The 144,179-nt window shown below is 42.4% G+C and overlaps 1 protein-coding gene across 3 annotated transcripts; it reads left to right on the top strand.

Annotated features, from left to right (window-relative positions):
- Nucleotides 1-65,427: 65,427 nt before the first annotated feature.
- On the top strand, nucleotides 65,428-142,099 carry C1QTNF7 (C1q and TNF related 7). Of its 3 annotated transcripts, XM_067530311.1 has the most exons (4): nucleotides 65,428-65,468; nucleotides 65,551-65,664; nucleotides 138,012-138,257; nucleotides 141,069-142,099. In XM_067530311.1, exons 3-4 carry the CDS (start codon nucleotides 138,020-138,022, stop codon nucleotides 141,698-141,700), a joined length of 870 nt encoding a protein of 289 aa, XP_067386412.1. In that variant the 5' UTR covers nucleotides 65,428-65,468; nucleotides 65,551-65,664; nucleotides 138,012-138,019; the 3' UTR covers nucleotides 141,701-142,099. The 3 variants fall into 3 exon arrangements, with proteins under 3 accessions (XP_067386412.1, XP_067386411.1, XP_067386410.1); XM_067530310.1 differs by having other exon boundaries at nucleotides 65,439-65,664; XM_067530309.1 differs by lacking the exons at nucleotides 65,428-65,468; nucleotides 65,551-65,664 and having other exon boundaries at nucleotides 137,984-138,257.
- The last annotated feature ends 2,080 nt before the right edge of the window (nucleotides 142,100-144,179 follow it).

Raw genomic sequence — 144,179 nt, 5'->3', positions numbered from 1 at the left:
TCCAATTCCAGATCGTCATCAGACAATCTGATTGGTTCTCTCCAGCTTTGGCAAAGGGCAGTTCCTCACGCTGCCTAAACTGCAGCAGAGTAGGCTGTGTAGGTTGTGTTAACCTCTATGCTTGGGCATGGTAGCTTGTCTGGGGAGGAGTTTTTAACACAATATACTATATATTTATCTTGAAAATAAGTATTTACTCAAGTTGTCCTTAACACTGATTATCTGTAAAAGAAACTGGGGGGGAAAAATCTCTGTCTCATAAATCAGACAACATTTTAATTCTTCCTATTCTCAGTAAATTTGCTCAGGGTTTAGAGATAAATTAAAGCAGACAGCTTAATACATTAACCTTTCACCTCTGGAGACCTGGTCTCAAATGCTCAAACAAATCAAGAAGTGAAAATTAGATTGGTGATTTCCCCTTAGGTGTGATTCAGCATCAAAAAGCACTCCACAGTTTGGTGCAACTGGCTATGTCCAGACAGGAAAAGACTGGACTGAAATCAGAGTGTTACAGTTCGAGCTGGACATGGACTAGAAAAGTTATAGAGGGAAGCCTGCACAGCTCCAGCACAAAGGAAGTTTGGGTGGCTGGCTGTAGCAAGTGTTCTTAGTCTCTCCTTTTTATGGGCATGGTATTCATATGGTGTTTTTTCATCAACCTAAAAGGCCAAAAATTATCAAAATAGACAACAGGGAATAAAACTAATTTAAAATAGCTTCTGTACTTGAGATCTCCTACCTACATTTTGGTTTGTGTCAAATGGATGAGTAAGGTAGTTAAACCAGTTTACTTATTTTTATTAACGAATTGGCCTTAGTCCAGTTTTAGTGAGGCATTCTGATCTTTCCTCGCATTTATCTGTTGTCCATTTCTTCTGTTTTACCAGCAGTTGCTGCTATTTCTGTATTCCTCAATCTCATTAGCATTCGGTCTCTGTTGCATTGTCTCAGCTCCGCTGGAAGAAGCATCTCCCATTGGTCTCTGCAGAGGGTCCATGGTCTTGGGGTTAAAGCCTAGGAATCAGCAACTATGGGTTTCCAGCTCCATCATGCACCTGCTGTGTGTGCTTAGGCAAGTCACCGAGGCCAACATTTTCAGACATGGTTGCCTATTGTTAAGCATTGTAAATCCATAATTAGGCATCTCAATAAGTGGCCTGATTTTCAGTGAACCTGACTGCCTTCAATGGGTACAGAGATGGCTGAATGAAACAGCTGTACAGATGGTGAACAAATGCTTACAAGTGCTGTTTGGGCAATGTTCTATCATTCTTTTGAGTGACACTAGTGACTTCCAAACACCGCATTGCACACTGGGGTTTTAATAGCCCTAGACTGCTTCACAGTTTAAATCAGATCCCATGTAGCTCTGGTGAAGCCTAATGCTCTAGAAGGGAGGAGATAGCAGGTACAGATCACACCAGATCAAATGTGAGGGGTCAGTGAGCATACCAGTCTAGTCATTCACCGCCACTCCTTCAGCAGAGGAAGAGATTTCTCTGCACCACGCAAATGTGGACTAGAAGAATTGAGGGACGTGGGGCTATGAGTCTCCAAAGACCACAAGGAAGCTGAAGCCTACAACCTTCTAAGGGTTAACCCTCACTAGTTAAAAACAAAACAAAAGGGAGCGGCGCTTGAGGCAAGCTGAGATCAACAGTCATTTCCTGACCCTGTATCTATTTATATTCTTATTCCTGGCTAGTGTAAAGCGCTACAGTGTGCAGAAGCATGGAAGACCTCTGATAGAATTTGGCACTTCGTGGCATCTTGTTTCCTCAGACTCCTAGGAGATGGGAGCAGTGTAGAGATGACACACACAATTCCTGGTGCAGGTGTGGGAAGAGGAGTAGCTTGTCTCTCAACAGTATCCAATGCCACCTGTATAAAAATAGTGCTGGAAGAGATCCAAAGGGACCTCTGCCCTGGCCTTCCAGATAGTAATGCAAAGTCTTTCTGCAGGGAGGCTCACTTGTAGAGGGTGAAAATTTAGCCTACGTTCCTGAAGATGCTGAAGTGGTCATCAGATTCCTCCCTGTTCTATGATTAGACTGCTGACAGGGTGCTACCAGGAGGCTAAATATGGGAGTAGCTTGTCAATAATTCTTTTTATAGCGACTTAGCACTGACTGGTAGTGGACAAACACACAATAATACACACATACTGGAGTGAGGGTACACAGGATATGAATTGACTAACATGATTATCAGAAGTAGAAATCTTTCAGGGGAATTGGATACTCTCTGAATTGCTATTAAAGTATTATCACATGATTGGGAATCACTTGATGGAGCCTTCCCTTCCCCCTCCTCACACTGTGTCCCTAAGTAGATTTATACTTCTCAGACCCTTAAGACCACCCTTGAGAGACATCCATTAAAAAAAAAATATTACCTATGACCCCTGGCTATGACTTCACGACCCCTGCCTTTCTCCTTACACACAGCCTGTCCACTTGTGATTTGTCAGCTGACTAATGAAATTGGTTGAGATCTCTGTATTTTGTGGACATTTAAAAATAATATAACTTCCTGGAACATACAAAATATGCCACTAAAGCTGCCAGTGCATTACTAGTATTAATATTTGGCCTAGATGGAACAAAAGTCATGCTGGGGTGCTTTAGAATCACAAAAATGTGCTCATTATTGATGCAGGTCAAAGGTATGATGAAGAACATGCTGTGAAATCCAGCTGATTGAGAGCTTAATCATTTATTTTTTTCTTTGGCTCTTTTCATTCATTCCATCTGGTTCTAAAGCACTTGGAACAGAGCAACAAGGATTACAAAACTGAAAACAAACCTTTGCCAGCAGTAAAACCAGATCAACAGACAAAGGACAATAGCATTTTTCATGCCACAAAATAATACTAAGCACTGTATAGCTTCATGCACGTTTTCAGTTTTTTGTTCCAGATTGAGTGATACAAGAATATTTACTGGCACCACTGATAATTCACCTATCTTACTGTTTAGGAGAATGTATAATGATTAAAGCTTTGGTTGTGAGTGAGGATGGAAGACTTACCTATTAAAATGAGCATCACTGCAGCAGAGAAAATAAAGCAGCATGGAAACTCTTTGTAAACCCAAGCATCAGGTGCATTAATTACATTGCATTGCATGTTGGTTTATTACTACAGTCACTTGTGCCTTATGATCTGCATTAACACCTGCGTTCCAGGGATATCTTGGTATTTTTACCAAGATGAATATGGGACAGATGGTGACTCCAGTAGGATGTATTTCACATAGCATTTCCCTGCCCTGCACAGGTCCCTGTAAAAGAATCCTGAATGTCATACTAAACCAAAGCAAACAAAAAAAGATGCAACAGTAAATTTGAGATTAACTGCCTCAGTGGTATTTTCACAGAAGATCAAATGACAGCTAGGTCCCAGGACTTAACACTGAGATCTTGCCAACGAATCTATTGTCTCCCCGTAGCATAGTGACATCATTTGTATATCCATTTCATTTCATTAAGGAGATGGCCAACAAAACTGGTGCTGAAATACAACTCCATGGAAAACTGGGTCAATGTCACTCCAAAAACACATAACACAAATGACTTGGCCTTTTTTTTAAAGCCGAGTCCTTGACCTCATGTCCATAATACAGGTTAGCTAATATGCACATACATTCAGCACTGCAGAATTGCTACTACAGCATTTAGTATCTGAATTTAAGCTTCTTCAGCACTCATGTTTCCAAAAAAAACCCCAAAAAACCCAGTGAATATATAATGTCTTTTGGATACTTAGGATATGTGCTATGCAACACAAATTTACTTTTTCCTTGCCTAATATACAATAACAATTTCTTGACAACCCATATGACAAACCATCAACACTCCTTATAAATAGTGACATAGGATAATTCAGAAATCCAATATTATAAAAATAGAATAAACCACTTATAAATGGTTACACTTCCTACAGTCAATTAACACCTAAAATCAAGACTACACAAACTAGTAAACACAGAATCAAGTTGGACAAATGTTTGTCAGAGATGATCTAAGTTTACTTGGTTCTGCCTCAGTGTGGGGGTGATGACTTCTCAAGGACCATTCTAGCCCTACATTTCTATGATTCTGTGAGCTCCCAGGAACTCTGTCATGCCACAGAAAGCAGAGTTAAGGCTCTTTTGGGTCACCTTAGTGGCTATGCTTGATTACTGTTTATTTGCTTAGGGTGAGGATGGCATGGGTTTGAGAGTGGGAGTGGGTGTGGGTGTGGAAGGAGGTGATATGCAGCTGTCTGGCTTAGTTTTGTATTTCCTGTCTTTTGTGGTTTTAAATTAGGCATTATTTACCATAGCAGCTGAAATGTTGTTCAAGTTGTCTGATCACAGGTAAGAAGCTATTCTAGTCTAATCTACAGAGGGCCTTATACTGCCTGCATCTCCATAGTCTCTGAGCGCCTTCCAGTAGTGTAGTAAGCAACATAACTAATGTTTGTCTTTCTCTGTCATCCTCTTCCCAGGAGCACAATTGCATGTGCAGCTTAGAGTGTTGTGTAGGTAAGTTTTGAGTGTGTTTGTTTTCTTAAATACACATGCTGCTCTGTGCTTATGTTAGAGAAGGCCAGGTGGGAAAAGTACTCCTTGGGCTTGGAGAGGTGGGGTTTGTGACGGTCCTTAGCTCCTGTGGGAGTTCCTTGCCCAATCTCAGAATGACCTGGGAGAAAGTTCTGTCTCGTGCACAGATGATCTTTACTGTGACGGTAGAAAGCTTCATTGTATCCAAGCAATGGAGCTGTTAACTGTGATCTTTGGTTACAGAGGTGTACAAGCCCAATAAAAACTTTATATATGAGCAACACAATTTTCAAATCAACACACTGATGTATGGGGAAGTAATGCAGAGAGCACAGTACAGGACTTACATAATCATTCATCTCAACCTATGCAGGGTGTTTAGTTGTCCCACTGAGGGGGACAAGTAGCAGCAACAGAAGGCTGGGCATAAAAAGCACAGCATTAATCTAATCTGTTTAGTAATAAAATCATGGGTAAGGATGTCTGCATTATTCATAGACAGCGAATGCCTCATCCTGGCAATATTAAGTGGAAGAAAGCTGAGCTTGCAGCATTTGCAATCTGCTTTGACAATTGTAGAGCTCAGAGTTCAAGATGATAACCCCATTGTTCTCAATAGAATCAGACAGCATCACATCTGATCTATGAAAATGAGAGGCCAAAGAAGTTTTAACCCCCTGAGTTGTTGTTCTATAGCGGAACAATGACTCACTCTTGGAGGAATGTGCACAAATCCTATTACAAACCATCCAAGACTAAATAGCAGTCAGACAACTTGCTAGCGCAGAGACAATTTATAGATATGTGCAGTGTCATCTGTTTAGCAATCCCATTCCAGCTCACACTGTTTGGCGCTACCCAAGTGGCAGCATATATACTCTAAATGGAAAACCAAGCCAAAATAGAATCCTAAGGGATACCACAAGCAATTTTAAAGTAGATCTCGTATTACCTCCAAAACTTTTGGGGACAAGGAGAATAAAAACCAAACCAGAGCAATGCACACTACTACTACCTTGGTGAGACTACTTCATTATTATTTATATTGCAGTAGCACCTAGAGGGGCTTTTCAAAGCCAGATCCCATTGCTCTTGGGATTGTACAAAAGTACAATAGAAGGCACTGTCTGTTATGAAGAATTTACAATCTACGTTAAGACAAGACACAACAAGTGAGTGCAACACACAACCAGAAGGAATAGCAGCAAGAGGATGACAGACACAGTAAGAAGAACATGTATCCATATCTGTGCACAGCTAGATAGTTTCAGATTAATTAGCTTGTGAGTGTGCATATATATCAGTATAAAATTATATAAACTTTAGAAGTCCCTTAAATTGGGAGTGAGAGAGTGAACAAAGAAAAGGGGTGCAACGTAACCATGGCTAGAATATGGGATTGTCTGAAGGGAGGCAGGCACATAGCAACTTGATTGGAAAACTGATGAAAATTTAGCATAAAACTGATCCAGGCAGCTCTGATCCAGGAGACCAAATACAGTTATTTTCTCAAGTAATGTGCCTGACTGAAAATCTCTTGTAACTGAATGTACATCATGTCTACATTTTGCTTCAGCAAGACAAAGGGAGGACAAGGGTAACAATAATAAGATCACATGGTTACCAAGATCATATAACTTGATGGTTGCAAATCATCCAAGAGTTTTCTTTTAATATATAAATAAAATCAGCTCTTTCTGACTATATCACATCCCAGACAGCATCACCCAGCTGATTTCTTGTAGATGCCATAGCAGGAGCAGGTCTCAATATCAGCCTTAGGGCCAGAAGCCCAAGAGGGAAAAGAGCTTCCTACTCCCTCTATTAGTGACAAGGGAAAGGTGCTGCCATAGAGAGTTTCATTTGTGTTGGCTAGCTCCCATAGTTCCTTTAGTTACACACAGGGATTCACTATAAGTGGGCAAGAATTTAGATTTTGAGAGGCAGTGGGCTTCCAGAGTGCCTCAGAGATGCTGTGCAGTTCATTTCTAAATAGTTAGGCCTTGACTTGACTCCAGAGTCCTAAGTGCTCTTGGATCCTCTTCAGGGAGTGCTGTAGTGAGATACAATATTGACTGAAGACTTTGTGGTAAGAGATGACAGCAGTTGGAGCTGCCTCAGCTCCAATGAGTCCCTGCTTACCCAGCATCTTAATACAGCTGAATCACTAAGCTGGGTTGGAGGGTGGTGCTGCCCCCAGGTGTGGTCAGACAGATTTTGGGACTGGAGAGAGCTGCTAACAGTACTGCTACTGACTAATCCAAACAGCGGAGTTTGGTGGGTGATTGAGGTGGTGCACCAGTGGACTGTTATCTATGGGACATGCTCATCAGCAGCTGGGAAGGAATTTAGATGGACAACTGCCATAGTTACTGAACGGGGTGAGTATTTTACTCTTTCTTTGTATCTATATTCTGTTGCTGTGTTTTCCCAAGTTTATGACTGTGTTTCCTTTCCCCTAATGCAGATATCCTTGGCTGTACACAATCACAGAATGCGTGTGCGTGTCCAAGTTCTGCTTGTTAAGGGCACCTAGCTAGGGTGTGTTGAGTTTTCCTGGGTTTCTGGGTGGGGGCTCAAGCCAGTTTGGTTGTTTTGTTTAAAGTTGCCTTAGATATACTGTGCCAGGCCCTTGCTGCTGCCATTAACTACTTGACAGAAGGATTACATGAAGGAGGAGATGGTTACAGATTAATTCAGGGAGGGCATTCTATAAAAAGCAGGCAGTCTATGGTTATAGTAACAGTTCCCTATTGCACTACTATTAATTAGTGTTTGTAAAGTGCTTTGACATCCTTAGATAAGAGTCCCTAATGCTATAGAAATGCAAGCTACTGTTGTTGTTGTTACTTATTACTAAGATGACTGTGTTTGTCAAAATCAGAAATCAGGACCACTATAATTATAATGGGATGACATTATAAGAAGCACAAAACAACCATGCAAAGGACAAAGATACACTTTGTAACAAACATGTGCTGGAGCCGTTGCTTCCAGCCGGAGTCAACAGCAACATGTACTGCTATCTCAGTGCGGAGGGTTTTTTTCTAGTAACAAAGTTCTGAAAGAGTTTATCACAGTGACGTGCACAAGGAGGGGCAAGCAGGGGCATGGACCCCCCAATAATTGGTGGGGGCACAGAACTCCTTTGGCCCTCACGGCTGGGAGAGCAAGCTCTTCCAGCTCCCAGGGTCAGTGTGGGGGTACAAACGTGCCCCTTCAAAGGCAATCCAATTTTTATTCCTGCGCCTATCCCTGGTTTATCATGAAACACTGAACAAATATGTCATGGGGCCAGTGGCACTTCAGGAAGAATCAGGGCCTAACTGGCCCTTGACAACCCTGTTGAGAATACCTAGGAGCATCAAGTGCTCCAGGTGGTACCCCTTTAGCTAATTAGAAATGGAGTAGCTGGGTTAGAAGGACACTGCTAGGAAAATGAAGAGGAATGGCCAAGGAAGCTCTCTGGCTGTTGCAGCCTGGAGGAACCCAGAGGAGGTGGAATAGGTCTCTGAGGGGACAAACCCTTTATGAGGGCTTAAGACTGACAGAAAGATCCCCGAAAGAACTGTCAGAATCTCTAGGGTAGGCAGACAGAGGGGAGCTCCTGTCAGTAAGCTACAGGAAGAGAGCTGGTGTCTGCCTCTAGACCAGAGAGACCTACAGCTTGAGCCTGGCTCCTGGGCAGGGAGCAGGAAGACAAAGTGTGCTGACAGAGAGAGAGAGGGAGGGAGCAAGTAACTAAGAGGTTAGCTTTCCAAGGAGACACAGCAGAACAAGAGACTCAACCCAAGGTTGGATAGGGGAGGAGCAGCCAAACCTAGGAAGCAAGAGGAGCTGCTGGTGATCTGCTGACAAGAGGAGAAGACTGACCCTGGTGAGGAGGAAACTGAAGCCTGGGACTGTCTGCTAGATTTTAGTTAATAAATCTCCCTTTGAATAAGGGGTTATGTAAGGCAAAGTCTGATTTGGGATTGATTTCTATAGCCAAAAGGGGAAACCGAGGCACAGTCTGGCGTGTGGGCTTGGCTCAAAGTGTCATTAATATTCACTCTGAACAAAGAGCTCCTTTGATAGTGTCTATGGTCTTTGACTTTGCTCTTGACGCCACGCACTATGCGAGGCTCTGAACACTCATTCTGCTGGACTGTTTGGTCCTGGTAAACATTGAGCAAATCCTCTTTGGAATAGCAATTTGTTTGAATAAACACTTTTGCAGTTATTTCAAAACTGGGGCATTGCATAAAGGGATCTGCCCTGACACTTACCAGGGCAGAGGGTATTGAATCCCTGAGGCTCCAGCCTGAAGAGGAACAGGAAGGGAGAAACTATAGATGCACCTCCATGGCTGGGTAATCCAAGCAGTGGGCAGGAGCTGGCTGCCTGGCGAAGATACTTGGCTCTCTCTGATATTGTCTCCTCCCCCACCCTGAAGTCTGTGGGACCGTGGCAGGTAATGGTCACTGTTGTGGAAACCCCCTGTGGGAAGGCATGAGGGCAACATTTACCAGAGAAGTTGCTAGCAGCATGGTAGCCACGCTGCTGGGAAAGCCTGGAGGCATATGAGCTCTATTCAGATGATGAAGTGGCTCTGCTGCTACCCTGAGTGCAGATCTTTAGGGATTAAGTGGTGCAGGGCCCAAACCTCTGGCTTCTTCTGCCAGAAGGGGCCTAACCGTCCTTCTGAAAGGAAGAATCAGGAGAAAATGCGGTTTCCAGCTCCCTATGCAGAAGTAACCTGAACATAGGAAGACTGGGAATTACGGCTATGCAATATAGCATATGCTTTTCTTTCCCTCCTCCCAACTCCTATTGTTAATCACACGTGATAGATATCCTTATGCCTGTCTCTAAGACTGAGGTGTGCATTTTAAAAAGGCAGGCAGCAAGCAGATGGGGGGGCAAAGGGATGTTATGCTGAAGAAGGAATTATAGGAAGTATGTTAAATATGACCATCAGGAAGGAAATTCAAAGAAAAATGAAAGCATTATAAGCCTGTTGTCCTCAAAGCACCTTTTCCTGTGGAGGGGTTCATTTCAGGGAGTGTATTGAAGTTAGAAAAACAGACATGGTGCCATCTGGTGGACAATGGAAGAAGTAGCTCAGACAGGAGACTTGAAATATGATGTTGTTATAGTATTAATTTACACAGCACTATAGAACACTTTTGTAAGGAATATTCACTGTTTATGTTGAAGAAATATTCTGTGTGCTAAAAACCAGGAATGTTGTACCAATTGGCCTTCTATGGATCCTGCTGAGGTTCATGGCCAAACTCCCATTGATTCGAGTGTGAACAGGATTAAGCCCAATGTCAACAAAAGTATATTTATGGCACTAATGACACTGCTTTTCTTGGGAATTGAGCTATAGAAACAATCTACTGGCTGGAGGTATAGAGCAGTATTTGACCTGTGAATTACTGAACGTAGCACTCAAATCCTCTTTTGCAGATAATCTGTCATTTAGAAAAATCCTCAAACAAAATTAAGGAAATCAATCAAAGCAGAAATAGCAGGCCAGAGGAAATGCCCAAACTGAAAATTAATGGGCAGAGATGTGCAAATAGCTATATATTACCATTGCCAGCAAAAAATCAGGATTTTGTGGGTTTGTCAAAAACAAAACAGAATAAATCCTTCTCACTTTACATTTTCTGCAAAAGATAAAGGGAGCTTTTATAGGCAGGAAGTATTGATTCTGCCATTTAAAAAGGATACATTTCTGCACACAGATTCACAAAAAAAAAAAAAAAAAAAAAAAAAAATCATGTGATTTTCCCCCCTCTCCTCCCCACCCCTTCTCCCTGGGGTGCTGAAATATAAAAAGATTCCAACAAGAAGCTGAAATCAAAGCCCAGGATCAAATTGTTTACTTTGAAAAAATAAAAATCAATATTTGAAAAACTATTATTGCGTGGCAATTAATAGTTTGACACAGCTTTCTTAACAGGAGTTGTAGACTCATCCTTCCCTGACTTCTTCTTCATCCCCTTTATTGCAGATGTAGTATGAAGGCAGCTTTCCTGAGTAGTTAGACTGCCTATCTGATGCAGTGCTAACTCAGCATTTTTAAGTATGTCACCGCCATGAAGAATCACTCCTTTCAAAAATACCTGCTCAATGTCAGCATGATGCAGCACAGCAGGGCAAGACTATTTAACTAGAAACCATAGCACAAGCAGAAACTACTTAAAATTTGCAATTTTAAAGTGTTCCTCCTGGAGCTGGTATTTCACAGACCTGACATCTAATAAATAGGTGCATTTGGAGGGGAATATGGTGATGTCTATTCTCTCTGGTGAAGTACACTGGAAAGAGCGAGGGAGTGAGAGGATCGGGGCTGAAAGTAAGGGAAAGCAGGCAGGGCACAGCTTTCAGCAGAGGGGGATTTCTCCTGGGTTGGGATAAGCAGTTTGCTCCAGAATTGCCCTTCCTGATTGGTAGGTGCCAGGAGAGTTCTCCATCTCCTGTTTCAGTCTGTTTTAACCACTGGAGAAAATTATAAAAAACTAGCTAAAAAATAAGGCCTGTCCCTCCTAAAGGAGAACAGCTGTGGTGAATGGGCTTCTGGTTCTAAAACTGGGTTAAGGCATTTTACTCAGAAAGAATCCCGATTTCCAGCACGCAACAGCGAGGCCCTTGTTTTTAAAGGTATGTAGGTGGTAATTCCCATTGAAATCAATAGGAGTTAGGTGCCTATGTACCTTTAAAAGTCATTATAAATGAGATTAACACATGCAGCAATTTCCAAACATTTCATAGAGTCTTAAACACTAAATACATTCATATAAGACCAATACCTATTTTGAGCAAAACTAAGCCCTGGTCTACATTTACCGGGTGATTTGGCGGCAGTCGACGGGAGTTATGCAGAGTAGCTTGCATAACTCCCGTCGACTGCTGTGCTTCCCTTCTGCGTGGCGTCTTCACTGCACTGCACTGACAGGAACCACATTCCCGTCAACGCAGCGCTATGCCACTTGAGGGGGTGGTTTTACTGTGTTGACTTCTGGATCGACTGAGTGGGTCTTCACTGACCTCTCAATCGATCCAGATAGGTCGATCTGACAGCAGCAACTTTGCCACCATCAGTGTAGACATACTCTGATAAACAAGTGAACTGGTCAGGTCTCCAGCTATGAGTTTGTCAGTTCTTAGCTAATATCTGCAGCCTGGGCAAGAGCTGGCATCTGGCATGCCAGCATCACAGCCTGAATCATTCATTCCACTACACTGAATTAGACATGCAGGGTCCAGTTCATCCTTGGTGCAATGGGGCCCTACTCCCATTCTCTTTGTCACATTACAGCTGCAGTGTGAGAATCATAAGCATAAGAAATGTGTAACACAGGAGTGCTGGTAGAGACCAACGACCCATTCTTAGTAACATGATATGGCTCAGGCTAACCAAAGGGTAATCCAATGCCACATGCCAGGGTACAGTATCCAGTGACACTACAGACATGCTTTAATTTAGGGAGTGATAAAGAATGACAAAGAGCAGTCAGGATCCCATCAAATCTTTTAAGAAATACATTTTTATTGAAAACTCCTTTATAAAGTAAATTGAATAATTTTTCCATATGACCAGGAACAATAATCCTCTCCATGGTCCAGCTTTGTTAAGAAGCCCTGTCTCTTAAGAAAACTCCGGAGTGACCTACAATCTGGCCTAGATTCTGGCGACCAGCATTTTAGGCCTCTGGCAGCCTCTCCCACCCGCCTTTGCGGTTACACTTACCTCTGAGCACAGCCCTTTCCATGTTGTTGTTTCCCCCATAGGTTTGTGAGTGCCTGTGTGTGTTTGGTTCTAATGATTACATCAGTCTGCCACTTTAGCCTCTTCTGGTCAGCAGGACGGTGCGGGTTCCAATATCTGCCAGCCACTCAAAGATAAAATGATTACAACAAAGAGAGAGAAATAGAAAAAACATATAGAAATAGAGGCTGGTATTTTCCCCCATTCAACTGTATGCAAAGATGCATTTCTGCCACCATATGGTGCGGTGGGAAGCTAAAAAGCAGCAGCCTCATGCCCTCAGACATGCTTCCAAGATGACATCCTCTAGTGACTAGTGTTGGCTTCTGCTGTGTCCAGAGGAGGGACAGAAGGTGTGCCCTTCAGGTAAGAATGGCAGGTTACTATTGTAACAGAAGGGGCAGGAGAATGGGGGAAACCATTCTGCAGCATACACCTGTGGTTGGCTTCCTTCTCTGTCTTTCCCATTGGATTTAAGGGAAGGGATTTAATGGGATTAGAATGTCCATCTGGGTTAACCCTATAGTGACTCTTCCCCTTGGGCTCTGGATCAGACTTCACTGGAGTTTCGTAGGGTTGCTGTCTCCATATGACCAAAGAGCACTTGTCTTAGAATACCTCAGAAATAAAGTAAATTGGCCAGATTCATCCCTTTTGTTATTTTATTGAAGTCAGTGGTGTTACACCAGGGAGGAACTGAGTGTCCTGTGAACCAGGCACTAAATTTACTAATACACATTTTAACTAAAGCCTAAACCATCCCTGAGGATGAAATTCACCCCAGAATGATTTATCCTTGAAAGGTTCTTCCCACACCTTATGCCCCATTGTATATCTGATTTGGAGATGTTGCTGGAGGAGTGGCCATTGTAGGGGAGCCATGCAACCCTTGCAGCCTGAAGAAGACTGCTGTTCTGGTATAGGCCAGCATACAGGGATGTGTTGGAGTTGGGCTGGAGATGGATCAGGGAAATGGCCGTGACACCAGGAGTGCAGGATTCTTTGGCCTTAATTCCCTGTTTAAGTGGTACAAAGAAGTTAGGAAGCGAGGAGGATTTTCTTCCAGCATTCATCATTTTAACCCGCATAGAGCAGGTGAGATAAAAGCTGTAAAAGCATGGCCCAGGCTTTTGGTGGATGGTTCGACCCCTTAATTTGTTCAACATCTTTATTAATGATCTGGAGGATGGGGTAGATTGCACCCTCAGCAAGTCTGCAGACGACACTAAGCTGGGGGGAGTGGTAGATACCCTGCAAGGTAGGGATAGGATACAGAGTGACCTAAACAAACTGGAGGATTGGGCCAAAAGAAATCTAATGAGGTTCAACAAAGAAAAATGCAGAGTCCTCCACTTAGGAAGGAAGAATCCCATGCACAGCTATAGACTGGGGACCGACGAGCTGGGCAGCAGCTCTGCAGAAAGGGACCTGGGGGTAATGGTGGATAAAAAGCTGGATATGAGTCAGCAGTGTGCCCTGGTTGTCAAGAAGTCTAATGGCATATTGGGCTGCATTAGGAGGGGCATTGCCAGCAGGTCACGGGAAGTGATTATTCCCCTCTATTCGGCATTGGTGAGGCCGCATTTAGAGTATTGTGTCCAGTTTTGGGCCACCCACTACAAAAAGGATGTGGACAAGTTGGAGAAAGTGCAGCGGAGGGCAACAAAAATGATTAGGGGGCTGGAGCACAGGACTTATGAGGAGAGGCTGAGGGAACTGGGCTTGTTTAGTCTGCAAAAGAGAAGTGAGGGGGGATTTGATAGCGGCCTTTAACTACCTGAAAGGGGGTTCCAGGGAGGATGGGGCTAGGCTGTTCTCGGTGGTGGCAGATGACAGAACAAGGAGCAACGGTCTTAAGTTGCAGTTGGGGAGGTCTAGGTTGGACATTAGGAAAAAGTTTTTTACTAGGAGGGTGGTGAAGCACTGGAATCGGTTACCTAGGGAGGTGGTGGAATCTGCATCCTTAGAGGTTTTTAAGCTGAGGCTTGACAAAGCCCTGGCTGGGATGATATAGCTGAGGTTAGTCCTGCTTTGAGCAGGGGGTTGGACTAGATGACCTCCTGAGGTCCCTTCCAACTCTAATATTCTATGATTCTATGATTCTAATTTTGAACCAAAATGTTGTAGTTCTCGATATGTCTAATAAACAAAGTATTTAATACTTTCATTCCCTGGAAGGGATGTATTTGTTTCATTAAAGCGCGGTTGCAGAAGGGGCCCCATTTAGGTAGGGCAGGGTGTGGCTTTTGCCCTGTTCTGATTTTTCTAACAACAGCTGGAAGCGATATTGCTTGCTCAGCTCCTCTTCCTTCCTCCCCTTCCCTCACTGGCCAGGGTTGGGAGCAATGCAGTGACTTTGCTTGCTTCTCTTCCCCCCTCCCCTCACTGGTCTAGTCTTTGCTCAGCCAATAAGAATGCAGCGTGGGGCAGAACCAATAGCAGGGCTGGGAGCCTCTGAAGCACTTTTTCAATCTTGAAACAAACACACTCAGCTGGGAGGAAGCAAGGCAAGCTCTCAGCAGGCTCTGTGCTTAGGCTGAAGATGCTGCAGATTTCATCATGATCTGCCCCCAGCTTCACATGCTGACATGTTAAAAAGGCAGGAGCAAGCTCCTTGTGACACCAGTAGACACAGGGCTGCTCAGGCAGGGGAGGGGCTGTTGCCTCCAGCACATTCAGAGGATAATTATCCTCACAGACAACCCAGCTTTGGAAGTTTCAGGCTGCAAGAGCAGCACTGAAGAATGACCACCTGGAATCTTTCCCTGCTGTAAAGAAATAAGCAAGTGCCATCACAACACAAATATTGTTTAAATTACACTCAGAACTTTCCCATTTTTTTCTGATGCTCTAATTTTTTAGTGAATGGCAGTACCCCAGCATGGCCATTTATTCTGCCATTTAATCCCTCTTGTGAGAATCTTTCCTTTGCCTTCAATGGGCTTTGGTTGGGTCAGGTTACCAGGTAGGTCCACATAGGCTGTTGCACACAAATGCTGTGAATGCCTTGATCTTACCAAATCTCCCCAGGGTTGCACTTTTCTATGACCTTTTTCCTATAATACCTGCTGAGGAGTTGCTGGTCCTTTGTATGTGAAGATACAAGCTACTGCTGCCCTCAAGCAGCCATTTTGTAGCTGTGTGTCTGTTGTGCTGTATGTCCTTCTCTTGCAACAGTAATTAATCTTAGTTCCTCTTGTACTTAGTCTTTCAGTATTTCTGAGGAGGGCAGAGTCTCAAAACTTGAATACCTCAGTGAATTTCATTGAAGTTTGATGTTTACTCTCTCAAATCCTTACAGCTACAGACTAGAAACCTCCTTCCAACTTAATCCTTTTTATTTATCATAATTACTTGTATAAAACCTTCAGTGAATATAAACCCAAGCCAGTCTGAACAGTTTGCAAGATTTGGCTACCAAAATTTGCTCATTATAGATCCATGCTGCTAAGATCCATCATTTAGTTACACACTAAATCGTCATTTTAAAGTTTTTTTAAAAAAGTTTGGTATCTCAGCTACTTTTGAGCCATCATTAATTTATTCCCCTCCTTCATTTGTTAATTAATGCACATACTTTCTCTCTAATACTACTTTCCCCCCTGACAAACTTTTAAATGTTCATCGTAACCCCTGTAGTTTAGCATCAGCTCATTTATGTTAGTGGTGAAAGATCAAGTTACAATACACAATCTGAAATTTTCTTTCATGATGGATTAGAAAGCTCTCCAAAAATATGATGCCAAAGAATAATCTAGAGCTCATGCAGCTACTGTGCTGGCCCTGTATATAATGGAAACCACTTCAAGCCAGGGGGTGCTGCACCGCCAGAACCCTTAGTTCCAGCACCTATGACTTACTATTTTTTAAAAACAAAGCTATAAAACCATAGACTACAAAAAAGATTCCAAAATCTTTTTAAAAGGCTATGTATCGAGTCAAAATAGTTCTTAGACAAAGATTCCTGTGCACTGTTTGCAATCCAAACACTGGAGCACTTGTTAGGACACTGAAAGTGAAATGAATTAAAAGTATTAAATTAAAAGTATTTCATTGTCTACAGTTAGAGAAATGCAGAAAGTAAAGCACATAAGTAGTTACCAACTACGTTAAATTTTTAAAATTCTTTCATTTGTAGTGGTCTAAATCAGTGTTGTCATTATTATCTGCCTAGTCAGATTTGGGATTGGGAATAAATTGCTGTATTATCTCCTGATTGTTCTAAATTTACAAATAAACTTAAAATATGGCTTTAATTGGTTTTTATTTTTCGTCTTTATATATGAATTAGGTACAGTGGTCCTGTCAGCCAAATTTCTAGCGTTACTTACAAAAAAAACCTAGAGTTTTCAGGAGCCTAAGTAGTCCCTGGAATCATGGTTAAAGTTGCCCCCTCCTTATCAAAATCTAAAATGGCGCTCCTGAGTTGCAGACTGATGTGCATTCATGGGACTAAAGCACCAGATCCCCACTGCCTACCATCACCAGCTGCTGCCTCAGAACAGGTAACGGATTAATTTCCTAACCATCCCAGGCCAACTTTAAAATGCTTTTCTGTGTGTGAGAAGGAGAAGGTGTATAAAGCTGGGTAGATCCCATAGGGAAAAGAAGGTGTTTCCTCCACTCTCATTTATAATAATTATAGGCCTGGTTCCCCATTCTCTGTACCTTGTGGAATCATTTATCTCTGCAACGCTAGTGCCAAACGAGTGCAAAGTGCTACCATTCTGACTTGCTAGTGTTTTCCACCCACTTCTGATTTATTTTGCACAGGTATAGTCGACTCCCTAAGGTGGAATGTAGTGGAAAAACACGCTTTGGGTGTGTCTGGCTGGCTCTGCAACAAATAGAGTAAAAATACTCTTGGGTTCCACATAATAAGTGGTTTATTTTTAATCTCCCAGCAAAACAGAGGTAGGTCACACTGGAATGATATTAAGGTACATTCTCTAAACCCTTTCCTCATAGAGAGAATTAATTCAGTTAATTTAGCCATAACACAAGAACAGATACTACAGATGTATCAATTAGTGCCACAGTTCATTCTCAAGCAGCATTTACAATAATTAGAGAGGCATAAATGTGGACATGTGCCCCTTTAAAGAAAACCAGGAAAATCCTTTTCTATGCCAATTTTCTCCTTCAGACATGAATGTTTCAGGGGATTAAACGTATTTCCTTTGGCACAGAAAATGCTTTGGTATATTTTGTGTCACTCATTCCATTTTACAGTAGGGTTTACTCGTGGGTGCAGCTGAAGATATATATGTTATAGAATATCGAGGAGAAATAACTCTTTGTGTTGTGTTAGCGCCACAAAAAGTCCCATAGGAGAGTGTCTGAGAGGATGGGGAAGGAGTCAGAAAAAGGGAAATGGTGGGAGGATGGAGAAGAAAGGAAGTGGTTAGAAGTGGGTAAGGGCAGTGCCTCTCTGAGGGTATGTCTACACTGCAAAAAAAAAATTGGGCAGCGAGTCTCAGACACTTGGTCAACTGATTCAGGCTCTCAGGGCTCATGCTACAGGGTTAAAAATAGCAGTGTAGACATTGCTACATGGGCTGAGCCCAGGGTCTGAAACCTGGTGAGATCAGAGGATCTCAGAGCCCGGGCTCTAAGCTGAGCAGGAACATCTACACTGCTATTTTCAACCCCATCACGTGAGCCCTGCAAGCCTGAGTCAGAGTATGTCTACAGTGCAAAGTGAAGTCGATTTAATTTAAATCAACGTTCACCCACCGAGCTGCAAAATTCGAAGGAACGTGATCCCACCACGCTCATTGCGTCGGGGGGATTGCGTCCCCACCATCCACGCTTACATCAGCAATCAAAGTAGTGCACAGTGGGTAGCTATCCCACAATGCAACTACTCGCAGGGGCGTTTGGGAAGGTTTTCATCCTCCCGTGATGCAACGTCCTCTTTCCCCCTTGTCCTTCTTGTCCCAGTTCAAACAGACGATCACCTTTTCGCGCCATTTTTTCATACCCTTCACTCTGCTGTACACACGCCATTACCTGAGAGGAATGGAGCCCGCTTAGCTCTGCACTATTATTGCGAGCATTACAAACACCTCACAACTTATTCTGCAGTATTTTCAGAGGCGAGACAGGAGCTGCAGCACTGAAAATTGTGATGTTATTGAGGCCACCTTGCTACAAGCCATAGAATGAAACAATTCCCATTTGCTGCAGGCTGTCATGCGCCATTTGCAGTAGGTGGAGAGCCGCTTCTGGTCCTGGGAAACAAGCAGTGACTGGTGGGATTGCGTAGTTCTGAAGGTATGGGATGATGAGCAGTGGCTGAAGAACTTTCGTATGCAAACGGCCACTTTCTTGGAACACTGTGAAGAGCTCTTCCCAGCCCTGAAATGCATGAATACTCGCTTGAGACCTGATCTGACAGTGGAGAAGAGAGTGGCCATCGTCTGTGGAAGCTAGCAACGCCAGACTGCTACCGGTCAGTCAGGAATCAATTTGGAGTCCGTAAATCCATCATGGGAGCAGCTGTGATACAAGTTTGCTGGACCATTAATAGACTTCTGCTAAGCAGGGTAGTGACTTTGGGAAATGTGTAGGACATATTAGAAGGCTTTTCCGCAATGGGGTTCCCTAACTGTGGGGGGGGCGATAGATGGCACACACATCCCTATTTTAGCACTGGACCACCTTGCCACAGAGTACATAAATCAAAAGGGATACTTCTCAATGGTGTGGTAGGTCCTTGTGGATCACAAGGGACACTTCACTGACATCAGTGTGAGGTGGTCTGGGAAGGTGCATGACGCACTCATCTTTAGGAACCCAGGTCTGTTCAAAAAGATGCAGGTGGGCACTTTCTTCCCTGACCAAAAAATAAATATTGGTGATGTTGAAATGCCAATAGTGATCCTGGGGGATCTGCCTACCCCTTGTTCCCCTGGCTAATGAAGCCATATACCAATCACCTGGACAGCAAGAAGGAGCATTTCAATACTAGCCTCGGCAATTACAGAATGGTGGTGGAATGTGCATTTGGATTTTAAAGGCATGCTGGTGCAGTTTGCTCACTAGGTTAGACCTCAGTGAAAAAAACATCCCAATAGTTATCTCTGCCTGCTGTGTGCTCCATAATGCATGTGAGACAAAGGGGGGGAAATTACCATTGGGTTGGGTTGTGCAAATTTTGATCAGCCAGATGCCACTGCAATGCTGAGAGCCAATGGTGGAGCGCTGCGCTTCAGGGAAACATTGAAAAACCGCTTTTGCAATGAGACACAACAGTAATGTGCATTGCTTAACTGTGCTGTGCTTTCACTTCACATCCTCCACCCATCCCCCACCGATAGAGTTCCCCCGCCACCGTTACCCTCCCTTTATTCCCTTCTTATCAATAAATAAACAGTAATGAATTGTAAAATAGTACTTTTTTATTAGTGATCCTTCACGGGGGGCGGGGGGGGAAAGGAAGATAATTTAATTCCACATACATTGTCTGGGGCTGAGAGGGGATACAGAGCTCAGTTTGGCTGTGCACACAGGAAAGAATCACACATTCCCACTCCTTAAAGGGGCCGTTGCCTCTTTCCGCTCCCCTCAACGGGAGCACCCTGTACTGCACCCTGCTCAACCTCCTCCTAGACCACTCTTTCCGCTCCCCTCAACGGGAGCACCCATGTACTGCACCCTGCTCAACCTCCTCCTAGACCACTTGGATGTGGGAGCTAGGAAAGAGTGCGTTAGCTCAGAGTCTTGCAGGGGCTGCAGAGGGCATCTCTCCTGCTGCTGAGCTTCCTGAAGCTCAACCAGACACCTCGACATGTCTGACTGATCACACATTATAGGGAGCATCTCATCTTGTGTTGAACACTAATATTCCTGTGCTGCCGTCCATGTTCAGTTTGTCTGATAATGAAATCCTCCATGCTCTTAGCTCTGTGTCAGCAGCCACAGAGGCATTCATTATCTCATTGAACATGTCATCCCGAGGTGTTTTTTTTCACCTTCTTATCTACGATAGGCACTCTGCAGAAGTATGAGATGGTATGTTGAAGGCCACATTGTCCATTGCAAGGGAAGCAAAATGCAAGGTACCCATTGTTAACTCGTCCCATTGATGAAAAGCAATGTTAGAATGTAAAAATAACTCCCGTGAACATTCACAAGGGAAGGCTTGAACGGCATACCATTCTCTACCCATTGCAGGAATCGGAGTGCCATTCCAGCCATGTAAGTAAGGGGCTAGTGCATCTATTTTAGGGAAATCCCCAGTGTCCATGCTGCACAAGTCCATGCTTCCCAGAGCAGCATGGATGTTGGGCTGCCATTGTCCTCCCTAAATCAGGCTTTTAAGAGGCGGTGGAAAGGGTGTGGGGTGGGTAGGGGTTAACCGTCTCTGGTGGGAAAAAATGGGCACCCGTTTGTGGATGCCCGAGGCCCATAGCAACAATGTCCTGCTTAGGGACTTGCAGCATGCTGAACCAAAAAAACCATGCTCGGCTGCAGAATAACACCCACTTCAAAACACTGTTTTGGGTGGGTCATGTAAACGTATGCCATCTTCCCTAGGTAACCATGAGTGATATCGGTCTTCTGAGGGTCACACAGGTGGAAAGGAAGGATTTGCTGCAAACCTCTGGCTACAGGCATGGACCTTATGTTGCTATGCTGTGTTCTGCGATAATGCCTGCACAATTTATAACAGAGTGGCAGGGGAAAGTGTCCTATCGCAGTGGAAGAAATAAGGCTGCCTTCCCAAGAAACCTTCTGCAAAGGATTGCAGAGTACCTACATGGAGATATCCATGGAGGATTCTCGGAGCATCCCTGTGCACATAAATAATCTTTTCTGGGTTGAACACAATGCTTAATCACACCAATTATGAGGAAGCAGAGCCCCACCACCACACACACCATTTTTCCAAGTGGTTCAAGATTCTGGACTGGGGATATAACCAAAGAAATGCAATTTGCAGTATATCCTCACCACATGTGCCTTCCCTGGCATCCCAGTCAGTCACAGTTTCCTGCACCTGGCTGGGCTGCTCATGTGTAGCGAACAACTTCTGGCTTTCAGGGAGAAGGGATACCCCACTCGCCTTCACCCTATTCTTCTGATCCTCCTTCTCCTCCTCCTCGTCAACAGACTCGTCCTCATTCATCCTGGCCTCAGATTCCTCCGAGGTATCTATACTGCATGGTGGCATAGTGGTTGGGTCTCCACTGAGAATCACATGCAGCTCCTCATAAAAGCGGCATGTTTTTGGTAATGAACCAGAATGACTGTTAGCTTCCCTCATTTTCTGATATGCCTGCCTCAGCTCTTTGATCTTAATGCAGCACTGCTGCGTGTCCCTGTTGTGCCCCTTCTCTAACATGCCATGAGATATCTTCTTGTAGATATCTGTGAAGGGAAAAGAAGATGGGGTCGCTGTTTCTTATGCGAACTGATCAATAGAAATGGCTGCAAAAGCCTGAGATTGAAAGTGCCTTTCTAGCAGATGTTTAAATCTTAGAATGTTAAGGGTTAACAAGATAGTTATGGAACCTGGGCGCCAGCAGGGATGGAATGCAGAGAAAGACCTTGTAACTTGGATAAGGAAAGTTGAAAATACTGAGCTAGAAAATTCCTAGATAAGCAGTTAGTATGTATGGTCATGGAAATTGTGACGTAAAAAGACTTGTTTGTGTCAGCCTATAAAAGCTTTTAGAATTTTATGTTAAGAGTCGCCCCTTGCATAAGGGACCACCTTCTTTACGTAAAGAACAAATGTTGACTTTGCTAATCTGTTGTCAGCTTATTTTGGACTATCCGCTAGGCAACGGACGTGAATGTAAGGAGCCCTGAGTTTGGGTTCTTCCACGTATCCAAATTTCTTTTGCTGGCTCGAAACTGAGCCAGAACAGACTCTTCACCCCACAGACCGATGAGATCCAAGTTGGCTCCAGACTGGAGCTCGTTTGGGGCATGCAGTCGCCATGATCAGTTGTTCTGGAAAGTTTTCTCCACGCTGACCTAACAGGAAATGGGAATCAGCACTACGCCACTTGCAGAGATGGTTTTATTAAGTCAAATTTTACTGCGATTTAGGTTGGCGGAACTGACATGCCAGTGGAGACGCATACTTTATGTGGTTGAAGGAAGCCACATTCCGTCGACCTACATTATTAATGTAGACTGCCTTTTAATTGATCTGGGTTCTGAGACTCGCTCCTGTGGATTTTTTTGGAGTATAGACGTGCCCTGAGGAGCTGTGGGGAAGACCATACATTTTGTGCATGCCTTTTCTGTACCTCCAACTTTGAATTTGCAAAGTTAGAGGAGGGTGGCTTTCCCCTAAAGACTCAAATTAGAATTCAGACAAAAAATTTTTTCAGAATCTTATGACTTTTACATCAATTGCATCTTATGTTTGGGTTCTGACTATTGCCTTTTTTATGCTTAGGATTGGCAATACTACTTCCACCAAGCCACTTTGTCCTCCTCCATGTGCCTCCTTAAATCTCGGCACTGCCCTGATGCTTACCAAACACTGCCATTTGCTAAGGGGTGGCCAGGCGGCAAGCTGAGGCTACTGCTTATTTATGCAAAATACGCCCATTTTGCGTTTATCTCCCTCCACACAAGTCATCTATCCATAAGCCTGTTTCATCCACCTATTGAGTCTTGTCATTGTACCAGGAAGTACTTGTACTTGTCAGGAAGTGTAACGGGTCCCCCTCTGTGCCCAGTCCACAGAGGATATGGGTCTGTTGGAGCTCTCAGCCTGACATCAGGATATAGAAACTTATGCCTTCAGCTCTGGAGATCCCTAGTTTGATCTCATCAGCATATCTCATCTCAGTGAGCTCCCTAGAGCAGGCACTCTCCTCTTTATTTGTCTGAACTATGTCTAACACAAAGTGGCCCTCATCATTGATGGGGACCCCTACGCACATGTGCTACTACTACTAAGGACTTTGATTTATTTGTAGAAAAAACTTTTATTTATTTGTTTGGTAGAAACAAAGCAGGTGTAGGAATCTTTAAGAATTCATGTCTGTCTTAATACACATCAGAACCATTCTTACCTCTAGGAATGTCCACAGTTAAAGTCAACTCAAGAGAAGTGAGACATTCCATTGTGTCATCTCCTTTTCCCTTCCTTGCCCTGCACTCCCACTAACACTGCACAGTGCCTGCATCTCTCCTGTGACCAACATTTCAGGGGCCCCAAGTTTTCCATTCTGGGTACTCATTTTGGGTTTGCATGAGACAGAATTTAGAAATGCAATCCACTACAATTCCTGGTAGCTTCTGCTATTTCAGATGGAATATACCTTGTTTTAACTCCATAGCTTGTGTAATGTATTGAAGCTGCAGCTGTAACACCTGCAATGCACAACCTTGCATAATTTTTTAGCAGGCAGGAAAGGATCTCGGTGGGTAAAGCAGTTTTTTGATGGCAAAGCTGCTTTTCATTAAAGATTTCCCTACATAATTTCCCTACATAAACAGAACAGTGAAAAGCCAAGAGTTTAGTGTGTTTGGCTTTGGGGTGTGAATATTTTCACACAGCTTCTAGACTTCACCTTGTTTTTTAGTAATAGCTTTTACAGGTCCCTTTCCTATAGTGCCTGGAGGCCAAAAACAATATCAGAGCTTCTACTACCATACAAACCACTAATGAAGATTCACCTTGAGCTCAAGAAGTAACACTGCTGCTTTTGAACTCTTATTGTATAGTGCATATAATAGACGGTAAATATATGACTTATTTTTGTGTTTGAGGAGACCAGGAGTGAATTTGAAAACAAAAAACAACCCCTGAGTTTACAAAGAGCTTAATTCAGTTATGTCAGTGAAACTGTGTGAGCAGACATAGCTAGCTAATTCAGCTTTCAATCAGTTAAATATAAACTCCACACACACAACTCCCCTAGCAGGGTAGTGGGGGACTATATACTCAACCAGTGAAACTTGAGTTAGACACTTTGTAGCATATCTCCAGGGCTCAGGCTCATGCAGAAATTCATAATTTTTGCTTATTTTCAATGCAAAAACACCCATTTTGTTGAAACTTCACACATTTAAGACGCAGAATTTCTCAGCACTCTAGAACAGCATGCGTGAATGTGTCAGCCTGTTCCACATGTGGTAATCATGTCTTAGGCCTGGTCCATACTTCAAATTTAGGTCGATGGAAGCCACCTTACGTTGACCTAATAATGTATGCATCTATGCTACCAGATCCCTTTCATTGACCTAACTGGCTTGTAACATCAACTTAATTACTCCACCTCTGTGAGAGGCGTAGCTCTTAAATCAAAATTCATGGTTCAACAGAGAGGCAGTATAGATGCAACATTGTGTAAATCAACTGAATTGGCCTCCAGGTGGTGTCCCACAATGCTCCACTGTGACTGCTCTGGAGATCGTTTTCAACTCTGCTGCACAGCAGCCAGATACACAGGAAACAACCTCTCCTCTGTTAAAGCCACGGGAAATTTTGAATTCCAATGTCCTGTCTGATCAGCTTGCCAGCCCATCTGATCATGCCCCAAACGTGCTCCAGCCTGTAGTACTCAGGAGATGATGGATCTTATCAGTCTGTGGGGAGAAGAGTCCGTGCAGAAACTGGGGAGAAAGGCTACACCAGGGACACGCAGCAGTGCCGCATGAAAATCAAAGTACCAGAAGACAAGGGAGGCGAACAGTCATTTTGGTGCTGCAGCACAGACATACTGCTTCTACAATGAGCTGTATGCAATTTTTGGTGGTGACCCCACCACTATCCCTGATGCAGCATGGATACCTCCCAGGAGTCTGAGACCTAGGCCACCTCAAGCAACACTGAGGAGGACATTTTGGATGAAGAAGAGGAGGAGGAGGAGAATGGGAGACAGGCGAGTAGGGGATCCATTCTTCCTGAGAGCCAGGAGCTATTTTTAACCTGGGAGCCATCTAGCCGGTCATAGGACAGCATAATGCTCAAGCGTGATGCCGGGGAAGGCACCTCTGGTGAGTATGCAATTCCAATCACACTACAGTGGTTATAGCTCTTATATTTTATGTGTAATATGAATAAAAAGTGAGGTGCAGTGGGTATCTGCTTTCCCAGCTACATAGAAGGTGCCCGCCCTGGAAAAGACTGTTTATGTGCACAGGGATGGCCTGGAAATCCTCCATAGAGATCTCCAGGAAACTTTCATGGAGGTACTCTGCAATCCTTTGCAGAAGGTATCTGGGGAGAGCTGCCTTATTTCTTCCACCACAGTAAGACACACTCCTACACCACTCCAGTATTAACTCTGCTGGCATCATTGCAGTACACAGCACAGCAGCATAAAGACCAGGTCTTTACCCAGATGCTTGCAGCATCTGCTCCCTTCCTGCCTCTGTTACCCTCAGGAGACTGGTATCACAAAGAATCACCTAGGGGAGATGGTGGAAGTTTTCATTACAAGTGCTCTTACCACAAACAATAGAGCATGTGATCCCCCACCCATTGTGATGTTTGGGTCCCTCACATGCTGGTGATTTTATTGGCAGGGATTGGCATTGATCTCAGATTCTGCAAGTCCAGGGTGACTACTCCCAGCAGCATTAAGGGAAGACGGGGTGGGCTTCTTGGGTTTTCTCATGACCACAACCCTACCCCTTTCCACTGGAGCCACCTGGGACAAAGACCACAATTTGGGAGGTTTAATGCTGGTCCCAAAGCAATGTCCATGTTGCTAGGAGGAGGGGGGCATTATCCACCTGCCCACCTGTGCTCCCGATGCGGTTTTCCCACAAGTTGCAGCACAAGGCCTGTCACCCGTGCCTCTGGGCCATATTCACCAGGGCTGGAACAACAAACTTGTTCACTGAATAGCTAGGGGTTCTGATTATGTTCTGGCTTGCACTTGAGTGTAATAAGGGGAGTGATGTTTAAATACCAACCTTGAGTGTAGACCCAGGGTATGCCGTGACAATGGTTGTCTTGTGCTTTCCATGTCTTACATTGGAAAGGTTGGCCTTTAGCACATCCTTCCCACCGGCAGAAAGGCTTTCACAGACTAGAAGGCAGCTAAAGGGAACATGTGATGACATGTTCACCAACATAATGACGCCTCAGGGACAGCTGACACAGAGCTAAGAGCCAGGTGGATTTCATTGTCTGAAAAACTGGATGTGGACCTGGAGAGCAGGAGAGCATCCCAGGAGCATGAGCGTGCCACGCAGGATGAGATGCTGTGATGTGCTGAGGCATCTGGTTGATCTTCAAGAAAAACAGCTTGAAGCTACTAGACTCCCTCTTCAGGTTAAATTATTGCATCAATGCAAGCATTGCTAGTGAGGATGCACTTCACCAACACGAGTGTGGTGTGGACATGCCCGACTGACTTAATTACTGTGGCAGCTGGATGTTGACTTAATTTAAGTCAGCTTAACTTTGTAGTGTAGACATGCCCTTAGTCTCATTTGCCTCATTTCTGTGTCTTGTTTTCAATTTGTCGTAATGTTTTATATTAAATCCAACTATTAGAGGAGAGTGGCAGGTTCAAAGCCTTCAGCATAATGATGAGCAAGGATGTGTGGAACTTCCTCTTCCCCAGGCTACTTGACAACCTCTGCACTGGGTGCTTTCTGCTTTGATCACATGAACATTGTATCCAGTGCATTCTGTTTTCTGTTTTCTAAATACTCTATAAACAACCTACAGGAGAAGAGAAGACTTGTCTAATGCTTAGGTTGTTGCACTGCGTTGCAGATGCTGCTCTGTAAACAAAGCATTATTGTTATTAAAAAGAAACCTCACAGTGTTGGCCACTTGCAATTTTATCATGAGTCTCTTGATATTTGATGGTCATCTTAACATCCTAGGTCCTGGAGTTTAGGTGAGAATCTCAGTTTTGTTTTGTTTCTGTTTTTAAATAAGGAAGTTTCTAGCCCTCATGAAAAGAGAAAAGAAAAAAAAAAGAGAAGCTTGAAAATAAAAAGCAGAGAAAAGCTTGAAAATGTGACCCAAAGCACCCTAAAGACTTACAAACCAGACAGGAAGTGAGAAGATATCTATATTTATTATTATATTTAAAATCTCATGATTCGGGGGGGGGGGGGGAGAAGGGAGCTGACTCATAATATTTGAATGCTTGGGGTAATACTGGTATTAATAACTAATGAACATTGTGTTAAAATCACAATACTGGGTTATAGAACAATGGTGGGTCTCTTCCACTCTAAATCACATGCATGCTACCATACTCGTATATTTTCTAGAACTCTCAGACAAGCAAAAGACTTAAACTAGTTATTCACATCCAAATGAAATCTTCAGATATGTATCAGTGAGAGAGAGAAGGCAGTGCAAAATAAACTCAGACGGATGTGGATGTAAATACAAACAGTTTAATTGTATATTCCAGGCATGTCCCAGTAAAGTAATTATAATAAACCCTGGGTACAGAAATGAAACACAATACAGATCTCAGCGTCTAGTAACAAAGATTACAAAGGCGGCTCCCTGACAATCATCCACTCTTTGCTAAAACAACTTGCAGCTGGAGGGTTCAAGCAAAAAAGATGATATAGGATTATGAATCATAATAAAAACACCTTCTTTACATTTTCCAAGCTGAGCAGTGCATAGCTCAGCAAATGCAGCAGGTCTCTAGATAAATGCCAATCAACCCAGAGTGCAGCTATAAACATTTTAGATTTCTCTCTCTCTGTGCTGTTCTGGTTTTTATTTATTTATTTTGAGGAAAATATCATATTCAATCATTTATTCTGTTGCCTTCAGAAACTACGGTGCTTGAATATGCACACTTCTGATAGCTAAGAAAATCTCTCCAGGGTGTGTAGGGGCTATTTAGTCGTGGGTGTTTTGTGTTAACTAAATTATTTTTACATGTTCTTGTAAATGATCCTACCCTACCAAGGTTTGAAACTAAATCCTCAAATTGCTCCATTTTAACACACTGGAACATCATCTTTTGGGGAAGGGGGTGTGCTAGAAAATGTATTTGCCCCCATTTTGTACTCTAGAGAAAGGGCATACAATAATTACAGGGATTTTATACTTTTCCCTGTTTTGCTAATGTGAAACTACCAAGTGAATCCAATATTTGACTCTGATTTCTTCATCATATACTCAAGTGCTCTGTTGATGTGATCTCTACCCCTCCAGTCCAGTTGGGTGTCTTAACCCATGGTTGAATTTAAATTTTGTTTTTAGAGTTAGCCCTGCTGAAAGTGCTTTGGAAAATTCCAGCCCATGTGTTCAAAGCATAGAAACTGTGTAGTGTAAAGGAAACTAAAATAAATATTCAAATACACTCACAGTTCATACAAACTGCTAAATACATGTGCATATATGAATCTATATAATCCTATAGACTGAAGTAGTCTATCAACAGAAGAAGTCCAATACTGGCAATGATACAATGTGTTAAACTCTCCAACCTTGCTAGTATGCCTCAAATTTATTCTTGACAAGGTACCTCTAGGATTTAGGAGTTGGCCATTAAGTGGCTTAAAGGATGCCAGCAGTGATAAAAGTTTTGTCACAGGAACAATTGTCCACTAGGATTTGACTGAAGCCACCAACTTGTTGTTGTTCAACAGTAAAATAATAACAACAATTAATGTTCTTGCCCCTGGACTTTGTGACAATATATATTTTTTGTGTTTATCAGCCATCTTGGTTTCACTCAGGCATTGAACCAATCACAAAAGTCAGTTATTGCTTTGTAGTCCAATGGATGGTCCAGTGGTTAGGGCACTAGCCCAGAATAGAGAAAACCTCAGTTCAAGTCATTGCTGTGCCATGGGCTTCCTGTGTGACTTGGGTGAGTCACTTAATCCTTCAGTTCCTCATCTGTAAAATGGGGATAATGCTTTCTTACCTCACAGGGGTGTATCATATCCTTTGGTACCAGATACGGACTGCCTACAGTGCTTGCTTACATAAACTAGAGTGTTCATCATAAGATCCTTTAATGATCTGAGGTTCATTTAAGTAAGGTATGTTACACACACAAGCTTAGTGGCTGACCAGTATAATACAGTTAAGCATTCCATCACAGGGCATTGTGAGGATAAATACATTAAAAGTTTGTAAGGTGCTCAGACACTACCATTAAAAGGCCATTCAAGAATCTAAAACAGATAATCTCCAGTGCCTGAAAATGGACCCCTTGATATTGCTCAGATTTAAAACAGATCGTTTGCCCCTTTTTTCCTTTACTGTGCAACTCAGGCTCCCTCACCTGGGACAATTCTGATCCTGTCCCCCATCTCCCAATCTACTCTAATTTATATCTACATGTAAATAGTTTTAAAAGGCACCTATCAGCCAGCTACATTACAAAGAAGGGACTGCTGAGGCCCCCTGTGGCCACAGTTTGATAAGCAATGTGGATATCTCTTACTGGCCTGGAATCTGTTACTGGACTGAAATAACTGAAAAGCCATTTTAAAAGTTAATCTTACCCGTTCCATACAGATAACATCGCTGTCCTGCATTTAGAGTTTTTAATGATGTACCTTGGTGTCAGATTGTTGCTTTTCAGCGATTAGCTATAATAGGAATGTTAAATTCCATTTTCGAACACAAGTTTACTATTGATTTCTCTATATTATATTACTAATTTGAATGTGTATAAAAAGAAACTGCTTCAGAACTCCAAGAGCTTGATATTAATGAAGTAAAATGTGTATTTGATCCTACTCAGGAGACTTTTAGAAGTTGGCAGGGCTCTTAAACAGCACTGAATTCACATGCTGTATCACCAACAATACAGGGAAATCTCTTTGAGACACTAGGACCATTCTTGGAGTGAACTAACAAGCCAAATTTCATTTTAGCCTTCACAGGTGTGCCACATTGCTGCTATTGAAAATACCAAGGGGGATTAAAATCTCAGATCTCCAAAAACTAAGTCAGAGGTATCATGAGAATTAGAAAAGAATGTATTCCTTTGAGCAGGGAGTTTTTGAAAACAGGCTGAGGGATCTAGGTCCCCATCCTCCCTTGTTTTAGAAAAGGATACAGTATAAAATTTCCAAGTTTCAAACTTTGAACCTGATCCTGTTGTTCATCTGAGAAAGCTCCTATTGAAGCATGAAGTTGTGAACACCAACGGGTAAAGGCTCTGTCTTTTTATCTGCTTGTAAAACTCCATGCATACCTGTGGTTCTATGGACCAGATTCTGATATTCTTACGTACACTGAGCAACAACCTACACCACAAATAGTTCCACTGAAATCAATTGTTTGTCCCCACCACCTGCAAACTGCACCATCAGTGCATCACTGTTGTATGAGGGTGCTATGTGAATTAGTATCCCAGCATCCAGTAGTCCTACTGAATATTGATGTTGTCGTAGGGTGGCTCCTTCTGCAGCAGAATCAGCACACCTGCCTCAGTTTCCCCTATCAAAGACCCCAGTAACTGCACAACAGCTCTCTTGCCATAATAATGCCTCTTCTTGGGGCTGGTTTATTACTGAAACATAGATCAAAATCCTCAGCAAAAAGTCCCAAACACAGTCCATTTCCCACATCCAGTGGATACAGTCTTTAAAACCCCACACTTCCCAGCAGGCACCCCCCTCTCCCCCCAGCCTTGCAATTTGAAGTCCTTCCATACTAGATTCCGATGTCTTCTGCCACACCAAGGCTCCATGTCAGTCTCCTGTCCCTCTTCCAGGACAGCGACAACTTCTTTCCAGGGCCTTCCACAATACCGCTGGTCTCTGGTGGCTCTCACCTGCCCTGTTCCTGACTGACTTAGTCTGGGATCTGAGGCAACCCTTGCTCACCGGGTCTTTGGCCCTATATTTGTAAAGACATGGCAAAAGTACAAGGGCCTCCTAACTCAGCGACCTGATTGCACTAAAACCATGCAAAACATTCACAAAGGAAACTCCAAAGTAACTCTTTGGAGATAGTAATACGCTCCTATAAGGCATTCAGCAGGAAAGCAAAAGACAGAATCTTAGGTGGTGATAATTTAGAAAAGAAAATGTCTTATTTATACAAGTACCAGATATTTTTCACTCGGTTTAAATAACGCATCATAGATAAGCTGAACAGCCAATGGACAAATTGTGCTCTTGGTAGAATCCCTGCCTCATCTATATGAGATTGATAAATCTTAACACCCATTCTTGACCCATACTTAATATTCTCTGTTCAGATGTTCTGTTTTCTATCATTGATAATATTTATGCAAGCTTTTCTATACCAATTCCTAGAAATGCCAAAAGCAAAAAACTACAATAAATCAATAACTAGGTCCCAAAAACCTTTTTATTTTGAAAAGCTACTTAAAAACACTGATGCTTCTTTTCTAAGTACTCTGTTTTTCCTGAATGATTGAACTTCCTTGGCTGGCAAGGAGCAATGCAATTGCCTATTGCAAGCATCCACATTAGCAGTGTTTGAAAGAAAATGTGGGGACAAGGGAGGATTTCTGTGCCGCTGATGCAATGGTACTTGCTCATTTACATATCAGGTACCTCCTCTTCCATACCAAAACTGCCTTCCCATTTAGCCGGAACCCACCTCCCCACCTTGTAACATGGTAAGGGTGGGATGGCTGTGGTCTCCTGGCAGCTGTTAGCCAATCCTGCCCCATTCCCCAGCTGAGAATCTGTGTTCTAGTTGAATCCCATGCCCTTTTCCCATTAATATGATGCAGCCATTGATTAATTTTTGTCTTTGTTTCAATAAGGATATCTTTGAAGAGCAAACCTTTTTGCTCTTTGGAATTCAGCAACTGGCAACTGCTTTCAGAAACATTCCTGTGGGAGGGTACCCTACCCTTGGCCTACACACAAGGTGCTCCTCCCATATGTGTTAGTGTATCTGAACACTAAATTATTGGGTCCGTAAGAATTAAAGGGCCGCAGCCGCAGCTGGTGGACAGTGAGTATTAGGGTAGCCACCTGTTCCTTATTTTACGGGACCGTCTCTTATTTCACGGATTTGTCCCTTACAGTGACCACCCATCCCTTATTTTAAGGGATGTCCCTTAACCATTTTAAAAATTAAATTGAAGCTTATGATAATTGCATTTTATACTTGAGCGATGGAGAAATGTAAATTTGAGAGAAAAATACATGATATGCTAAGGGAGATGGTGCTTCTCTAAAATGTTCCTTAAAATAAAGCTTTGTCCCTTATTTTTCATGTGGTTTTCCTTTATTTCCTTCCAAGAAAGGTGGTCACCCTACTGAGTAGCCCCATTAACTTCAGTGGAGCTATGGCGATTCACACCGGTTGAGGCTCTAGCCCAGAGCTACTAACTTTTTCAGCATATCAGCCAAATCCTTGAATCATTGTTTTCTTGACCCAAAGCCGCTTGGATCTCTGCTGTGGGACAATCCTGAGGGAGAGCCCCACTCCCCTGAGAGGCCACGAGATAGATCTGTGTGGAACTGCTCAGAGTAGACTCTTTATTCTTAGCAGTCAGGAGCTGGGGAAAGAGTGGTGGAGAGAGAGGGGCTGGTCTTGTGACTGCTCTGGCAGGTGGGGATTGAGGAAGTGAGAAGATGCCCTGCAGAATGTTGAGATGAAGGGTGCATTTTCCCTCCTGCTCAAAAACATGGCTGTGTGGCTAATCACATGACTCCCAGAGGGGCCCTGTCATGGCACTGCCACAAAGGAGAACTCACCCTTTCAAAAACAAACAAACAAAAACGGTTTATGGTGAAACGGAGAGGATCTTTAAATTCTCACTTGCTAGGTATGCTATGGAAAAGCATGTACACAATCTCAGACGCCAACTCTGCTGGAGATGGCTGTGACTTGGAAGAGCATTCAGAATACAGGCATGGCAAAGAAGCACCTCAGGTCTTTCCCTCCCCTATCACTTGGGTTCAGAGCTTGGGTTCAGAGCTCCAGACTGGGAGTGCTACATGGTCATAATGTTTACAGGTGAAATAAAAGTTCTAATAACAAGTCGTAGCTTTTCAAACAGCTTTACCCAGGACAGCTGTGCAAGCACAGAGACGTGTTTCATCATGTATCATGCTTGGTTAGCCCTAACGTATAACCACCGTCTCCCTTGGTGCTAGTAAAGCTGGACACATGGCCAAACACATTCAAAGCAAACAAGAATAAAGATGGATTTGGAGGGTAAAATTCAGGGAAATCCTTCCACCCTTCCGATAATCCTTCCATCCTTGTAATAATAAATGGAAACGAAGGTGGTGTTTTCAAAAATGCCACAAGAGGGTAGTAATAGGCAGAAAACAATGCTAACTTGATGCTGAAATGATATCTGTAGGTGTCAGCAAGTGCTTTTTTTGTGGCTCGCTTTAGAACAGTGGTTCCCAACCTTTTTAGCTTGAGGGCCACAGATATCATTTTTACAACCCTGAAGGGCCACCAATCTTCACCAGCGCTCCCCCCCCCCTCCCTCCTTGCATCCTCCATGCAGCCAGACGGAAGGAGTTCATCTCCCGTCTCCCGGGCTGCAGCAGGGAAACTGCATGCATCCTGTAGCCCTGTGCGCTTCACCTGGGTCTCTAGGCAGTGGCTCCCTTCTGTAGCCAGGGGGACGGAAATCAGTGCTCCCCTCCCTCTCGCTCCAGCAGGGACCCCAGCACCTAGCGACCCAGGCAGAGCGCTTTGCTCTCTGCCGGAGCCAGGGGGAGAGGAGCGCTGATATCCCATCCCTTGGCTGCAGCAAGGAGCCTGCACCAGTCTTTTAGCTCCACGGAAACAGGCTCCGCCTGGGTCCTTAGGCAGCGGTTCCCTTCTGCAGCCAGCAGGCGAGGAGCCGAGGGCCACTTTGAAAGCCCACGTGGGCCACTTTTGGCTCCTGAGCCACAGGTTGGGAACCACTGCTTTAGAGTAATGGCGGGATCTTTGTTGCATTGTTTGAAAGGAGATTATTATCCTCTTGGTTTCTTTCCTATAGTGGTGGATGCCTCTTCACATGACTTGGGAATGCAAAGATGACCTTTATGCTTCATCTCTGCTTGGACACATCTCTTTGTTTTGGGGCTGCAAGTATTCTTTTCCTGGCACCAATGCCCTGCTGTCAACATCATCAGTCAGTTATAGTGCACAGTCCCTATGGCAGCACAGCACCCTCATTACACTCAAACTTCAACTGGGTCTCCTTTGAGACCCCATTACAAATTTGAACTAGTGATGAGAGCCGTCGCTGGCAAGATTCCTCCTAAAGACTTTCCAACCGTTTTCTTCAAGAATGGAATCCCAGGCATATTCCCAAACCCTTCTCACATTGGGCAGCCCATTGCGCTACCCAGAGTAGCTAGCTTGTAAAACAATGTGCATGCTTTATTCTGTCAAAGGAAAATTTGTACTTAGATATTCTGGAGGTTAGGGTTGTGCAGGGAGCTAGATCCTTGATTCTCAGGCCTTGCTCAGCCCTGACATAGTGTAAAGCTGTTGGTGGGTCCCTCTGCCAATGCAAAATTGCCATGGTGGAGCAGAGCTCTGACACTTCCTGCTCCAGGAAGCGGAGAATCAGAAATTCAGGTACCAGAGTGGCACATCTGCACCAACAGGGAGTTTGCCTCTGACAGTCAGTTGGGTCATTTTCCAACCCCTTTGAATTCTTCTAGAAGGACAAAGGGGCTGGACATTGATTAAAGAACCTGCCCCATGGGATTCAAACATAATGATAAATACATGTTGAATTTGTATGGCATTTTTTACTTCAAAGGCTCAGTATTAGCAGCCAAACTAATATATGGACTCTCTATATGAGATCCACTTCACACACCACTGAAATGCAGCAAACCTTGGGGTGAAAAACAAAAACTGCTTAACAGCGGGCAGTAACCACACCTGTGAGTTGAGCAAGATATGAAGAGGAATTCAGCATCCAATTGAAGATACAAAGGCGCTCTGCACATAGAAGGTCTCCTGATCTTGCACCCTCAGTTCTAGAATAACTAAAACAGTGTATGGAGTCTTTTCCTTTTGTGCATAACAGTGTGATCATGGCCTGTGTCATTTTGGAAGGAAAGAACTAGTCAGTAAAGTCTGTAATCAAGGAGTTTTATTGGGAAAGAAGGGAGGTTAGCTATAAATAGTTTATAAATATTTGCCAAAATACCATTTATCCCAAGCCTCCACACTTACTGAGAAACTCCATTTCCCTCTATATTTGGTATTACAATTGTGCTCTCGTCAGTAGGATCTGAGATTGGCAAAGACAAGGCCAAAAAAAGTGTTGTAGTTAGTTCTCATCTCTGGGGAACTTGTTTGTATGCTGTCTAAGCTGCTAGGATGAAAGAAACTCTTAAATAAAGCTGTAACACAAGGGGGCACCATGTTTACATTGCCTGAAACGATAGCTGTTATTCATGTTTCTGCTCACTTGAAATGGTATATTAATGATATACTTCTCTCTCCTTGTTCATAACAGGCCCAATCCAATTCCCACTGATTTCAGTGGGAATCTCTTCATTTACCTTAATGGGAGCTGTATCAGGGCCAAAGAGAACAACTTGTGCAAGCAAAATTTGCCTCTTTTGTTTGTTCTTTTTTTTGTTTTCATATCAGGGGTTTTGTTGCACAAAGGAAGATCCAGACCCCTTTGATCCATCTCCAGTTCCTTACAGTGTTTTGGCCTGTCATCCTTTTTAAAGTCCTGTGAGTTTTGTGGTACCGTCATGTGTACTGAGACGTTTACTTTCACAACAGTCTAGTTTCTCTGCTGGGACTGCTCTTGGTTGTTAGCAGTGAAGAAAGTTTCTCTCTGATCCTTAATCTGTGGTTTCAGTGAAAAGAGGGTGGGGTCCTAAATCTGCATCACTAGGCCCAAAAGAGTCTCAGTTTTTATAGAGCAGATTCTTGTCTAAGGTATGCCTGGTGGATATTGACTCTGTTTCCCCTATGTGCACTGATCTGCCACTGATGCCACTGTGTAAGGAAAGAAGAGCATCACAGCTGTGGATCTGACTGGAGAATTTTGTCCTATGTCTCTCTGCAATTGCTCATAAGGTGCTCAAATTCCCAGACAGGGTTAACATAGTGAACTTCCTTCTTCTGGACAGAAATATGGGCCAGATAAATGGACCATGAAATTATGTGTGGCCGAAAAATATCATCCCTCAGGTTTGCAGACAACAGACACTTCAGTGTTTGAAAACACAAAATCCAGACGAATGGAAGCAAACTCCATTCTCTTGAAGTGCCAATTTCTATTCTCACATGGTCACCCAAAATAAAGAGAAAAGACCCTATACAGTGAGAATAGTGTTTGTGGGAATGGCCAGATGATGTGTGTGAGGGAGGGAGGTTTTGGTGGCCCAAAGACTTAAAGGAAATAAAAATTCCATGGTACAGATGGGCCCAATTCAAACAACCCTACAGTTTGCACAGGTTGAATCCAAACTTCATGACTGTCTCCACTTCTATATTGGCCAAACACCTCTGCAACTAGGGAAAATTTCTGTTCCATACAGTCTGCAATTAATGCAATTAATCCAACCCAATTGTCCTTTCTGTCTCTAAAACAGTGGTGTCATGGTGCCTGGAGTGACTCTGCTGAGAATGCCAAACTCAGGACAGACTGTCAGAAAATAGGGCAGACACCCCAAAATGGTGGTATATTCTATCAATAGAATTCACCAAGTCAGTAGTAAAAGTTCACTCCTGGACATGAAGTACAGAGAGTTACCATGAAGTACAAAGAGTTCCCTTAGGCCTCCCAGCCCCTTTGTATCACCCAGACAAACTGGACTTTATGATGAAAGGTTATTAAAACCAAATTCACTGTACATTAGGTTCTTCCAGCCCCAGGGGCTAGTCACTTACCCAGATCAATGGATACTTAAGTGAGGTGAAACTTGGGCTCTGCAAGACAAATCAGACTCCTGAAAAGGATACAGTAGTCTGGAAAGGTTGTGAGCCACTGGTTTAGGATAGTCAGGAACCCTTAGCTACCTATGTGGTTTCGACTATCCCAACCCAGTACTTATACCTGATACCTTATACGTATACTCTTCTGACATCTCTGTAACAGATAAACCAACAATCGAGGTACATTTTATTTACAAGTGAAAATACAGAGGAAGCATATAAAGGGAAAGAGAAGATTGATTTGGAGTGAGTACATCAGTAACACCATACAACCTGCTAAAAACGTTATACCCCCTTCGCCCCCAGGGTAGATTTCCATGGATTCACGAGTCCAATTTATTCCAAGCTAGTGGGCTCTGTAATGTGGAGGAACCCACATACCTTGATGAGTCATTGCCTTAGACCCGCTTATGGGGCAGTGTCTCTGGTGAAAGGGACTGTCCAGCCTGCACTAGCAGTGAGGCTCCCTGCACTAACAGCTGAAATCACTGAGAGTTGTGTTAAAAGGTGGGACCTCAAGACATCCAGACTTAGAGGCTCCAGTAGAGAGGGCAGTGGCGGAGTGAATGATGGCAGAGTGACCAGTGGTGGAATGAACAGTGGTGGAGTGAACGGTGGAGCGGCTGGCTGTGGAGGGCTGGCATGGCAGCAACAGCTGAGGCATTGCTTGACACTTCCCCCCCCCCCCCGGAGTGGAAAGTGAATGCACCTCTGAACTCTGGGTTGTTGCTGACCAAGGGCAACGACTGTGAGTGGGGTGCCATGAAGGGAGAGGGGAGTGGCGTGTTAAAGGGATATTTGTCTGTTGGACTTTCACTTCACAAAGTGAGAGACTGTGGAAAAGGACACTACCCAATGTACTTTGGGGTGGGTGTTTTGCTCATGGTCATAGGTTTTCAAGTCATGGTTGTGGTGTTTTCCCAAATTAATGCCAGGTTCCTTTCCCCTTTTATTAAAAGTTTTCTTTTCCATACACAGACTTGGTGCTTGTGAGAAGGGAAGTATTGCTTCTTAGAGTGTAATTTCCCCAGATTATTAGGTGGGGGGCTTGAGCCAGTTCTGTGTTGTATTGTCAAAAGGAACCCCTAGATATTGAACCTGGCCCTTGCTGCTGCCAACTCCACCTGGCAGAAGGGTTACACCTTACTTTTCTAAAGGCTGATCGCTGTTGAACCACATCTTTTGCAAAATCAATCATTCTATTATTACGTGGCATCTGCCACATCCCCAAAGAGAGGGTTTTTTTTTCCCATGATCTAGCTGCATTATTTAATCTTTTTTATAGGAAATTTGAGGAAATTTGACAATTAGTATATGAGGTTTGGCATTTGAGACTGACTTAGGAGCCAGGGACCTTCATGTTCTCTCTAAATCAAACTTAAAATCATCTGGAAGGCTGGGCACTTCTGAAAGGAGCCAGGGAACTAATTCTAGGGGCCTGCCTTTCTCTGCTCATTTCAGTACTTTACTACTTCTATAATTCTCAAATTATTGTGGTGAGACCTTCCCTCAAGGACTGCCATTTTAGATTGAAGAGAAGATAAATCTGTGAGTCTTCTCCGCACCTGTGCAATAGCGCCTTTGTACCTGATCTTCCACTGATGATATTCTCCCTTCTGCTTCATTCACCCCTCTTGTCAGCACTTGCAGAGAGTTGTTAATTGAGGTAAAAGTCATTTGTATTGTGGCCTTGATAGCTGCTGTGCCTTCAGCAATTTTTTCCAGCAAGGCCATCATAGACACAGTGCTCTCAGAAGCAGCCATCTTATACAGAACGTAGGGACCCTCTATTCTCCTCGTTTTTCAGCTGCTTGTAGAGCTTCCAATAGACAAACCTGTGCCTGCTGACATTCCAGATATTTTGGGGTATCAGTTCCTTTATTTCGGAGGGCATCCCTGGACAAAAATGGATATTAGAGGATGGTTCAGGAGCTCAAGGGATCTGCCTCTCCATGCCACGCAGCACCTCCTGGAGTCTAATGGAAACTTACTTGAAAGTAAGAAACATCCTTTTCATTTCCCACTCCCCAGACATGGGTGGGGCCTTAGGGGGAAGGACACACTGCAGGCCTCATGAGTCCAAAGGACAGCTCTGAGTGCTTCATTTTCAGTCATGAAACATGCAAGAGTAAATTTAAAAGTATCTGTAACCACACTGCTTGGGTGGAATAATTTGGGAAGCTCCCTTTGAGTTGAGAAAAATGTGTACTTAGCAATAGTTAAGAATTTAGAAAATTGGTCTCAATTCTCAGTTGCTCTATCCTTGTGTTGAGTGCAGGAATAGAGGTGGGGACAGAGACAGCTTTAAGCCACATTTGTGCTCCCTGTATTCTGGGATCATTCAGGAGCCAGGGTAGTCCTACCTCAGGCCTCAGTTAGACCAGCCTCCGAGGGCTGGGAGTGAAGTTCGTGTTGGGCTTCTCTGGTAGTTCTGTACTGGCAGAATAGCTCCCTAATGAGCCCTCCTTTATGCTGCCAGAATGACATAAAGGGACCTTAGAGCAAAAAAGAATCAGTCCCATTATTTCTAATCTATTCCTAACAATGTAATTTTCTTGACTTTCTGTATTATTTTTCCCTGGTTGTTTGGTTGGAGTTACTTGAAAAGCTTCATAAGACTTCCTTGGAAAGCATAGCACTGTAACAATTATAAGTCTCACTCAAATATGCAAGGATAAATATATGCACCGTACAAACATGTCTCTTTTTTTTCACATGTGACTTCTTACTGTGGCACTGAAATATTTGCCAGGAAATATGGGGCAGTGAAGATTCTGGAACCAGGAGAAAAAAAACTCTGCATTTTTTTAAAAAATGGGAAGCGTATAGCAAGCAAGCCATGCACGTGGGACAAAATTAAGATCATCATTTCCCATTGTAAAAAAGAAACAGTAATTAAACCCAGATTTCAGAACTATGGTTTGTTTATTATATACTGATTAGAATGCATTAGCAATCAGTAAGGAAATGCATATTTGAAAAAGTAATGGCTATTTTAAACTGTACTGTGTGGTTGTTTTTTTAAAGGGAGGGTTAGAGATGCAACTATCTAAAGTTGAAATATTCAGTCTGTTTTTTGGGCATGCTTGAAACTTGAATTGTTGAGTGCATTAGAAGGAAGTGAAACAGAGTGATAATATTCTGTAATATTCGAGAAAACCCTTATTGAATTAAGAAAATGTATTGAATTAAATGAATGTGTTTGGGGTTCATTGTATTAAAAATGTAATTGTGTGTGTTATTGTGGAATTTTATGTGCCTTTTCTAGTAGGGGGGGGATGCTAATATAATTCCTCTGTTATCAGCCCTTTGAAGCCACCCTCCTGGAGTGGTTCACATATATTAGTTCAAACTGGATTTTCAAGGGGCCAACCAAGAGAGAAAGGATTTTTAGATCAATAGCCTGGTTTAAAACTGGCTCAGAGCCTTCTTCCTGATCCAGCGAATGGACAGGACCTTAATCCATGGAGGGCCCCAATCCTTAGAGAAGGGTTAGAAGGACTGGGCCTACTGAGGCCTCTAAGACTGGGAGCTAGTTCTGGACTGAGGCTGTTATGAGCTTGTGACCATAGAAGAGACCCCTTTATGGTGTTTTGAAGGACTGGTCCCGCCAGAACCCATGTCTGGTAAGCTTATTAGCATGTGTCTACATTCTTTTATGTTTTTAATATATTTTCCTTGTAGTGCCTTTACATTAAGACTCAAATAGGGTTGCATAAAAAATATCTGTGTAGTATCTGTAACTGTGGGCAGTCAGACCGTTAATCGTTTCTCAGAAGAAAGCAAGCTGGTGTGCTTGGGCAGCCTGTTTCTGCTGGGAATAATACAGTGAGGGCAGGGTACTGTGCAGCTGGTCAGAAGGGAGTGAGACACAACCTGGACCATAAAGGGAGAATACAGGTGCAATTGCTCAGAGCTGTCACAGGGAGCACTGTATCAGTCATGTCTCACTGACCAATCCAGTTTCTTTGCAACTTTCTGTCATGACCGGGTCTTGGGTGGTCGGGCCTAAAGGTCAGAGCAGAGGTAGTCAGAGGCCAGCAACAGCACTGAAGGTCAAAGACAGAGTCAGGAACCAGCCAGGGGTCAGGAGCCCAAGAGCAAGCTGAGAGAAAAGTCCATCACTACAACTGGCAAGGGGGTCCACCTTGTTGCATGGATACTTTCTGGAATGTCTCTTGGGTTCAAATAGGGTGCGTAGCAAAGCAGTGTGGCCTCCCTCTGAGGCCGACGCTGCGGGGCCAACCCACGCCACCTGGTGGGCAGGCCCGGGTATGGCACTACCTGCCCACCAGAAGTGCAGGGGCAGGACAGGAAGGGGAAGTATAAAAGCCAGGCCTTGTAGCTCAGTCAGTGGAGAGCTGCTGGAGGAAAAGGATGTCTCTGCCCTGGGGCTGGGACACGAACCTGACCATTGCACCACTGAGGAGCTGCCTACTGACTGGAGCCTAGAGGAGCTGCCTGGCCCCTGTGACCTGAAGGAGCTGCCTGATGCTGGAACCGCTGAGGGCCTGCTGGGGCTGCCCCTTGCCATTTATCCTGAGGAGGTGGATGATGACCTGGGATGCAGTTACACAGGCACAGGGATGGAAGAAGTAGGCCAGGGATAGTTGACCACTGTTCAGCGGTGCTCGAGCCGGAGCACTTCTCAGTTGGCTGGAGCCCCACTGACGCAGTGGCAGAATACTCTGCCACTGTTAGGACCCTGGGCTGGGATGCAGTGGAGTTGGGAGGGCCCACTGCCCCCTCCCCCATTGCCACGCCAACCCTGGGGTGACAGCTTCACCAGGCCTGTGAAGCCTCAATGAGCTATTGACTATTTGCTTGGCCTGTCCTGCCTGAGGGCTTGGGCTCCAAATTGCTTGCCTGCCCTGCCCTGCCCTAGGCTCAGACTCCTCGAGGGAATGCCTGGATACAGGCTAGCCCCTAGCAATTTACTGCCCCGCCCTGCTGAGGCCCTGGGCATATAGACCTCTGAGGGGATGTGTAGCAAAGCGATGCGGCCTCTCTCCGAGGCTGACACTGAGGGTCGACCCCAATCTGTTACAGGGTGCCTGAACCAATCAGAGACCATGAGGAAAGCTGTCAGTCTGGCCTTTTGAGGCGATATGTCCTGGGGTGTTTATCTCCACAGGGTTTATATGATGATGCATATGACTCAATCACGGTAGCAGTATGGAGGTGTTTGCCATCCCCAAACCTGGGCTCTAGCCCTGTCAGGACCTCACACTTTCAAAAAGTAGGTGCTTGTTAGGGCCATTTCCAGCTCTGTAGCTCTGTGTTACAGGATTCGGCTGTTATTAGCATTGTCTAGTTCATTATTGATTTAGGCTCCTAAAACCCTAAGTAATTTTTGAAAATTGGGATTAAGCTGCTAAATCACTTATGCACCTTTGAAAATTTGACCCATCTTTTTATTCATGGATATTTACAATTGCTCTTTCACAAAGATGGCAACAGCAAATCTTCATACATATAATTCAGCTTTCAGAATCTAGATGAGTCTCAAAACCTTCAGCCAACAGTAGCTTTTTGTATGCTGCCATAAAACATCTTGACCTGGCCCTCAGGTATGTGTGTCACCCCAAGCCACTAACTCTGCAAAGTTAACTGGGGCATGTTACCATTTTAAGGTAACATGTTTCTGCCAATTAATGTGTAGGACCTGTGGTGGGGTGTAGGACCTGTGGTGGGGTGTATGATCCACACTGGCTCTGAGGGGACTGATTTGGGCCAGGTAGGCCTAATCAGCCAATTAGGCTGCAAACTGGGAGAATTAAGGGTAAGAGGAAAGTCCTAATTAGGAGGAAGCTCACCTGAGCAGAGGTGGGTTAGGCTAGTATAAGCCAAGAAGCTGATGGCAGAAAAGCCTGCCTGGAGGAAGTTGTAGTCACTCTCTGTTTAGTAGAGAGGGAAGGAGGGAACCCAGGGAAAGAGTAGGGCCCTGGCCCTGGGGGAAGGTTGTACCCTGAAGGAGCAAGGTGGAGAAGAGAGCTGGTGGGGTGCAAAGTAGGAAGCAGCCCAAGGAGTAAGCAGAAAGGTTGGGGACTGAACAGACCATGGCAGTGTGTTGTAGGGTCGCTGGGCTGGAACCTGAAGTAGAGAGAGGGTCCAGGTTTCCATGCCTACCACTGGGGAAGTGGCAATGGTGGGGAAGTGAGCTGGAAGACTGCCTGAGTCACTGCAAGAGTGACAGGGTCAGGTCACCAGGTCTGAGGGCTGCCAGATGCCCCGGGAACAAAAGAGACTGAAGGATTCTACCCTGGAATGGGGGAAGTGAAGGAATGCTGAATGACCTGGCTGGAGGACTGAATCATGAAGAGGCTGCAACAGCTCCTGGAGTGAGAGAGGATGCAGATCAAGAGAGATGGCGCATAATTGCAGGAAGGGTCATCGGCCATGGGGGGTTAATCCCCAGAGCGGCCAGGAGGAGGTGGTATCCTGTGGTGAGTAGAGCCCTGTGACAGTACCTTATCTAAGAACCTTTAAATAATTGTTCTGATTGTGCTCGCAGAAACTTGCCCCTTTTGATTCCAGACCAGATATTTTATTTCAGTGTTATCAGCTTCATACCTCCAATGCAATAACAATGATATAAGCAATAAAATGTGTTTAGTGTTATTGAGTCAACACCCTTCACTGCGAGAAGTACATAAGGACAATAGAGTTTTATGAACAGCAATTTACCATAATGGTCCACTCCAGACACTCTTGGCTCAGAGACTAAACTCCAGAAGTCATTCTTGATACCAAGTCTTCATACTTGTTTAAGTTCTCTACTACTAGGTATTCTACTACTGTACAATAGAGCCATCTGCAATCAACTGCAATTCAGTCCATCCTACTTTTGTTTTAGTTTGCAGAGGAAAGATTCATTAAAAATTATAAGAAATCCGCAAAATGAAAAACTACTATACTGCCTCCTCCCCATGACCACACTAAAACTTTAGCAGCCAGCAAGACTCTGCATCAAACAGCTGGAGAGAGAACCACAAAAGTGAGTGTGTGTGTGTCTGTGCTACTTGGTTTTCTTTATAAATTGCCATTTTATACTGGGGCAACCTTTGAATCATTCACAGCTGGATGTCACATGATGCCTTCCTCAAACCTATGTGAGCTGCATAGACAGTTAACCATGTGTGGCCTGATACCTAAGGTTGATATTTACAGGATTATTAAGATACAGATAAATGGATTTCTGGATGACCCTCCTGTAGCGAGGACAGAAACTGTTCAGCACTGCCTGATCTGCTTATTTCTGTCTTAATTACTGAAGCTTTGGCACACAGAATAAGGGCCAACGCCTTACTGGATGGATGATCCAATAGTCTCCTCCTCTGACAAATGTATGGCAAAATGCCCATGTATGCTGAACATGTTCTGTTGATAGCATGCACAGATAAGACTCTCAGGCAAGATGTATCAAATGCATAAATCTGAGAATAATACATAATTGTTCTATCAAATGTAGCCTCTTTCTTCTAATGCAATATCTGAAAAAATAATTTACTGAAATGGAGTCGTGATTTGAATTTGACTTTTCTCGCCAAGTTGTTTTTACTCTATGGACTGAACACTAATAATTCACTGAATTTTTAATAATCAACATGTGCATTGTGTAACTTAGCTGTGATTGTTTAAATAAATCACGAAATTATTTCTGTTCCCTGTTTATATGAAGATGGAAGAATTTTTGCAAAAATGCTCATGGGTGCAAATTTAAAATTCAGTTTTCCTGAACATTCATATTTGAATTTATTTTAGGTTGTGATTCTTCTCCATGCAGGAAGGCCATACAGGACTTGTGTCTCAAAATAGAGCTTATGTTTCATAAGTAGTGTCTAGGACTTGTACTAACTCTCTGCATTCTACTAACAAGGAGCATTTTGAATAAAACTAGTTGTTCAAGTGTTTGTTTAAAGCAAACACAAAAGGGGTCATGAGCTTGGTGAAAGTATTTAAATTAACAGCTTCTGTCATTTGCTTTCCAAGGCTTACAAGTGATATGATTTTACATTCTTCTTCTCACTGTGTTAAGGCTAAATTAAAATACTTGGATATTAATTTGACACTTAATCCATGTGAGCACAAAGTGAATTTCTTAACTTTGTTGGTTAAAGTTTGCAAAGAAGCCAGCCTATGAAATCAATTATACATTAGCTGGCTTGACAAGATTATTTCAGTAAAATATAACTGAATTCCATATGTTTATTATTTACAGTAAATCATTTGCTTAACTTTCCTGAGACTAGACATACTGTCTGATTTCTCTGGGCTTTCAGCAGACGCAGCACTCAATTTAAAGCTTCCCATACAGATTGTAGAGTGCATGTCTGCATGCATCTTTCTGATTTGCAGAAACCATTGCTTATTGATTGGCTGGGTGACCCTGGGCAAGTCATTTTGCCTTTTTATGTCTCTGGGCAACAAGGAGGATGGGGTGGTCATATGAAACAGATTAGGGAAAAATAGATACAACTCAGTAAGGAAAATATGGAGCTGTTTTAGCCTCATTAAATTGAAGTAGTTGGTGGGTAGGGGGGATTGATTTAAATCAAGATGATTTTAAAGCAGTTATTTAAATCACCAAATGGAAAGCCATGATATAAATGATCAATTTTAATCAACTTTTCCATTGGTACTTGAGTTATTTTCTAAAGAAAGGTGAATTGTTGTTTTAATGGTTATATCAACCAACATTTTGATTTCAACTAAATAGAGCCTTTACACTAGTATTGGTGCATCTTTTTGCTACCTAGGAGTGTACACTGTACCTATATAACTCTATTTAAGCAATTGTCACTTAAGAACATAAGAATGGCTGTACTGGGTCAGACCAATGGTCCATCTAGCCCAGTGTCCTGTCTTCCAATATTGTCAATGCTTCAGAGGAAATAAATAGGGCAATTATTGAGTGATCCATTCATGTTGTCCAATCCTAGCTTCTGGCAGTCAGAGGTTTAGGGACACCCAGAGCATGGGGTTGTGTCCCTAACCATCTTAGTTCATGGCCATTGATAGACCTATCCTCCATAAGCTTATCAATTTTTTTAACCTAGTTATGCTTCTAGACTTCACAAGATCCCCTGGCAACAAGTTGCACAGGGTGACTGTGCATTATGTGAAGAAATATTTGCTTATGTTTGTTTCAAACCTGGTGCCTATTAATTTCATTGTGTGACTCCCCTGGTTCCTGTGTTACAAGAAAGGGTAAAGAACACTTCCTTATTCACTTGCTCCACACCATGCATGATTTTATAGACCTTTATCATATTCCCCCCCGCCCAATTTCTTTTTTCTAAACTGAACTATCAGTCTATTTAACCTCTTCTTCTCCAGAAGTTGTTCCATACTGTGATCCATCTGGTGCCCAGGGCAGCCAACTGATAATACCAAGGTCAGGGCAGGCTGCAAACGGAGAGCAGATTCTCCCAACACTAGTAGGTGGCACTGAAGCCAGACTTCCCGACCAGCCACAAACTGCACTTCTGAATCCCTACAGAAGCCAGTACACAAATACACATAGCCCCCTTTACTTCATTTCAGCTTCTGGCTCCCAAATCAGCACTAGGTCCAGTAAAGAGACCAGTTGTTTAAACTCTATGCTCTTTACTACAAAGGTTCCCTCTGACCCCAAAGGATCAGCCACAATACCAGTTCAATACAAGTTTGGATCTTACCTAAAATACCACGCTGCCAGCTAATCCTTTAGTAACTAAAACTAAAGGTTTATTGTAAAAAGAAAGAAAGAAACCATAAGAGAAATGTTAAAGGGTCAAAGCAAATCAGATACATACAAATGATTGAAAGTCCATATACATCAGGTTTCTAGAAGAAATGTGAAGTTGCAGGCTTGTACAGTTCCTCTGGTATACATCCAACACCTGGATGGGCCTGAGTCCTTTGGTTCAGTTGCAAGTGAATTGATCCAGAGGCAGATATGTCAGTAACTGAACAGGAACAAAGGCAAAACGGTTCTGTGGTTTGATCTTATAAACCCTCTCTTCCTGGCCATGTGGCCTTGTGGAATGTTACAAGAACTAAAATGGAGTCCAGAGTCACATGGGCCAATCCTGGTAATACCTCAGGTATGCCTTTAGTTTCTTCCTGGGCCCCTTGCATCCATGACTGTCTTAATGGGCCATTAAGCAGGCTATCGTCCTGCTGCCATCCTATCTGGGGTGTTGCCCAGGCAGCACAATTTGAAATACAGATATCAAATATATCTTTAACTTCCATTTCACATACTACACATGAACATAAGTATTATCTTACTTAGCATATTACAGCCTTTCTAACAGTACCTGACATGGCATATCTCACATGAATTATTATGATTTTGACATACTGATGTCAAACAACATAACAAATGCTCTCCCTCCCCCCCATCTACCCAGCATGACACCCCCAACGCAAGACTGGTATAGAAAGGAGTAATCAGAGCTTCTGAATACACTCCAAGGGCCCCCCTCATTCAGACAGTGCGACACATACCTCTAACCGTTTTTGTTGCCCTTCTCTATACCTTTTCCAATTTCAATATCTTTTTTGATATGGGGTGATCAGAACTGTATGGATTGTTCAAATTGTGGGCATACCATGGATTTATATTGGGTCATTATGATATTTACTATCTTATTATCTACCTGTTTCATAATGGTTCCTAACATGGTTAGCTTTTTTGACTGCCCCTGCACATTGCGCGGATGTTTTCAGAGAACTATCCATGATGACTCCAAGATCTTTCTAACCGCTAAGTTAAACCCCATTTTGTATGTATGGTTGGGATTATGTTTTCCAATGTGCATTACTTTGCATTTATCAGCATTGAACTTCAACTGCCATTTTGTTACCTAGTATAACAGGGTTAGATGAAATGGCTACTGGAGAGTGCTAGAAGGCCAATATATCAGCCCCAGGCTCAGCAAGTCCCTTTTCCCCTGGTAGCTGAACAGGGGTTACTCCAGGTTAATTAACACACCGGGAGCCAATCAAGGCCCTGTCTAGGACTTGTGAGACTCCAGAGAAAGGATGTGGCTAGAGTTGTGACAGTGAGGTAAGCTATCAGCGTGTGTGAGCAGGCAAGACGCTGTAAGAAACTAGGAGGGTTTAGGAGAAGGAGCAGAACACTGCCAGGAGAGAACTCTGCAGGTACAAAGACTGGGGGAGGAAAAAACCCTGCCTGAAGAGCGCAAAGGACCTTTCCCAGGCCTGGAGGCCGGAGGGAAGGCACCCTGCCAGAAGGGGCAGATCAAACTGGACATTTGGTTCGGCACTACCACGCCCAGTGGGGTTGACAGAGGTCAAGAGCCATCCCTGGCAAGGAGGCCAGGAAGGACCCCTGTCCGAGCAGGGTACGGACATTAAGTCAAGGGGCACAGGAAAGTAACCCAGGGAAGCTAGCAGCTTTCCTGAAGGTACAGCACAAGGCTACTTGTAGGGTCCCTGGGTTGGGGCCCAGAGTTGAGGGTGGGACCAGGCCTCCGGCACCTTCTAGCAGCCATTTACTGGAGGGGCAAGAGCTCCAGCAAGGAGGCAAGAGCCTCTGAGAACCAGAGACAGGACTGGGACCCAGCAGGAAGTGGCCATCTTAGAGAGGCTGTATTACCCTCCCCCACAACTAGAGGGTGGAAGTACACTAAGGGGTGAAGCAGTTCCCTGACCTACTGCTAGAAGGAAGTGCTGGACCCACCAAGGTAGAGGAAGAGCTTTGTCACAACTGGTGTCAGGAGAGGTATCTGTTAGCACAGCAGACTAAGCACACACAAAAAAAAGGGGGGGAAGGAAGGCACGTGTTTTTTTGGGTTGTTTTTTGTCCCGTTCACCATAATGGATGACGTGGTGAGGGCACTCATTCAGGCCACAGCAGCCCAACAAGAGGCTACCAGGGCCCAGATGACTTCCCAGCAGGAATCACTGCAGCTGCAACAAGAGACTAATCAATAGCTAATGAGTCAGGTGGCCCAGGACTGAGCCCTCCTACAAGAGATGATGGATCAGCTAAAGACCCTGACCATCACAGCCCACAGGGCTGATGAAACGCAAGCCTGGAGGGCCACCAGCTACCTACCAAAGATGACTGCAGAAGATGATGTGGAGGCATACCTTCTGACTTTTGAGAGGACTGCACTGCGTGAGGCCTGGCCCCAGGACCAATGGGCCAGCATTTTCTCTCCTTTTCTGTGTGGGGAAGCCCAGAAGGCCTACCATGACACGTCCACTGAGGCCACAGAGGGCTACCCATAACTGAAAGCAGAGATCCTGGCCCCAATCAGGAGTAACTGCAGCCGTGAGAGCCCAGAGGTATAATGACTGAAGGTACCAAGAAAACAAATCCCAGAAGTCCCCATTGTTTGACCTTGTTTGCAGAGAAGTGGCTGCGACCTGGGGTCTGTAATCTAGAAGAGATCCTGGAGGTCCTGGTCATTGACTGATACATGAGGAGACTACCCCCAGACCTCTGTGCGTGGGTAGGCCAGAACAACCCTTCCTCCTACGATGAGGTAGTTGCACTGATAGAGATACAGCTGGCGGTCAGAAGGCTCTCCCGACCACCCAGGGAAGACTCACTCTGAGTCAAGCCCCTGGCCTCTATCCCCACAGTTTGAACAACTGAGAACCTGGGAAATATTAGGGGAATGAAGAAAGAAGCCGAGGGCCAGCCAGAGGCCGCGAAGAGACGGGGTGACATAGGCAGAGCGGACTATGGAATCAGACCCCTTAGCCCAAGGAATAGAGGGCTGCTTAGGGCCATGTACCGATGCTATGAGTGTTGGGAGTTGGGGCATATAGCAGCCCAGTGCCCTAAGGCCGAGGAGCCCATGAAATGTAATTTAGGAAGCCAGGCAGACCCCTGCACCCTGATCCACCTTGTAAGGGTTGCAATGACCCCACATAAATATACGAGGCCAGTGAGGCTGAATGGGATGGAAACCACAGCACTTGTTTACTCTGGGAGTGCTATTACACTAGTCTTGGGGAAGATAGTCAAGCAGAGTCAGTGGATGCAGGCCAAACACATGGGGATAACCTGTGTCCATGGGGCTGTTATCTATTACCCCACCATTCTGGTAGAAATCGGGGTTCAGGAAAATGTCACCAAGGTCACTGCAGGGGTAGTCCCTAAGCTCCCATACCCTGTACTCATAAGAAGGGGTTTCCCAGGATTTGGAAGCCTACTCCCACCGGAAGGGTTGGAATACAAGCAGAATCCTGAAATGCATGAATCCTCCTCAGCAGAAAGTAACCCCCCAATGTTCTCTGAGATAGCTCAGGATCTGATTCCCCATTCCTGGGAAGGCCAAAAAAAGCAAGCAGAAAAGGAGGGCCACTAAGGCTTTAGGTACCCAGATTCTGACCCAGGGCCAGAAGGCTGCTCTCATAGGCAGACAGATGCGGGCAGCACAAGGGGGATTGCCTAGGGAGAATAGGGACCCTAGGCTGGCCAACACCTGACCTCACCGAACAAAATCCGGGGGAGACTGAGACAGGCCCACTTGAGCTCGGACAGCTCAGTCCTATGAGGGAGAGTTTCAGGCAAGACTGGGCAGTGTACTCAAGATAAGAGAACGCCAAGAGGGAGGTTGTGGAAATAGATGGGGTGCCTGTGAAAGGGAAAGCCTGGGGATTGGGTCCCTACCTCATAAACTAGAGGGATCTATTATGCCAGGTCAGAGAGACAGGGAGGACAGGAGGTGCAGCAGCTCCTGGCGCCACAAAAGCATCAGAAGACCATGTTGAGCCTAACCCAGTCATCTTTTTGGGGGACACCTAGGAGTGGAGAAAACCCTGACACGGGTCCTAAGGAGGCTCTTCTTGCCGGGAGTACATGAGGAGGTCCAACGCTATTGTGCCTCTTGCCCTGAGTGCCAGCTAAACAGACCCTGTTCACCCTTACAGGCTCCTCTGGTTCTTCTGCCAATTATCGAGGTCCAGTTTGAGCAGATCGTTATGGACCTGGTGGGGCCCGTTGAGAAGATGGCTGAGGCCATCAACACATACTTGTCCTGGACCTCAGCTTTTAACAAGTTTTCTCAACATCCCCTGGGGTCAGGTGATTGGTTCTGTCCAGCAATGGGCATGATTTCTTCCACTTGAGCCAAAGTGCTCACAGGTGCTTAGGCCTGTCCATTGTTCCTATATGCATGCCTCTGCTGGGTGTGGAAACACAACTTTGTGTTCATCTGCATCTATTCAAGCCATGTGAGACACACATTTGGAAATATGACCTAGCAGAGTTTCATATCTGTACATATGTATGACATTGCAGGAAACATGTTACCATAACAATAATGTTCAGTATGTCATGAGCATTCAAAAACACCTTACATGGCATACTTTGCATCAGACAATACATAGTTACACTGTAAGGGTGAATATGAATGATACACAAATCACACCATAAGGATGTACATGGGGAACAGCATGTCACAAGCCTCTCTAAGATGGCCACTCCCTGCTGGCTCCCAGTCCTGTCTCTGGTTCTTGTAGGCCCTTGCTTCCTCGTTGGGGCTCTGGCACCTCCAGTGACTGGCCTGTGGGGAGGGAAAGGGGAGCCGGTCCCACCCTCGACTCCGGGGCCCAACCCAGGGACCCTACAAATAGCAGCCTCATACTGTGACTTCATGAAAGCTGCTAGCTTCCCTGGGTTACTTCCCCTGGACTTAATGGCTGTACCCTGCTTGGACAAGGGCCCTTTCTGGCCTCCTTGCTGGGGAGGCTCTTGATCTCTGACAGCCCCACTGGGCGTGGTAGCACCAAGCCAAATGTCCAGTTCGATCTGCCCCTTCTGGTGGGGTCTCCTCCCTCAGGCCTCCAGACCTGGGAAAGGTCCTTTGTCCTCTTCGGGCAGGTTTTCCCTCCCCCAGTCTTTGTACCTGCCGGGTTCTTTCCCGCCAGCGTTCTGCTCCTTGTCTGAAATCCTCCTGGCTCTTGACAGTGTCTTGCCTGCTCACACACTCTGGTAGCTCACCTCACTCCCACAACTTCAACAACACCCTTTCTCTGGAGGGGAGGATTTTAACAAGTCCTAGGCAGGGCCCTGATTGGCTCCAGGTGTATTAATTAACCTGATGTAACCCTTGCTTAGCTACAAGGGGAAAAGGGACTTCCTGATCCTGTGGCTGATATATTGGCTGTCTAGAACTCTCCGGTAGCCATCTAGTCTGACCCTGTTACACCATCTTATAGTCCATTAATCCAACCTATAGATCTTTAACTTGCTGCTAAGAATATTGTGGGAGATGATATCAAAATGTTTGCTAAAGTCAAAGTATATCACATCCACCGCTTTCCCGACATCCAGAGAGAGCCAGTCATCCACAGAGCTTATCACTGAAGCTTGGAATTTCTATCCATAGAAATTCTATGGTAGTTTGATTCATTTAAGATTTTACTCTTCGATACGGTTTTCTTTCAGATATAGTGTAATTTCCCCACCAGTGTGACCTATATTGTCATTCCTATATATTTTGTACCTGGTATTACCATGTCCCATTAAAAATCATCATTCCACCATGTTTCTGTGATGCCTATTGTATCAATATCCTCATTTAATAACAGGCACTCAAGTTCACCTATCCTAGTATTTAAACTTTGTAATGAGGTACACTCAGCACTGGGATACCTCTTTGTGGCTGTGTTCAGGGATTATCTCCACTTAGGTCTGACACCCCCTTTCTGCCAGTTCATCACACCACATCCCCTTTCGCTCTTCAGAACTCACTGTCTTTGTGACTCATCTTTGTGACTCATCCATCCAGCCAGGTCACTATGTAGTCCTCTCATTCTGGGTTATCAAAGTACTGGCTCAGCTGTCTGTACCCCAAACGGTCTTCCAATCCAAGGCCAGGACTTGTGCCATTTTCCCAGTAAATGGTAGGGGAACCCAAGTCAACTCATTATTCTGAATTCCACCCCAAGGATCCTACAACCAACAGCCAAGGTCTGTACTATCTCACCGTTCTGCTGGTTCCCTGAGCTGCTTCTTACTTCACCTTCATCAGGTTCCTTCTCCAGCTTCCTTTGTGTACATCCTTCCTTCAAGGCCAGGCTCCCAGGGCTTCTAATTTGCCCCAGATTTCATAGAATCATAGAATATTAGAGTTGTAAGGGACCTCAGGAGGTCATCTAGTCCAACCCTCTGCTCAAAGCAGGACTAACTTCAGCTATATCATCCCAGCCAAGGCTTTGTCAAGCCTCAGCTTAAAAACCTCTAAAGATGGAGATTCCAGCACCTCTCTAGGTAGCCCATTCCAGTGCTTCACCACCCTCCTAGTGAAAAACTTTTTCCTAATGTCCAACCTAGACCTCCCGCCCTGCAACTTGAGACCGTTGCTCCTTGTTCTGTCATCTGCCACCACCGAGAACAGCCTAGTCCCATCCTCCCTGGAACCCCCTTTCAGGTAGTTAAAGGCTGCTATTAAATCCCCCCTCATTCTTCTCTTTTGCAGACTAAACAAGCCCAGTTCCCTTAGCCTCTCCTCATAAGTCCTGTGCTCCAGCCCCCTAATCATTTTGGTTGCCCTCCTCTGGACTCTCTCCAACTTGTCCACATCCTTTTTGTAGTGGGGGGCCCAAAACTGGACACAATATTCTAAATGCGGCCTCACCAATGCCGAATAGAGGGGAATAATCACTTCCCGTGACCTGCTGGCAATGCCCCTCCTAATGCAGCCCAATATGCTATTAGCCTTCTTGACAACCAGGGCACACTGCTGACTCATATCCAGCTTTTTATCCACTGTTACCCCCAGGTCCTTTTCTGCAGAACTGCTGCCTAGCTCGTCGGTCCCCAGTCTATAGCTGTGCATGGGATTCTTTCTTCCTAAGTGGAGGACTCTGCATTTTTCTTTGTTGAACCTCATTAGATTTCTTTTGGCCCAATCCTACAGTTTGTTTAGGTCACCCTGTATCCTATTCCTACCTTCCAGGGTATCTACCACTCCCCCCAGCTTAGTGTCATCCGCAAACTTGCTGAGGGTGCAATCTACACCATCCTCCAGATCATTGATGAAGATGTTGAACAAAACCGGCCCCAGGACCAACCCCTGGGGAACTCCGCTTGTGACCGGTTGCCAGCTAGACTTGGAGCCATTGATCACTACTCATTGAGCCCTATGCTCTAGCCAGTTCTCTATCCATTTTATAGTCCATTCATCCAACCCATTCTTCTTTAACTTGCTGATAAGAATACTGTGAGAGACAGTATCAAAACCTTTGCTAAAGTCAAGGTATATCACATCCACCGCCTTCCCTACATCCACAGAGCCAGTCACCTCATCATAGAAAGCAATCAGGTTGGTCAGGCATGACTTCCCCTTGGTGAATCCGTGTTGACTGTTCCTGATCACCTTCCTCTTTTCCAAGTGCCTTAAAATGGATTCCTTAAGGACCTGCTCCATGATTTTTCCAGGGATTGAAGTGAGGCTGACCGGTCTGTAGTTCTCTGGATCCTCTCTCCTCCCTTTTTTGAAGATGGGCACTATATTTGCTTTTTTCCAGTCCTCAGGGACCTCCACCTGTTGCCACAAGCTTTCAAAGATAATAGCCAAAGGCTCTGAAATCACATCAGCCAACTCCCTCAGCACCCTCGGGTGCATTGCATCTGGCCCCATGGACTTGTGTATGTCTAATCCCTCTAAATAGTCTTGAACCCGTTCCTTCAGCACTGCGGGATGTTCGCCTCCTTCCCATTCTGTGCCACCCAGTACAGCAGTCTGGGAGCTGATCTTGTCTGTGAAGACAGAGGCAAAAAAGGCATTGAGTACCTCAGCTTTCTCCACATCCTCCGTCACTAGGTCGCCTCCCTCATTCTCTAAGGGGCCCACACTTTCCTTAATCTTCCTTTTGTTGGCAACATGCCTGTAGAAACCCTTCTTGTTCCCCTTCACGTCCCTTGCTAGCTGCAACTCCAATTGTGCTTTGGCCTTCCTGATTTCATTCCTGCATGTTCGAGCAGCATTTTTATAATCCTCCCTAGTCATCTGACCAAGCTTCCACTTCTTGTAAGCTTCTTTTTTGCGTTTAAGTTCGTCAAGGACATCTTTGTTAAGCCAAGCTGGACGCCTACCATATTTGCTATTCTTTCTGCACATCTTTTCCTCCCTTTCCTCTCTAAGACCAGAGATTGACTGCAGGCCTTCACACTGCAGCCCCTTTCTGCTGCTAATTTCCTGGCTTTATACCATCCCCATGTGTTCCTTCTAAGATAGGCTACACCTGGGGGAGAGCCAGGGATTGAAAGGCTGAGTAGGAACTCAGCCTATCAGATTGAATTCACTTACCCTGCTGTACCTTGTGTGGGTTGGACACTCCATCATAGACTTCTAGCATTTGTGTGCAAGCACTAATAAAATTTGTCAATATTTAGTTGTCTGCCTTCATGTGATGTAATTGAAAGAGACTGTCTATCATTTGACTGTTTCTCTTCAGTTCCAGCCTGTACTTTATCAGCTTCTATCCTCTTCTTTTTACTAGGATATAAAGTATTCCTTTTAGCAAATCTTCTTCTAAGGGATGTCTGTCTGACCTGTGTGCTCCTCCACACCTGACAGCTTTCCCCCAGCCTTTAGTTTAAAACCTCCCATATGACCTTTTTAATTTTACATGCCAGCAATCTAGTTCTCATGTTGGTTTAGGTGGAGCCCATCCTTCCTGTATAGTCTCCTCCTTTCCTAAAAGGATCCTCAATTCCTAATAAATCTCTTCCTGAACACCGTTGTCTCATCCATGCATTGAGACCCTGCAGTTCTGCCTGTCTAAGGGCTGGTCTGCACTGGGAATTTACATCAGCATAGCTTCATCTCTTCGGGTTTGAAAAATCCACACCCCTGAGAGATATAACTATCCCGATCTAACCACCAGTGTAGACTGTGATAGGTCAACAGTAGAATTCTTCTGTCAACCTAGCTACCACCTCATGGGGAGTTGGATTACTTATGCCGGCATGAGAACCCCTCCCATCGGAATAGGCAGTGTCTACACTCTAGCGTTTTCATTGTAGACATACCCTAACGGATCCTGCACATGAACTGGAAGCATTTTCAGAGAATGCTACCACGGAGATCTACACTTTAATCTCTTAGCAGCCTAAATTTGGCTTCAAGGACCTCTCTCCTACCTTTCCCTATATCATTGGTAATGACATGTACTATGGTCACCTGTTCCTGTACATAAGTCTGTCTAGAGGTAGATATTTTCAGATTCTTATTAATATCCATTTTAGCATATTAGAAAATGGTGAATTACAATATATTACTTATTACTAGATAATTATTTTTTTCCTCATGATTTGGGTCAAGTTGCATTAGGGTGTTAATTGGAATTTAATTAAACACACACAACAGCATATAAAATTTATGTTTATTAATCAAAACATCAAAATGTTTTGGTTCCCTATGCTGCTTGGCAAATTCTATATAACCAACAATATTTAATGTATTGCAGGAAATACAATGAAATGTACTCTGTGCTTATCTGATTTCCCTCAGTATCGCCTTTTTCACTCTGGCTTTGTTGTTGGCCATTCGGTGCTAAGTAAGGCTTTCAACAGGTGAAGGTGAATGACCAGGCAATCCAATTACAAAATACTCAAAAGGTTAAATTACTCAGCTAGTGTATGGCACTCTGTTCCAGAAATAAATGATACATTATAAATTTGATAACTTATTCTTAGCACAGAAAGAGGAGTGGAAATAGAAATGGCCCAAGCTGATTAGTTTCTTGATGACTGGAATGGGGATATTTAAATGTAACTCATTTTTATGATAATATTTGGAGATCAGATATGTTTGGATGCATTCAGATTAGTAAAACAGAAAATAAACTGAAGATACAGTTCATCAGTCTCTTCTAGAAGGAGGGAGGACAGAGATATGAAGCTGGAATATCTTACTACTTGGGTGAAATGTTGCATACCGGGAAAAACAAGCCACCTACAATATTAAGATAACTTTTTTGTGGTTAAAGCAAAGGAGTGGGATTCAGGAAATCTAGATTTTACATCTGGCTGCACCGTAGATCTTTAGTGTGTCTTTTGGGAAAGCCACATAACTGCTCCGTGCCTCGGTTTACCTAGTTTTAAAGTAAAGCTAATACCTAAAGTACTTCACAAGTGAATTATGAAGCTAAATTAGATTTTCTAAAGCACTATGTGGTAGAAGGCGCTATATAACTTCGAACTATTGTTATTTCTTCCAGCCTTCCATATGAGCTAAACCTATTTTAGAATTTTGGACGATAGTGGGGTAGCTAAGATACCTGTGTGTGGTAACTGTGGATAAATGATGATTGTTCAATGGTGTCCATAGCTATAATGCTTTAGTGCTTGGCTGTGCTTGCAACAGACAATCGTAAAAGGTGGCTGTAAGGGGGCTTCATCTTAGACTGTGTGGGAACTGGCAGTGTTCACTACACACATCCATATGCAATGTCTCCTTACCAGGAATGCTGTCATGTGTAGTAATGCTGTGCTATGCATCTTCTTACAAAAAACACTGTGAGCTAGATTGGGATACCCTTATTCATGCTGAGTAGTACCTTGCTACTTAAGTAGTTCAACTGATTGATATAAATGGAGAAACTTGCGGAGAAATGTAGTACCAGTATGAGCCAGGGTATCAAAATCTGGCCCAGTGTTTTCAGATGTTCGTCTCCTCAGTGAGTAGCCAAGCCTACACAGCTCACATGTGGACTTATATGTTGACTAAGGGCCATAGTTGTTGTTTTTTTCTTTTTCTTTTATTTTTTTTCCTTTACACATCTTTACCACAAAGGGGAGCAGCACAGGGTTCTGAGCCAGGCCTATGGGAGTTGTCCTTTATACTTGTAATGAATGCTTAGGGTTGGCTGAAGATGAGCAGACTTGAAATGACAGATTCCTGAAGCAAATATTTATCTGAGGTATTTGGAAAGTTGACCAGCTTGCTGATCTCCTATTTATGTTAGAAAAAAGCCTTAATGTTGGGAGGGCAGAGAAAACTGAGAAGGCAGTTAGTATCGGAAGCCCATGGTTTGATTACATAATGTGTTGGTTGATGGCGCCACATAGTATTATTTTTATTAAATGTTTTATTCTAAGGCATCATTAGAACTCCTCAGACACACAATGCAAGGGATATTTTCCCTCCTGCTCTGCCTTTAAGTATGCAGCCCTCGTCCCCACCCAGAATTGTCACCCCTGAATCTATTGTACTTTCTTTTAAAATAACCTTTTAAGGTACAATTTATTAACTTTTATTTGGGAAATCTGATTTGGAAAGAAAGATAATACGTGGTGAGGTTGGAGAGGCAGGGTCTAGAACTCTAAATGTGATAAAAAAGCTCTGCTCAGCAATGAGATTTAAAACAATGAATAAAATGTAAAGCATCAGGGAGGTGGGAGGGAGGGCGCAAAGGATTGGGGCCCTGTAGGTCTAGGTCTGATTTACAAAGGTATTTCAGCACCTACAGTTGCAGATAGGTGTCTGGTGGGATTTTCAAAGGCACCTAAGCATCTTGGCACCTAACTCCCATTGAAAGTACATAGGAATTAGGTCCCTACCTCACTTAGGCATGTATTGGGGTTTATAAAAGCACCTATTTGCATCTTTAAGCACTGACATACCTTTGAAATCTGGCCCCTTGTGTAGAAAATGCCTATTGACATAAGTGAGCATTTGGAGGGCCCAAGAAATGGAGCAGGAATAGGCCTTTGACATGGGGAAGAGTGGGCCAGATCAAGTGAAATTTTAACTTGAGTTTCATTTCCTTTCTTAAAACTTAACAGTTAGGCCCAGATCTTCAGGTAGAGTAAATCTGCATAGTTCTAGTGAAGTCGATGGAACAGCACTGCCTTATATCAGCCAAAGCTCCTGACCCTTCTTGTACTGAGTGATCAGACATACTAGGAGGTGAAAAATATTACATAGTGTTTTAGGGATATTTAAGTTATTTAATTGTTATATATTTGTTTTTAAAAGATGGCCTCAAATAGTCCCAGTCATGAAGACCTAAACTCTGTCTGTTTCTGTTCCTATACTATTAGGTAATACTTTAAAGCAGGGGCTGGGGAAGGGTGACTTTGGTTAGAGAATGTAATTGAACAAGCAGGCTTTAGATAATTAATACTCTTTTGTTTTCAAGTATATTTAGATTTGGAATACATTTTTGAAAGGTCAGAAGTTCTCTTGAAACCAAACTGCATCTGTGGTATATATGAAGCTCATGTGGAGTTAATCTTTGGTACTCAGATACCTTCCCAAAGTCTGAGACTGTTGCAGCTTCTCAGTCATCAGTATATAAAGCATTCATTATTGAGAAACTTCCTTTCTCAGCCATTAGCTTCTTGGGCATCTCCAGATGTGCACACCACCTATGGATGATGAGCGCACCATCTCTGACACAGAACAGCCACCCACTTGTCTTTCTTCCCCATGAATGGAAGTCCGCACCTGCTAGAATTCTCACCCGTATCTCTGCCTCAGCTATTGCTTACACCTCTTGCAACCCTGTCTAATATAAACTTGATCCTTTTTCCGACTGAACAGTAATCATCTTGAGTATCCTTGACAAACTTCAAGGACTGGCACCTTCCAGCACTCTCTGGTTTGACAGGTCTACCATCCGAGTTGGCTTTTGTCAGGCTTAGAGAGTAATCATAAGGAGTTCTGTTCCCTCAGATTTTGACATCAGGTTGGTATCTGGAGCCTGATTTTTTTCTTTTCACTTACACCAGTGTAACTCCACTGACCTCAGTGAAATTATCCCTGTTTTACATCACTGCAAAAAAGTGGAGAATCAGGGCTCTGGTGTCTAGTAATTATGGTCATCTGCAGGGGTCCACAGTTTTCTATTGAGACATAGCCTCCCAACCACCTTCAGCATGAAATTAAGGCCTGTCCAGAGCAGTTGTGTTAACCTCTTGAGAGTTGAGTTGATATCTCCTGGACGCAAATGCATTCAAGCCCTACTACTGCAAAATCCCAGATCCCGACATTAAAGGGTAACTGTATTTTATGACACAGTCACGTTCCTTCATGCCAGCAGAACAGCTGCTTAGGCATTCTCTGCACATGAAAGACTATAGTTTGATTTCCAGCACGGCCATGTGTGTTGGAAGTAACGTCCATGGTAATTATCAGAACCTGCTGAATCTCAAACTCTTTGGACAGAGAGTACATCACCAAAAAAGCCCCAGCTGCTTGCCATATGAGTGAATAAAGACTACTAATGTCAAGAGTGGAATCCATAATGCATTCACTCCAGAGTGTTTTTGTGTATCTGTTATATGGATTTGTTTTATTAGCCTACTAGATATATTTAAACTATTATCCACACTAAATAACCATAAAAGGAGAAAGAGAGGTGGGAGAACAAGACATTCACTTTTCCTCTTTGTAATTTTTCAATGGAGTGAATTATCCCATTGTTTTTAACTGGCACATTGTGACTGCATGGAGAAGGATACCTATCAACTACCAATTATTGTTTAGTAGGGGCTTCAGGTAGCAGGTATTTTGAGTCACATCACATCTGAGTCTTGACAAAGTCAAAAGAGGGGAAACCCATAGTATTTTAATGTAGTGCTAAAGAAGGAAATAGATGCCTATATCTTTAACTTTACAAGGATAACAACAAACACATTGGAATTACACATGGGCAAACTTGTTTGGTTAAAATAGAATTGTCTCAAATCTTCAATCAATACCTCAAACCAAATTAAACCTGTAAAATTTGCAAAGTTTTGTTCAATCCCTCCTCCAATTTAACCTCACTTCCCATGGAAAGCTCAGTTGGTACAGGAAATGGCTCCAACTCACAAAGTTATTGACATCCTCTACTAAGTCCTAGCTAGCTTCACCCACTGCCTGACCAAATCTTTCTTTGACCACCTTTAAGTGCCTTTCTCTATAACATTGCTGCCTTACTTTGCCTTTATTGGGATGCAGGACCCAGAACCTTTGGCAACCTCTTTGCTGAGCTACAGCTGCTGCTTAACTTAGATTTTGTGCTGTAGGTCATGAAAGGCAATCGGTAGCCATGGAGAGTGTGAAATTTAAATTCAGCAATAGTGGAGCCTAGATGAGAGACCAGCTGAAGTGCTGGACTCACATCACTGCTATTGTAATAACAAGGCATAGTAAAGAATATTTAGTACTTCATAAGCAACTAATTAATCCGTAGTCATACTCCTGTGTCTACATTACAAAGATAAGTCAACCTATGTTAGGTCGACTTATAGCACTGCATTAATTACTGAGGTGGCTGATGTCCACACTACCCTCCTGGAGTCGGTGGTGTGTGTTCTCACCAGGAGCATTTCCATGGCCTAAGAGGGACAGTATGGGGAGCTGAGAGACCAGTCTCTCAGCTTTGATGGCAGCTCCAGGCTCCTTGTGGGCTCTCCATCCACTCCCCGCTGGGAGCTGGGGGAAGCTACCCAGGGCTTCTCCCATCCAGGAGTGGGGTCCAGCCGCCCAGGACATCTCACCCTGCTCACAGCTAGGAGCTGAGTACATCTGCTCAGCCCTCCAGAGGAGTGGTGGATAGCTGGGCTCTTTGGAACCGTGAAATTGACAAGAATAACAGCCAACAGCCCGTGTAAGGAATGCAGTGTCCACACTAACACTGTGGTGTCTGAACTACACCGACATAAGCCCTACGCCTCTCATTAAGGTGGTTTTATTATGTTGGCATAGCAGGGGAGTTACAGTAGTGGGAGGAGCATTTTATTGTGTACATATCCCCTGTTTTTTGTCGACAAAAGCTGACTTTTGTCGACAAAATTCTGTAGTGTAGACCAGCTGTGCGTAAATATCAATACAAATCTTACTGATGGAAAACCCGCGCCTGAGGCATTAAGTGGCCTGCCCAAAGCCAGGGAAAAAGTTAGAGCAGAGTCAGGACTAGAATTAGAAATTTACTGGAGTCCAGTCTAATGTATAAGACCACTAAAGCATACACACTTTTGCATGTCAATAAAAAGACCTCAAGTTTCCTCCTTTCCTCTAAGGAGGATCATTGGGGAAGGGGGAAAGGGCATCTGAAGTTTCCCTAAACCCTTTAAAAATCATCAAAATAGGGGAAATTAGAGATGAGAATTGGGGAGGGAAACAGGGTTGCTTGGGGTGTGGGGGATCAGTAAAAAGGATGCCACTTTAAGGAGGGTCTTTCAGTTAATTCAGGAAAGCATCCCAGTTTTGGTTTAATCTAAAGCAAATATCGAGCACTGTGGATATCTAACAAAACAGTAGTGTGAGGGGTCCCCTGGGGTGCCACCTCGGACCGGGGTACTGCTGCGCCCCTTTAATTCCCTAGACTGAGTTGTCTCCCACACTATTTTGCTAGTGACAAGCAGCAAACCCCTCCAGGTGATGTTATTATTCAGCTTAACAGTAGATGGAGTCCTACGCCCAGCTGGAGTGCATGAATGCTCTGAGCCACTCACTAATCTCACAGAGAGAGACTCCAGCCAGTCTACCCCAGTTCCCTGCTCTGCACCCTGAAATTGCCCTATCCTGCCCTGGTCCAAAGTCTAACCAGTAAGTTTTTCGCCCAGTTTCTCCCTCCCTCAGCATGGAGAAGACACACCAGCTTTTGTTACCTGAATGGGGTGGGTTTCAAACACCTCATTGAAACACACTGTTTTAATTAAGAATATAAAACAATTTTATTAACTGCAGAAAGGTGGACTTTAAATGAATATAAGTGGCAGGTACAAAAGATAGGTACCAAAGACAATAAAGTTAACCATGCAATCTACATCTAACCATCTAACATTAGACAGTATCTAGATTAGGCAGTTTTCTCACCCCCACTTGAATGTTCCAGTTCTCAGTACACAGGCTTCTCCCAAGCCTGGGTCCTGTCTCTTACAGCAGTGTTACAGCATTCCTGTTGCTTTCAGCATGGATGGGTGAGGAGAAAGGACAAGGACAGCAGCCTCTGTTCCTTCCTTTATATATTCTGACCCATGTGGCCACTAGACACTAGTCCAGGCATGTACAGGTGGGCCCTGCTGAGCCACAAGGTTGCTCAATTCCTCCTGTGAGTCATGGAGTTGAACAATCTCTATTGTATAGTCTTGTGTAACTGTATTGTAAATCCTTTGTTTACAACTCCTTTGTTGTTGTGATGGCTACTGACTCTCTCCTGGGTGGGGGTGCCTCCTCTGCTGTTACCAGCAAGCTTATAACATATTGTAATAACAGAACAATTTTGTAATTTGATACATATTAGCGATATGCCTATTTTGACAGAACAATGGGTTTTAGCAGATTTTGACCTTTCATTAGGTATTTTACATGGCATGCTTAATATGAATTATTACAACTGTACAGAAATGATGAATATGGGGTTTACACCGTGCTGCTGTGGGGTACAGTGTGTCAGGTAGATTCTGGCATCTCATTCCAAAGTGCATATTAGACTCCACAAATGCTATCAATTGTTTTTCCCATACTTTGTATATTAAAGCAGACAGTAGGTATTAGTAATTGTATTTTCTACTGCTTTCAAAGAGTTGTTGAAAAGTGGAGACACTACACACCCAAATAAACTGTACTAGCAGGATCACAAAACAAAAGATACTCTATTAACCGTACTTCAGGAAGAATGAGATTCATTCATAACAAACACCAGCGCTTTTCACATAATTATCTAATTTATTTAACACAGAGTGCTATGTCCTGACTAGTATTGACAAAGAACTCCATTAGAAAATAAGTTTAATTTTCCTTAAACCTTTTCTCTTCTCACTGGCAGCACCTTATCACCCAATCTTCATCCAAAACATAGAAGTACATTTCTCTAACTATAAATTAAAATATCAAATATGTAGTATTTCAGTTTATGCAAATTGCAACTGTAAATCTGGGCACAGTCTTAAAAAAAAATGTAACAATCCTTTATAATCTTCTTACAATTGATATTTTGGTTTTGGCTGGTTAGGTATCAGAGACCTTTGCATTTCATCTTTCAGAAACAGTTGTAAATTTCAGTGTAATACATTCTTTCTCCAGATAGGTGCTTATTAATGTTGTAATTTTGCAAGAAAAAATTATTAACATTGACATATACTCATTCAGTTTATAGTAAACCACATGCATCTTCAACAGCAGTCAAGGGGGTCTAAGTTTTTTCAAAAGTGACTAGTGACTTTGGGTGTCCAACTTGAGGCATGCCTTAAATGGGCTTGATTTTCAGAAAGTTTTGAGCATTCCCTCCTTGAAAATCAGGCTCCCTTAAGATGTGGGTTGCCCAAAAATTGGAACTCCCCAAAATCTCATCGCATTTGAAAATACAAGCCTGAGCATCCATTTAAAAAAAAAAAAAATCCTTCCACAAAGTTAACTCATATTTGTAAGTGTATTCTATGCTACCGAGAGAAACAAATACACCCTAATTCCCCCAAAACTACTCAAATAAAGTTCCCAGAAATGAGGTAGAGCTTCTGGAAATTGCTTACCCTTCCATATGGGTCTGTGTGGCCCCTTCTGCATGAACACTGTGACCTAACTTTCACAAATGTTGCTAACTCTGGGTGCCTTTATTTTTATGATGCCTTAATTTGAGCAACCCAGAATAGAGACACCCCAAATTAGTGGACACTTTTGCAAATCTTGGCTTTTTGTGGTTAGGGCTGTGCAGGATCTCAGAAGGCAAAGCCACCTGTAATTAGTGCAGCAGTGTTGCTATTGAAACCCATCTATATTCCTGCAAAGAACCATTCAGACAAATGAGCAGCAATAAAATCCAATTTAGGACTTGTAAGTGAGGGAGTACATAATATTGGATCAACAATGCAATCAATAACCTGGCCGTGCTGCTGGGAGAAATGTGGGAAGCCCAGGAAAAAAGCATAAAGGATAAGGAAATCCACAGACAGTAGATGTCCTCAGATCAGTAGGATAAGGGCAAGAATGCAGGGCCTGCTCCAAAGCCAGCTGAAGTCAATGAGAGTCTTTTGGTTGACTTAGTGAGCTTTGGATTAGTCCACTACTGTGGATCCTTGCATTCAGTGTGTATTCAAGGCTAAGCCTTCTACCTCCAGTTTGAGGTCAATATTCCTTCTCCCAAATTTCATATTAAGGGGACTGGATGCTAGGAACAGCTTGAGTCTTGTCCCCTCCCTGTGTCTTTGCATAGAAGGGGACAACTTGGCCCTAAATGTTTTCCAAATATTATATCACTATAGCTGCTGGTAGAACTGTCATGCTGCTTCAGCCTGGAGTTAGCACTTGCTCATTCCTCCATAGTGTATATACTGAGCTCTTTCCAATGGGAGTTTTATAGCAAGCCTGACAGTCGCTTTAAATTAGAGAAGTTGGCAAGTGTCCGAGAAAAGGGGTGGGAGTTTGTTTAGCTGAGAAAGACAGTTGCAAGACTTAATGTAAGTGACTCAAGCTTTAAATAATTTTTCATGTTCAGAGAAGTACATTATTTGTCATCAAAGCATTTCACTTTTTCTGAAGATCTTTGAATTGCCAACGCGTATCTATTTGTTTGAAGTTGCAAAACTTATGGGACAACCCAAAGGAAGCATATCGCTGTTGTGGAAAATTTGATGTGATCTGCTCCAAAGTAAGGTAAGCTGGAACTGGTTCTATTTTGCTGTTCTGACTGATAAAATGCTTTTCAAATAAAAGGAACAAAAATATAATCCCTTCTGGAAAATGTAGATTTTTTTTATTAGACCACATAAGATTACATTAAAAATACACTGCTGTAGATCTGCTGTTTATATGTTCTGCCTTGTAGCACAAAAATAAGGCAACCTGACATTTATGAATTTAACATTGCTCTTAGAAAGTTTACAGACAAGGTTGTTTTTTTTTAAATCCAGGACACAAATGTCTGATTAAAGTTCTTTCTAAAAAGTCTATTTTTGTCAGGTTTGGGTGCTAATTTAATTATCTATCTTCCGTAGACAGAGTTCTACATATTTAGCTTCAGTCTTTCATTCCATCAGTCCAAAGCAGAAATTGAGGGTTGTTTTCTCATGAAAGATTCCAACATCATTCCATAAATTCATTTAAGCTTTGCTGCTGTGGTTTCCTGCAAACGATTCTGTAAATACTAAATAGATCATTTTGCTTCAGGGTCACACCCTTGCAAAGTTAAGGAAATAACTAATGTTTTCCAACAAAAAGAAGTCATTTGATATTGGCTGACACAATAGTCTTAAAAAAAAATCAAAGATACTAACCTACTGTGTTGACTTGGTATGTGCTGTATGCAATCTGGGAAGAGAATGCACATTGTAGAATGAGAATCAGTGTTTGCTGTCAGCTATTTCACACAAACCTGTTCTGGGTAGGTAAGAGAGCAAATGTATGAACAATGAACTGATACTTTCTTTCCCCTAAGTCTCCAGTTACCATTATTTGGATGTCTCTGAGGCAACATTTGTCTGCCTGCCAAGTGCACAAAACAAGATATTCATGACAGTGTATAGATTCTACAGTCCTCCCACTTGTGGTGATGTGATTGATTCTTGCGTTTCAGGCTGAAGTTCTATGAAAATATGGGTGTGAATCCAGCACAATCAGCAGCCCGCCGAGCTGTGCAAATTGGGGCTATTGGCTCTGCAGCAGGCTGGAGAAATTGCAACCTGCTCCACAAGCCACAAAACTACACTTCTTCTTCAAGGCTGCATGGTAGACCTCATGGTAGAGCTCCCCAGAGAGAGGAGCTCATGCAAGATAAGTTCTCCTCCTCCTGCACTACCCTACTTCCTACATGCCTTAGGCCTGAGAATTCCACCTGTCCTGCATGAAGGAGTTGTCCTTTTAACAGGAGCTCAGTGCTCTTCAGTGGAATTGTACCCTTCAGGGCAGGTGGAATTTTAAGGCTCAGTGACTGTATGTTCAGTCTCTCTGATTCCCTTCATCCTCCTCCCCCCACCCCCTCAACTGCACCACTGGGGCTGTGCAGCCTGTAGTACTTATTCCACACAGTAAATGCCCCCACGGGGGGTACGCAAGGTTGTGAAGCACCTCACCACCACCTCATAGACCTTAAGGTCAAAAGGGACCATCATGATCATCTAGTCTGACCTCCTGCATATTACAGATTACAGAACTTCATCTATCCACTCCAGTAACTGATCCCTAACCTCTGCCTGAGTTACTGAAATCCTCAAATCATGGTTTAAAGACTTCAAGTTACAGAGAACCCACTATTTACACTAGTTTAAACTTGCAAGTGAACTGTGCCCCCAGCTGCGGAGGAAGACAAAAACAAAAAGAAAAAAAGCCTATGTCTCTGCCACTCTGACCCAAGAGAAAATTCCTTCCCGACCTCAAATATGGTGATCAGTTAGACGCTGAGCATGTGGGAAAGACCCACCAGTCAGACACCTGGGAAAGAATTCTCTGTAGTAACTCAGAGCTTTCTCTATCTAACATCCCATCACCTACCCTTAGTGTGAGATACTCTTGCCTGTCCCTGCTGTAGATCAGTTCCCTGAAACCACCAGCCTCTGATAACACATGCACTACCTTACAGGCCTCCTTGGGCCTCACTTTCTCTGTGCAGGTTAGCAAGAGGCACACATCAACACTTGGGTCCTCCAAGTATCTCTCTGGAGTGCTCATCAGCCCGTTTCACTGAACACTCACAGAACTGTTAGATCTGCTATTCCCAAAGGAACAGTATGCACTAGCTTGTAAGAGTCAACTCCATATCACCACTTTACTTAACATACAGCACTTAAATATATACATTTAGTGACAACAAAATAAGTTTATCATCAAAGAAGAGAGATTCAAGTGACAGTGTGAGAGTATTGGAAACAAGTGGTTACACATACAATCATATCACACTTACTGGAGACTAAACTAACAAGGCATTCCCCTATCTCTTATAAGATATCTTAGCCCCAAATTCTTTCCCCAGTGTTTTCAGAAAAGCTTGGCTGAGATCCCTTTGTCATGAAACAAATTCACTATTACTTTACTTCCTTGGTGAAAGATACCAGGGTGTCTCTCTACACACCCAAATATACCAAAATGGACTAACAGATCTTTGATGTTCACCTCAAAATAGGATCCCCAACTGTTTAGCTCTTCCTGTTAATTTCCTTCTGAAATCTCCACCATTTCTTCATTAGCTTTTGACTTAGAATGCTAATAGACTCATTGTGTAACGTACAATACTCAATGGTCCACTATGGTGATAAGTGTCTTTCACCCCTTGTCTGAAAAAGTTTATCTCACGAGTGACGTGCATAGAGAACATAATTTTGAGTATATAGACATAACTCCTCATTTATTTTCCATACATACGTCTCTTATTAATTATGATGATCAGTGTAACACAGGCTTTCACTAGAGACCTTATTTAACCTCTTTTGGTGAACCCGTGGGCTCCCTGTACCGTTATGTACCCCTGTGACCTCTGGCAGTTGGCATAAGGAGATTCTGGGGTCATGCCTCCCCTCTTACATTGATGCAGTAGGGTCAGCCATTGGCTGATCCATAGGTATTTCTTTGAAACCCTCTTGCCTAGACAGTGCATCTGCCACTATATTTTTTTCTACCCATAAAATGTAAAAATATGAAAACGGCTATACTGTGTCAGACCAATGGCCTATCTATCCCACCTTCTGATACTGGCGAATGCCAGGTGCTTCAGCGGGAATGAACAAGTTGTCTCTGCGTTGTGTGAAGAAGTACCCTTTTGTTTGTTTTAAACAGGATGCCTATTAATTTCATTGCATGACCCCTAGTTCTTTGTGAAGGAGTAAATAACATTTCCTTATTCCTTTTCTCCACACTATTCATGATTTTATAGACCTCTATCATATTCCCTCTTAGTTGTCTCTTTTCCAAGCTGAAAAGTCCCAGTCTTATTAATCAGAAACTTCCATACCCCCAATCATTTTTTGCTGCCCTTCTCTGTACCTTTTCCAATTCCAATATGTCTTTTTTGACATGGGGTGACCAGATCTGCATGCAGTATTCAAGATATAGGCATACCATGGATTTATATAGAGGCATTATGATATTTTCTGTTGTCTTATATATCCATTTTCTAATGGTTCCTAACATTCTGTTAGCTTTTTTGAATGCCACTGTACATTGAGCAGATGTTTTCAGAGAACTGTCCATAATGACTTCAAGATCTTTCTTGAGTGGTAACAGCTAATTTAGATCCCATCATTTTATATGTATAGTTGGGATTATGTTTTCCAATATAAATTACTATGCATTCATCAGCATTGAATTTCATCAGCCATTTTGTTGCCCAGTCACCCAGTTTTGTGAGATCCCTTTGTAACTCTTTGCAGTCTGCTTTGGACTTCACTATCTTGAGTAGTTTTGTATCATCTCCAAATTTTGCCACGTCACTGTTTATCCCTATTTCCAGATCATTTATGAATATGTTGAACAGCACTGGTCCCAGTTCAGAGCCCTGGGGGACACCACTATTTACCTCTCTCCATTATGAAAACTGACCATTTATTTCTACCCTTTGTTTCCTATCTTTTAACCAGTTACTGATCCATGAGAGAACCTTCCCTCTTATCCTTCAGCTGTTTTTCCCTCCTCCAAGATTACCTCTGTGAATCAGGGATGTATTCTGCTTTACTGAGGGTCACTATATTAACAGCCTTGGGCAGTGGTATTGTATTATTCTCAACCAGAACATCAACTGGTAAATTCTTAAGAACTCCCACTTTCAAAGTACCCTTTAAATGTTGCCCTTCCAATCTGATGCAGGCTAAAGGCACCATGGTTTTAAACTGTCTTAAAGCTAGTGATTTCAGCTCCTCCCCAGGGAGTGTCATGTTGTCCTGAATCACATCCCTTCCGAAAAGGGAAATCTGAGCACCCATGTCTCACCACCCCTGCCGCCCTCTACCATTTACGTTAGTCATTTTTCTAAACGCTTTATTTATCTCCAGGAGGTCAGGCCTGACAAAGTGAACTAGAGCTCCCTCTGCCAGCACTGAATCTCTGTCTCCAGTGTAGCTGCATTAAGCTGAACAGACTGGGGAGTGAATTTGGATCCCCCTACACTTAAGGCATTGTCTTTTCTCATGTGATCAAGAGACCCACATGAGTAATACTTTTTGGGTACTCTTCTTGGGGAGGGGTCTGATAGTTAAGGTTACTAGGAGGAGACCAGTACTAGGGTGGTGTGGACTTCACTCTCTTATTCCCAGGGACAAACTGGGAACTCACTTTTACTCCAGGTTTTAGCCTTTCCTTTGAGGTTGCATTCCCTGAATAGTCTTGCCTGTATGTACAAGTGACCGATGCTTCCATTGATGTTGGAGTTTTCTCCCATGCAGTGGCTCACACTTCCTCAGAGCAGACCTCAAAGAATTGCTCCTGAGCCATCTTGTCATGCTCCCAACTTGTCATGGGCTTTTGACCTTTTACTCTTCATCCATTTTCTCAAATCCATCATTTTATGCACATATTCCCATGATTTAATTTATCAACTTTTTTGAGGTTTCTGAATTTGAGGTGATTATGCTTCTGGAGTAATCTGAAACCTCTTTAACACAGACTGAATATATTTCAGAGCCTCATCAACATCCATATAATTAAATACTTGGAAAAATTTACCAGTCAATTTAGGGAGTAGGAAAATCATTCTCTTTCATCAGGGATTGTATGTACTATGCATATTCTTTTGAAGGTGATTAGCTATTCTTCAATACAATTGGTCTCTCTGTAACCTGGGCATCAGCTTGTGCCAGCTTTGTGATCCCTGGTAAGTGTTACCTGTGTGCTAAGGGATCAGTTTTTGTAGGTCCACTATGTTCAGGGCATGCTACCTCTCTCTTTTCATAGGGCTTTTACTTCTCAGATATGCTTTTTTCACTTCTAGCTTCAGTGCTCTTTGGTGGGCTGCTTCTGTTTACATTTTCCTGTTAATTTCATTCTGACTTCTCTGCCATCTTTTCATTAGCATTTGACTTAGAATGCCAATAGACTGGCATTGTATGACATACAATACACAATGGTCCACCATAGTGATAAGTGTCTCCCTACCCTTGTCCGGAGCAGTTTGTCTCAAGACACACTACCTTTGAGTGACCTGCTTTTAACTACAGACTTAGAGAACATAATTTTTAGTATATAGATATAACTCCTCACATACTTTCTATACATACTTCTCTCAGTGATTGATCAGTGTAATGCAGGCTTTCAGTAGAGACCTTACATGATTGCTTTTGGTGTACCCATGGGACCTGTGCCCTCTTGTAGTTGGCATCAAAAGGTCCTTGGGTCACAGATCTACCTCCTTGATGGTCCATGACCTTCATTGCTGGATGAGAACAATCAGGCTGGTGGAGTCCAGTTCCACCCCAGGGAGCAAGACAGCCAAGTGTTGCCTAATGCCACTGTATGTGGCCATATGTGATGGGCTTTGTTATCCCACAACTCCTATGTATCATAGGTAGCCTGTAAAGCTTCCAGTGGACAGCTGTCATACAGGCTGCTTTTTCAGTTGGAAAGACCCTTAAGAAATAAAGCAAATCAGAATTTGCACAAAGCAGAATCTATAAATAAACAATGCCTCGAGGGCTGGATATAGGCACCTGCAGCCACAGGGTCCTTCTCCCCATTAATTTTGTTGGAGCTGACATGTATCCTGCAATCTCTGGGGCATACCTGGTTATGGGTCCATCACACATGCTGTAAATCTAGATTCTAGGGCAATTAAAAAGTATCCAGTTTAATCCAGGAATCCAAATGTGTCTTCATGTAGGGATACTATGGAAACATGTAGACATTCTGTTATGTGTTCAAACTACATCAACGTGCCTGAAGAGCCACGCATGACAAATAAGGGAGTGTCAAGAGGCCACAGAAAGCTAACTTTAGAGGGGACATGGAAATCCTAAAGCCTAAAACTACAGGAATTAAAAAGACACCAAAAAACTAAATGTAGCTTTACTGATTTCTAGAGGCCACCTGGCTTGGCTATCCAGTAGGCCAAAATCTATTTCATCTGCTGATGTAGAATGCCTGCTATGCCTAAAGGACAGCAAAGCAAGCCAACTGATTTGTTTGGCACAAAATTGTAAAAATGTCTAGCACAGTGTTATATAGAAAAATAAAGACTGAGATTGAGATATTTACTGGCAGGCTTTATATTTTTATTTCAGGCTGCTGCTACTGCAACAGTCAAGCAAAAGTATCCTTATTAATCTTTGTTAATACGCACTATGAGCTAAAAGGCACAATTTTATAGGAAAAAAATATAATATATTAATAGATTTTACTGCAGGATTGAATAGAGACCCTGATTACTATGTCCTTTGAATTGCTGCAGTCATTTAGGTTATCTCTAAATTAGGGTCTTCATTATTTTATCTTATATTCTTTTTTGTATTAATCAGTTCCTGGGTATCTGGCCTCAGTATCAACCTGATAGTGAATACAAATGTGGATACAAGCAGAGATGGCCCTGTGGAATTCTGATTGGGACGAAATGTCATTCATGTAAATCATGTATTAAAATATTTCATCTTCATGTTACTTCTGAAATACTCCCATACAGCACCTTCCTACTGATCTGACTGCTGATTCTTTTTAGTTTGGGTAGTGTGTATAATCCCTATAGCCTTGTGGATTTACTTTGTTAAATGTTCTAGCTTATAATATTTCATATCTTGCTATAGGTATAAATACATATTTTCTCTACAGTGCTAACCTATGTTTCAAAGTTGTAGTTAATTCTAAATAATTAGTGGGAGAGACCAAAGAGTATCAACCTCAGCTTAGTACCAGTAGCACTGAATATAGAGGGTGAGTGGAGACACCCATGGTATGGATATTTTACCTACAAGGTCTGTATTCGTACCAGTGAGTAGAGTAGAGGTGGACTGGAGGTCTCTGTTGTATTGGTTTAAATATATTTGTTTGCCTTTAGTCCAGCCACTAGGTCTTCCTCATCCGTAAGTACTGTGTGTTAGACTTCAAAACTGGGCTATAAAATAAACCTGATTTCAACTCTCTCTAACAAGATTTAGTAAATATATTTGCTTGTGTTCAAATTCCATCAGACCACAATGCTATTTTAATCTTATGCCCCATTTAGAAAGACTCAAAATCAGTGACCATTTCATAAAAAAACCTCTGACGGTCTAGAATTAAAGCCAGTGGGTATTGTTCTGCAGTGGGACACTTAAACCTTGCTTCTCCACAGGAACAGCACTCCCTCTGCCAGGCTCTATTGTAATTTCTGTGTTCTGTTTTATTTCTCACCTTCTTCACTCCATTCCTTCAACATACTTAAAAAAAAAAAAAAAACTAAAAAAAACAAAACTAGTGCAGGGGACGGGCTTGGAATTTAGTCACTCCATCACTTTCCTTTGCACATGGCACCACTATCCTCCCCTCAGCCCCCTCTCCTCCCCCGCCCCCATCCTTTGCAGTTTGTCTATTTAGACTAGAGCTTTTCAGAAATTGGAATTTCCATTCCATGGGAAATTCCAACATTAGGGAAGAAACATTGTTCCTAATGAGAAGAAAAAGCCAAAGTTTCACTCTTTCCCATGAAATGAAAATTCCAAAAAGCTTTAGTTCAGGACCGACAAAACATTTTGTCTATATTGTTGTTTTGATTCATTTTGTCTAGATGTTTATATAATTTTTAAGTATTAAATATAATATTTATCATGTATATTCAAGACACATAATAAAATATTTTAGTATAAGTCTAAATGAATAAAAACAATATTATCGAAACATAACTTTCCAACTTTTTCCCATCAAAACTTTTTGTCAAAATCAATGTGTTCCAACAAAACATTTTGATTTAGACGGAACTGTAGTTATTGATGGAAAATTGCCTCATCGAAAATGTTTTGGTCAGCTGTAGTTTTAGGTCAGCTGTAGTTTTGGTCAACTGGGGACTGATCCTGCAAGCTGGAAATCAATTGGCACTCTGTATATGGAGGACTTGCAGGATCAGGTTCATAGGGGCCTGATCCAGCTCCCACTGAAGACTCCCATTTACTTCACTGGGAATTGGTTCAAGTCCTTAATCATCTGTGGACAGAATATCTGCATGTCATGTCTGAAATGTGTTACGTCCCTTCTAATTTTTCTCACATTTTTTACTCCCATTGAGATAGAAAGAATGGGTGTGTCCTGCCTGTGACTAAAAAAAGAAAAGGCTATATTTGTCAAGTCCATTGTTTACTCTCTGTGATATATAAACAGTGTCTGTTTTATTACAGAGCATCTGGCTCTTCAGGGGCTGTCTCTAACCCTCACTCTGCACAGTAATATGCTGCCAAAAGTTAACTATGGGCTCCTTCATACTTTTGGCCCCAGTCAGTGATGCATGCAACAATCACTGAGTAAAATACTCCTCTATTACAAAATCCCACCAGTTCCACACTGTCTCTCCCACCTGCCTCTCCAAAGTCCATTCATTCTCTATACTCATTCCCTCTCTTCAGCTAACCCATTCCCCATTCTTTCCCTCTCCCAAGTCCATCAGTCCTCCCTGTTCCTTCAGCAGTGGTAGCAGGCAATTCAGCGGCAATATGGCTGTGAAGTGGTGAGTCCACCTGCTAGTGGACTGGAGGTCGGTTGATGAATGAACCCCCTTTGGTTCTTGTGGTGAATAGGTCTCCTTTTGCTGATGTGCAGGTATGGGGGAGCAGTTCTCCCCAAGTTAGTATGGAAGATCAAGGGGAACAAGTCACCTATGGCCAGTGAGTGAGAATACTGGGCATCAGGCTCTCTTCCAGTATGACTTATTCAGACTCTCTATTGGGGTGGAACAGGCAGGCACCACCAGAAACAGATGGGTTGTAGTGACTATAGGAGTCCTACTCCTGGGATTGTGGGGACTAACTGATGCACCCCTATTAACAGCAGTTAAAATAAGGGGCAGTGTTCGGGAGCAGAGCTCCTATTCCTCTGCTAAAAACAGAAGGTGGGTTTCCCCTCCTTTCCCTAGCTTGGGTAAGCAGAGCTCTCTTGCTGTTTCAGCCTACTTTCACCATTACCTGTGTGCACCGTAGAGACCCTGGTTGGAAAGACAAAGAGTGAGTTCCCTTGCAGCAGCTGCTGCGGTCACAGGGAGATCAGGTACATTTGGGAGCTGGGGGCTGAACATTTTAAGCAGCAGAGTTCAAAACAATTTCCCACCCCGCACACAGTACAACAGTGGATAGATAGCTCATTTCTGTCCTTGATAATCACAGTGCTATGCCCAGGCTATGGCCTAAGGGTACAGGGGAGTGTTGAGGAGATGATTCTTGGAGATATACCCAAACTTAACTGATTCATTCTTGTGTGTGTGGGCAGGAGGGTGGCTTTTTTTAGGTCTCCCCAGCTTCCTGCTGCAGGAATGGAACCCAGCTGTATATTCCTCTTAACCTTCACAATTGGTTTACATCATGTATGGTTTTCAAGGCTGCATTCTGAAGGAAAAGAGCTAGAGACTGTCTTTAATCTTTAAATAAAAACAGATTTTCCTTTACAAAGAAGCTCAAAAGCTGAAGTCAGAGACACATTTGAATCACTGTCTATTAACAGGAGGCAGGCTCAACCCCTATCCAACTGACCAGTGCATCTGCAGCCCAGTCATTACCTTCTCCAAACATATTCTGTCCTTGTGGCCTGTAGGTCACTTTTGGGAACCACTGGATAATGTAAACTAAGGGCTTGTCTACACAAGGAAGAAGCCTGCAGTAGCTGGTGGCACTAACCAGTGAGCACTAGTTGATTTGCACTAACTCCCCATGTGGACGTAGTAAGAGAGTCTTTGTGCACATTAGCTTAACATACTTTGGAAGTGAACTAAGCTAAACTGCCAGAGGGCACTGTTAGTGGGAGCCATGTAGACATAGCCTATGGGAGTGAGACCTGTAGCATGCACTAGCATGCTGTAAGTCCCCCCGCGGATGCTGCAGGCACAAGCTAAAAGGTACATTAATGTCACCCTCTTTCAAACAAGACTAAGTTAACTCGAAGTAGGTATCTGTTAGCTGGCACCTGCAGCATCCTCCTGGGGGAGTTATAGCCCCACATCCTAGCGCACACTGCAGTTCACAACCCTGTAGTCCAGACTGCGGGGCCATGCAGCCAAGCCTTTAGTGCTCAGTAAGAGTCCACACAGGGAGTTAGTACAGAGTAGCTGGTGCGCACCAACTACTGTGGATAGTCTCAACATGTAGACAAGCCCTTAGTGCAGCAAAACACATTAAAGCACTAGGGGGAGAAACCCAGGCCCCAGTGAAGTCCATCGGAGTTTTGCCATTGATGTAATTGGGGGCTGGATTTCATTCCAGGTGAAAATAATGAGCCGATTTCATCTTTGGGGTAACTCCATTTAAGTCAGGGATACATTTAGATTGCTGTGTCTGGCAGGGTTCAGTCTCTTTGCTCTGCTTTTGCAAATATTGCCTTGAAGCACAGAGGTTTGTTTTCATACCTCCTGCATGAGGTGAATGTGTAGTGAATTAGACACACTGCATCTCTGGGACACTTTTACTCTGTCTCAGCACTCAGGAACTTGGTGCCACCCTTCCAGTAGACCTGCCCAAAGTTGTATGGCATGTTACATTAATTCCCTAAGACTAGCAGTGTTTTATTCACTGGAAGAATTAGCTGGACTGTTCTTTTTGCATACAAGAATAAATGCCATTGTTTCTCATATTTAACTGACCTCTGTGCTTACTCTGGAACAAGCTTTGGATTCTTTGAAATTAAGACTAGATGATCCCATAGCTGAAACAGTTTTTTGTTTAGACAGAAAAACTGCCAAGATGCCCTTAAAAGGAAGGATCTGCCTAACACATGCTATTCAAAATGTTCATTGCAATTCTGACCTTCTTCAAAAATCAATCTAACTTCAGCTTGGGTGAAGCCATGCAGTTCCTCCACTGAATGTTACACACAGAAGAGTGGGCCCAGTCCACTCAGTCATCACACTCAGAATTCAGCAAGACTGTGTAAGGACGGCAGTACCAGACCCACTCTGAACAACTGAGAAACTCAGCCGGGGGGCTTGTGCTCTGTGCCCTTTTTCCATTGAGTCAGCAGACATATGTTCCTAATTTGTCATTTAAAAACAAACAACTTAATCCCCCAAATATGCAGTGTTGAGGGGCCTCCTCTTAAAACTGATTTATAAATTGGGTAATTAATGTAAATTTTCAATGAATGAAATAAATGCATGTTAGATACTGTCACCAGCTGCTTCCTTCCTATCATTTGTGTAAAGCCTTTGGAATAGCTAAAAGTCTAGAGATTTGTAAATCTGAGTTTATTACATTTTCCTGTTATGGTGGCCAAAAGTGGCTGACAATGCGTTCATTAATCAGAGACAGTAATATATATGCATGCCTTCAGAGAATTGTTTATATATAGTAATAGTGATACGGAGCATTGCCAATAAAAACTGCTTTCGTAGTGACTAAGTGCAACCTTTCTCTCATCTGAAGTCATCATCATACCCTTGGCTGTTTTGGAGCAAAGAGAGAAACTAAAGCCGTGGGCAGAAGTTGTGAGGAAGGGGCAAGTTCTGTCATCGTTTACAGCTCTGGTGCCCCACTGCAGGCTTGGTCAGAATTTGGCCTAAAAAGTTCATAGCTATTTTTAAAATACTTATTTATTTACCATTGTCATGCCAAGGGCCAGCTTGAGGACTGGGGGGAGGCGAGGAAGACGAGTCTATGGGATAAACCCCTCAAACTTATTTGACTCCTTTACATGAAGGTTTGGGCAGGAAGGGAGGAGTTGTCTTAGGTCATCTATCTGGCTGCAGAAGTAAAGTCTGTCTGCTTGTTCCTTCCTGCCCTGTGTACAGGATTTCAAAGCTACCAACACAGAAGAAAAGGAAACGTCCTTTTTTAACTTAAAGTTGAAATTCTCTTTCACATTTCAACTTTCCATGGCTCTGCCTCTTGTGAGGCTTCCCTTTCTTTGGGGGCATATTTTCAGCACAGGCTCCCTAAACGTTATCCACAATATCTGCATGTGGACATGCAAAAATCACATTTGTAAGTGGAATGGGCACTGGCATATGGAAACAGGAACTCTCATTCATGGAATTACCATTCTGCATGTACAAAGAGTGGGTGAACAAATACAGTAGAACCTCAGAGTTATGAACACCTGGGAAATGGAGATTGTTTGTAACTCTGAAATGTTCGCAACTCTGAACAAAACATTATGGCTGTGCTTTCAAAAGTTTATAGCTGAACATTCACTTAATATAGCTTTGAAACACTACTATGCAGAAGAAAAATGCTGCTTTTCCTTTATTTTTTTAGTAGTTTACATTTAACACAGCACCGTACTGTATTTGCTTTTTTATTTTTTCTCTCTGCGTCTGCCTGATTGTGTACTTCTGATTCCAAATGAGGTGTGTGGTTGACTGGTCAGCTCATAACTCTGGTGTTTGTAACTCCAAGGTTCTACTGTATTGCAGCTGCAATTTAGGCAGCCTGTTTTGAAGGTTTGGCCCTTTAGATTCACTTGTGTTAGTTATAAATTGTAATAAAATACTTGGCATTCAGCTAGTTATTTGAGGACGTGGAAAATCGAGACCCTCAATGGAGTGGGAGCAATGCTGTGAGACGCTGTGCTAATAAACCAGCACTTCTCTCTTAAAAACTGCTTTTCTTTTGAAAAATAGCAGCTGTTTAGGGCAGCATTATCCAGGGCTTTGGAACAATGGGAGGCCTGATTCTCTTCTGCTTTTGTGCTAAATCAGAGTAATCTGATTTAAACTTTTTTCTGTTATGTTAAAAGCCTAAGAGCCTCCCACAAAAACTGAGTATCCAAGGGGACTAAAAGTAGGATGGTAAGAAAGTCAAGAGAGGGGAAAGGAAATCTGAGTCAATTACAGAGCTGAAAGTAGAATCCAGGAGTCCTGACCCTCAATGCTGTACTGTGGCCACTATAAACACTCCCTTCCCGTAAACAACATACATGACAGTTCTCTCTGTTTAGAATGATCAGTTATTATGCTTAGCAGAAATGGTGTCACTTTCTCATTCTGTACTTTCAAAAGAATTCATCAAAGCCCACATATTTCAAAAGGGGATAAAGCTTTGTTCCTTGAATACCCTCTGTTTTCCAATAAAAACCTTCATCAATAGCTTTCAGAGGTCAGAAAAATGCTCGCTCTGCAAGCTGAAAGAATGGCGATTCACCTTTATCTGACTTACTAGGGACCTTAACTTTTGGAGATAAAACTCCTAGGGGTAGATCTTCTGCTAGCATAAATAACGTCCTATAGCTGCACTGAAGTCAAAGGAGCTATGACAGTTTATACAACGGAGGAACTGTCCCTGGTTTTGAGATTTTTTCCTGGAGCCTGAATGAGGACAGACACAAGTTTGAGAACCCCTGAACTTGAGGGACCCTCCACTTTGGAATTTATTTCCCACATCCTATGGTCTGAATGGCCTGAATTGGTGAACCTTCAGGGCAGATTGCAGAACCCAGCCATGAGACAGGACTTTAGGGACAGAGGGCCACATTGAAGACTGGTTGTGACAAATTGGAAATTTTCTGTAATATTTTTATTAATCCTGTGTGTGCCTCAGTTTCCCTCTGTACTTTGCATTGCTACCCTGTTTAGACCAGAAGGGTAAGTCTGCTACTGGGGCAATGCGGGAGACATGAGGTGTGTGTGTCTGGGATGCAATGAATGAACATAAGAATGGCCATACTGGGTGAGACCAGTGATCCAGTTAGCCTAGTATCTTGTCTTCTGATAGTAGCCAGTGCCAGTTGCTTCAGAGGGAATGAGCAGAACAGGGCAATTTAAGGAGTGATCCATCCCCTGTTGTCTAGTCCCAACTTCTAGTAGTCAGATTTAGGTAACCCAGAACCTGGGGTTGTGTCCCTGACCATCTTGACTAATAGCCACTGATGGATCTATCCTCCATGAACTTATCGAATACTTTTTTGAATCACATTATACTATTAATCTTCACAACATCCCTTGGTAATGAGTTCCACAGGTTGACTGTGCATTGTGTGAAAGAGTACTTGCTTATGTTTGTTTCAAACCTTCCGCCTATTAATTTCATTGGGTGACTCCTGGTTCTTGTGTTATGTGAAGGAGTAAATAATACTTCCTATTTGCTTTCTTTGCACCATTCATGATTATATAGACCTCTATTATATCTCCCCTTACTTGTCTTTTTTCTGAGCTGGACAGTCCCAGTCTTTGTAATCTCTTCTCATATGGAAACTGTTTCATACCCCTAATCATTTTTGTTGCCCTTTTCTGTACCATTTCCATTTCTAATATATCTTTTTTGAGACTGGTTAACCAGAACTGCATCAATAGATTTATATATAATGGGTCATTAAGGAACTGGCTGGAACCTACTGCAAGTGTTTCATATCAGTGCAGCATCCCAAAGAGACAATGGGAAAACCCAGTGACCTATTGACCTCATTGAGACCTAGCAATCAATGACTAAGAGGAAGGAGGTTCCCCCCTGCCCTCTTAGCAGGGAAGTTGAGCAGAGGCCAGCTCAAAACCAAAAGAGTTGGCTTTTGGAAGAGGCTGACTGCTCTCATATGGGACTGACAAAGAGTCAGGGAGAGACAGAGCCTGAAATATGGTCCACAGCAGCTTGACTGATGGATTGATGTGGCTTGGCCAGATGGACTATGTCTTAGTCTTTATTTATCTATGCTAACTTGAGCCTTTATTTATCTATGCTAACCTAAAGACTTCCAATGCTGTGCTCCAGCTGACTAATAATAAATGTTAATCTGTTCTGAAATCTCTGCTTGGTATCACTGCAAATCTTTGCTGAAGTGCACTAGTCCCTGAAGAATGTGAAAGTCTCTGACTAGAAGTCTGTCTTAGGTGGACTTATGGGACAGAGCTCACGGTCTGAAGCAGGAGAGCCGAAGCCCATATGTGGTGAGGCTATATGGCCTATCCTGAAGGAAGATTGAGATTTCTTTGGGGCCTGGCACACTGAAAAGTTTCTCAAAGAAACAAAAAGCTGGGGCATAGCACCAATCCTGTGGATCTGTGACACTGGTATTTGTGGGTATTTTTGGTGTCGGGTTCCAATGCTGATAGCAGAGGATGCGGGGCGGATAAAGCACAACAACCAATATGATTGCAAGCAGAATCGTTTATTCCATTTTGTTCTTCAGCTTATATACCTTTTTATCATCTTTGCATACAATGATCACACAATTGCTGATTGGCTATTATATAATTTCACACACTTAGCATGGGAACAGCTTACATATTATTGGTAGCTTCTTAGCTTACCTAACTCTCGTTTACGACCTTGAATACTTTCTACTATCTAGTGGATGGCGGCCAAGTCCGCGGAACTCGCCGCCAGTGAGGCGCCTGAGTGAAAGTGGCTATCTTCCAGCTTCCCTGTATGCAGCCTCACTTGACCCGGTGTCCACCACCGGGCCTGCTGTAAGTTTCCACTTAAGTAGCCATCAGGTCAGTGTATAGATGATACACTCCCACATTTTGGGTTGATTTTTTGTTTTTGGCTGGTTACCTTTCAGTGTGGCTGATGAGGAGAGGTTGCTGATTCTATCTTCTGTGCAGCTGTAATCTCTGTAAAAGGTGTCTAGAACCTGGAATAGGTGTTCATCTATCCACCTAAAGATAAAATAAAATAAAATAAAATACATAAATGAAGGTGCCTGGTGCCTAGACTCTGCAGTTGTACTAGTTATTCAATGGAAAGCCACACAAATGACCGAGGTAAAACAGGCACATTCTTTAATTCCCAAGGAGCTGCTCAGCCTTGCTGAGTAACAACTGAAACCTGAGTCTGGTAACTGGGAGAAAACAACCCCCATACTGGGGGGATGAGCATCTCTCCTGGCTTAAAGCCTGCTCATAGCTCATCCATGTGAATATTTTTTACATCCAAGACACTAGGCATTCCTGTTTTAGATGGGTTTTCCTAGCTCATGGCAGAAAGCCTAGAGCACTTTTCAAAGTGCAGAATCAGGCCATTCAGACATGTTTTATTGGTACATAGTTTTAGTTTTTAGATTAGTTTTATTGGTACATGTGAGTTGTGACCATTCCATGCCTGGGGTAGCCAGCTGAAAATGCCAAAGTCAGGACAGGCTGCAAAAGGAAAGCAGATTCTCTCAACACTGGTGGGTGACACTGAAGTCAGACTTCCCAACCAGCCACAAACAATGCTTCTGATTCCCCACACTGGTTATCAAGAAGCTAAAATAAAAATATACACAGCCCCCTTTACTGCATTTCAGTCTCTGGCTCCCAGTCAGCCAGTAGGTCCAGTAAAGAGACCAGTTATTTAAAACTCTATGCTCTTTACCAAAAAGTTCTCCTTACCCCAAAGGGCCAGCCACATTACCAGATCAATATAAGTTTGGATCTTACCCAAAATACCACGCTGTCAGCCAATCCTTTAGTAACTAAAACTAAAGGTTTATTATAAAAGGAAAGAAACAAACCATAAGAGAAGTGTTAAAGGATCAAAGCAATCACATACATACAAATTATTTAAAAGTCCATATATATGAGGTTTTCATTAGAACTGTGGAGTTTGCAGGCTTGTATAGTCCCTCTAGTGCACATCCAGTATCTGGATGGGTCTCAGTCCTTTGATTCACAGCTTCAGTTTGTAGATGAGTTGATCCAGAGGAATGAAGACTAAATAGTCGATATGCAGAGTTTGTTCAAATTATCCCATGAGAATTAGCAGGGTGATTCCAGGCTGGCGCTGGGATCCAATCTTGTGATCCAAACTTTCCCTGACAAGCTTGGACAGATTTGAGATAAAAAGGATCAGTCCCCTAGAGTCTTTTATAGATCCATGCAGCTTGACCAATACTTTCTTGACAGCAATTGAACAATTCCTATGTCCTGAGCACACAGGTAACCAGTAACATTAGCAAAAGGTAATTGGCCATTTACAACCATTCACAGGTATTCACTATTTAAACTTCAAAGAGAAATATAAACAATAGTACTGTTACATTCAACATTCCTTCCCAGTGTTCATATGTTCCTTTTGAACTCTTAATCAATAGAACAGTGACAGACAGGAAAGCAGTTTATCTACATTGCTCACCTCTAACAAGAGATACGTAAATAACATCAAATAACTACGAACAATACACTTGCATATCCAAGCTCTAGTCTACTACAAGGAATGACCTGTACTACCTTTGTATTTTCCTGTAATATATCTCGAAAGGTCAGAGTTAGGTCCTGCAACTTGCAAAGTTGCTTGGCTGTTTTGGGCCTAGCGTCACATGAGTGATCATAAATTGTTCTATTCAATGAATCATTTAAAATCAAATGTTAAAAGTACATGTGGCCATGATATGGAGCCTAAACACTGTCTTTGAGGTGGATATGTACCCACAGGAGTTGTCAGGTTGCGGGCAATATTCTGGTGGTGCACATGTGAAGAAAAGGACAATGCAATGCCACTGTATACTTTGGGCCACAGATGCAGCTGGTGTAAATCAGCACAGCTCCACAGTCAATGGAGCTGAGACGATTTATGCCACCTGAAGAGCTGGCGTTTAATTTTAGAGAGTAAGAAATTGAAGAGGCAGTTCAATGTGTACTGTACATTTTAAAAGAGCCATATTGGCTGGCTTTATTTGGAAGAAAATTCTTTTGTGCTGAAGTGTAATTTCAAGCACAACTGTGAATGTGAGGCTGCGCAGATCCTGCCCATTATTCACTAATTCATAATGAAAACAGAGCATTTGAACAAGTGACAGTAAAATACAAGAAGGCACAGTGTCAGCCTGGAAATACTTAGCCTGGCAAACCTGAGAGGACACATTTTCGCATAGCAGCATGTTTTCAGGATGGTGCATGATTTCACTGCCTTTCTACAGAGGTGTGAAAAAAGAAAACCAAACTGGAGTGTCATGTAAGGCAAAGTGAGCCATGGCTGGGCCTCTAAGCAGTGCTGTAATTTTTCCTTCTTTCCTCCTGTATTTTTGCCCTAATGAGCTGATTGTCGTGATCGACATCATTTGTAGATCTTGGTGACATGCACAAAATACTGTGTCTCAGTAAAAGCTAAACAGTGAGGTCAGAGTACCAGGGTCATGCATCCAAGGCACTAACTGTATTAGGGGGCTCAGACTTCAGTTCTGTACGTTGTCTTGTTGTCGTTGCTTTGTCTTTTATTGCTTCACAGGATCTCCTTTTCAGTCACAGTTTGAATTTGAAAACAAAAATAGATTCCAGATGTCTTGAGTTTACTATTCCAGAACCACAAGCCAAACTAACTAGTGACATTTACCTTAATGCAATTTTTGAATAACTATAACATTAATTCTCACTATCAAATGCAACTGATTCTGATCTTTCACGTTTTCTTCCACTGTTTTTTATTAATTAATTTTTCAGTTAGTTGGAAAGGTGGTATTTTAAAGGGAATCATTCACTCAGCGATCCATAATCCAGCTGCCTGGCATATGTACAGCAGCAGCATAGCAGCACATAGTGCAGTCTGAGTGAATGCTGCAAGTATCTTCATTTTTTCCCTTTTAGGTTTCGGATCTGGAACCCATTCCAATGCTAGTATCTTACAAGTGGCTATATTTCGCCTCAGAAATGAATTGTAGAAGTAGGGTAACTTGCAATCTTTCTATTAGTATCTCAAGTACATCTTGGTGATGCAGATTGCCTCAGTGGTTAGCGTGCTAGTCTGAGACTTTAGAGACCTCGGTTCAATTCCTTGCTCTGCTACAGGCTGCCTGCGTCATCTTGGACAAGAAATTTAGTTCCTCCAGTCCTCATCTGTAAAATGAGATGATGATAATAGCACATTCCTACCTCAAGGGTTTTTGTGAGGATAGATATATTAAAAAAGTAGGTGTTCAGATACTATGTTACGGGGGAGCATACATGTACCTTAGAAAGATGGCAGGCCAAATTTTTGTGAAACATAGCAATTGTATATATTAAGAAACATAGTTTTCAAATTATACTTCCCTGTCATGTATTCTTGCCTCCACAGGAATAAATGTGTCAGTATTACAGGCTCAGTCATCTCAAGTGGCAATGAAACCATTCCTCACAGTTCCTGTTGTTTCTAACATATATTGTATCGTAGTGTTGTAGTTCCATCACTAAAGATAAGCTGTAGGATGGGATTTTCGAAAGTGCCTTAGACTTCTAGACTCCACAAGGGACCATCGTGATCATCTAGTCTGACCTCCTGCACATCGCAGGCCACAGAACCTCACCTACCCACTCCTGTAATAGACCATAACCTCTGGCTGAGTTACTGAAGTCCTAAAATCATGACTTTAAGACTTCAAGTTACAGAGAATCCACCATTTACACTAGTTTAAAGTAACACATGCCCCATGCTGTAGAGGAAGGTGAATAAACCTCAAGGTCTCTGCCAATCTGACCCAAGGGAAAATTCCTTTTGAACCCCAAATATGGTGATCAGTTGGGTCCTGAGCATTTTGGCAAGACTCAATACCCAGACACCTGGGAAAGAATTCTCTATAGCAACTCAGAGCTCTCCCTATCTAGTATCCCATCACTGGTCGTTGGGGATATTTGCTACTAGCATATCGGCTACATGCCATTGTAGGGAGCCATGGTGGCTTCCTTTTGAAAACCACCTCTAGCTGGTAATTCCTTTCTAAGCCCAAACCTTTTCATGCTTGCATAATATTTGGCCATTTTAAATCAACCTCTAAACAATATATCATATCTTTAGCCTCACGTGTCATTTCACAGACATAATTTTTATTTTCCAAACTGTAATATTTTCCAACTATAATCAGAAATAGCAACCACACTGATAAAAATTATACATAGCTAATTAGTCTTATAGACCTTGATCCTACAATTCTGGCATGCCTAAATTCCTACTTAATCACTGGGAAGTTTTTGTGTGTACCAGAAGCTTAATTGAGTGCCCAAATTCTTCCACTAAGGCAATTGTTTGTATCTTTCCATAATTTCCAGCTTGTCTTTGAAGTATTCCATTTGCACCACAAAACATGATACTCCAGTTTCTAGTTTGTTAATGAGTTGTTGGTGCTGGAAGATAAGTGTGTTTTCTTTACAACAAATGAGTCAGTCAGTCACTAAACCTGTCATCTCAAGTATTTACTTTAACATTTCATCAGCATTTAACATTGCAATTAGGAAATGCTTCAATAACAGCCGACACAAATCTTCAACCACTCTCTCAACCAAGTCAAACTTGATATGTGTATGTGAACAAAAATATAGCTTATATATTCTAAAATGAAAAGAAGAATTAAAAAAGAATAAGAATTCTGGTTAGGGTTTGTCTACACTTAAAGTACTGCAATGGCACAGTTGCGCACTTAAGCCATGTCTACACGACCACTTATGTTGGCAAAGCTTATGTCGCTCTGGGTATGAAAAAAACACTCCACTCGGTGACATAAATTTCACTGATATAAGTGGTAGTGTGCACAGTGCAGTACTGGCAGGAGAGCTCCTCCTGCCAACATAGCTACCACCACCCATTGAGCTGGTTTTATTATGTTGATGGGAGAACTCTCTTCTGTCAGCATAGAGCGGCTACATGAGCAATCTTACAGCAGTGCAACTGCATCAGTACAGCTGTGCTGCTGTAAACTTCCTAGTGTAGACATGGTCTTAGTGAAGACACTACCTGAATCGAAGTGAGAGCTTCTCCCATCAGTATAGGTAATCCACCTCTCCAAGAAGCCCACCCACTGACATAGAGCTGTCTACGCCAACAGTTAGGTTGGTATAATTGTGTCACTCAGGGTGTGGAAAATCACAGTTATACCAAAATAAGTTTGTAGTGTAGACCAGGGCTCAGAAATAGAGGCTTATAGAAAAGGCACTTCTGATGTCAATTGAGTGCATTTGATACTTTGTTTACTCAAGTGGTCAACATTAGTTAGAAAGATTAACAAAAGGTTTTGTTTTGTTTTTCCTCTATAAATATCAGATACTAACATACAGCCAAATCCTGACCCAGGTTCGGAGCCTATATAAGACCAGATTCCAGGAGAAGTGGCACAATTCCACTCAGCTGGAAAGCCAAGTAATAACATGCATGGGGGACTCTGAGCTATGGAAAAAGCCTATGTGAGGACTCTGCACTGCATCACATGGGGAAATGGTTATGTTAGGGGCATAGCAAATAGGTTTTCAGAGTGGAAACACACAATGGCCAAAACTTATTTTAGAGGAGGGTAGTGGTCTGTAGCTGGTATCCTGATATCCTGCAGACGCCCGGTGATGTGGGTTAAGAGATTACAAAGCACATTCTGAGGTTGAGGATGCCTTCCCCCAGCCCAGTTGTACTTCAGTGCATTTTCCTTCCTTTCACTCAGACTTTGCTTCACTTCTCAGTATTTGGCCAATAGTCGCTTGAGTCATCATGGTGTTACTAAAGGACAATCAAAAATACTGTAGCTATAAGAACCCATCTGCAATCCTGACATATCTGTGAATTCACATATAGTTCTTGGTAAAACAATGTCACTTTAAACCTAGCAAGAAGATACAGACTACTGTCTACTGCTCCTCCCCAGACCTGAAGAGGAGCTCTGTGTAAGCAAGAAAGCTCATCTCCCTCACCAACAGATGTTGGAACAAAAGATATTACCTCACCTGCCTTATCTCTCTCATATCCTGGGACTGACACGGCTACAACAACACTGCATATTGCTCCTACAGTGAAAAAAATCTTATATAATCATAGTACAAAACAAAATGCAGAATGCTTTTTCCAGCTTACACAACTGTGTTATGGCTGAAGTGGACTTAACCACTGAGAACAAACTAACAGAATGTGTGCACATGCTCAAGATGCACAGCACACTGAATTGTTTCTCTTTACTAACAGCAGAATATTTGAATTAGCAATAGAAGCACACTTGTGGCTAATTAGCTGGCTCTGAAATTGATTGTGTGTTCCAGATATTTGTACTGAAAATGGAATTATGGAACACAATCAGATTTGGTTTTCAATAGTGCTGATGAGTGAGGGCTTGTGTATATTTGAAACACTACAGTGGCACAGGCCTTGTCTACACTGGAAAGTTTTGTCGATGCAAGTTACAGCGATGAGCAAAAAGCGCTGTAATTATAACACTTATGCCTGTCTACACAACATTCATTGTGTTGCTGAAGTGCATCCACAGTTGGTGCTCGAGCATCGACATCCCACTGTGCAACTCGCCACCTTGTACCGCTAGGAGTTGTGGGAAGGCAGAGAGGATCGCAGTGCATCATGGGTGCTGGCTCAAAGTCCCATGATGGGGTGATTTCCATCCCGTCATTCCAGAGGTTTCTAACTGCATTTTGCGACATTTTTCAAAGGTCCCAGTTTCCTGAGCACCCATCCTCTCTATCTGAAAGGATGGATCCTGCACTGCTCTCCATTGTTGTTGTCAATGTTCTGAACACTTTGCAGCTGGTCATGCAGTATATCATGAGCTCCCAGGATCACTTGAATTCAAGGTGTCTAACCTGCTGTGTGCCATGCAAACAAACAATGCCAGATTATTGTTTGTATTCACAGAGCATCTGCATATAGTGCACCGCCACTTTTGGGCGTGTGAAACAAGCTCTGAGTGGTGGGATCACATCATCATGTAGGTCTGGGATGATAAGCAGTGGCTGCAGAACTTTCAAATGTGCAAAGCCACCTTCATGGAACTCTATGCTCTCTTGTGCATGGACACCAGAATGAGAGCTGCCGTCTTGGTGGAGAAGTGTATGGCTATCGCCATGTGGAAGCTGGTGACTCCAGACTGCTACTGGTCAGTTGCTAGTTAATTTGGAGTCGGGAAGTCCATTGTTGGAGCTGTGTTATTGCAAGTGTGCAGGGCCATTAATCGCATTCTGCTACAGATGACTGTGAGTCTTGGAAATGTGAATGAAATAGTGGATGGTTGCACAGCAATGGAATTCCCTAACTGTGGCGGGGCAATAGATGGTATGTGTGACACTGTCTGGATTAGGAGGACCATTTATTATATTATATTCACATCCATATGTCAAAATTACAATAATTCATAAGAGATAGGCCATGTCAGGTATGTTAGAAAGGATATAATTTGCTAAATATGATGATATTGTTTAGGTGTACGTGTCATATTTGTATTGAAAGTTATGGATATGTTTGATGTATCTGTATTTCAACTTGTGCTGTGTTTCTGGGCGACACCCAAGACGGGATGGCTGCAGCACTAGCCTGCTTAATGGCCCATTAAGGAAACTCACAGGTACAATGGGCCCAGGGGGAGAAGCCAGGGATAAACCTGATGGGCCACCAGGACTTACTCATGTGACCCTGGACTCCATCTTCTTTCTGTAAATTTCCACAAACAGCATGGAAAAGGCCAAGGGACATAAAAGGCAGCTACATCACATCCATTTTGTCTTCAGTCAGTCTTTAGTTTTCAGTCTTCACCTACCTCTGGATCAACTTATCTACAACTGAAGCTGTAAAACAAAGGACTGAGACCCATCCAGTTATTGGATGTACACCAGAGGGACTATACAAGCCTGCAAACTCCACAGTTCTAATGAAAACCTCATATATATGGACTTTTAAATCATTTGTATGTATCTGATTGCTTTAATCATTTAACATTTATCTTATAGTTTGTTTTTTTCCTTTTTAATACACCTTTAGTTTTAGTTACTAAAGGATTGGCTGGCAGTGTGATATTTTGGGTAAGATCCAAACTTATAATGATTTGGTAATGTGACTGACCCTTTGGAGTCAGGAGAACATTTTTTGATAAAGAGCATAGAGTTTTAAATAACCTGTCTCTTTATTGGACCCAGTGGCTGATTGGGAGCCAGAGACTGAAATGCAATAAAAGGGGGCTGTGCATATTTTGTTTTAGCTTCTTGATAACCAGTGTGGGGAATCGGAAGCATTGTTTGTGGCTGGTTGGGAAGTCTAACTTCAGTCTGACTCCATTGCTGGGAGAGTCTGCTTTCCTTTTGCAGCCTGCCCTGACTTTGGCATTTTCAGGTGGCTACCTTGGGCATGAACGGGTCACAGTATGCCTATCACAATTTTGGCCCTGGACCATCTTATGACTGAGTACATCAATAGAAAGGGGCACTTCTCTATGGAACTGCAGGCGATTGTGGATCACCGTTGGCGTTTCACTGACATCAATGTGGGTTGGTCAGGGAAGGTGTATGACACACGCATCTTCAGGAACACTGGCCTGTACAGAAAACTGTAAGCAGTGCTTTCTTTCCAGACCAAAAGATTCCAATGGTGGATACTAAAATGCCCATAGTGATCCTGGGAGACCCAGCCTACCCCTTATTGCCATGGCTCATGAAAACTAAACAAACTGAAGGATTGGGCCAAAAGAAATCTGATGAGGTTCAACAAGGACAAGTGCAGAGTCCTGCACCTAGGACGGAAGAATCCCATGTGCAGCTACACACTGGGGACTGACAAGCTAGGCAGCAGTTCTGCAGAAAAGGACCTGGGGCTAACAGTGGATAAGAAGCTGGATATGAGTCAGCAGTGTGCCCTGGTTGCCAAGAAGGCTAATAGCATATTGGGCTGCATTAGTAGGAGCATTGCCAGCAGATCACGGGAAGTGATTATTCCCCTCTATTTGGCACTGGTGAGGCCGCATTTAGAATATTGTGTCCAGTTTTGGGCCCCCCACTACAAAAAGGATGTGGACAAGTTGGAGAGAGTCCAGAGGAGGGCAACCAAAATGATTAGGGGGCTGGAGCACAGGACTTTGAGGAGAGGCTGAGGGAACTGGGCTTGTTTAGTCTGCAAAAGAGAAGAATGAGGGGGGATTTAATAGCAGCCTTTAACTACCTGAAAGGGGGTTCCAGGGAGGATGGGACTAGGCTGTTCTCGGTGGTGGCAGATGACAGAACAAGGAGAAACGGTCTCAAGTTGCAGGGGGGGAGATCTAGGTTGGACATTAGGAAAAAGTTTTTTACTAGGAGGGTGGTGAAGCACTGGAATGGGTTACCTAGGGAGGTGGTGGAATCTCCATCTTTAGAAGTTTTTAAGCTGTGGCTTGACAAAACCCTCGCTGGGATTATTTAACTGAGGTTAGTCCTGCTCTGAGCAGGGGGTTGGACTAGATGACCTCCTGAGGTCCCTTCCAACTCTATGATTCTATGGGCACCCTGGATAGAAGCAAGGAGCACTTCAATAACAGGCTGAGCAGGTGTCAAATGACTGCTGAATGTGCGTTTGGCAGATTAAAAGCCCGCTGGCAATGTCTTTATGGCAGGTTAGACCTAAATGAGGAACATACTCCTATGGTTATAGCCGCCTGCTGTGTGCTCCATAATATATGTGAAGCTAAGGGTGAAAAGAATCCCCTTGAGTGGCGCGCAGAGGTGGATTGCTTTGCAGCTGACTATGAACAACCAGATATCAGGGCTATTAGAAGGGCACAATGGGGGGCCATTCAGATCAGGGAGGCCTTTGCACTGTGTATCAATGTGAGCTGCAACCACCATGGGCAAGAGACAAATAAAGATTGCTTATTCTTCACAGAGTATGTCTTTATTAATTAACAATTATTCACAACACACACAAAAAGCTCTGCTGGAGGTGAGAAAGCAGTGAGAGGTAGTGTGAGCTAAGGCAGCTGGGTGTAAGTCCAGCTATTGTTTTGGAAGCTGTCTGAAGGGGTGGAGTGACTGGGATACCAAGACGGGCCAGGAGTTCGGTAGGGATGTGTGGGTGGAGTTTGGGGAAGGCATGGAAACCAGTTCTGTATTGGCTGCAAGGGGGAGCAAGCACGCATGAATTCAGTCTGCAGCGTTATGCATGACTTTAGCAGCTCTGTTTGCTTCTCCATGGCTTTTATCATGCACTTGTGACCTGCTATCACTTCCTCCTGGTTTTCCCTCCTCCATTGCCTACCAATTTTATTTTTTTGGACAGTTTGTCTCCATGCCCTTTTTTCTTTTTTTTCCACCTTAGAGGTCTTGAGAAGTTCTTGGAACATCTCTTTGCTTCTCCGTGGTCTTTTTCTTATCAGCCACATGCACTCGGCAGGTGGGGGTGGGGTTTCCCCTCAAGTGCACATCTGTAGAAGCACAATAAACAATGAACAGAAGCATTCTTGTGAGTGCAATAACAGCATTGATGCATTACTGTAAAATACACCTCTTTTTCTCTGTCCCCTGGCAAGCGCACAGCTCAACAATCAACTAGGCATGGTGAGTTATGCCTGTGGGGTGAGAGTGGAGGGGGCACTCAAGCTGGATAAAAGTTTCTGGGTGATTGTTTGAATATTGATGCATGTAGATAGGGACCAAACTCAAATTGTGCCACCATTTTCCACAGGTGTGCATCAACACACTTTTTCACCATACTGCCTAGCTGACCAGAGGAATGGGAAACACATGCAAACACAGCTACTTTTGTGCATTTCTATCCCTTCAACCAGCTGTACAATGCAACCAAGCAAAGGACAGCTGTACCTCATGTAACCAAGCAGCATCAGCTCAAAAAAATCACTTACTCGAGCTTTCCTCTCCTGCATTGTGGAGGCCAGAGCTGTAGGACTGGGACTGGCTTGAACCCTCTGGGATCGAGAAGAGGTCCTGGCTCCCCATGTGATCAAATGACCTGGTTCCCTGCTCTGCATCATCCTCCCACTTGACTTCCTCGTCCACGACTTCTTCGCCGGGGTTGAGTCTGGTGTCCACTGTCCCTAGGCCCGCGGAGGTATCCATGGGTCTCTTGGCAATGGAGGTGGGGTCACCGCCAAGGATGGCTTCCAGCTCCTTATAGAAGTGGCAAGTCTTTGGCTCTGCACCAGAGTGACAGTTTGACTCCCTAGCCTTTTGGTACCCCTGTCGCAGCTCCTTGATTTTCACATTGCACAGCAGTGTATCTCATTCATAGCCCTTCTCTGCCATTAAAAAAGAAATTTTACCATAGGTATCATAGTTCCTTCAGCTGAAGTAGAGCTGAAACTGCACAGCCTCCTCTCCCCAAAGGTCGATCAGATCCAGCATGTGCTCCAAGCATGAGAGTGTGTGGTGCGTGGAGCCACCATGGTCATGGAAGATGAGACGTGAACTGTCCACGCCGACCAAGCAGGAAGTGGAATTTAAAAATTCTTGGGACTTTAAAGCGGGGAGATGGATGGTTGCAGGGCAGCAGAGTTCAACTGATGACCAGAGTGGTCAGGATGGGCGTTGTGGGACACTTCCTGGAGGCCATTTACCGCAACATAACCAAGTTTGGTGTCTACACTGACGTTTTGTCACTAAAAGTTTGGTGCAAAAATCTCTATGCCTCTCGTCGAGATGGTTTTATTTTGTTGCAAAATCAGGGGCGTTATGTTGTCGGCGGGGGTGGGGAGATTGTAGTGTGTACACCAGCACTGTTTTGCTGCAAAAAGCTTTGGTTGACAAAAGTCGGCAGTGTAGACCAGGCCACAGTTGCAGCACTGCAGCTGTGCCGCTGTAGCACTTAAGTGTCGACACTGCCTATACCAATGGGAGAGATTCTCCTATTGGCATAGGTAATGCACCACCCCTTGAGGTGGTAGATAGGTCAACGGAAGAATTCTTCCCTCAACCTTGCACTGTTTACTCCTGGGATTAATTCAGGAGTGTGGATTTTTCACACTCCTGTGCGACGTATCTGGATCAACTTCATTTTAGTGTAGACCAGGCCTTAATAAAGAGGAAGAATTTGAAGCAGAGGGACTCAAGAAGACTGTTCTTGATGTCAGGAGCTACAGAAGAGAAGGCTCTTGAGGTAACAGTGGCAAGACTAGGTGAAGCGGCTGAGAGGAGTGAATGCAGAGCTAGGGAAGTGAAGGGGAGATCTGAAACAAAGTCCATTAGGTAGTGTAGGGCTAGCCCATGAAGAGTGAAAAACAACATAGGAACAATTGAACTGGATCCTGAAATGAATGGCAACTAGCAGTGAAATTGAGGATAGTGATGACGGTGATGTACTTCTTTGATGTCTAAGAAGGAAGGCAGCAGGATAGACAATATACTGGAGTGTAGTGAAAGGAGATGTGAGGTGGGAGCATACAGAGGGAGGATTTGCAGTAGTCCCTATGAGAGTTAATGATGATGAATTTATCAGTAATGGAATTACTTGGGACTTGTACCAGGACTTGGGAAGTGTTGCAGGTTTGTAATATGAAGATTGCCCTATGAAGTGATAAGGTTGTCAGGGGTATTAATTTTATCACCTACTCTTCTTGAAAAGTGCTTGAGAATCTTAGGGTCAGATTCTCAGCTGGTGTAACACCATTTATCTAAACGGAGTTAGACTAATTTACACCATCTGAAAATCTAGCCCTTGAACTTCCATCGGAGTAGTCAATGGAAACGGGTGAAAAGGACAGTGGTTTGTTTATCTCATCCTCTAGTGCAGCGTTGTGGTGCCACTGCTGGCTATGAGCCCACTTCTTAGTGTTAGACTTGAACCCAGGACCATCTGAGATGATTTTCCTGTGTTGAGATAGTTATTTGTATCCATACCAGTTTTAAAGTAACTTCCTATCAAAAAAAGTATTGATTAGAATAAAAAGCCAACAGTTTTAAATATGTTTGCATTTCAACACACACATTCAATGAAATTTTTACGTTTTGTTTTTTTAAAGCCATTAGGCAGAGAGGACGGGAAAGAGAGAAGCAATGGAAAGAGATGAAAGGAGAAGGGATGAAATGAGAACACTCCGTAAACTTTGGGTTTTAAGAATTTAAGAGAGGAAGTGGATATAAATGGGAACTACGTTGAGAAGTGAGATCTCTTCTCTAATTCAACTCAATACATCATTGTTCAATAGCCAGCTACAACTGGAAAAGGCATCTCAATTACAAATAAACCAGGCTTTGAAGTTGTGCCTGTGTTTTAATGTCTTCAATGAAGTTAACAAATAAAAAAGAGACTATGACTGAACTTCAAAGAAGATCTTGACAATACAAATTTAAAATGTTTAGAAGGCTGTGGAGACGATTGAGATGCTTGAAATTTTTCATTTTATTTTTTTTTCTCAACAAAACGTGATCTTTTTCTGAAACTGGAAATGTTTATAAAGTTTCCAGTTTTTTAAAAAAATGTCTGTTTTTTCATTAAAAACAGAAATCTTGAAGTGTTAGTGTTTTGAAATTTGGGGGTTTGTTTTGCCCCTTTCTTTCCTTTTGGCCACTGAATACAATAGAATAATGAGGACTAGCCGTTCTTTCTTTTTTCATTTCTTTTCTTTGCTATTCTATAGCTTTTCAAAACTTCTTTAACTTTGGAAAAGTTACGGTGTCAAAAAGGAAAAGAAAAAAGTGGGAGAAAAAACCCTGGACTATCATTCATTTTGTTGTATTCACTGGTAACAACAAAAGGGGCAAAACACCAAAAACCAAAATTTTAAAAATTCAACATTTGAAAAAGTTTCATTAACATTTTTGAAAAAAATTGTCAAATTTATTCCTTTTTTGATCACCTCTGGTACATTGAATACAGAAGCTCAGCCTTCTACTTTCCGATGAAAATTGTCATTTTTATTGACTTTTCTAAAACCCTGAAAAGATAAATAAATGTCATGTATAATAATTTTGTAGTTTAATGTTCTTCTTGTGATTTATACAGCACCAAAAATGTGCCAGGTACTTTGCAAAAAATAGAACTAGCCTATAGGCTTTGTTGCTATATCATCTCTTTTAGTTATCTGGCCTGAGACAAAGGTGCCTACCGGAATGGTAGCTATGTGAAACAAAATACCAGATTGCTAACATAAAGAGACTTCTCATTTCACATCAAAGGGAAAGATGCCTCTAGTGTCAAGGATGAAGAAAGATACTGATGTGATCCCCTTACTCTTGGATAAACTATCACTAGTGGGGTCACTTTGAGTATCAAATATACCAAATGTAGTGAATGAAAATAAGAAAATCAATGGGCTAAGAGAACAGCTTCAATTTGTGATATGTTGGGTGAAATCCTGGCTCTGTTTAAGTCAATGGGAGCTTTGCCATTAATTTAAATGGGGCCAGGATTTCACCCATTGACTTCTCAATCTTCCAGTTACAGTAGAACCTCAAAGATACGAACACCTCGGGAATGGAGGTTCTTTGTAACTCTGAAATGTTCGTAACTCTGAACAAAACATCATGGTACGGAACCCTAGAGTCAGTGTCTTCCAGCTGAGGCTGGGAGAGATCTCTGCAAAGATGGCACCTGGCAGCACTGCCTGGTTTGCAAGTAACTCCCTGCCCTATTCCTGTGTCTTGCCTTTGAGTTGAACTGGGGAGTCCTGCCCCTCACCCTTGGCAGTACAAGCCCCAGTCCTCAGCCATCTCTCCCCAGGGTTCACCCTGCTCAATGCACTGCTTAGTGCGCTCCGAAGGCAGCATGTGGCAGGGGGTTGGTGCCAGCCTGCTGCCAGCACCCCTCCCTTCCCTGCCTTTTGCGCTCCCAGAGGTGCTGGCAGGATCTAGGAGTGCAGCCACAAGCAAAGCTTGGGCTGCATTGGTGCACAGGCTGTGGCCCTTTAAAACTCCTCCAGAGCGCAGCTGAATCCCACTCCATCTCCAGGCCAGGCTTTGACTGTAATCTTCAGTTCCTTGCATCAGCAGGGGGCTTTCTTTCCCAGGCTCTGGAGTGGTGGTGGTGAAAATAGCTTCCTCCTCCTGGTGGGATGGGTTGGGAGGGGGTGAAACAGCACCCTTGGCTTACAGGAACAGCGCAGGCCCCGGACTGTTTCTGTTCCGCATGCCGACCTTGCAATACAGGCACAGTATTAGCTTTCTTTCCCCCTCGTCCGCTGCTGCCTGATTGCTTACTTCTGGTTTCACAGGATGTTTGGTTGACTGGTCAGTTCATAACTCTGGTGTTCATATCTTTTGAGGTTCTATTGTATTTTCAATATTCATGCGCTATGATGAAGTGGGAATTTTTTGTAATATTTTTATGAAGCCTATGTGTGCCTCAATTTTTCCCTATATTTTGCATGGTTACCCAGTAGAGGAAAAAGAATTAAGTTTGCTCTCAAGACACGTTAAGAGACATAGGTGTATATGTCACCTTCCTGTCTGGGTGGAATGAATAGAGTCATTAAGGGATTTGCTAAAAATGACCCAAATCAACAAGGGGCCCAGAGGGACAATGCAAGCTCCAATGATTTACGGATTGATACTCTCATCATAGTAGAGACCCCAACTAAAGAACAAAGGACTGGAAGGTATGAGGGTAGGCATAAATTGACTCTGGAAGGAGCTTGAAGCTCTCACCTGGGAACTGACTAAGGAAGCAGATCAGAGGGAGACTGAGAGCTTGAAAATAGAGCCCACCACAGCTTGGCTGGGGCTATGGGCTGACTAGAATGGACAATGCTTTAATCTTCATTTCTCTATGCTAACCTAAGGACTTCCTGTGCTGTGTTCCAGTTGACTAATATACCCCACCATTTTGAAAATGCCCCTTGAATGTCATTGTAAATACTTGGTGAGGTGTGTTAATCCCTGAAGAGTGTACAAGTCTCTCTACCAGGAGGCTGTCTCAGCTGGATTCACTAAACAGAGCTTATCGTGTGAAGCAGGAGTGCTTATGCGTCGCAGGGGTGCCTTCAAGAGCCTGTTCCAAAGCTGGGGGAATAGCACCAATCCTGTGGCATGGCATAGGAACTGTACAGGTGTGTTGAAAAGAGAATAGATTCTCTGGTCTGTACATTGTTCTACATTTGTCCAACTGTGGCTTGAAATGCATGCTGGGCTAAATCCTGGCCCCACTGAATTTGATGGCAGAATTCCTATTGAGTTTAATGGGAACAGGATTGTATTCACTCTGTATACTGTAAAAGTCTATGAGGGTGACATTCAGTCCTTTGCAGGGAGCAGCAGAAGGCCTATGGACCCCATATGTCCCTCTTAAGACCTCAAAATAGGGCATAAGTTGGGCTGAAGTGTTGCCTATGCTTTGTATTGGCCTTTTGCACAATGCCAAGTTTCACCTTAAGAATTGTTAACATAAGTTAGGGTTTGTAGGATTGAGGCTAAAACTGGTGTGTTGTTCAGCACCAAAGGAATTAACAGACAGTAAAGAAATAAAGGGAGGGTCAGAATGGGTTCATGTTTATAAAAACAATTATTATTAGAAATGGTGTTTTCCTTACTCCTTTCTATTGTAGACTGGCAGGCAAATATTACTGAACTGGCAACTGAAAGACAAACATTTAAAATGAGGAACTAACCTGGAACATTTTAATACCATTTGCCCATTGTTTTTTGCATATTTTCCCTCAAAGAGCACAGATCTTCTTTCTACTCAAAGCTTATAGCTAAATATTTTGGTCTGAATTATTGTCTTGTATTTGATACACAGTCTAACCATTTGCTCAACTAGCATTTGCTCCAAATGCTTGACTTGCTGTTTTACAAAAGTTATAGCTATTTTTGAAATGACTAACAAACAAACTAAATGAGAGAAAAAAGAAAAAAATTAAAAAACAACTCTTTTTTCGGAGGAGGGAGAAATCTGCAAAAGGCTAAGTTTGTTCCCAGGCTATGTATGATTTTATGAATGCCAGGTTTAAGTCTTGGATGCATTTACCAGCTGAGATATTGAAACTCCTAGAAAATCCAGGTTTATAATAGAAAGCCAACAGTAACCTGTTTAGGAATATTAATGAGAATAAATGGAAGGAGTAGAATCTGAAAACCCTAGTGCTTGGCTATTTGTGAAATCATAGAAAGGAGATTGTTACATTTGTTTTAAAAAATAAAAGCTGAAAACATGCACAATGCAGTTACCCACTCTCTCTCTGCAGGAAGTAGCATTTATATAACTTACCAATGTTTAAAATGTCATACCACAGTTCCTATGCTAAAATTGTTCAGTCTTATGTTACTGCTCAAATATGCACTGCAAAAAGGGCCAAGAGATATAGTAGATTTATTCTAGTTGCCGAGATCAAGGATTCTTTTTTGGATTCAGCCAGCAGGGAACTCTTTCCTCAGTAACAACTGATGGACTGGACTGCCTGCTTTGCATTCCGTTGTCAGTGTGCACCACTGATAAAAAAATACGTGAGAATATTTTTAAAGGGGAATCAGGAAATTACTTATCAAACTGAAGCACCAGACAGTTATGTGTAGTCTTTGGTGCCAAAGTTAGGGGGTTTTCAGCACATCATCTGAATGCACTATAATTCAGAGACTCCAGCTGCTGGAAGCTCTTGCAAGCCATGTAAGTAAAGGGCTTCATTTCTCTGAAGCAAACTTTCTTTATTTTCTTGCCTCATAAAGATGCTCAAGCAACCCAAATTTCAAATGGGTTTGGTTATGCTATGTCTGTTTTTATCTGGCAGTGTTACATAGAATAATGCATGCATGTGGGCATGATAAAGAACTTGCCTGTTCTAAGAATGAGTTGCTTGTGAACTGTGGTAAGAGCAGTATTTTTACCCTAATCAGTCTCTCTTTTATGTTCCCTTAGAGCTCTATTCTCCATTTGTGATCTGCATGGAGAATGATTCCATTTCTTTGATTTTGTACCATATTTTCAAGGGCAATGTGAAGCTGACAACAAAATGTAAAGTGTAAATAAGAGTGATTAGCAGAAAGCACGTGTACACTGAAATGTTAGAGTCCGGTAGCATTGTGTGAACTGCAATGAACATGGGTTACTGGTGTAGCTTATATGTTGTGGCCATTAGGTTTGAGTGGGCACTGACTGTTCAGCTAAAAAGAACATGAAAAGGCATATCATGCACTTTTGGATGCTTGATAAAAGTTCATCTCGGTTTTTTTGTTCGTATATATGTTCTGAAGTAGTCGTTGTGGGGTCATTTGAGGCATATGTTTTTGATGCTCTTACAGCTTCCTCTCATCTCCATTATTCAGCCTAATGCAGTCACAAACTTTATTACTATTGAGCCAGATCCCACAGTTCTTCCGAATTCTTAACTGACAGCAAAATCCTGTTGATATCAATATGCCCAAGTAAGGACTGCAGATTCTGGGCTGTTCTGGTATTGATTTCATACCTGCAGATAGTACGATGTGCGAATGATGAACCATTGTTGTGTCCAAGGGTTCCCAAAACTAAATGTCTTTATTAAGCAGGGCAGATTTCAGTTTCATGTGAAGTCCAAAGTTCAGTGGTTCATGGAAGCCTGTCCAAAGCTTCACAGTCTCCTCTCACTCAAACAAATCTCAACTCCCTGAAGCTTTGCTTTACAGCACCCTGTCCCTCTTTCATATCGCCTTCCCTCCCAGTGCCCATCTATCAGCACCTTCAAACCAGCCCCTCCCTCCATTCCTGCAACCCTCTGAAAGGCACTAGGCCCTGGAAATCCAGCATCTTCTCACCAGGCAATACTGGTTATCATTATTTATCATTTATATTACCACAGTGCCAGGTGCTCTGCAGATGCAAAGAGACTGCCTCTGCCTCTGCTCCAAAGAGCATGTTGCCATCCTCAACCCTTCCACAAAATTTAGTTTCCTCTCTCTCCTTATGATTTTTCTTTGCCTCTAGAGACAGGAGAGTTATGGGGATGAAGTACAAGGACCTGATCCAAAGAATACTAAAGTCAATGTAAAGACTCTCTGACTTCATTGAGGTTTGAATTAGGGTCCCAAATGTATAAATAGATGGGTCTACTGGAGAGCTGAAGTGAGCTGAAGTTGAAGGTAAAGTTGTGGAAAGTTGAACTCCTTTGACTTCAGTGGGAACAGAATGCAGCTCATTGTGCAAAAGCTTGCAGGGTGGGAACAGTAGCATGTTAGAGAGGTATAGGGCTAAGTTATTGGATAGAGGTGGGGATGACAGAAGATTCACAGAGAAGATAGAAGCATTAGCCATTTGGGGAGCTAGTCAGAAATATTTATAAATGTTCTGAGTCTGAAAAAAGGTTTAGGTTCAACTTGGAGATGTGATTCTTTTATTTCCCTTTCCTACTCCGTTAATGCCCAACTCATCCCTAGTCAGAAAAACGTTACTCCAGTAGGAACATAACAGGTTGTATTTTCAGAATTTATGTGTTCATGTGTTTTATTAGTCTCTTGGCAGCAAAAACATCTTCTGAGCACAAAAGCTTTCTGAAACTTTCATTGTCTATTGCTTTGATGCAGCAGATGTCTATGATAAACAGATGGTTATAGCTTTGGCTCTTTTTAACATCTTCAAATATTCTGCTGTGTATTTTTCTATGACCAAGAATGTATGGGGTCCCATCATGCAGAATTGATACAGTGAATAAAGAGCATCTATGTTTGGGGGCATGATGTCATTTCCTAGCCCACAAACTCATAAACTACATGTCATCTAGGATATTTTGTTGTAGGCTATTTTTGCCCCGTTACTCAATGCGTGTAATATTTTCAAGTTAGAAACTGAATGCCAAATTCTGCTTTCAGATGCACGAGTCAAGCGTAAGCTTAGTTGATGCAAGCAAGCAACCTCAGGAGTCAAAGGAGTTGCATCAGTATAATTCAGACTGAATTTGGACTCTGATGTATATGAAGTAAACTGGCTGCAATTTCATTATTGGAAAAATATCTTAGACAAAATAATGCAGTGCCTGTGGAAATACCTAAGACACGTTTCTGAACATTTTTATTCTAAAACTTCATTTTCAAGAGCTCCTATATCTATGAGTAATCTGAGAATGTAAATCTTAGCCTAGAAGTAGATTTTGGAACATAAATTGCAAAAAATGAGGGTGAGATCCTGGACCCACTGAAGTCCTCCTTCCCTCCCTTCCTCCCCTCACTTCCAGACTTAAACAGTTTTTTTTTTTAAAAACGAATTCTGCAGACAGCCTGTGATGTGAGAATATTGTTTAAAACTGAATTAGTTGATTTTAGGAACTGATTATGACATAGGTACAATACATTTTTGTTAATTAAAAATAATGTAAGAATTATTACCAACATGGATTTAATGTGCATAGAAGGCACCAGTATTGACCTGCTAGAGTATAAATACCTCATTCTGATTAATGGTTTCGAATTTTTCCACTGCAAATGCCAGCAGGACATTATACAATAGAAAACTGATACTGTCCATTGCTGATAATTGCTTCCTGCAGGGGTTTTTGCATCTTTCTGTTGAACAGCTGAGACTTGCCATTTTCTCAGATAGACACTGGCCTAGATGGACCATCGGCTTTACCCAGTGTGGAAATTCCTGCGTCTCTCTTTTGGAGGCATTAAGATCTATTTCTGATACTGTAGAGAAAATATATAAATAAAAACAGATCTAAGTAGGTTTCCTCCTGATGGTCCACAATGACTATTATTACTTGATGATACAAAGGTTAAGAATTTGTATGCCAACTGGGAAAGTGTTGGTTGAAATATAAGACTGCTGGGATGCCTTTCTTGTTTAAAGGCTATGAACACGTTAATGAACTACAAATTCCAGGTGGCACTCTGTGACCTTATAGCGACATTGCTCGCAAAAAGGATCTTTTAAGTAAATCCTGTTAATGTATTTTCCAGTGTGTACCGAGCTTCTTTCATGTTAGTCTGCATTCTAACAGATTAGATCAAAATCCTGTTCACATGTAGAGCTCTACTGCACAGGTATGTCTTTTGGGTACTCATCTGGCCCCCACCCCCATTGCTGTAGTATTTGAGCACTTCATAATCTTTAATCTATTTATCCTTATAACATCCCTCAGTTTACACATGGGAGAACTGAGGCAAGACTGATTATTATGCCAAAGCCATACAGAAGTCTCTAGGGGACTTGGGATTTGAATCTGGGTCTCTTAAATCCTAGGCTAACACCCTAACCATTGGACCATTTTTCCTGCAACTGTAGCTTGCCCTGATCTTCTTTGGAACTACCAATAACCTCAGTGGAAGTCAGCACTAACACTTGATTTTTGGAGTCCTGCTTGGAGTGAGACAGGTGGGGCCCTAGGTGGAGCTGGGTAACTTGCATGGCTCCTAGGGGCTTGGCAGGTGGACATCTTGGAACATCTTTTGTTCTCTTAGAGAGTGGATTCAGAGGGTATGCCTTTGGGGAAGATTATACCCCCCAAATTCATCCCTAAAGGTGAAGATGGTTATCACAGCAGGCAGGGAGGTTGCAGGTGTGAGCTGGGTGAGGGTGTTGCCAGAACAAAGGCTCCAAAAGTGCATCTACCATGTGAGCATGCAGATCTGACACTTGCCTAGAGTCAGCGCCATGTGAAGTTGGCTTGTAAACTAGATGGGTGCAGATTATGCAAATAAGTTCTGTAGAGAGAGATCCACAGCATGTATCTGAGAGCAGGATTTTGACCCTGTACGTGTCATTAAAATTACAAAGAGGACAGAGTGAATTTTTCCAATTATTCCCAAAGTGTTGCAGCCTATCAATAGAAATGAAGGAGTAGCTGCTTGTGTTCAGGTCTGTGATATTGCCTTTTCATTAAGGTTGAAAAAGATACTTCAGTTTTTATGTTTCTCAAACAGCAGCAGTGTGACTAGAATGTGTGCAAACCCCACATTTTTTGTTACAATGGTACTTAAATTGCACCACAACAGATAAAAGCTCATCAGCTTTTTCATTATCAGCCCTCTGGTTTAGAATTAGCTTATAAGCATTGGTGGCAAGCTGAAACTCAGCATCAGACCTTCAGTTGATGTAAATCAGTCCACCTCCACAAGGAAAACTGTGCAGTGTTTTCTGCTATGGTGAATGTTGTCATCATACAAATCATTCTCCCACAGAATCTAATGGTTCTTGGAGGATCTTGGCTCAGTTTTGCCTGATTAGTTATGAAGAAACTGTCAGATAAAATATGGAGGCCCAAAGTAGTACCACAGAAGCCGGGGAGAGGTGTGGTTAGTAGGACCCCTGTGCTAGGCAGAGTGACACAGTCCTTTTGACTTCTCCATACTGCTCTGACAGGATTTGTCCTGCACTTGCTCTAGTCTGTTGCCTCCCAGTAGTACTCTCAAGTCAACTGAGAGGGTCTCATACAAATTTTGCAGTTTCATTTTGGATACTTTGAACTACTAATAAATCTAAATACCCATTTTGTTTGCAAGCTTGTTGTAAAAGACAGTTAATTCCCACCAAATCTACAAAGTGCCCATGAATCTGTTCACTGTGTGGCACTTTGCTTCCTATGTGTTTTCCCATGGGAGGGGCAAAACGGCCCCGTAGTATCTCAGGCTACGGCTACTTTGCCGCCGTCAGATCGATTTCTCTGGATTGACTGAGCAGTCCGTGAAGACCCGCTTAGTCAATCCAGAAATCAATGTACTAAGACCACCTACGCAAGTGGTGTAGCGCTGCGTCGGCGCAGTGCAGTAAAGATGGCGCGCAGAAGAGGAGCAGAGATGTCGACGGGAGTTACGCAAATTTTTTGCGTAGCTTGCGTAACTCCCGTTGACTGCCACTGAATCCCGGAGGTAAGTGTAGACAGGGTCTCAGTATTAAGCAGGAGTTTTTTAGTGTAGGATTTAGCCACACAAAGTCTTCCAACTTTTAAGGAACTTTGCTTGTGTAGTCAAAGCCACTATGTACATCATGCTAAAAACTTCTCCTTGTGAAGTTGCACCTTCCGATAAGCCGGCTGCCTCTGTTGTAGCTAGGTTTTAGGTATTTCTTTGTTGGGGTGCTGAAGTATTTTCTAGATTATTTCTGTATTTTTCCTAAAGTATCTGTGTGCTACATATTATAGCAGTGCATCACTTCCCTATGGCTTTGAGGATCAGTATCTTTTGTGCTAGTGTTTAGCACTGCTATTGAAGTTCATGTGGTAATGCAGACTTCATGCTTGGCTTGATTTTGCTTCATATGGCTTCTACCATCTTGTCTGCATTGCTGCCAGTGTTTTCTATCACCTCCACAGGGACACCAGATGCATCTAGCGGCTCCATCTTCAGTTTCCAAACTGAAACAGCCCATGGAAAGCAGCCATGTGTTGTTCAGATGCTGGGTGGGAGGGAGATTGTTTCTTGCTTGACCAGTTCGCTCAGTGAAAACTTGCTTTGTCTCAAATTACTGTCACTTTTTTGTCTCTATTTTTTCCACACCTAATTATAGCATTTAACTATAACTGACGAAGACAAGGAAAGAACACTTTGAAAACAAATGCTGGTATTTAGCAGCAAACGGTAGACCTTGTTTCCAACTGAAGAAATAAGACAAGAGGGAAGAAGAATTTAAACGCAAAATAAGCTGGCTGCGGCCATTCAGAAATAAGCAAAAAGCAGGCACATGCTCCTACCCCAATCATGCATAAGCAGATACAAGGTATAAGGTAGCATAACCTCACAGCACAGCAGGTCTCCAAAACTGAAAACTAGCAGGGATAAAAGTACTTCTTTACCTTGGCTCTTAATTCCATTGGGTGTTTTTTCAGTGTAGATTAGGGAATTGCAGGGTTGGAGGGAAGGAATTCTCCATCTCAGGCTGCGAAGCCACTTTACAACCGCTACTGGAGACTGGAGATTGCAACAGCTCCTGCAATGTTGGAGACAATGGCCATGGGTCTCTGCAGCAATGGATTCACCTGTCTGGCCCTCAACCAACTGTGCTCCTCAGTGCTCAGTGTGGGCTTCCCACATCCTGCCCCTAGCTTTTGCAGTGGAATTACGTTGGGTTCTGCATCTGCTGAGAGGAAGGGAACAGGATTTTCCTTTATGAGATTAGATACATTTCTTTCATTTGCTGATGAGTTCAAACATTTGCTGCAGCTGTCAATGAGGTATCTTCTGCTTCAGACTGGATTTACTTTAAAACCAATTAGCCAAATTCATCTAGAGGTTGATGATTACTCAAAATGTAGTGTTAGCAGTACCAGGATCTTGGATTGCTTTGAAATCAGTGTTGGACTCATAGCTCCTCTCATCTGAGCCTGTTTCAGAGACGTGCCAGGTAAATTGGGCTCAAGAGATTAGATTAAATGTGTTGGCTTGTGTTAGTGAAGAGGTTCTTGGAGTAAGAACAGACAATCCATCCAGAAGACATGCATAAATGATCAAGTGTTTGAATCTAAGTCATCCAGCAGAGATGACTGTTATTTCCAGGCCACCTGCTGATACAATTCCCAAATCACAGATTGACAAGGAAAGGATTTGACTGGTAGAAAACAGTGAACAGAAAGAGTGAGTGAGAAAACAACATTGCTGATAAATGAGCAGGATGGCCGGACACAGGTGGAGCAATAATTCAAGAAGCACCCAAAGGAACTGTACTGACAAGGCCAGGGGGAGGAAATGGCTGTTTTGTTTACTGGGGCATAAGACAAATGACAGCAAACTCAGTGCATTTGGCAACAGATGTCATGTATTGCCAATATACTAGGAATGAAAGTATTAACCCTTTTGAAATAGCTTGAATACATGAAGTAAAATAAACCTTCTGCAATGCTGTGAGCAGGAGGAGATTGCCAGTGGGTTTTATGCTTTGTCCTTTGATTTAACAATAAAAGAAAGTAAAACAATCATGCCAGGTCAGGTCCTTAATTGCACATATTTCCTGCTTTCTCTGGCCCATCTTACATGGTTGGTGGGTAAGTAAAAAGATGAGGGAGCCTCATCATCCCCTGAAAACAGTCAGGCAAGACAACTTCAGAGAGCCTGATTCATTACTGCCCTGCACAGTTCAGTGATGTCACTCATACCAGTGCAAAGGAAGTGCAAAATGCTACTAGCCTCAGATGGCACACCCAGGTGTAAATGACTACACAAGAGATAGGACTGCAGTGAATCGGGCCCACAGTTCACAGGTGTGTGCTGGGAAGTGCAGCCAGGAAAGGAAATGGCACCAGCCTGCACAGCAAATCCACCAAAAGGTAAAGTATGTAGGTTAGGAGGTATGCCTAGATCCCCAGCCCAGCTAGCTTATACACTTCCTGCAGGAGGAAAGCACGAGCAAGAAGATATATCTTGTTCACTCATGTGCTCCAGGCCTCCTGGAGAAATCTCACCTTCACGAACAGGATTCCTGAAGGGGACAAACAGCTCTGTCCCCTTTTCCTGCCCTGGCCATTTGTATTTTTGAACAATAATAGTTTCAAGCAACACAATTCTTCTGTCACTGAAATCTTTTTCAGACTCTTGTGCAGAGTTTTAGAGATGAAGACGTCATCTTTGTCCTTGTTCCCTATCACCTCCTACCTCTTCCTGTTTCTTCTCATTTTCTCTCTCACTCTCATATTTCTGTCTTCTTCCATGCTACCCTCTATGCCTAGGGTGGCATCCCAGCAGTAAGCAACGTATCAGTCTTTACTCAAATCTTTTTATTCACAATGTGTGTGACCCACAGACACTAACCTATATCATTATACTACCACGACCACTCCAATGTATTTTTTTTACCATTGCCTTTGCTGTCTGTCTTTCTTTAGACTGTAAATTCCTCAGAACAGAGACCATGTCTGTATTTATGTCTTATACAGCCAAGAATTCATTTTCAGTGCTTAACTGACAATAATCACTGTACTCCCATGCTCAGAGGTGATCTCTTAAGAACAGATCTGAAGCACATTGGTGGGGAAATTTGCACTGCTGCTCCCCATGTACCATTTGTTCTATGGATAAATGGAGGACTTCAGATTCAGGTGCAGTCAGACTGGTATTTTCCATGGATTTATTTATGAGAGGTTCCTATAAAAGGATGCTGGACGGAGGAGGGAGTTTAAAAACACTAGGCCAAGTTTTGCTTAGTTACACCAGTCTAAATCTGAAATAACTCCATAGCAGTTAGATGAGTTACTCTGGATTTACACCAGAACATAATTTGGTCCATTGACTTTATTACATCCTAGTGGGATGTATTTTATTATTATTATATCCCAGTGAACATGGATCTGATACAGTATGTACGGGAACCTACTTGAATGTCAATTGTGTAATATAGTCATTCAATAAGTGTTGTTAGGAAAAGTCTATCTATATTTATCTTAAAGTTTGATACTGCTGTCCAACACTGTCATATCTGATCACCCCCACATAAATTCTATAACTGCACAGAAGTCCATAGTGGACTTCATGGAGTCTCTGGCACTTCTTTTTCAGGGTCTAAACTTTGCTCGGAGTAGGGTTTGGTTTAGATTTGTTATTGTTTTCAGATTTTTTTAATTTCATCTTGTTTTCTTCAAAACAAGCTATTACGTATAGAAATATTTTGAATAGAAATGTTGAAAAAATACAATGTGCAATAGTTTCCTGATTATTTTTAATTCTTGGTTAAAAACCAGTTGAGAGCCAAAAATGAGCTATTCTATCTCCCTTACAAAACGGATGTACACAAAACTCTGGTCTGCCGGTAATGTATTAACTGTTTTGGCAACTTGCTGCTAATATTCAAAAGTAGGAGTTACAGCAAATATGTGGATGGGGGAGAGTTAAATTTTATTGAAAGTCGTGTACTTAAAAATCAGCTCTATAACAACTGTTTAGGTAACAAATTATCATGTGGAAAAATGTCCTGGGTTGATATGTTGATTAGGCTCATTTGGATACTATCCATGTTGTTTAAGATGCCTCAGAAAGAACAATAATCCTGATCCAAAGTCTATTGAAGTCAGTAGGAAGGACACTCATTGACTTCAGTGGGCTTTGGAGCAGACCTTATTTGACCATAGCTTGTACAGCTGTCTTATCTGAGGCTCCAGTCCTATGAATGCTTTTGAACATGCATAGCTTTATTTACATGAGTATTCCCATTGACTTCATTGGAATGAGTATAGCTGCACACTTGCATAAGTGTTTGCAGGATTAAGGCCCATGGTACTCGTAAGCAGTGGGAATTTGATGTTCACAATCCTTTGACCAGTGAACATCACAGGGAGGTGAAGATGGCCTTTCCAAGCATTTCCCATATTTTCTTATCTAGGAGGGACGAGCAGGAGGGGAACACTTGATACATTTATGAAGGGAATTATCTGGTGGGGTTGCCTGCAAAAGCAGAAGACTGGATTCAGTGATCTGGAGGTCCCTTCCAGTCCGAGGTCCCTAAGAATGTGCCTTACAGATCTTACAGTCAATAGGATCTGTACTCTGCAATGAAAATCTGTTCAGTGTAGCACATTAATTTCCATGTGGTGGCACATGAATAGTATATTAGCTTTCTAACATATCCTGTTGCCAGATCTCTGAAAGAATTACACTTGGTTCCAGTTGCCAAAAAGCCTGTTGAAATGTTACTAAATAAGGTATTGTGTATATCCCACACTTCAAAAAAGATACTAATATCTTGTATGGTAAAAATAAAGGGCATCCTTATACCCTTTAGCTGATTGCCACATGTACCCAAAGAAATACATTCTCTGAGTCACTGAGTCTCTGTGCTTCAGTTCCTCATCTGTAAAATTGGAATAATGGTACTTCCCTACTTTCCCAGGGGTGTTGTGAGGGTTAAATACATATGTTATGGTAAAGGGGCCATATAATTACTTAAGATAAATAAATAGTGGAGACATATTAATGCTGGAGTCTCAGCTTGGGACTTGTGCAGTACTTTACGAATTGAAGTTCTTCCTCCAAATAATAATAGGTGGGGAAAAGAGGGAGGCCAATGGTGGTGATGTGTATATGAGAATGAGGGGAATGAGAATCTTGAAGCAGAACCTACACTTAAGTAACTGACAACTTGCCATGGAGAGGCAGCATCAGCAACTCAAACAGCTAGGACTGGGGGGAGGAAACAGTTGAACAATTTTAAATGTTTAAAAATTGTTTTATAATTAACTTTTTTTAAATGTGATGCTTAGATGTTTATAAGGCAGTGCCGTGATTTGGAGTGCTTTGTTGTAAGTGTGTATGTATTTGTTGGGAGATAATCTCATGGGCTCAGTCTCCTCTCTTAACCCAACAATCAATCAAGCCATTTTCTCCACTAAAATATCTTCTTAGTTGTTTGCTTTTCAGAGGCTGCCAAGAATTCCTTATTTACTGTTTAAAATCTTAAATGGAAATTGAAAAGTCTCCAATATCGTCACTGAAATGTGCAATGGGGACAAGGGAAAAACTAAATTTATTACTGGAAAAACAAAGCTGATATTTTTGTGGGTAGCTGGAAATCTTTTTGGCATTCTGATTATGTCAGGAGTTTCTTTCATTATTAAAAATATTTTCTCAATTTTCTTAAAAGAAATGATCTGCAGTAATTGTTTTTATCTGTGTTTTTTGGATTTTGATTTGGTCTGATTTCAGTGCATGGTAAAAGCACAGCTGATAAAACTCAGTTTCAGTTAAACCAAATATGCCATCTGTGCAATAAAAACCCTTCATAACTAAGGAAAAACCCACACATTCAATCTCCTTTCACTGACAGTGAAATCAGACATATAAAGCATGCCTGAATGCCGTTGTTCATTGTTACAATACTTGTGTTTCTGGATTGTAATGCCAAATTAATTTTTTCCAAACTTGCATTAACTGAGCCTCTGAATCTTCTCTTTAATAAAGGAATCTGAAATAATAGCAAGTTCCAGTTATCCACTGTGAAATCTTTTGGCCTTCCTTACATCACTCATATTACACTACACCTAATTATGATGATAATGGCGGGAGAATTTCAATCCATGAACACAACACTCTTGTAAATTACTTTTGGGAAACTTTCCATGCCATTGGTTAATTGTAAAGATCTTTTGCCTTTTGATCTTTCATTTCTTTTCCAAGAATGTGAAGGAAAATTCTGGTTTGTCATCTGGCAGTACCAAGAGTGACTCAATAATCACACCCCAAGTTTCAATTGCAAATTCATACATCCTAATCGTGGGAATGTGCTGAGAACCTTCAACTCCCCTGGAAATCAAAGGGAGTTTGTGTAGGTGCTCCACACCTTTTTGGATCAGGCCCATAATTTCAGAGAAAATAGTGGTATGAACCAAAACCTCAAGTATGAACAGCCCAAACTTTGGGGAAGTTTGACTCCAAATGTGAGTTTGTCACTTCAAACCAATCTGTTTCCTGCAGCCAGGATGTACCTTTAATACCTGTGTTACAATAATGTGATTGTTTTGTATGGAGAAGGGTTTGGAGCATACTGGATAAATATCATTTTTGAAAAGTGAAGCTAAAATAAAATATAACAGCAGTGGCACCATCTGAGACCAAATTTATTCTATCCTCTTCCCCCTCTCCCTCCCCCACCGGCGCCCCAAAAGCAACTTGAATTTCAGTTGTCCCTCTGAAATGCCTTGAGACCATCAGGCCTTTTCATTCAGCTTCACTCTAAAAAAACCCTCACAATTTCAAAATTTATCTACGTGGATTCTACCATATATGCAAAATCAAAGTGTAAATCCAGAACTAAATTTATTTAATGTCATCCAACATGTTTTGTCTTTATCAATAATCTACAATCCTAGCACAAATAAAACATTGTCAGAGTAATAATTGTGTTGTGGTAGCATCTAGGGACCTAGGCATGGATCATGGCCCCCTTGTACTAACTGCTGTACAAAGATAGAACAAAGCGACAGTCCCTGTCTGAAGAGTTTATAGCCTGTATCCATCAGTATTGTCTAGTATTTTTATAGTGTTTTTCATCTCAAGGGTGCTTTAGAAATATTAACTCTCCTAGCAACCCTGTGAGGGAAGGAAGTTTTATCTCTAATATATAAATGAGGAAGCTGAGGCTGACTAAGTGATTTGCTCAAAGCCACAGAATGAATCATTGTCAAAATCAGGCAATGAACTCATGATTTCTTAGCTCCTAGTCCTGTACTCTGACTAATAGAGCTTTGTCTCATCAGCAGTAGAGATGTGTGCAAACTGTAAGCAGGATCAGAATGTCATAAGTCTTTGGGAACATTTGATTCCGAATCCCAACTTTGCATTTCAGCCTCATCTCTGGCCTGTAAGAATGCAAACTGTTGATGCATTTTGACAGTAAAGAGAACCATCTCAAACATTTTGAGTGGTGCCTACTCTCACCATGCATCTGAACAAAAGCAATGTTAGAAATACACTTTAAACTGTATAACCCCATAGTGCATACATTTTCAGGAGTGAAGTGATGTACACAACAACATATGTGATACCATCTAGTGGTCAAAAGAGAGTATAACTGTTAAATGTTTATAAAGCTCAAAAGTTAACGTATGATAAACAGAGACGGTTGCATGCCCAAATTCTGCTCTGGTGATTCCTGATTTGATAAGGACCAAGATGTTCATGGCTTCCTTTCTTTTGATTTTGCTTTGCTGATCTTTCCACTATACTGTGGTAATTGCTGGTTGTGCTGCTAAATGTTGGAAAGATTCAATAAAAAGTGTTCTGAAAGTATGAGGATGTTATGAGGAGTGTTCTCTACTTACGTAAATACTGTTCTTTTTACTGTTTGGCAATTGCCTAGGACATCGTGAGTGCTACCAAAAACCTACTGCTAAATAATATTAAGGAAATCCTTTATATTTCACACATCTATAATGACTCCTGTTGTGGTTTATTTGTTGAGTGCCAGTGATGTGCTTGACACAGTCCAAGACACAAAATGAAGACAATCCCTGCTCTGAAGAGTTTACCCTTTAGGAGATAGGTACAGCAAAGCCAAGACCTAGGAATAGTTTGGAATTTGGAGGTTGTTTTTAATAACCATTGGCTCCCTTCTTGTACATCCAGAAAAAGTGAGATTTTAGGAAGGACTTAAATAGGGTGAGTTAGATGGATTCATGGACAGTGAAGGAAAGGGGATTCCCTGCATAGGGGGCAGTGTGGTAACGGGTGGGGAGACAGGAGTGAAAGAAGACTAAAGGGGAGGAGGGAATCCTGACTGGCATCATTGGCAGAAAGGAAGAGGCAAGGAAATGCAGTTTGAGCCATGACTGGAGATACAGGCTGGAGCAGAGTAGTGAAGGACACTTTAAGAGCACTTTACAAATGTAATATTGAATTAAAACCCACAGTATTCCTCTGTGGTGTCTCCATTTTATAGGTGGGAAAACTGAGACGCAGAGAGCTTGAGAGGTTAAGCAACTTCTCCAAAATCATAAAGCAAGTTAATTTCCTAGTCAGGAATAGAATTTGGATCTTCTGAGTCCCACATCTTTTGAGGGAGTAGTTAGTTGGCTACTAGCCAACACTCTCCCTCTGATGTGGAAATACTTGTTAAAGCAGAAAAATTGTTTACCTACATATGCCTGATTCATAGACTATTATGAATAAGCTATCACTTTAGTTTCTTAGGACTTGTCTACACATAAAAGTTGTACTGCTTTAACTATACTGGTACAGTTAAAGTGATACCTACCAACCCTCTAGTATGGGTGTAGTTATACTATAAAGGTGCTTATATAGTATAGCTTAGGCTATGTCTATACTTGAAACACTACAGCGGTGCAGCTGCACAGTTGTAACATTTCAAAGTAGACACTTACTGCAGCAACAGGAGGGATTCTACTTTTGCTGTAGGTAATCTGTCTCCCTGAGAGGCGGTAGCTAGGAAAGAATTCTGTCAACCTAGTGCGGTCTATACCAGAAGTTAGGTCAGCTTAACTATGTCTCTTGGGGTGTGTGGATTCTTCACAGTACAGAGAGATGTAGCAGTGCCGATGTAACTTTTCTGTGTAGTCAAGCCCTTATTCTTGTCCATGAAGGGGAATACGTCAATGTGGTATAAGGGACCTTTATAATGATACATCCATGTCCACACTAGGGGTTTTACCAATATAACTCTATCAGTTTAAAAAAAAAAACCACACCTCTACCTAATATAGTTATACCACTACAAAAACTGTGTGTAAACCAGGCCTTACTTATGTTTTGTCTAAAGACCAATGACTCTCCACAGCATTAACAGTCTCATATGTATATTAAACAGCTCCTGATCCTGGCCTATTAAGGCCTTTTCCAGACTGGGGGGGAAAATGGCTTTTTATAACATGTTAGTTACTATGTTTTAATTAAAGGCCGTCTAATATGATAGCTCCTGGTGTAGAGAATTTAACACCTTTAAAAAAGTATTAGCTGGTCATGGTCAACTCTGGTGCTGTTTAAAAGCATGTTAGCAACTAAGACCATGTCTACACTACCCTTATGCGAGCAAAACTTCTGTCACTCTGGGGTGTGAAAAAACACACCCCGGAGTGACATACATTTTACCAGCATAAGTGGTAGTGTACACAGCACTATGTTAGCAGGAGAGCTTCTCCCACCAACATAACTACCACCACTCACTGATGTGGTTTTATTATGTCAGCTGGAGAGCTCTCTCCCGTCAGCATGGAGTGGCTATACAAGTGATCTTACAGTGGCGCAGCTGCGCTGATACAACTGTGCTGCTGTAAGCTCACTAGTGTAGACATGGCTTAATGTTGACAGAGCTGAGCAACCTCTTGTTAGCTGATTGTTTGGTGTAGGGAAGTGTTTGGGTAGCCTTTTGTTGACCAGAACTAGCTAACATGATTTTAAAGGTGTTAAACTCTTTCTACACCAGGCACATTGGAACAGACCTTAATTAAAATGTGCTCATTAACACATTGCTAAAAATCACTTTTCCTGCAACCAATGTCAAATTTGATTAATGTGCTTCAATAGCTGATTGATTACAATACAACCAAAACCTGTTCTGTATTGGCTCAATCTTGTCTACACACAGACTAGTACAAAGTGTGTTTTTTAAATGTATTCAGTTAAACCGGTACAAACCTATGTGTGGACCCTCTTAAATCAGTTTAGAAATAACTCTCACTGAGTTAGCTTACATCGATCCCTTACTAAATTAAACTAAATCAAAATAAGCCATTTCTAAAAAAAATTAGAGTATCCACACAGGGGTAGAGTTACACTGCAATCAGAGGGAGATTACAGCTTGGTTACAAAATCTGTGCTAGCTTTGATCTAGCTAGCACAACTAAAAATAGCTGTGAAGACATGGCAGCACAAACTCTGGTGTGCTCTGGCAACGTGAGTACATACCCATGGTTCTGCACTGAAGTCTGTGTTGCCGTGTCGTCACTGCAGTTTTTAGCTGAGCTAACAATGGCCTGGTCTACACTTACCTGGCAATTTGGCGGCAGTCGACGGGAGTTGCGCAAGCTACGCAGAGTAGCTTGAGTAACTCCCACCAACTGCAGTGCTTCCCTTCTGCATGCCGTCTTCACTGCACTGCGCCGACGGGAACTGTGTTCCCGTCAACACAGCGCTATACCACTTGACACTTGACAGGGTGGTTTTACAGCATTGATTTCTGAATCAATTGAGCAGGTCTTCACTGACCGCTCAATCAATCCAGAAAGGTCGATATGATGGCGGCGACTTTGCCGCCGTCAGTGTAGACATATCGTAAATTAAAGATACTGTATGTAAGTCTCCCCAACTGCAATCATGTCTTTGATTGCACTGTAGACATAGCCTGAGTTTAAGAACACACCAGCACAAGTTTGTGTGTAGGCAAGGCTTTACAAACACACATCATCCAGATAAATTCAGAAATAGTAACTGTGTTAAAGGACTCCATTTACTTTCTCATCACAGCTTTGAATTTGCTAAATAGCACTTGTTTAATGGGATCATCCATAGGCCTTGTCTTCAGTATGAGAAAGCTACATTTATAGTCTGTTTTAACCTAGCCTTTATTAACTATACTGTGTTAAAATCCTAGTGAACACAAGGAAACTGTATTTTTAACTATTGGTAGCTTGTCAAGATAAATTTGCTATGTCTTCTTGGGTAGTTAACAGGAGAAAATACACCTTTTTTCCTAGTGAAGACGCAGCTATACATTTTTCAGAGAAGGGGCTGTTCCTGTTCACTGGTGGTAGCTACAATATCTATTTGTGAGAAAGGGCTTGTCTATACATAAACTGATACTGTGGCACAGCTGCACTGCTGCAGCTCTGCCGCTGTAGCGCTTCATTGAAGACACTACCTATGCCAACGGGAAGGGTTCTCCTGTCAGCATAGATACTCCTCTTCCCCGAGAGGTGGTAACTAGGTTGATGAGGGAATTCTCCTGTCAACCTAGCACTGTCTATACCGGGGGATAGGTTGATTTAACTGCGTTGCTCAGGGGGTGTGGATTTTTCACACCCCTAAGTGACATAGTTATACCAGTCTAATTTCCCAGTGTAGACCAGGCCTATATCTCACAGGTTTATAAGCTTCTCCAGTGGTGAAAGTAAATCGAAGAGGAGGAGCACACCGTGTAGTGATTTGATGTTGCATCATCCTGCACTGACAGGTCATAGCAAAGAAAAGGGAAAGAGGAAGAATGGAATAAGTTTATGTCTCCAAGCAACCAAAAGCCTGTGTGTGTCAGAAGTGGTAGGTCTCATCTCTGGTGTTTCTCAATCTCTTTTTCTACAAATGCTCTCATTTAGATTTGACCAGGAGGGTGAATCGGTTTTCATGTAAATATGCACACACACGTAAACGCACAAAGGGTGGGGTCTGTGTGTTCTTCTCTGAACAGTTTGAAATGTCCAATGCAGTTTTCTGCCTCTTTGAAAATGTAAAGGCATTTTGAAAGATATATTTCATTCAAAAACTCTGTAGTGTGTATTCATTAGCTGTCTTTCCTCCAGAAGAGGGAGGGAATTTGAACCTGTGTGTCTCCTCCTTCCCTTTCCCAGTGGAGGGGTGGACGGAACAGACAGGAAAAGGAGGTAAATAAGGAACTCCCACCTGGGTCACCTCCTCTTTCCTTGTCAGGTGTTGCAGCTGCTACTACTGGTAGGGGCTGCAAAAGGTCCTCAGACAGGAACCAGCACCTCCCAGTTTAGATCCTCCTACCTGGTGAATCCTCACCTAAACAGCTGAGGGAAGCAGAACTCCCTCAAGCCACAGGAGGAGGAGAAGGAGTTCTCCCTCTGCTTCTGTGAGAGGACAAGGAGCTGTGCACTCCCTGACTGTACACCTCTTCTCAGAGATACCAAAATGACTCCTCCCTCCCAAATACATATACACAAGCTGCTGTCTTCTATGTGAAATAGACTGCTGTTTTTAGAGATGTCTGGCAGATGCATTCCTCATGTGTGCTCTCTGTAGGCTGCAGTACTTAACCAGCTTAGCGGTCTCTGATGATTTGTGGTGGTCATTGAAGAAGAAAAGCTTTACAGCAGTAGCCCTGTTGTTCCCTGATTTGTGGATGGGACACAGAGTCAGGGTGGAGAGAGGAAAGTAAACAATCCTGCAGTTTACAGATGAAAATATATGATATAACAATCTCTTTACATAATGCGCTTCGTGTTTTTGCCAAAAACCACGACACTTGATTTTACACCATGAGTCATTATTGGATACTCTATCCTTTCTCCACTACTGGGGGCGCTGAAAAGGAGATTGTTTTGGCTGAAATTAGAACAGCATAAGTGCAAAATCTTTACTTCATGTTTGATCTACAACCGAGGGCTAGTCTCTTACAGGTCAGTTGTCAGAGAGGACAGGACAGAGTATGTGAGTGGTGGTTTTGTTTCATACTATCATAGCTGCTTATCCTTGATTGATTTTTTTGCAACTGCTGGCATACTGCATACCTACTGTGGAGTCTGGATGGATCCCAAATGGAGAGGAGCCATTCTGAGATCCAGGCTTGTCACAGCTTGTTTTTTTTACAGTAAATAAACCATATTCTGCCATATTCCTTGTAGAAAAAGTTCTACATTTGAGATTTTTCCACTTAGGGTCCTTCAACTTAACCAGCCATCCTGGAGCTTTTCCCAGAACTGCCTCTGCACATTCAGTGCCTCTGAGGTATAATCATCTGTCAGAAAGACATCTGCTCCTGTCATTCATAGGGTTAGTTTGTGCCTAGACTTACACATGTGCACATAGATCAGGAGAGAGCAGATGGTAGGATCTTTCCCAACCTTTTGCCCTATGCATGATCAGGGCAAAACGTGGTCATTGCACTCCTGGCACTCAAAGACCAGGGAAGAGGCTCTTGAAGGACAACAGTGCTAGAAGGATAAAGAGTAGGAGGGCCGTGCATCAGAAAGCAGAGCTGGACTGATACAGGAGACTGAGGGAGGCACACACTGTGAAGAGGCACACGGGTGTAGCAGATGCCACCACTGTTCCAGCCTCAGTGCTTCCAGAGCTCCTTTACAGTACTGTAATGTACAGTCACTTATCTGGTGGAGCAGGAGTGGCAGGCTGGGGAGAACAGGCAGGCACTGATATTCAGTAACACACCTGGGTGAGGTTGGCTGCTTATTCTGACTGAAGAATGAACCTAGACCATTTAGCCTTTTGCTATGAAAAATGTGATTAACCACAACTTTAATTGGGAATTGAAGCCTGAATTACGCTGTCAGAAATGTACTAGTTAAAGCACGGTGCCACAGAGTGTCTGAACTTTCATTTCAGTACTCCATAGTAATCATGGGTTTTCACACTGCTCTTACCAACTAAAGGGAGTGTGCCTTTAAAAGCCAGTCATGTCTCCTGGAAATCATTTTATTTAGAAACAAATCTGATTGTGTTGTGTTTTTCTGGAAATTTTAGAAAGCTTTTTAAAGTTAATTCATTGCTCATTGCATGTAGGCCTATTTAAATCCTGGGATGGTGAGCAGAGCCCTCTTTACAACAAATGGCCTGCTGCCTCAGATAAGAGAGGGGGCCAAAGGACTCAGGACTTAACCAAATGTGGGGAGAAAAATGAAAAAACAGGAATGGGTGTGAAGGTCATAGAATCAAAACAAGAGAACCAGAAACAGACACCAGGCAGGGAATCCTGGAAAGGTGGAGGCCTATTTGAATCCTAGGAGGGTGGACCAAAGCCCATTCAGGACAAAAGGCCCACCCCTCAGCAGGGCTGTAGGGCTACAGAATCCAGAAGACAACAGATCATAGGGGCCACAAGCAATAATACAGGAACAAGAGTGTAAGTCATAGCTTTATAACAGGGGATCCAAATGGGGACACCGAGCAGAGAACCCTGGACAGCGCCCACTTGCGAAAGGTGTAAGATTGACAGCTCTGACCGGTAGTTGCATAACAAGCTCCATGGCTATTCCATTCTCACAGGGCAGCCATCATCTGGGAATGCCTTTCGTGGTATTACTTGCGATTAGTGATTTTGATTCTATGATTCTATTTTTGTGATGTGGATTGTTACCCACCAAGAACGGGGCTGAGATGAGAGCACCAACTCATTTCACATACACCACTGAAAAGCCATCAGATGGTGACAATCTTCTGTCACTAATGACTAAGGGCTGGGCTACACCACAGAGTTTTGTTGACAAAAGTCCGCTTTTGTCGACAAAACAGTGGGTGTGCACACGCTGCAGGGCTGGCAGCTGGGAGCTGTAGCGGCCCCCGCCACTTGCAATGGCTCGGAACTCTGGGGTCCTCTTGCGGCCTGAGGCCACTCAGAGTTGCAGCCCCACCCCCACCCCTCTGCAGCCCACAGAGGCTGAGACCTGCAGGGCCCACCCCCCAGGGGACCAGCTACTGGGAGCTCCAGGGCCCCCGCCAGCTGACAGTGCCAGCCCTGCTCCTGGCTGAAGTGAAAATGTCACAGAGGTCTCTGGAAGTCACAGAATTGTGATCTTGGTAACAATCTTATTCTTACTAATGACCCAGACCAAACTGACACCACTGATTTGAAGGTGAAAGGGTCTTTGTTCCAATGTTCCCCATAGCCATTTAGTCCTGTATCTATATCTCCTAACTTAACATGCAGTTGTACTCTAGAAAGTAACTATGTAAATGGTAGCTTCTTACTCAATAGATCTGGTTTTTTTTCTTATTCAGAGTAATAGCTGCTTATTTTAGTGATAAAAATATGTTTCCTTTGCTTATCACTCATGCTAACACTGCAGAATAAACATGAGGACTGAGGCAGCTGGATTCTATTCCATCTCACACATCATCAACAGAGTCCTAGTCAGCTATACTGCTGCATTCTCATTGAAGCCAATGGGTTTCCACAAGTGTAGCCGGGGACATAAGCTGAAGACAGTGGGGTTGCACAGGCCTGCAGAACCTTCATTAATGGTAGTGATGCTCATGGTGGAAAGAGTGCAGTTGACATTCGGAATTCAAATTGACCTTGTAGGATTTAGAAAAAAAAATATTTTTCTTTGTATATTGAGTATGTCTGATATGGACATATTTGTGCCAACAGCATGGAAACCCATAATGCCACTTTTCAGAAGAGAAACACATTTTCAAACATGGAAGATTAATATAAAAACCGATTAACATAAAAACTATTATTTTATTTAATGACATTATTTTGATTGTGGCATCATAACCATCCCATTTACGGTGTCACAGGAATTGATGGGTTTAGGAGAGGAATAGGCTGCAGGCAGCAGGGACAGATGAACTTCTGCCTAGACCTATTTTCATGAAAATATTCCAGTAATAAAACAGAGTAAGGAAAATACATAAAATATTCTGTATAAGCAGAATTGTCTCCTAATAGAATGTTGTTTTAAGTTTTTTCCCCATGAGGTATCAGTGGGTCTATAAAGCTTTAATTTATTTTTTTAACTTTTTAGTTTATATATATTTAAATTTTCTCAAAGAAAAGAAGACAAACTAGAACTCATATAATACATGGCAGTATCTTACAGAAAGAAAGTGAGAATTCTAATCAAGACAGATATGTAGGATAATAGTAAATCCTCCATTAGGTTTGAGTAAGGAAGAGTTCTCCATCAATAAATGTAATTATCCCATTCAGTACATAATCTGTATTTAAAACAATAAATAAAATCACAAGAGATCAAGATACCATATTCTGCAATATTGAATGCAAATATCTGTGACAAAGATAAAAACAAAGAAAAAAAGCTAATCGGTTAGAGAACAAATCTAAGTAGATAGTTTATTTAGGCCGTCAGAGAATAGATTTGTATTGGAGCAAATTAATTCCATTATTCAAAATCAAACCTTTAAAATATTTAATAATATCTTTGATGGAAAATACATCCAAATGAGCTTCAGGGTCTTAAAAAGGCACTAAGTGAGAATCAGGCAACCTTTGACTTGGTGAAAATTTAAATATATATAACATAAATATTTCCAGACAGAATTACACACTTGTTAGGAGTGGAGGGAATAGCTACTTGGGCAGGTTTGAAAGAATTCAAATGTAAAGAAACTCAGTTTTTGTCAGGTTTATGCTTTTTGATTCATTTTCTTGTAACTGCAGGTTTATGACTGGAAAGGATATTTTTAACAAAGGCAGCAGATAGTTATTTAGTGCTTTTAGTATTTTCAACCTCATTTGCAAGTCCATACATTTTTCACTCAGTGTAGATTTTCATCAAAGTGGAAATTGCAAAAATATTTTCTCAACTTGGAAATTGGGGGTGTACGTGCCTTGAACCTGACATGATTCCTCTCTTTGCATGCTTTAACTATGTGTTCAACTATGCAAAGAAATTTCTAAGGCTAGCTCACATTAAATGCTTCTGATATATTCTTTTGGCCTGATATATGGCAGATAATTGACAAACCTGTCTCAAGATGTCTAGAATGTCTGAAAAGGTATACAGGAAATACAAAAGAATCAAGGATACCCCATGAAATGCTAATAAAGACCATGATTGTATGCAGTGTTGTTGTAACCGTGTTGTCCCAGGATATTAGAGAGACAAGGTGGTTGAGGTAATACAAGCTTTCAAGTTTACACAGAGCTCTTCATCAGGTCTGGAAACTAGTTTCCTAGAACTGAAGAGCTCTGTATAAGCTTGAAAGCTTCTCTCTCTCACCAACTGAAGTTGGTCTAATAAAAGATATACCTCACCCACCTTGTCTCTCTAAAAAGACCATGGCAGTCAACCAGCACTGAATTGCTGCAGTAGATACCCAAGATGCTACAATAATCCACCACCTGACAGTTATATTGACCAGTGGTGGAATTGCTGGAAGGTTTACCTATGAATCCTTATTTTCCTCAAAGGAGTTTGTAGACTTTGACACAACTAGAGTTCCAGATACTAAATGGTCATTCCAACATGATGGCCTTACTGGGAACAAAAGACCCCCTTCCTCAGTCTGCTTGAGCACCAGAACACCGCTGTTGAAAACTGTTGAGTCATTTCAACCAATTTTTGATGCACTGTACAAAGAAATATTGGGAACCTGACACAGCAAATCCTAACCAGATACACATACAAGTTAGACTGCATGGAAAATGACAACAAGAGTATTACTACTGCAAGTCCGGTAAACCATTTCGAGGTGAAATTCAGTCCTTGTGTAAGCAGGTGCATGTTACTTAACTTCAGTAAAGTAAATGACAGAGCTGGGAATAGAACTCAAAGTTCCTGATACTAACGCTTGTGCTTTAACTACAGGACTATCTTTCCTCCTCTGGATAGGCCTTTTCCTGCAACACTGAAGTAAATGGGAGCTTTGCATAGGACTTAAATGGGTGCAGGGTCTGTTACCTGGGGTTCTGACAACCCAAAGTTTGGGGTAACTTTACTTTGTGCGAGGTGGTGTCAGGAAGTAAGCCAAATGGAGACACAGCTGTCCAGCTGATTGATGGAGTGATAGAAACAGTATAACACAAAAGTGCTCTTACGACAAAGCTATACTCTACTTAGGCTCAAGCACAACACGAGAGTGTTCTTACTTTAAAGCTATACTTTTACTTAGGCTCAAGCACTTACACACATTCGCAACAGGTTAGTAAAACACCCCACCTCAACCCTTAATAATTACCAAAGTCTTGGCGGCTTTCGAGTGGAAACAGTGACGGCTTGCTGATTGGCCTAATCTTCCAGCTCCTGTTAGAGGATCCAGAAGCTGTGTCCAAGAAGAGATCCCAAAAAGTCCAAGCCTATCCCCCCATTTATCCTCGTTAGTAGACAATAACGTCAACAAAGAAGGAAAAAGTTTCAAAAACTACACTTAAGGGTGCCAGAGTCTTTAATTAGTTAGGTGTGTTCCGACAGAATATGCATATCTTGAGGCCAGGACAAACATTCCCAGAGGGCTTGCATAAATAAGCTTATTGGTCTTTTCCTGAAACACGGATCCCAGCACATCCACCAGAGCATCAGAGAAGGGGGTGCAGGGTCAGGTAAAGGTTGAGCAAGAGGCTCCCCTCCCCTCCTGGCTTAGTTATGCCAAGGCTGCACAGGCCTGCAGAAGGCCTACCAAGTTTGGCTGCTGTTAGCATCAAATATGATCATCAATATTACACTGTCATGTGGTCTCTGGCCCTTTTACTGGTCTATCAAAATCTTCCCGTACAGCTCAGGCCTAATATTCAATAATAATTACATGTTCAAAGTTAGAGTTATGATATAGCAGGACCAACTAGTGCTCTTCTCAGTATGGCTTCATCAGCTTTCCATTTTCCACTCTGTTTTTGTAAGCTAATACACTCAGACTTCAATTTATGAAGGAGTTTTTAAGATATATTGCAACCATGGTAGATGGCCAAATAGATTTACAGACTCTTAGAAGCTGTATGTAGCAATGTGTTTTTGTTTCTTTCAACGTTTGTGAGAAAATGAAAGAAATAATTATGTAAGCAAGATACAGCTTTTTGTTTTTACTGGACTTTTCTTCCTCAGAGATTTAAATCTGTCTGTCTCAAATACTATCTTCTGTCCAAGTCTGTTCATTATAAACACAGAGAAAAGATGAACTACAGATTTAGCACTTGAATAAATGAGGAGCTCTTTTAAACTGGCTTTTAAGTTTTAAAATGTGCACTCAAGAACACTTTATGCTTCGTCAAAGAAGCAAGTTAGATATCTAGAGTTTAATTATTCATAATGTGTATGTTTAAAAAAAAAAATCCCCCAAACCAAACCTCTACTAAAACTAAACACACCACTGCATACACAATTCTTCCTTGGAGAGAGGATGAAAGAAGGAACAAACCACACATGACAAATGTCAATCACATCACTTAATACACTACGGAAAGGTGCAGTAATACTATGGTGTTGAGTGCAGAATAATAACCTGACTAGAATAGAATAGATTCTCCACTGCCTTGTACTTTATGTAGTTATTCCTACTATTGTAAAATGGATGTAAAACATTCCCAGATCAGGATGATATAGTTTTACTTCCACTTTGCAGAAGTGTAAATATCTGCACTGTGCAAAGTATAAAGCAGGGGAAAATCAGCCCCATAAACCAGAAAAAGACAAACTTGGGTTTATTATGAATTAATGTATTTACTTAATATTAAGAAATCTGTGGCAGGGCATGTGTAATAAGCCAGAGACTGCTGGAGAATGGCTAGTTGTAGCTAGGTGGACTTGTTTCCTGAAAAAGAAGGCATATGCCATTGTGGCTGCTGACACACTTTTCTCAATGCTCATCTTCTGGACTGCTGGAACATGGCCCAGATCCTGCTACAAGTGGAGATGCTTAAGAACAGGCCTAGGTGGAGCTGGATTTTCTATGAAGTATGATGAAAGCGGAGACATCATCCTTTTGACTTTCATATGGAAACTCTAGTCTTTTATTTGAAAAAACTATTATCACCCCAAGCATTTAAACTGTAGTTTATGAGTCCAAATGGTTTCTAGATATTTCTTTAATGCAAGTGGTCTTTAATTTCAGTTTTATAGACACAGGATTCAGCGTTGTTGAAAGTCATGATGTTATTCAAAGGTATGATTTAATTCAGGAAAATGTTTTATTTAAGCAGCTTGTAAAAGTTAAAGCTGACAATTAAAAACCTGGCTATTATCAAAAAGCAGACATTACGTAGTTTTAATTCTATTTTTATATCTTTCTGGCTGTTACCTTAAGAATGTTACATGAGCCATAACAATTACATAGAGCATGGTACCAGGCCAAATTTTGTTCTCTGTTACACCAGTATAAACTTGGGGTATTTTTTACTAAAGTAAATGGAATTACTCCAGACTTGCATTCGTGTTTAACAATGAGTAGAATTTGACCCAGAATCTCCATTAATTGCAGGCAATCTGGGAACTATGCATAAAACTTTGGGGCTAGATCTTTATCTCAGTGACATAGACTCATAGATTTTAAGGTCAGAAGGGACCATTATGACAATCTAGACTGACCTCCTGCACAACGCAGGCCGCAGAACCTCATCCATCCACTCCTGTAATAGATCCCTAACCCATGACTGAGTTATTGAAGTCCTCAAATCATGGTTTAAAGACTTTAAGGTACAGAGAGTCCACCAGCAAGTGGACCTATGCCCCATGCTGCAGAGGAAGGCGAAAATCCCCCAGAGCTTCTACCAATCTGCCCTGGGGGAAAATGCCTTCCCGACCCCAAATAAGGCAATCAGCTAATCCCTGAGCATGTGGGCAAGACTCACCAGTCAGACACCCAGAAAGAATTCTCTGTAGTAACTCAGAACCCACCCCATCTAACTTCCCATCACAGGCCATTGGGCATATTTACCGCTAGTAGTCCAAGATCAGTTAATTGCCAAATTAGGCTGTCCCATCATACCATCCCCTCTATAAACTTATGAAATTCAGTCTTGAAGCCAGCTATGTTTTTGACCCCACCGCTCCCCTTGAAAGGTTGTTCCAGAACTTCCCTCCTTTGATGGTTAGAAACTTTGTCTAATTTCAAGTCTAAACTTCCTGATGGCTAGTTTATATCCATTTGTTCTTGTGTCCACATTGGCACTGAACTTAAATAATTCCTCTCCCTCCCTGGTATTTATCCCTCTGATATATTTATAAAGAGCAATCATATCTTCTTTCAACCTTCTTTTTGTTAGGCTAAATAAGTCAAGCTCTTTGAGTCTCCTCTCATAAGGCAGATTTTCCATTCCTCAGATCATCCTAGCAACATTTCAATGCACCTGTTCCAGGCTGAATTAATCTTTCTTAAACAAGGGAGACCAGAACTGCATACAGTATTCCAAATGAGGTTTCACCAGCTTCTTGTATAACGGTACTAAAATCTCCCTATCTCTACTGGAAATACCTCACCTGATACCTCTTAGGACCGCATTAGCTTTTTTCACAGCCACATCACATTGGCAGCTCATAGTCATCCTGTGATCAACCAATTCGCTCAGGTCCTTCTCCTCCTCTGTCACTTCCAACTGATGCATCCCTAGCTTATAGCAAAAATTCTTGTTATTAGTCCCTAAATACATGACCTTGCACTTTCCACTATTAAATTTCATCCTATTTCTATTACTCCAGTTTACATGGTCATCCATGTCTTCTTGTATGATATCCCGGTCCTTCTCTGTATTATCAATACCTCCCAACTTTGTGTCATCCTCAAACTTCATTAGCACACTCCCACTTTTTGTGCCAAGGTCAGTAATAAAAATGCTAAATAAGATTGGTCCCAAGACTGATCCCTGAGGAACTCCACTAGTAACCTCCCTTCAGCCTGGCAGTTCACCTTTCATTATTACCCATTGTAGTCTCCCCTTTAACCAGTTCCTTATCCACCTTTCAGTTTTCATATTAATCCCCATCTTTTCCAATTTAACTAATAATTCCCCATGTGGAACCATATCAAATGCCTAACCTAAATCTAGGTAAATTAGATCCACTGCATGCCTTTGTCTATCAGCTGCAAATCCAGAAAAACACTAATGAAGTTAATAGAGCTTTTACAGTTACACTGATCTAAATGATCTAGCCCTTGATCTGTAACTGGGACATCTGAGATCAACATCTCAGAACACTTTGGTTAGTGTTACAGGATAAAATTTTCAAAAGCACCTAAATGACTTAAGAGCGTAGGTCCCAATTTCGAAAGTGACTTAAGCACTTAAGACTTGCAATAAAACTTAGGCTTCTAAGTGTCTAAATCACTTTTGAAATGGGATGTAGGCTCCCTTTTGGGCTCTTCAGAAAATTTTATCCAAAGCCCTTAACAGCATTGTAGAAAGGTGCTGTGGCCTTCCCCAAAGTCTGGACCCAAGGAAGGGCTGCAGCGGCTTGTCTAGATTGTAGCAGGCCCAGCAGACAAGTCTGCCCGGCAACCAAAAGGCTGGGCAGTGATAGGACCGCCCAGCCAGCCCAATCAGTGACAGCGGGGCGGAGCCCCTACAGGAAGGGGCAGTATAAAAGGCAGGCCCCAGAGCTCAGTCTGGGAGAGACTGCCGCTGGAGGCAGACGTGCTGCCCCGCTGGCTGAGGCCTAGGCCGGAGCCGAGCTGAGCCGTTCCGTTCCGTTACCAGGGAAGCTCGCCTCCCGGAGCAGAGACTCCGACCATCCCTGGACCGACCTGGGCCTGGAGATGAGTAGGGCCTTCACATAGCTGGACCAGGCCACCTGGCCAGGGAGACTGGACCGAGCTACTGGAACCCCGGGACTGGACCGAGCCCCCTGAGCAACCCGGGTGGAAGATACCCCCTGAGGCCGGACGGGACCTGGAAGAGCTGCCGGACACTGAGCCCCCAGAGACGGGACAGGATCTGGACGAGCTGCCTGAGGTCGAGCCATCCCCTGAGTCCTGTGACCTAGAGGAGCTGCCACTCGCAGAGGAGCTCCCCGCCTTGCCACCGGTGGACGAGGAGGGACTGGCGGGCCTACCCCGGACCGAGAACCTCAGCATCCCCGAGGACCCTCCCCCCTTCCCTAGCCACCTCGGAAGAGCCTCCTCCTCCCTACCATTCCAGAGAGTGGACCTGCTGCTTGCTTGCTCTGCCTAAGGGCCGGGGCGATAGACTGCTTGCTCGCCCGCCCTGCCTAAGGGCCGGGGCGATAGACTGCTTGCTCGCCCGCCCTGCCTAAGGGCCGGGGCGATAGACTGCTTGCTCGCCCGCCCTGCCTAAGGGCCGGAGCGATAGACTGCTTGACAGTCCGCCCTGCCTGAGAGCTGGACTATGACGCATCCGAAGACGCTATTCCCCTATTTAGGAAGGCGCGGTGGCCTTCCCCGGAGTCTGGACCTGAGGAAGGGCTGCAGTGACCAGGCCGGATCGGACAGCCATCCAACAAGCATAAAGATTCCTTTTTACCAACAAATCTTTTGTTCCAAACCACCCATTTTCTTTAGCTATGTTTGTTTTGAAATGCATTGTCATATATTTTGTAATGTCCATTTTGAGAGTTCTCATTTAGAGTTCTGGGAGTTCTGGAGAAAGCCTTTGAAATTTACTCGATGCTTAGAATGGGATTTTCAAAAGTGCTCAGTGCTGACCTAACTCTGTTCCCATTACTGTTAAAGGGACTTTTGCCATTCTTGGAAGCAGAGGTAGGCCAGTGTCCAGCACTTTTGAAAATTCCCACCCTTACATTCTGACATATAAAATGTCAACATGAGGGAAAGATTAAAATTGTTCGAGATGGGTATTCCATCCACTTCACCTCCCTCCCCCCTACCCCCGACACCTTTCCCTGCCTACCTTCAGGGACCCTTCTCATGAGAGCCTGCTATGACAAGAAAAACCATCTCCTCAGCATATAAGTCAGAGAGCCAGTGCCCATACATCTAAGAGGCAAAGGCTTTTACTCTCACTACTTCCTGATACCCAAGAAAAATGGAGGTTGGAGACCCGTACAAGACCTCATAGTGCTCAACAAATTTTTCAAGGCTCAGAAGTTCAAGATGGTCACATTAGCGACAATTATTCCAGCATTAGAAAAGGGAGACTAATTCTCAGCCCTTGACCTTCAAGATGTTTACTTCCACATTTCAATCATCCTGAGTCACAGATGATACCTCAGATTTACACTAGGCCAGGACAACTCCTAGTATAGAGTACTCCCTTCTGGCCTCTCATTGACCCTCAGAGTATTCCCCAAAGTCCTCATAGTAGTGGTGGCCTACTTACACTCTCAGGGCATCTTGATTTATCATGCCATGTACCTGGACAATTGTCTCCTCAGGGCATGTTCCTTTGCTGAAACCCAGCAAAATTACCCATACCACACTGGATCTATTCAAGAATCAGGGTCCACAAATCAATACCAGAAATTGACATTAACACCAGGGCAGAGGCTAGAATTCATAGGAACCAATCTCAGTTCCATCAGAGCAAGAATTTTCCTCTCACGTCACAGATTTCTCAGTCTCTCCATTCTTCTAGAGACCGTGCAATCCAGCCTCCAAATTGCAGCCAGACACTGTCTCCAACTTCTGGAGCATATGGCTGTGGGCATATCACTCATAGCTCATGCCAGACTTCACATGAGATGCCTCCAACCATGGTTCAGTTCAGTTTACAGACTGAACAGAGACAACATACACAAACTGCTATCAATGCCCACCAAGATCAAACAATACTTGAATTGGTGGAAAGACCCAGTAAATGTCTGCACCGGAATCCCATTTGCTCAGCCTCCCCCATTATGGTAAGACACCTTACCACTGACACACCCCTCATAGGATGGGGTGCTCATCTCAACGATCTCCCAATACAGGGCAAATGGTCTCCATCCAAGACATGCCTTCACATCAATGAACTGAGAGCGGTCAGGAATGTGTACATTCACTTCCTTCCACTGATCAGAGGCAGATTCACCTTCTGACTTTTTATCCCAAACCTCATCAGGATATTTGAGAAGCCATCCTCCATATGTTTAACTTAAGGAGAGCCTTAGCCTTCTATTTGTACAGGACAAGAGTTTTTAGAAAATATCTGAGACACTTCCTTTCCATTGTGGATAAGTCTAAAGGCACAGCAATTTCAGCTCAGAGTCTCCAAATGGGTCTCGAACTGTATCAAACTGTTACCAGATTTGCAATTTAGCACCCCCATCCCCAGTCCGCACACACTCTACGAGATCAGTCTCCTCATCTGTCGTCTTCTCCAAGGTATCTTTATATCAGAAAACTGCAGGGCATCTATACACACTTTTGCTGAACACCATGCCATATTGGGGGACTCTGCCGCAGATGCCAAATTTGGCACCACAGTATATCATCCATAACAGACTTGACCTTGAAGCCTCAGCCTTCAGTGGGGGATACTGCTAGGGAGTCACCTACAGTGGAGCATCCATAGGGACACTATTCAAAGAAGAAGATACTCAACTTGTGCAGTAATAACAGTTCTTCGAGATGGGTGTCCCTATGGGTGCTTCAAAACCCACCCTCCTCCCCTCTACTTCAGAGTTCTTGTCAATAGCTCTGCAGTAGAGAAAGAAATGAGGAGGGTTTGCCCGCACAGCACTGGTTAGCCTCATGACAGAGCATGACGGGGAGCAGCGCAAGTGTGGGCTGAAGAGACACTGCTACCAAAGTTCTCTGATCAGCAGTGCAGCAACACAGACACACCTACAGTGGAGCAGTCATGGGGACACACATCTCAAAGAACCATCATTACTGCACAAGGTGAGTAACTTCTTGAATCTAGGGATGATCCCTTCCTCTCAAACACTTTTCAGTTTAATCATAGATTCATAAATTCTAAGGCTAGAAGGGACCATTGTGTTCATCTAGTCTGATCTCCTGTATCACACAGGCCATAGAACTTCCCCAAAATAATTCCTAGAGCAGATCTTTTAGAAAAACATCCAATCTTGATTTAAAAATTGTCAGTGATGGAGAATCCACCACAACCCTTGGTAAATTGTTCCAATGGTTAACTATTCTCACTTATTTCCAGTCTGAATTTGTCTAGCTTCAATTCCCAGCTATTCAATCGTGTTATACCTTCTTCTGCTAATTGAAAAGTCCATTATTGAATATTTGTTCCCCAGGTAGATACTTAAACACTGTGATCAAGTCACCCTTTAGCCTTCTCTTTGTTAAGCTAAATAGATTGAGCTCCTTGAGTCTGTCCCTATAAGACATGTTTCTAATCCTTTAATCATTCTTGTGACTCTTCTCTGACTCCTCTCCGATTTATCAACATACTTCATCAGAATGGGTTCTTTTCTCCTTTAGTCTTCACTGAGGCTGAAGTGAGGGCTTAGGTCGCTGGCTGCCTGTTCATTTTTCAGGGATTTTTTAGCACGTACATAGCTGCCTTGGGTGATATCATTTGATCAGCCTCCAGAACAGAATAACTTGTAAGGGGGAACATAAATCCCCTCTGTGGGATCTAGGAGTATCCTTCCCTGGAATTTTTTATTTTTAAATATTGGTATTTGATGCCTTCCAAAGGCAAAGGGGAAAAATCACTCTTCAGAAACCTTTACATTCTAATGATAACTTCTACCATGGTAGGAATAGGTGAGCAATATTGGAGATAGGGATAAATTCAGCGTGAAACAGCAAGGAAATCCCCCACTCCCTCCCTGTCCCACATGCACTAGGCCTGCTTCCTCTTCTGCCCTGCATCATTTATACCTATGCAAAGTGAGTGCAAAATGAAACCCAATCATTATGGAAGCATTTTACACATTTATTTGCTCTTGTCATGCACAGGTGCAGCATTGTGGCACAAGAAGCAAGCCAGTGGAGAATCAGCCCTGTTGTGGGTGTGGGTGTAATGCACTAACTTATTTCTGTGTATTTTATTGTAGTATTTTGGCATTCAATTTTCTATTACTTTGGTATTTTGTCTCTTCCTATGCCATGTTCTCTTTCCTGCCCTCTACTTCTATCTCCCTTGTTCCCCTTCCCCTTTTCTCTGACTGTATTCTCCTCTACTGTCCCCCATGTCACATCAAGGATAGTATTATAAATGTATTGTGTTTGGTAAGGCAGAGTGTTCTGATCGACTCTGGCAAGAGTATAGAAAAGTGACTGTGGGAAACCTGAAAAGACCAAGACATTCTGAAATAAAAGGACAATGGGAGTTATGGGCCTAACTCACTGAGGCACTTTTATAACTTCCATGAAGCATCTGTCTGTATCTTTAGCAGTATCTAAACACCTTTGTAAATCTGGCCCCAGGTCAGATGTCATTAAACTTGCAAACTGCTGGGCATTCTGGAGGACAGCTTTGCTCTGGCTATCGGCATTAGCTCTGTTTTTGGAAAGGTGAAGGAAACCCTTCAGAAGCAGCTTGTTTCAGATACGTACTTGGGTCCTGAGTTTTCTCGTGTTAGATACTGATCACTCTTTTTGTAAGACACTTTCACTTTTCCCACAAGGCCACTGCAAATTGTCTGAGTGACTGTCCTAGTTTCTGAGCTTTTTGTCAGGAACAAAAGCACAAAAACACAATATCAACAGCATGATTTAATTTTTTGTATGTATTGGCAGCAAAATAGCTGTCCATGTTTGCCAGCCCAAATATTACATATACACTGTGGCTATTCAGGCCAACATAGACAGTCAGCCTAGCTCACAGCAAGGATCCAGAACAGCTTGTAGGGCAGCTTTTAGCAAAATAGCTGCTAAACAATGGGAACTGCTGGGACCATGAAGAGCCAGATTAAGTTTAGAGATATAGACTGAAAAATAAAATGAGGCCCACTTTGATGCTCCTCAAACCAAGCACAGTGAATCCCTAGACAATTTGATTTTATGTCCAATCTGTTCCATGAGTCCGTGGCCATGGATTTGGCCACAGAATCTACCTCCAGTCATGGAATTTGGCTGCAGAATACACTTCCTTTTTTTAAAAAAAGCGTACTGAAGCGTGTGAAGACAGTTTAAATGTCAGTGTTGTTAATTATGCCATTACGGATCACTTTCTCAGAAACATGCAGCTATTATGTTTATCATTGTATTCAGTGGCAGATATTTTTGTGGATAGTGGAGCATTATTGGGATGGGAAACAAAAGTTAATTGTATCCAAAAAGTTTCAGGTCACCTCTCCCCTTATTACACAAGGAAGAAATAAAAAGAAAATGCAAAGCTTCTGTAATCTGCCGCTCTGTGTGTATTGCGCATTTCCCTCTGTGCCTGATCCACAGAGCACGCAAGACCATTACAGTGCCCAGCTATGGAGTTTGGATCCTACAACTCTAGAATCTCATGCTATCAGCTTTGGAGGTCCCTGGTTGACAGTGGAGTTTGGTATTTTCTTTAACGCAATTTTGTTTGTTTACAAGGAATGTACAAAGTCCTGCTTCTCCAAATGCAGGAGGAACCAAAGTCAAAAGGAGAGTTTCTTTGCTTACAACCTGAAGCCTCTTTAGCCAGCACGAGACCCAGAAGCTCCCTCTCTAGCTTCTTCAAGGGTCATACACAATACTGGTCTATATTGTCTGTCTCTAAGTCTTGCTTCAGTTTGTCTGTTCCTGTGTCTCTGTGATGGGGTATACAAACCCCATACTATGCCGAAAGGGGTTAAGGGCACTACTCCTCCAGCACTGCAGAGCATGCTCCAGCTGAAGAAGTGTTTCAAAAGGGAGCAACCCAGCTGGCAAAAGGGGCAAGGCTGGGGGGGAGAACAGACCTAGCCTGATGGCTCCAGTCCTGACAAAGGAGCTGGAGAAGCCTTCCTGAGGGAACAGACTATAAGCTAAGCCTGGTTGGGGCTGATGGTTTGGTTAGTAATCAGGGAGGGTAACTCAGAGGGTACCTTCAGGGGCTGGGCACTGTTGCTTTTCCTAGGGCCCTGGGTCGGAGCCTGGTAGAATGGGTGGGCCTAAGATCCTCTACCATTGTCCCCACTGTAGGAGGGGCTTGAATCACCTGTATACCTCACTGCATTTCTGAGATCAGGTCTACACTATGAACTTACATTGGTATAACTACGTTACTCAGGGGTGTGAAAAATCTACACCCCTGAGTGACACAGTTATACTGACCTAACCCCTGGTGTAGACAATGCTATGTCAACAGGAGGGCTTTTCCCATCAACACAGCCACCGCCTCTTGCAGAGGTGGATTAACTATGCAGACGAGAGAAGCTCTAGCACTAGGTGTGCTAACCACTAGGCCCCAGCCCACCTACGCTATTACAGTCTGTCAATTTCGGTCTGCTCTCCAGTTTATCTTACCCTCACACACACACACCCCTGATCAAACAATACGCAGTTGAAAACCTCTGCCCACATGGTGCTACTATCTGAGCAGACTCCATTATGCCTTGTTTTAGGTCAAGATCCTTCAATATCTCTTACAGCTATCTTAAATGAAGACCACATTCAGACCCATCAGTTTCAACAAAGTTTTAATCCAGCTCATAACAGTACATTGAAAAATATTCCATAATTAAGATTTGTACTGGAACCAACAAAAATAAATAAACTTGTTTACAGGGCTTGTACACCCCACAGTAAAGTCTAATTTCCCACCCTGTGTTTCAGGGTAGTCTGGCCTATTGGCCTGGGTCAATGTGGCTGCCATTGCAGTCGGGGCTGTGTGGCCTAACGGCCAGAGTCAATAAAGCAGCCCCTTCGTCCAGGGCAGTGGGGCCTAATGGCCAGAGTCAATAAAGCAGTCCCTTCGGTCGGGGCAGTAGGGCCTAACAGCCAGGGTCAATCAGGTGACCCACCTCTGTGGGGTACTGTGGCCTACTGGTATACTGGGGGAGTGGGGCACTACCTAGGGATGTGTGGCACCCAGGGTAGAGGGGGTTGGGCCAACCTGCTCTTCTGAGCTCCAGCCCAGGATCCTGGCAGCGGCGAGGGTGCTTCCCACCAAGTCAGTAGGGATCCTTCTAAAACACACTGACTGATTCCCCAATTCCCCCACTGTAGCAAAGTTTAAGTCCCCTGAGCTGCTTCCTACCTCTTTTCCCAGTAACGAAATCCATAGCTCTCCCAGGTCTCTGGGGTTGTCGGCTACTGCAGCTCCTGGTGACTCTGTTCCCTCTGGACTTCCTTCAGGCGGTGTAGCATCTGCCTGGGTTGTGGTATTCTCGGTCTGCACGGTCTGGGGCTCTGGCCTCTCACAGGCCAGAGCCTACAAGGTACATCCTCTCTCCTCAGCAGTCCGCCCCAGCTAAGCTGGGCTGCTCTCTCTTGTACTCAGGCTGCAGGTGGAGCATGCCTACTAGAGCTGAGGGGGTGTGCCCTCTTCAGCCCACAGTCTGGGATTAACATCCGCCAGACCAGTACACTTTGTACACCCTGTCACAAATCTATAAAATGCTGGACTGGTTGGATTATTTATTTAACTAAGAGCCACTATATGTTGTAAAATTCAGCAGGTAAGACACAGAAGTCAGAAATGCAGATTACATGGAGCCTCAGATGTTAGTGCTTATCATCTATGCTTTCTCTGCACACACAACTTAAAAACAAGAGAAGTCTGAAGTCTTTTATCTCCTCAAATGTGTGTGTACTCTGGAATTAAACTAAAAATGCTAGGAAGGGCAAAATTAGGGATACAGCCAGAATAACCGGTGACTAATAAATCTTGGCTTTTAATACAACCTTTATTTAAAAGAGATGTAGGAATCATAGAATCATAGAATATTAGAGTTGGAAGGGACCTCAGGAGGTCATCTAGTCCAACCCCCTTCTCAAAGCAGGACTAACCTCAGCTTTATCATCCCAGGCAGGGCTTTGTCAAGCCTCAGTTTAAAAACCTCTAAAGATGGAGATTCCACCACTTCCCTAGGTAACCCATTCCAGTGCTTCACCACCCTCCTAGTGAAAAACTTTTTCCTAATAGCCAGTCTAGACCTCCCCCACTGCAACTTGAGACCCTTGTTCTGTCATCTACTACCATTGAGAACAGCCTAGCTCCATCCTCCCTGGAACCCCCTTTCAGGTAGTTAAAGGCTGCTATCAAATCCCCCTCATTCTTCTCTTTTGCAGACTAAACAAACCTAGTTCCCTCAGTCTCTCCTCATAAGTCTTGTGCTCCAGCCCCCTAATCATTTTTGTTGCCCTCCGCTGGACTCTCTCCAACTTCTCCACATCCTTTTTGTAGTGGGGGGCCCAAAACTGGACACAATACTCCAAATGCGGCCTCACCAGTGCCGAATAGAGGGGAATAATCACTTCCCTCAATCTGTTGCAATGCTACTACTAATGCAGCCCAATATGCCATTAGCCTTCTTGGCAACCAGGGCACACTGCTGACTGATATCCAGCTTCTTATCCACTGTAACCCCCAGGTCCTTTTCTGCAGAACTGCTGCCTAGCCCGTCAGTCCCCAGTCTGTAGCAGTGCATGGGATTCTTCTGTCCTAAATGGAGGACTCTGCACTTTACCTTGTTGAACCTCATCAGATTTCTTTTGGCCCAATCCTCAAATTTGTCTAGGTCACTCTGTATCCTATCCCTACCTTCCAGGGTATCTACCACTCCCCCTAGCTTAGTGTCATCTGCAGACTTGCTGAGGGTATAATCTAACCTATCCTCCAGATCATTAATGAGAACTCTCCTGTTGAAATGTTTGTGTTAAAACAGTGAAAATTGGTGCATTTTAGAACTAAGCTCTCTACAATTGGGCAAGGGAGAAGGATCACATCACCTGCAGAACAAATTTACATTAGGGAAATTTGCTACAATACTTACTACTCTGATCCTATAAAGTTAAAATAATATTAGCTGAATATTATGAAAATACAGTATGTAGTGAGATTATTTCTAAAGGCTTGATGCAAAGCCTATTGAAGCTGACAGAAAGACTCTTTTAGATCAGGCCCTAAATGAAGATCCAGTTGCCATTCATGCACTCCTAAAGCCACTCCTCCCTCATCTCATGGGTTTCTTTAGTTCTACATGCTGATAGTGCTTTGGTCATGTAACTCTGGGAATTGGACAAGTGGAGTTGTCCCCTTTTATCCAACTGCTCTCAAACATAAAAGAAAGCCCACTCATATTCAATGAACCTAGCTCTTAAATGCAAAGGCCCATATTCTTCCCTGATTTAGACCTTGTATGATTCTGGAAACTTCAGTGGGGCTGCAAGTGGTATAAATCAGAACAAAATTCATCCAAAATCTCAAGTGTTGGTAGCGAACTACCATCAGCAGTTGTCACTACTCTTGCTTCTATAAGCACTCATGTGTTAACCCAATTGTTAGAGATCTACTGCATCTGCAATGGCTGCTGGCCCACACTGTAGGTGCCCATCAAATCTCAATAAAGTTATTAGTATAGTCTCCTTGCCATTTTTGCTACAGCGGATTATGCATGAAAATCAAGAGACACAATAGTTCTAAGGGATCAGGAGCATCACTAATTTTTCTTTGGCTCAAAAAGATTTACTCACTTCCTTTATCAGTCGCCACTAACACTTGACTTCTCACTCGCTCTTCATTGCCATTCCATTTCATTTTATATTTGGTAAAATACCTAAGATCCCTAGTAAAATTTGTATTTGTCTGGAGACCCAGTGAAAAACTTTTTTCCCAGCTGAGCTGATCTTGGTCTGCTGTAAACCAAATGAAAACTCAATGACTGCAAATGGCTCTGGTTTTATAAATTAGTTATCACGTGACCAATTAGTATGTCCAACAGGGTACCTAGGTATTATGGAGACAGGTGAGTGAAATGTGGATTTCTTTGGGAAAGTAGTCTCATTCTTTGTGCAATTTGCCTGAGTACATGTTTATTTATATTATAACAAAACCACAGATAGCATTCCATTTCCATTTTTTGCCAGAAACTAGTAGAATGTGATTTTCTTGTAAGCTGTAAATTAGCAGTGCGGAGATGGACTATTCCAAAACCAGACAAACACTCTGATCTGGACTCTGAAATAAAAAAATACAACTCAAATTACAGAATCACAACTCACCTGCAATTGACAGGCCTGAAACTGTAACACTGATTTTAAACACTGTTGTATGTAAGGTACTGCAAGTTTTTGGCAGCAGGTTACTGTTGTAAAATGTTTCTTCTTTCATATATATAAAACAAAAACCAACAAATTAAAAATCTCTGCCTATCTAATCAGACAGACAACTAGTAAAATAGAACACTCTTTTGAAAGCATGTTGGGAGACCATGCAATCTAGATCAGTTTGTATCACATTCAGAACCAGACTTGATTCACAACCCCAGAGTAGCTGGCTGATTCTTCCTAAATGATCACAGTGAAATAGTTAACTGTGCTGTAAACATTAGGATTCAGAATTAAATTCGCATCCTCTTAACTGACTTCACGACTCTCTTAAAGATATTGGTTTTGTCTATCTGTAGTCTCCGTGTGAGAACACTGCATCAGTTCAGATTTGGAAGATTTTCTTTAGATAAAGAAGGCTTGAAAATTAAATGAAATCTTAAATTCTGTGGAAACTGGTGGGGGTCACTACAACAGTGTTAGTTCAGTGTGGTGTTGTGCATTGGCTCAATCCATATCATGTTTAGGATTTTAAAAGTGTGAAGTATATATGCCTATAATCTAAATCAAAACAATCTGAAAACTTTAATGACAAGATATGCATTCATGGTCTATACATATGTATTTTTTGCAGAGCCAAGGATGTTTGCATTGCTTTACATTACAAGTTTTGCCATCTATACAAGCGGACAACCTCTTCACAACCAGCTCAAAGGAGAAAATAACTACATGAGATATATTTGTAGCATTCCTGGCTTGCCGGGCCCTGCAGGTCTCCCCGGAGCGAATGGATCACCAGGACCTCATGGGCGTATTGGTCTTCCAGGAAGAGATGGTAGAGATGGTAGGAAAGGAGAAAGAGGTGAAAAAGGGAATGCAGGTATTGAATATTTATTCTAACTAATGGGAAAAAAACAAAACAAAGAAACCAAGAATCTCTTGGAACGTATTTCTTTATTTATTTTTGTTTTATTTGGCAGTGTCTTCCTGATCATAAAATACTAGCAAATGGAAATGTAAGATAATGTTATTATGTATGTAACAAAAAATTACAAATTGTATCAGATTTAAACCCATAAAACAAGAACATTAAGTGTCCAGGATGAAACTTTATTATTATTATTTTGTTTTATTTTTTTCCTAAATAAAACTATATTAAGGTGGAGTTAAGGTTGCAAGTATCTATCATTAATTTAAAGTTAAAACATTACAGGGATGTTGTAATTATCCCAAAAACAAACATTACAAGCACACGTAATTCAGACTTAAGGTGAAACTTAAAAGAAATCCAAACAAGTTAAGAAAAGAAATGCAGTTAGGGCACCCAAGCTACATTAGTTTCATCCTGAAATGATGCCATGTAATAGCCATGACATTAAGATTAGAGTATCATAGTTTTGTAGTTCAGTATTAGATTAAATTTATTTTTAAAGACACATTCGATTTTCTATTTTTTTTTCTCATGGTATCAAGTTCGTTTAGGTGCCTTAACTGAGCTTTTCCAGACCTTAACATGTTTACTTTTTTGGGGTCTACTCACCTGTATGAAGTTACTCATGTGGTTAACTGTTTACAAGATCAGGGCCTAAAGGAAAACACATAACAAAATAAGTAATCATGGCAAACAGTGTGTAGGAGATAGGAGGAAAGGAGACTCTATGTTTAAATGTAAGGTTTCACAGTTACAAATAGTAAGTTATTATGTGTAATTCATGATCCTCAAAATGTGTACACCCTTTTAAACACTTCCCTACCCTGTTTGTATCTAAAACATCCCTACTCAGCCAAAGGCCGTGGTCATTTCTGTGTAATTTTTTTTTCTTATTACTGAGTCACTCCCCACCCCGTCCCACCATTGCCCATTTGCCTGTTGATTTAAGTCACTTTTTAACATTTATTTTTTTAATTTTGATATAAAATATCACCACATTTGTCTGGGTATTGCTTCTTTTTTGTTACATAAGGTCATCTTTTGTTTTGGAGACATCCATCTTGAGATTTTTATTAAAAAATTGAACAATATAAAATTTACATGGCACACATTCAATGGATTAAAAATTGGCTAACAGGTAGGTTTCAAAAGATAATTGTAAATGGGGACTTGTCATTGAGCAGGTGTGTTTCTAATGGGGTCCTGCAGGGATCGGTTTTTGGCCTTACGCTATTTAATATTTTTATCAATGACCTGGAAGGAAACATAAAATCATCATAGATAAAGTTTGTAATGACACAAAAATTGCAGGAGTGATAAATAAAGAAGAAGACGGGTCACTGATTCAGAGTGATCTGGACTGATTAGTAAGCTGGATGCATGCAACCAGTATGTGTTTAATATGGCTAAATGTAAAGGTATTCATCTAGTAACAAAGAATGTAGACCATACTTATAGAATGGGGGCCTCTATCCTGGGAAGCAGTGACTCTGAAAAAGATTTGAGGGGGTCATGGTGGATAATCAGTTAAACATGAACTCTCAGTGTGGTGTTGTGGCCAAAAGAGCTAATGTGATCCTGGGATGCATAAATAGGAAAATCTGGAGTAGGAGTAGAGAGGTTATTTTACTTCTATATTTGGCACTGGTGTGATTGCTGTTGGAATACTGGGTCCAGCTCCGTTGCCCACAATTCAAGAAGGATGCTGATAAATTGGAGAGGGTTCAGAGAAGAATCACTAGAAGGATTAAAGGATTAGAAAACATGCCTTATAGCGATAGATTTGAGAACACAATCTATTTAGCTTAAGAGAAGATTAAGTAATAACTTGATTACAGTCTCTAAGTATCTACATGGGAAACAAATATTTGATAATGGATTCTTGAATCTAGCAGAAAAAGGTATAGCATGATTCTACGTCTAGAAGTTGAAACTAGACAAATTCAGACTGGAAATAAGGCATACATTTTTAATGGTGAGAGTAGTTAAACATTGGAACAATTTACCAAGGGTTGTGGTGGATTCTCCATCACTGACACTTTTTAAATGAAAATTGGATGTTTTTCTAAAAAATATGCTCTAGGAATTATTTTGGGGAAGTTTTATGGCCTGTGCTATACTGGAGGTCAACTAGATGATGACAGTGGTCCTTTCTGGCCTTGGAATAAATATGTCTTTGAAAACATACGTAACTATTATAATATACGTATAGTATCATATAGACATAAGAAAAGTACAGTTTAACAGATCAAGTACAGTTGAGAGATATGGTTTAATACCTGATTTTCAAATGTCTATGCTGTACAGTAACTGGAAGTTTTAAAGAGTTTCTAGTCTAAAAAATATAAGTTATTTCCTGTCAATAGTGAAATAACTTACTAATAGAATTTTAAAGTTCTTATGGCTACATCCTGTCATTGTTCTGCACACAGAACTTCCATTAAGAATAATGGGAGTTTTAACTTTAAATGCCAGAATAAGTTCCTTAGTATTAATATGACATTTCATCCCTGTTTGACATGTGATGAATTTTATGCATTTTCAGTGCACACATACAAAAATTATAGACATGTTTTTAAAATCCCAAATTCCATTCTAAGTGTGAGTATTTTTTAAAATCTGGCAAGGATTACACCAAACTAATTTCATTATGTATTTGATTTTGTTCAAGCATATCCAGTAGCTCATGCAGTCACTTGGTTTGCCACCTACAAAGAGATTGTATATGTAATAATTAATTAATATAAAATGTTTTTCAAGGTTTAAGAGGCAAGACTGGACCTTTAGGAACAATTGGAGAGAAAGGAGACCAGGGACAGTCTGGTAAAAAAGGACCTACAGGATTGGTTGGTGCCAAAGGTGAAGTGGGTCCAGTTGGACCACCTGGACCTAAGGGAGACAAAGGAGATCGAGGAGAACCAGGTGTACCAGGGATATGTAAGTGTGGAAGGATAGTGCTGAAATCTGCCTTTTCTGTTGGCATCACCACAAGCTACCCGGAGGAAAGATTACCAATCGTATTCAATAAAGTCCTTTTCAATGAGGGTGAGCATTACAATCCTTCCACAGGGAAGTTTATATGCGCCATTCCAGGGATCTATTACTTCTCTTATGATATCACCTTAGCAAATAAGCATCTTGCAATTGGGTTGGTTCATAATGGGAAATACAGAATAAAGACATTTGATGCTAACACAGGAAACCATGACGTAGCTTCTGGATCCACAATAATCTATCTTCAGCCAGAAGATGAAGTGTGGCTTGAGATCTTCTACCATGACCAAAATGGTCTCTTTGCAGATCCCACTTGGGCAGACAGCTTGTTTTCTGGATTTCTTTTATATGTCGATACAGATTATCTTGATGCCTTATCTGACGATGATGAACTGTGATGAGGGAGGTGTCCAAACATCTCCAAACAAACTAGACAATCTGATACAGGATTTGGTTTGGAGTGTATAGGAGAAAAAACAATAATGATATTTGATATGATGATAATAATGATATTTTTGTTTTGATGGGATCATAAATCAAATGCAGAAGAATGTTTCCAGCATCTATGCAGGACACTTTACCAAAGAGCAGGGATAACAAAATGAATAATATACTAATGAATGACTGTGTCACTCCAGACCTGAATCCTCTTAAAGGTTATGTTTATAATAATATTTAAACAAATTTAAGGTTCTGTACATCAAATTTTATATAAATATATTGAGTTGTAAAATGACTAGTAGAATGATATTGACTTATTAAATATCTGAATATTTGTATTTGTTATTAAAGGAAAATTGAATGCCTGACACCACCTTGGTCATTCTAGGGAGGTAAATATATAAAAGATACAGGTGATAAGAAATTTAGAAAGTGGAATGGAATAATACAGTAATTGCCATTTCAGGATAATGGACCCTGAAAAGGCCATTACTTTACTTCAGTCAGATACCAGCTCTAACAAAAGACATATAGGTCCAGATGACTTCTGAATGGAGCCTTGCAGATTTACACCATCTGAGAATCTGGCTCAATTACATTAATTAAAAGGAGACCAGAACCAATGGTCTATATACAATAAATGGATTAAAAACTGACTAACTTAGAGAACTGAAAAAGTAACTAAATGTGGGTGTTCCTAGTGCAGTCCTACAGGGATCTGTTCTGTCCGAATGTTTTTCAATCTCTTTTTCAGTGACCTGGAAGAAGATATAAAATCACTTCTGGCAAAGTTTTCAGATGACATAAAAATCAGCAGAGTAAAAATAATGATAAGGATAGGACAGTTATACAGAGCAGTTTGGATCCAATGATAAGTTCGGCTCATCTGCACAATATCCATTTTAATACAGCCAAATGTAATGTCATAATTCTAAGGGTGGGGGGAAGGAATAGGCCACACTTACAGGATAGGGAATTGCCTTCTGGAAAGTACTGACTCTGAAAAAGACTTTTGGACCATGACGGATAATCTACGGAACTTGAGCTCCCAATGCAATACTGTGGCTAAGAGGGCTAATGTGATCTTGAAATGTATAATAAGCAGGGGAATATCAAATAGGAGTAGGAAGATTGTAGTACCTCTGCATCCTGATGAAACTTGAATACTATGTCCAGTTCTGGGGTCAACACTTAAAAAAGATACTGGAAAGGGCTCAGAATGAGATACAAGAATGATTTAAGTTTTGGAAAATCTGCATTAAAATGAAAGATTTAAGAAAGTCAACCTGTTTAGCTTATCAAAGAGAAACTTATGAGGTGACTTTACCAGTCTTTATCTACCTGTATGGGGAGAAAATTGCTGGTAGTGGAGGGCATTTTACACTAGTAGACAAAAGCATGACAAGATCTTTTGGCTGAAAGCTGAAACTAGATAAATTCAGACTGCAAGAAAGGCACAAGTTTAAACAGTGAGAGTAATAAATGATTGGGGCAACTTACCTAGGGTTGTGTGGGTTCTCCATCTCTAGAAGTCTTTAAAATATGATTAGATTTCTTTCTAAAAGATATGCTCTAGCTCAGCTAGAAGACATTGTCTCGATGCAGGAATTATTGGGCAAAGTTGTCTGGACTGTGTTATGTATGAGGTCAGATTAGATGATCAAAATGGTCCTTCTAGCCTAAATATATCCTAGCTTCATTGAGGTCAGTAGCAAAACTCCCATTAACTTCATTGGCAACAGGACCTGACTCAAAGCCCTTTCAATTAATATTGCAGTTTCTTTAAATCTTTCTCTTGGTAATTACATGGAGACATACAGTAATATAGTAATAAACTATAGTAATGGGTTTATTTGCAAGCAGCAATACATGCTCATGTGAAGAGCTGATCAAAAAATTCTCTCTCTCTTTTTTTAAAACATAGAATTGGGTTTTCAACTAAAAATTTTTCAAGGAAAGTGTCTGCTTTCCATTAAATTGTTTTGGTTTTTGGACAAAAATTATTTGGTTTTTTTAAACTTGTTTTTTCAATGAGAAGTTGAAATTCCATGGAAAAATACTCATTTTCTGACCAGCTCTTCTTACATCTTTAGGAACCAATAATTAAACTGAGTTTTTTTTAAAATAAATATTCAGTTGAAGAGATATTGACAGTATCATGATAACAACTCTATAGTTAAGGTTCAGTGATGTCTCTTTTATTTTAAGTCCCTGTGTTCAGCTACTTTTAATTTTTCAACAAATTCTTTTGGGGCTGAAAGTTTTCACTCTTTGCCTTAGCCCAGAGATAATTTTTTAACAGAAAATATGAAGAAATTTTTGAATTTTCTGAAGATGAACAAGAAACTGGGGCTTCAGTTATTTTGTAAAAAATTCAATTGGACTTTTACAACTAGATATCCCAAAATGAGCTGTGTTTTAATTCAATAATACATG

The sequence above is a fragment of the Emydura macquarii genome, unplaced genomic scaffold (genome assembly GCF_026122565.2).
Source record: "Emydura macquarii macquarii isolate MOO-44397 ecotype Brisbane River unplaced genomic scaffold, CSIRO-AGI_Emac_v2 contig_3062, whole genome shotgun sequence".
In the NCBI taxonomy this organism is placed as follows: Eukaryota; Metazoa; Chordata; order Testudines; family Chelidae; genus Emydura; species Emydura macquarii.
Note: the sequence above shows the minus strand (reverse complement) of the source record. Positions and strands in the feature narration are given on the sequence as shown.

What these genes read in the sequence shown, in the direction of transcription:
- C1QTNF7 (XM_067530309.1), top strand. Translation starts at nt 137,984, where the DNA reads ATGGTCTATACATATGTATTTTTTGCAGAGCCAAGGATGTTTGCATTG. An exon ending in AGGTGAAAAAGGGAATGCAG is followed by an intron (nt 138,258 to 141,068) that starts GTATTGAATATT and finishes ATGTTTTTCAAG; the next exon opens with GTTTAAGAGGCAAGACTGGA.